At 50.7% G+C, this 143,134-nt stretch overlaps 1 protein-coding gene across 5 annotated transcripts; it reads right to left on the bottom strand.

The window, feature by feature from the left end:
* Positions 1–47,666: 47,666 nt before the first annotated feature.
* RPS6KA1 (ribosomal protein S6 kinase A1) lies at positions 47,667–113,723 on the bottom strand. 5 transcript variants are annotated; one of them, XM_075908912.1, is made up of 23 exons: positions 113,566–113,723; positions 99,637–99,681; positions 69,976–70,035; positions 63,456–63,572; positions 62,394–62,475; positions 62,062–62,142; positions 59,941–60,020; positions 59,324–59,430; positions 57,752–57,789; positions 57,505–57,647; positions 56,228–56,298; positions 55,752–55,840; positions 55,456–55,520; positions 54,228–54,330; positions 53,767–53,894; positions 52,670–52,795; positions 52,138–52,227; positions 51,312–51,470; positions 50,955–51,116; positions 50,216–50,292; positions 49,932–50,049; positions 49,448–49,585; positions 47,667–48,705 (listed from the first exon to the last, which is right to left on the bottom strand). In XM_075908912.1, exons 1-23 carry the CDS (start codon positions 113,626–113,628, stop codon positions 48,583–48,585), a joined length of 2,265 nt encoding a protein of 754 aa, XP_075765027.1. In that variant the 5' UTR covers positions 113,629–113,723; the 3' UTR covers positions 47,667–48,582. The 5 variants fall into 5 exon arrangements, with proteins under 5 accessions (XP_075765027.1, XP_075765028.1, XP_075765029.1 ...); XM_075908913.1 differs by having other exon boundaries at positions 52,670–52,792; XM_075908914.2 differs by lacking the exon at positions 113,566–113,723 and adding an exon at positions 106,783–107,028.
* Positions 113,724–143,134: the final 29,411 nt, after the last annotated feature.

Genomic DNA, 143,134 nt, shown 5'->3' with positions numbered 1-143,134 from the left:
CGAGTTGCAGGTCTATAGAGCAGCTGTATTCTCGGTACAGAGGTAGCATGTCTGCTTTTTTCAACAAAAGTCTGCATAATCCTGAAACAGGGAGATGGGGACTCAAGCTTGGGAGTGGTTCCTTCTAGTTAGCCACTGCCATACGGGGTTCTCCTAATCAACTACAGGAGCCTAAGACAGAGCAGGGGCCAGCAGCATGGAAACTTTTCATCAACGTACAATGGGAAAGCTGATTCTCTTATCTCACCAGGACATGCAAGGTTTGTGATGCTCCAACCTGGTGACACCTAGAATCAGAGGGAAGTGAGGAGAATGAATTACACAGAATTGTAGCACTTCCTGATGTCCCAGAGTATAAACTCTAAGGGCACTGTTTCCTGTGTTACTGGTTCCGAGGTCAGGAGTGATCCATCTATCATTTCCATGAAAACTAATGTAGGCTTCAAACATAGGGGGATCTGTAGGGCTTCAGCAGCTTCAACATCTCTGAAATTATTGGTGGCCCCAGAATCAATCAAGGCCCACTGAAGGGGGGAATCCATTTGGCCCCATTTGCAATACATAACTGTATTTGTAATTTAAAGCATAGAGAGGACTTGCTTGTCCTGGATCAGGTTTACATCAAGGGTTGGGGGGTAATTGTGAGAATAGCAACTGGGTGGTGTTCAGGCTAGCCCATTGTATATGTGCTCACTTGTTTCCAACTCTTTGCTGATTGAGATCCATGATGCTGCCAGGAAGTGTTTGTCAGCTGTTTGTCGGCTCAGCGCGGCAGCCATGTACATGTAAATGAAGCCGCGATCATTTAAATCGCGGCTTCATTTACCTTTGCCAAAACAACAAATCTACATGGCTCCGTTGACGGAGCCATGTAGTTTAGACGTACCCTTAGAGGACATTTAGGGGCAAATTAGAGCTAAATAACTAAGAGCTAGGACTGGTGGCTGTAAACAAACTTTATGGCAGTGTTTCTCAACCAGTGGTACGAGTACCCTCAGGGTACTCAAGAGAAGTCTGGGGCGTACATCAACACAATTGAAATTTGGAGAAAACTGATTTTTTGTTTTAAGTTTCAGTGCTTTATTATTTTGGTACTTTTTACACCCAAAAATTTCATCACCCACCCAGCTATGATTAAGTTGTTTTAACAAATGTGTTGCAATGGTAGAACATTTTTGTGTGTGTCTGAAAACTGTAGGTACTGGGGTTGTTTACTCCCTTTTTTTTTTTAAAAGTATACTTTATAAAAAAAAAGGTTGAGAAACTCTGCTTTATGGGACCACGGGAAACTGGACCACACCCACAAAAAATGGGCATCCGGCCAACTAAAATCATTCCGGACGATGGATGTTTCTGGACCAGAGAGTTCTGGACTAGAGAGGTTCAACATGTATTGCATTAGCTGGTGGGTTGAGGTAGCTGTTAGCATAACAGGGTTCTACTCCTGGCTCTTACTCTGCCTTTTTTTTTTTTTTTTTTTTTTTTGCTCTCTTGTCTTGTCTATTTAGAAGACTGTAAACTCTCTATCTTTTATAACATGTTTGTAGTGTCACAGTGCCTACCACAATGAGCCCCAAATTTCAGGTGAGACCCTCTGTGCAATTCTGTAATTATAGATGGATCTGGCAGCTATGCTACATCTATAATTAAGATTATCAAACATTTCCATTATTAGGCCCTCTTTTAAGTTGCTTATAATTTTGCCAAACTTTAACTGTTGAGGCTAAAATTTTCCATGCAAAGCAGTTGCTTCAGGGTGATTATTATTACTACTAAATTTCAGTAGAAATGGTTCAGCCGTTTGCAAGAATGAGAGTCAGGTAAAATATAGTACAGTTTTGCCCATGTTAAATTCTCACAGCCGTCCTCTGAAAAGTTTTAACACCTCCACATTTTGAGGAAAAAGGGTTGCCCTTTGTGATGGAGATATACTTTTTGCTTCTCTTGTGAAAATCCACCTAAATTTGGTGGAATTAACAGCTTCTGAAAATTGCCATTTATACATGCTTAGCAAAAGCTTGTTAGAGGCAGGCAACAAAATTATCTGAATGTTCCATACACCCTGCTTCCATGTCCCATACTAGTGCAGGACAATATTGTTCCACATGATTAAGGTGGGGGTTTTTCCAGTTTAATTTATCAAAACATATAAATTACATACAATAAAACTCTGGGATAAGGCACTAAGGCTGCAAAATCAAGCACAAGACAGATTGTGCACAGAAAATGAAGTGGGTAGTGAATAAGGATGTTGTCTGCAGGAACCCTGCTTCACTTGCCCCCAAGTCAAAAGATATTTAATGAACAAAACAGAGAACTAAATAAAAATAATCGTGTGTTTAAGGCAACTGAATACCGCACTGGACAAGTAGATCCTATCCATGCTTCTGCCACAGAATTACTGTGGGATGATGAATACACACATTTCAGACATCAGGAGCTTGATTTGCAGAAGTAGGGAGCACTGACAACTGGAACCGAAGTCAAAGGGAAATGTGCTTTGAACATATAAAGTGATATACAAATTCTGTGTACAGTAAAACTCCATTAGTCCGGCATCCAATGCTCTGGGACTCCTGATAGTCCAGCACCATCAGGAACCCGGAAGTGCTGGGGCAGCCGGACAGGCTTCCCCCATTCAGCTGCTGCTGAAATTGACCAGCAGCTGAATCGGGGAACCCGGCAGCAGAGCAGCTGGGGTGCTGCCGTGTTGGTCTCTTAGCGCTGCCCCTCGGGGCTTCGGGACCAACCCGGCAGCACCCCAGCTGCTCTTGGGGACGCCTAGGGCAGAGCAGCTGAGGTGCTGCCGGGTTGGTCCCGCAGCGCCGAGGGGTGGAGCTATGGGACCAACCCGGCAGCACCCCAGCTGCTCTGCCCCAGGCGTCGGGATTCAGCCTGCTGGTGAAACTGACCCTGGGTCCTAAAGGTGCCGGATTATCGGAAGTTTACTGTACTATGAAAAAAAATCAATTCCTAGCTTTCTCAAATATGACAACCAAAAATTAGTGGACACTTCTGTTAATTTTGACTTAAATGTTTCTCAATTCCTGCTCTGTAAAAAAGAGGATAATACTTAACAGTACTGTTGTGACAATAAATATAATTAACATTTTTAAAGCAGTGAAATGCCATAGTGATGAGAACCACAAGAAGTCCATGAGGAAATTCATAATTCTATATTCACTGCAGGGTTTGAATTGTGTGCAATAAATAAAAGTATGGGGCCCCACATTGAATCTGGAAGATAAAATACTGAATAACTACTGGTTTGGTGCAGTGAACCACCCATGGTCCTATAGAAAAAATAGCATGTGATAATGTAATGTATCACTAAGGGATGAATTAAGGTTGCCTGACCAAAACTCAGAGTCCCATATAAGAAAACAGTGCACTGCTCCATTCCTTGCAAAATTCATCCAGGTCACAAGAATGTAAAGAAGCATGAAATACGCAGAGTGAGTAGTATGTAGGCTGACCTGGCCCAGAATACCAGCAAGCTCAGCAAATTCTCTGTGTCAGACTGTGCTTGGAGAACTAAGTGCAGTGATCCTTGCTCTAGTCAAATCTATGCACATGAAATGTCACTACAGAAACAAAAAGAATCCAGCACCTTTATACAAAAAGTGCCAGAAGAAAAATTTTGTTCTTGTGTAATGTTTTCTAAACTGTCTCATAGAAAAGAGATTATTAGGGCTCCCTAATGTACATATTAAAAATGTGTGCAGAATTTCCCACCATTGTATTTTCTTCAGGCAAGTGAGGTATAGAGGAAATTTGTGGATGTAAGAGGACAGTACACTTTTAAAGAATATTCCAACAGTAAAACCTTCTTGTTTTGAATTTTTCACTTAATGCTCAGCAAAAATAGAATTGTGTTTTGAACTTCATAGCAGACTACTTTTTATTTTAGAGACTTAAGTCAGAATCAATCCATGAATAAAACAAGCAGGAATTACTTTTTTGCATTTCCCTCCCTATGTTTTCTTGTATTATTCATAAAAGGCAGTAGGATGAAACAGTTTTAGGAGAAGACTTTCTTGCAGATCCAGATTATCTCTGTGAAGGTACGAGATTTAGAGAAGGGCAAAAGATTGATCAATGTCAAGATAAAGACACATACTAGTTAGTATATGAGCAGCATCCAGAAGCTGGCATGCCCACCAGTCACCAACCGTAGGGAAAAGGCTTGATCTGTTGTGAACTCGTTGTGTTCAAAACAAATAGTGCTTCCCTCTAGGCATCACGCACCCAGGATGGGAGTGGGGGCAGGAGACTTTGCATGCTCTCCTACCCCAGGCCAATCGAGGCGTGGGGGCAGGAGAACATGCGAAGTCCCCTCTCCTGTCCAGGGGCATATGGTGCCAGAGGAAACTGACAGCTGTTCAGAATGGCTGGCGGTTGCCTCTGTGCACCATGTGTCCCAGGCAGGGTAGTGGGGGAGGGGGTAGAGACCTTCTATGCTGCCCTACCCCATGGGAGAGCATGCAAAGTCTCCCCCTCCCTGCACTCAGTACCTAGTGAGAACTGCCCCTTGCACCCAAGGCTCCGTCCCTTCCAGGGCCAGCCTGCAACCACTACCAACATTGCTGAAGTGGCCCTCCCTACAAAAATTATTGCCCACCCCTGATATATACATTACCTGCATGGCCCTGAGAATGTCATATGGCATAGGCTGCTGCTGCGGTGTGCCCTGTGCACACTGGACCACAATTTGACAACCACTGCCTCAAACACTCATGCATTTCTTAACTATCTGTTTTTTGTGGAGACAAATGGATTTGGGAAAGGGTAGTTATCCATAGTACTAATTGCAAATTAAATGCTAACTGCAAACTAAAGAAACTAGAATTTACTCAAATCAAGAAAATACAGGATGTACATATTTACTGCTGGTTTTACAAATTTTCAGAGGATGTGCCAGAATGGTTTAGGGAAGGTTGCAAGTGGATGCCAGGTTTTGCTAATCCCCAGTCCTCACTTCTCTTCCCCCACAAATAATGTTTACCAGACGAGTGATCTTCCCACCAGATATACGCATGCATTCCTTTCCACCATAACGTTATACATCACAGTTAACTCTCAGTTTTATAAATATTTTATTATTTGTATTGCAGAAGTTCCCAAAGCCACAGTCAGAATCAGGGTCCCATTGTGCCAACTGCTAAACAAATACCTAGGAAGGCATAATCCCTGCCTCATACCACTCCCCAATATAATTGTTTTATTATTACTCATTTGTCTTTTGTTGGTAACAGCTGCACTTCTCATAGACTTCGACTCCCACTATCAGCAATCTGACCACTGACAGCGCCTCCATTGACTGACTTGCAGGGCACGTTGCTTCATATGTTGCCTGTGTTGATCCACTGTGCCTGTCACCTCAACTATAAATTCTCCCTGCCTGCTCATTTCTGTCCTACTCAATGGGAGTCCAACTGCTGTCACTGCACTGTCTTCAGACCTTTCCTTCTCCTCCTAGCTGCCACTTTCAAATTCCAACTACCATTTTTGTTCTTTTTCATCTTTCAAAAAAGGACATCACCAGATTCATTCTGCTACTGTTTGAATAACAGAGGGAAAAAATATTGTTCTGTGGCTGAACTCTAGTAAGATTCCTTATATTATAATTCTGCTCTCTCACAGCTACTGGTAAAAACGTTGACCTTATTTGATATTAGTATTTTTACCAAATTAAAGTGATTTCAAGCAAGAAATAAATCAATGCATTTCATAACCTTCATCCCTTATTCAAAATGGCCAACAGTTGACAGTTTCTCTCTTGTATTCCCTCTGAGACCCATCTGGAAGTTGTTCAAATGTAGTATGCTGTGATCTACCCAGAGCCATATCTTTCTACTCTTTTCCAACCATGACATTTTCCGTAGCCAACAGTCCATACACCTGTTCTATACAAAACACCTCTTTCAATTTGTCTTCTGCTATGGTTAACCCAGACAACAACTTTGGATTGCTGTTTCTTTGAGTTTTCTGACAAATACATTTTGAATAGGTTCCTGTGTATCATTCAATATCCTCTCCATCCCTGGCCTTACCCCACATACAGGTTTTAGAGTTTGGTTGCTTGATCTCTGTGTAAATCTTTGCTTTCCATTTAATTTTCCAGTTTTCCTGCTTTTCTTCTTTACCACCATAATACTACCCTACCAAGATGGGATACAGGCAGACTAAACTTTCATCTCCAAATATATTTCCTTGCCTTTGTAATACACACTACAAGTATTACATGTTTTTGGGACATACAGCCCTTCACTCAGTTTCTTTTAGAACATATTATAGTAGATTCTCCAAGACAATGAGAATCATATGACAAAGTCTCTTTTCTACTTTTGTTCAATATTTGCTACAGTTTAGTATTCAATAATTTTTTCTTACCTTTTCTTCTATAGAATTTGTAGGTACTAGCTCTACTTTGCTGCAGCACAATCATGTTCTTTCCTGCTTTTCCTCTAACTTTGTTAGCTTTGTACTCTGCAGAATTTGTCAATACTCTCAACCACAGATACAAGCCTTTGCCACAGCTGTTTTCCCCTACGTACAAATCTGTTCCTGTAATTTTCTTGTAATTCTTTCAGTCTCTTTATGAAGTTTCAGTTTTTACTGAAATATTTTTGCCTTTTCATCAGCTTCCTTGCACACTTGTGTTCATTCAGCATTAGACTGGTGCTACAAGAGATCTGCCTCCGTATCATGCTTCTGGCAGAAAAGATTAATATTCTGAATTGTACACATGCTCTCTGTGCAAAAATTATTTAGCTTATCTATCTCAAGCTCATCATTTGTAAAGGGGAACAATTATACTTCTGTAAAGATTGTTTTCTTTCAGATGTTCTGAGAATTATAGTTCATTGTTCAGTCATAAGTCAAAACCTAAAATTGCTTGGGGGACACAGGTTGCCCCATGCACCCTCCTGGTTTGTCTTGGAATGAATGAGCATTCCTCACCACCAAAGAATCATTTGAAGCACTTTATGAAAATATTCTGTACATGATTAAGAATCCACCCTTTTCTAGATATGCAAAGATTTTAATCTGCTTTGTTCTGAAAGCAAAAACATTAGCAATGAAGAAAATATTGCAGGGAAAATTCTTCTGTCAGTGAGGCTACATCTACCCTACATCAGCTATGCAATTCCAGCTACATGAATAACATAGTTGTAGTCAACATACCTTAAGTCAAGTTACCACAGGCTCTACACCGTGGTGAATAACTCTCCCGTCAACTTCCCTTGCTCTTCTCATCGGGGTAGAGTAACAGCATCAATAGAAGAGTGACCAGTAGTTGATTTGATAGATCTCCACTAGACATGCTTAATCCACTGACAGTCGATTTATCTCAGTTTGCCAGTGGATCAATCTCAGAGCATCAAACCAAGCTGCAGAGTAGATGTAACCTTAGAGCAGAGGTAGGGAACCTAGGGCCTACAGCTTGCCTGATCCAGCCCGTGATGTTTGGGACTTCCCCCAACCCACAGCAGAGCAAACTGGCACTGGTGCTCTAGCCACGCGAGGGAGTAGGTGCTATGGCTGGAGCACTAGCACCAGCTCTCCACTGTGGGAGGGGGAGCCCCAAGCCTCACTGGTCTGATCAAGACAAGCCATAGTCAGCAAGGGAGAGGAAGCGACTCAGCAAGCTCTAGAAAAGCTCTCACTGCCAGCAATGCCCCCACATCACTTCCATTGACTGGGAATCCTGGCCAATAGGAGCAGTGGGGGGGGACGACAGTGCCTAGAGGGAGCACTTCCCTGCAGAGAGCTGTGCAGAGCTACCTGTGTCCCATTGAGAGCTGTGCCAGGTAGGATCCTAAAACCCCTGCCCACTCCCACACACTCCTCCTGCCCTGATCCAGATCCCACACCTCCAGCCCTCTCCTATACATTCTCTCCCTTCCAGACCCCATACACCCACTTCACTCCTGCACCCTTCCTCCCACCAAGACCTGCACCCCCACCCCACTCCTGCATCCTACATCCGTCATCTGTAGAATGGAAACGGTTACATTCAGGGGAGGTCTACACTACAGGGACAGGTTGATCTAAGATAGACAATGAGAGTTACATTAGTAAATCATTGTGGCTGAGATCTACTTACCCTTTACTCTTCTTGTTTTGGTGGAGTACCAGAACTAACAGGAGAGCAACTGGTGGTCAATTTATCATGTCTATACTGAACACAATAAATCAGTCCCCACTGGATCTATCAACTGTCCCATCAATCTGGCTCGTAGTTAAGACAGCTCCTAAAAGATATGTTAGGGTTAATTAAATGTCTGTATAGAACTTTAAATATATCAAATGCTATATAAGTGCTAAAATTATATATATGTACTCCGAAAAAAATATAAATAAAAACTTCTTGTGGTCTCTCCACAGAAGGCTGATGCATGCATGCTAATAGTTTACATGGTGCAGATACAGTCACTTAATTTCTATTCATATGAGGACATTGAGTGGAGAGCAAAGAAGATTGTCAATAATAGGACAACAATGTTAAACGGAAGACCCAGAGCATTATGTTCATGGAGAAGTTATTTAAGGGTTTGGAAAAGCTGGTTGATATTGTTCTAGCAACAAGAATTTTAAAACATGAACAAATTTCTCTGGTCATCACAGACAATTTTTGCTAAGAAACATGTTCTCTATGCCAAAGAAGAAACAATGGTTCTCAGGGATCAAAACAGCTTGTTCCATACCTTCCAACCTCTAGTATCAGTAAAAGCTGATACCCTAATAATTAAAAAGGGTAGATGAGAGGGATGAAGAAAAGGAACCAGAAATAGCCCCCTTCCTCGTTTTGTGTTGTTTACTGATGGTGAAGAACAGAGCTGAAATGGAAGAACACACGCCCGAACAAAACATTTACAGAGACAGACTTGTGTGATGTAAAACTGGGCTCCTCTCCAAAACCATTCAAGTGGGGTCAGTTACATGGTTAAAATATAATCACTAATAATAACAAATATATTTATTGTTTTGTAACACCTTATTTTACAATATATTATTTTTGTAACTTTTATAAAAACACCACATTTCCCTTGCTTTTGTTCTTTCTTCTCAGTTTATTTCTTTCATTCCATTTTTAACTATCTCCACGGGTCTCTCTACTTTTTCCAGTGTCTATATTTGTTCAGTCTAAATTTTCTAGTTTAATAATGTTTCCTTCTCCCTGACCCTTTCAATTCCATCTTCAGATAGATTGTGCACTCCCTCCTCCTCTTTTTTTCCTTTCCCTCCTTTGCTTTCTATCCCATATAATCACATGAAAGTCTCTCTTAAATCCTTCTTTCTCTATTCCCTATCTTCAATCTGCTGTTCCAACCTATTTCTTTTTTGTACAACTCCAGCAAGGGTCAAACGGGAAACAAATATCTTCAGAGTTTCTTCACAACTGAGATTTATCCAAATGAGACCTCCCTTTGGGTAGACCTTCTGAATATGAATGTCCCTCTGTATTCTAGCAAGCTTCAATCAGCAGTAAAGTAATTAACAATGCAGACATTTAACTTCCCATTGTACTTCAGAGAAAATAACCACTAATAGAAGTAATTCATATGTCTCTCAGAGCCACTGTTTCAGGCTGCATGAAGAATCTGGCACACATCACTGCATCCTCTTCAGGCCATGTTTTTTACTTTATCAGAGTAATCATAAGGATTAAAGTATATATTCTGGAGCACAAGATGATAGCCTTCAGGAAAAAAAAGTATTGCTTTACCAAACTGCAGTAAGCTAAATTAATTCAACCTGATATTCACCATCCATTCTCATTTCCCATACACATAGGACCATCTGACTTGCCGTTCTACAGATATCCTCTTGTGGCCAGCCTTCCACTCCTGCATATCTTGGCAGACAGAGAAAGTAAAGGAATTGGGAAAGAGGCAAGGAGAAGGGGAAGCCAATGGTTACGATGAAATGGAGATGTTAGGATGTGGAGATAGGCAAAGTTGCTGAGCCAAAGAGCTGGCAGCACCATGTATGTAGAGGCAGGCTGCAGCACAGCAATTCCTCTTTGGGCTTCCAGGACGCCAGGCTGCCTGTACATACATGGTGCTGCCAGCTACTCGTTGAGCAGCTACAACAACTAGTAAGACCTGAGGAGAAAAGAACGGTTACTTACCTGTAACTGTTGTTCTTCGAGATGTGTTGCTCATGTCCATTCGAAGTAGGTGTGCGCGCCGTGTGCACCACGTTTTCCGGAGCGTTTTCCCTAGCAGTACCCGTAGCGCCGGCGGGGCGCCCCCTGGAGTGGCGCCGCCATGGCGGGGCATAAGTACCCCTGCCGGCGCTGCCCCACCTCAGTTCCTTCTTGCCGGATATTCCGACGAAGGGGAGGTAGGGTGGGAGTCGAATGGACATGAGCAACACATCTCAAAGAACAACAGTTACAGGTAAGTAACCGTTCTTTTCTTCTTCGAGTGGTTGTTCATGTCCATTTGAAGTAGGTGACTACTAAGCTAACCCCAAGGAGGAGGGGTCGGAACAGTCATAGCACCAGAGTCATAAAGGAAGGTGAACAATAACAGATTTATTTGAACAAATAAACAGTGACAAGTCACCAACCCAGAACAAAGACAACCAGATCTATATATTTACATATTTACATCACAGATTCGAGGACTGCAGAGCCCACCCTTGCATCCTCCCTGGCCTGTTGAAGTAGCGCATAATGTGTTGCAAACGTGTGGAAGGAAGACCAGGTGGCTGCCCTGCAAATTTCTGTGATAGGTACTTGGGCACCAAAGGCTACCGAAGAGGCCTGTGCCCTGGTAGAGTGTGCCTTCACCCTGGGTGGGGTTTTACCAGCGAGTTGATAACACTCTGCTATACATTGCACCACCCATCTTGATAACCTTTGCGTAGAAATAGGTGAACCTTTTCCCTTATCCCCAAATGCAACGAACAATTGTTGGGATTTACGGAAGGGCTTGGTTCGGTCAATATAAAAAGCCAGCGCTCGCTTGGCATCCAGGGAGTGTAGAACACGCTCCTTAGGGGATGCATGAGGTTTAGGGAAGAACACCGGTAAATAAATCTCCTGAGATAGGTGAAAAGGAGAAACCACCTTCGTGAGGAAGGTTGGATGAGGCCGTAGCCTTACGTGATCATGTAAAAAACAAGGTAGGGCGGCTCTATAGTCAACGCCCTTAACTCTGATACCCTTCTAGCAGACGTAATGGCTACTATGAAAGCAACCTTCAATGAAAGGTGGTTCAGTGAGCATGTAGCCAAAGGCTCGAAAGGAGGGGACATAAGCCTGTGAAGGACCAGGTTGAGGTTCCAGGCAGGGTATGGAGCCCTCACCGAGGGGTACAATTTCTCCAAACCAGTAAGAAACCTTTTAACCACCTGGTTAGAAAAAGAGAGGTTCCTGCCGTACCAACATGGAAGGCGGAGAGAGATGCCACATGGACTTTAATAGAAGAAAAGGACAGGCCAGAAGAACGGAGTTGAAAGAGCGACGAGGAGTCCTGTGGCACCTTATAGACTAACTGAAGTGTAGGAGCATAAGCTTTTGTGGGCAAAGACCCACTTCGTCAGATGAAAGAGATAGTCGAGAATAGTTGGAATAGGGGCCGAGGACGGTTGTACTCCTCTCTGGGACTCCCAAGACGAGAAGCGCCGCCACTTGGCAGCGTACGACCGTCTAGTAGAGGGCTTCTTGCTGCTAAGGAGCACCATCTGTACCTGTCGGGAACATTCCCTTTCTGGTTGGTTCAACCACGGATAAACCAAGCCGTTAGATGAAGAGACCGGAGATCCGGGTGAACCATTACCCCCCCGTCCCAAGGTTGGGTTAGTAGATCCCGAACTGGAGGGAGTGCTATAGGGTCTTGGGTCAGCATGTCCACCAGGATGGGGAACCAGAACTGCCTGGGCCACCTGGGGGCTATGAGGATGATCGAGGACCTGAAAGTTCTCACTCTGGTCAAAACCCTGGAAACTAGTGGAAATGGGGGAAAAGCATAGAGAATGCCCTTTTGCCACACAGTCGTCAGGGCATCCCCCAGGGAATATTCCCCCAGCCCCAGCAGGGAACAGTAGTTCCTGCACTTCGCATTGCGTGCCGAGGCAAACAGGTCTAGGTGGGGATAGCCCCACCTGCGGAAAACCTGGCTGAGGACAGAGTCCTTGAGCGACCACTCATGGGCTCCAAAGGATCTGCTCAGTGTGTCTGCAAGTAGGTTTTTGCACCCGGGGAGGTACTCCGCCTGAGGCGTGATATTGTGGGTGACACACAGATGCCATAGATGCAGGGCCTCCTTGCATAGGGGTGGCGAATGCGCCCCACCCTGCTTGTTGAGGTAGAAAACCACTGCAGTGATGTCCATACGTACCAGGATGGAGCGGTGGGAAAGCCTCGGCAGGAATGCTTCGCAGGCCCTCCTCACCGTCCGCAGTTCCCGGACGTTGATGTGCAGAGACCGTTCGGAAGGGGACCAGAGGCCCTGAGTTCTGTGGCACCCGAGGTGTGCACCCCATCCCAGGTCGGACGCATCGGTGACCAGCGTCAGCAAGGGGGGAAGGGCGTTTAAGAGAACCCCGCTGCGCACCATGGATTCCTGGGTCCACCAGAATAGGGAGTCCAGAATGTCCGGGGGCACTGATACTATGGAGTCTCATAGACCCTTGGACTGGCAGAAGGCCTTCGCCAACCACGCCTGCAGAGGTCTCATCCTCATCCTGGCATGTCACACTGTGTAAGTGCATGCCGCCATATGTCCCAGGAGCCTGGAGCAGACCCGAGGAGTCATGATGGGGGACCGGGTTAGTTCTGAAATCAGCTCCACTATGGAGAGGAACCTGCTGTGGGGCAGGAACGCTCTTGCCACCTTCGCATCAAGGAGGGCTCCCACAAACTCTATGCTCTGGGAGGGGGTCAGGGATGACTTCTCGACATTTATCACGAGCCCTAACCTTAGGAAGAGAGCTCTTATGAGTGATACGTGAGCTTCTACCTGCTCGTACGAGCGACCTCGGATTAACCAATAGTCGAGGTACGGGAACACGTGTACCCCTCGATTGCGCAGAAAGGCGGCAACCACAGCCATACATTTTGTGAATACCCTTGGTGCAGTACATAACCCAAAGGGGAGTACTGTGAACTGAAAATGATAACAGCCCGCCATAAACCGGAGGAACCTCCTGTGACCGGGCCTGATAGCCACATGGAAGTAGGCTTCCTTTAGATCGAGAGTCGCGTACCAGTCGCCCATTTGTAGCACTGGGATGACCGAGGCTAAAGTCACCATTCTGAACTTGTGTTTTACCACCGCCTTGTTTAAGTATTGAAGGTCCAGGATAGGACGAACTCTCCCTTTTGGTTTTGGGACGACAACATAATGGGAGTAGAACCCCTTGCCCCGCAGATGCGCGGGAACCCTTTCTATTGCTCCTTTTTCGAGGAGTGCCCCCACTTCCTGAAATAGGATGTGTTCGTGAGGGGTGTCCCTTATTAGGGACAGGGTAGGCGGTGGGCCCAGGAACGGGATAGAATAGCCCGTATGTACAATGTTCAAGACCCAGGCATCTGATGTTATTCGGGCCCATGCCTGGGCAAAACGGGAAAGCCAGGCCCCAAACGGGGGGCCAAACGGGGGGCAGACTGGTACAGGACTCTCGAACACCATGTCAAAATTGAGGCTTGTCCTGATTGGAAGGGCCGTGGGGACCTGCCCGCTGGGAATCTGACCTGGGGCGACGACGTCGACCCCTAGGCCCTTGAGGGTGCGCAGCCGCCTCGGATCTCCACCGGAGGCCACCGGAGGCCCGGGAGCGGCGCCTCCAGAAATCCCCACGGGGGACCTGGGACTGCGCTCTACCCTGCTGCCTATACGGCAGTTGTCGCCGCTGCATGGCTGGCATATGTATGCCTAAGGACTTCAAAGTTGACCTAGTGTCCTTTAGGGTATGGAGCCTGGAATCTGTGTGCTCCGAAAACAAGGCCTTCCCTTCAAAGGGCAAGTCCTGTATGGTATGCTGCACGTCCGAGGGAATCCCTGAGACGTGGAGCCACGCTCCACAGTGCATAACGACACCTGTCGCCATGGTGCGGGCTGCCGAGTCCACGGTGTCCAAAGCCACTTGGAGGGCAGTTCGAGTAATGACTTTACCCTCGGAAGCCATAGTTGCAAACTCCTGGTGGTCCTCCATCGGGAGTCGGTCTCTAAATTTTTCAACCACCTGCCAGGTGTTGAAAGCATACCTGCTCAGCATCCCCTGTTGGTTAGCGATACGGAGCTGCAGAGCACCCGTAGCGTAGTCCTTGCGGCCCAACAGGTCCAGCTTCTTAGGCTCCCTTGCCTTCGGTGAAGGCCCGGGCTGGGGAAGCCTTTCTTTTTGGGCCGCGGCCTGTACGACCAATGATCCCGAGATGGGCTGGGAGTAAAGAAATTCGTGACCCGATTGTGGGACGAAATAACGCCTTTCTACCCCTTTTTGGGTAGGAGTCAGAGTTGCTATCGTTTGCCACAGGGCATTAGTAATTTTTGAAACAGTTTTATTGAGCGGTAGAGCGAAGCGCGCAGGGGTGTCCTCAGTGAGGATGTCTACCATTGGATCGGTATCCTCCATTATGGGCTCAACCAGGACAGCCAGGTTGGAAGCCATGCGCCGCAGGAGGTCCTGATGTGCTCTGGCATCCATTGATGGTAGCCCGGGCGCTGGGTCTGCCAGTGCCTCATCGGGGGAGGATGACGATGACGACTCCTGAATCAACAGGGGAGCGGTCGTGACCAACTGCGGAACGGGTTGGACAGTCTGAGCTTCCGGAGGGCCTGTCTCCGGTACCGGTGGCTGCAGTGCCGCAGGATCTTGTTGAGGCAGTCGAAGGGGGGAGAGGGGCGCCCTAGACAGGGACGCAGAGGGGCGGGAACGGTGCCCTGAAGCCTCCGACCCCATAGATGGTGGTGGTTGTCCCTGCCACTGATGATAGGCCCAGGGAGTCCAAAAGGGCCACTGCGGATGAGGGGGCCACATCTGCTGGTTGTGGTCCCTCCGGTGCCTGGATCTGGACCTGTGGGTCGAGGAAGCTCCCGAAGACCCTGACCGCACTGACACTGCGTCCGAATCCGAAGAGTAATCGGACTCAGGCCAAGGGGGAGCCGACGAGGATTGCGGCTTGCCCGCGTGGGCGCGGCGAGGACGTGCCATCTGAGGTACTGGGGGACCCATGTCCAGTGCCGTAAGGGCCGCTGATAACTGCGGCACCGGGAGACCCACACCCGGTACAGCAAACTCCACTGAAGCAGTCAACTGTGGCACCGGGGTACCCAAGCCCAGTGCCGTTTGCGACATCATTTGCGGCAGGCTCGGTGCCGGCTGCACCGTTTGTGGCACCGGGGTGCCTAGGCCCGGTGCCGAGTGCGTCGCCAGTAACTGCGGCACCAAAGTGCTCAGGCTCGGTGTCAGTTGCGATGCCTGCAGTTGCAGCACCGGGGTGCCTAGGCCCGGTGCCGGCCGCGTTGCCAGTAACTGCAGCACCGAGGTGCTCGGGCTCGGTGTTGGTTGCAATGCCTGGAGTTGCGGCACCAGGGTGCCCAGGCCCGGTGCCAGTTGCGCCGACTGAAGCTGCGGCACCAGGGTGCTCAGGCCCGGTGTCGATAGTGTGGCCAGCAGCTGCAGCACCGGGGTGCTCAGGCCTGGTGCCGATTGTGTGGCCAGCAGGTATGGCATCGAGGTGCTCAGGCTCGATGCCGACTGAGTCGTGCCCGACTGAAACGGTACCGGGGTGCCCAGGTCCGGTACCGGGGTAGACCGCTGGGTCGATGCCGGTGCCGATGACGGCACGGAGACAGACGCCGGCCAACTCCTGGGAGGCCACATGGCCATGGGGGTATGGCACCGGTACGGGCAAGCGGGGCTCTGGCAACTTGGAGAGCAACGACCTGCCATGGCTCGACACTCCCTGAGAATGACGATTCGGCGTCGTGAAGGGTGCCGTAGTAGTAGCGGGAACCGACCCCACTGGGGTTGGTCCCGACACTAAAGCCACTGTAGCATGCCAACCCTGGCCATGCATGGGCGATGGCGGTGCCCTCCGAGCTTGCACCGGGGGCGACCTCGACCCGTCCTAGTCAACCAACGATGGCGGGGAGGTTGTAAGACTTATTAGGTCCTGTGCCACTTCAAAGGTGTCCGGCGTAGACGGGCGATGAGAGGGCGGGCGACCAGGGCTCACTAGACCCCCTCGGTGCCAACGGTGCACCGGAGGGGAAACATGCACCGGTGAACTGCCAGTGCGGTGTCCAGCCGATGTTGGCTTCTTAGACGGAGACCTGCCCCGGGACTTCTTCACCTTCTTAGATGGTGGAGAGTGAGACCGGTGCCGGGATCCTGACGTCGATGCCTGGTGCCGGTGTGCGGCCTCGCGCGTGGAGGCTGGTGTGCTGTGCACCGCAGGCTGGTCCGGCAGTGCCGGTTGAAGCGCCGTCTCCATGAGGAGAAGCTTCAAGCGGGAAACTCTTTCTTTCCTCGTACGAGGCTTGAAAGACTTGCAGATTTTGCAGGCAATTGCCAAATGAGCCTCACCCAGACACTTAAGGCAGCTGTCGTGTGGGTCGCCCCTGGGCATAAACTTCCTGCAGTCAGCGCACGCCTTGAAGCCTTGCGGCCCTGGCATTCCTTACCCCCAAGGAGGGAAGGAACAAAAAACAAAAAACCTAACTACACAACTATTTACAACGTGAGAAACGGGAACCATTAACTATCTAAGCCTAACAGCTATAGAGAGAGAGAGACGCTCCAACGACCAACATGGCGGTAAGAAGGAACTGAGGTGGGGCAGCGCCGGCAGGGGTACTTATGCCCCGCCATGGCGGCGCCACTCCAGGGGGCACCCCGCTGGCACTACAGGTACCACTAGGGAAAACGCTCCGGAAGACGTGGTGCACGCGGCGCGCACACCTACTTCGAATGGACATGAGCAACCACTCGAAGAAGAACAGGAGTTGCTGCTCCTGGCCATGCAACTGCTCAGGAGTTGCTGCCCCCGGCCACGCAACTGCTCAGAAGAGCAGCACCATCTAATTTGGTATCTTAGAGGAATTTGAAAAAAAAGCCTTATCTATCCTATGGAGCAAGGAAGAAACCATTATACTGGCAAAGTGCCCAGTTGTCTAGCAGCCCAGTCTGTGTCCAAAGGATAGAGAAGGAATCTCCTTTTCTTGTGAACAGTCAGGATGCAGAGAAAAGAAAGAGATACTGTATTGGCTACGTCTAGACTGGCATGATTTTCCGGAAATGCTTATAACGGAAAAGTTTTCCGTTAAAAGCATTTTCGGAAAAGAGCGTCTAGATTGGCACGGACGCTTTTCCGCAAAAGCACTTTTTGTGGAAAAGCGTCCATGGCCAATCTAGACATGCTTTTCCGCAAAAAAGCCCCGATCGCCATTTTCGCAGAAAACAAATCTCAGCTGTCTACAGTGGCCCTTTTGTGCAAATGGACTTTTGCCCAAATGGGAGCAGCATAGTATTTCCGCAAAAAGCACTGATTTCTTACAGTAGGAAGTCAGTGCTTTTGTGGAAATTCAAGCGGCCAGTGTAGACAGCTGGCAAGTTTTTCCGGAAAAGCGGCTGATTTTCCGGAAAAACTGGCCAGTCTAGACACAGCCTATTATGTATAAAAACATTTTTAAAAAAAAATCAAGGGATAATTCCCCAAATAAGGCATAAGTCTGTAGACCCTTCTGGCTTTGTCGTCGTGGTTTTTCTCCATTATGGAGATATATTTGGCATCAGAGGAGCCCTTCAGCTCATATGAGCCTACACAGAAAATAATTCCGCTATAGCCCTCTGCCTGCTTCCAGCTGCATTTGTCTAGGACTAGGTGATGAGTACCCTACGTGTTTGTGGAGTACTAACTTGGACTGTAATAGTGTCTTCTATATAAAAGCTCCTTCTCCTCTTAAAGGAAGGGACAGTTCTGATAAGAACCTCTTCCCTGAGCTAAGGAAAAAAGCTTTGGATTTGACAGCCAAATTTGCTATGGTATTTTTGATACAATCCGGTCAGATTAAGTTGATTATCACAAACATACAGAATTGGAGTTACTAGGGATTATGGGACAAAAAGTTTTGCAAACAGTCCAATAACCTAATCCAAACTAATTAAAAAAAATAAAATATATGATTTTCCAAAAGCGAAATAGCAATATCTTTTAGCATGTCAAAGTCAGTACCTTGTAAGTCTGGGTCTTAGGCTTTCAGTTAATTTGCAAGAAATAACTCTAAGAAGTTCCACTGGAGATATTTACAAATTGGGCAAAACTATTCACAGGAGTTCTTAAAAGACAATTAAATCACAAAATTATTCTGATACTTTAAAAAATAAGACCACACCCACGCCCATTCACACTTATGGCAAATCTGTCTAGTCCAGATGAGAAGTCTTCTTTTTCCAGGGCAAGTCTATGAATAATTTGAATGATTAAAGCTCAAAGCAACTGTGAAAGCAACTAAGACTGATAAGAAAGATGGGAAAGAAACCACACACACAAGAAAATAATCAAGTTTGATTCTGACATCACAAAAATGATTCGCCCTAATCAGCTTTCCAACACATATATTCTCAGTTTACATACACACAGACAGAAAAAATAAAACTGACAAATGTCTTGAAGAAAATTAAAACCACAGGTTAACTACTCTCGCTCCCCCACCTTTTTTTTTTTTTTTTTTTTTTTTTTTTTTAAACTTTTAGCTCTATTTCCCCCTTCTATTATGGATGACCTAAATTTCTAGCTGAAGTATCTGGTAAACTCCTGGCTCAGTAAAAGAATTCTAAGCTGCAAAGACACAAACTAAAAGGAGGGGAAAATAATATGAAGGGCTCACACAGCAGAAGCAGTGTTCCTTCTAACCTGCACACAGCACATCCTCACAGGTGATTAATCAGCCCTGCCTAGTCAGTCAGGGCACAGAGCCCTGAGCCTCTGACTGGGCTGGGCTGATTAATCACGTGATGTCGCGCAGTTTAGAGGGAACACTGGCGAGGAGGCCACAAATATTTCAGAAAGGAGAAGATGCTGAAGTGCTGCTTCCCAGTAACATTAAAGAGATGTTTGCAGAGATAACTGAGGGTAGGAGATTGTGGTTTAAACACAAACTAGTGGCCAACAATGCTGAGAATACAAAAAAAAATGAATCCCAGTTCTGCTCTCCAGACCTATCACTGCATTCCTTGGTTGTACAAAAATATGAGAAAGACCACATCCCAATCTTTCCTATTACAGAATGAATATTTACAAGGAAACACTTGATACCCAGATGAGTGAAGGACCATGTTCTGTCATGAGAAAAATCAGGACACCTACTCAAAAGCAGGTAATCCAGTTGTATGGCCTATTGAACATACATTCAGTTAATAACTTTAAAAAGGAAATAGTTACTTCCCTTCCCTGCTATGTCAATTTCAACTGAAATCACAGAAAAATTAAATAAGTTTAATGTAAGTGACTTACTTTTAAAAATGATTATTCCACTCAGCAGATGTTCATAACAGACTATATGAGCCAAATTTCTGTTTCTAGCACGGACAATTCAGCAAAATACTTTTTTTCATATGGTTGAAGAGTTTTAGTTTATTGCTTAAAGTTTCTTAAAAAAATCAAATCCTCTTCTATTCCAAGGCACATTTTCTCATTACAAACCTTTCTTCAGCATAAAACATTTCAGACTTCCATGCTTATAGTATAGCTTTCCAACAATATATAGCATCCCTGTTCTTAGTGTTAGGTTCTCCCTCACCCCAAGATTCAGTAGCTTCCTCTGTTATATAATGATTTCCCCAAGAAAGTGATTTTTTTCAGTTACAACACTCCTTTCTCTCACCGTTTTATAAAGATGACAAAATACCATTGATACAATTAATATTTACCCACCATATTCAAAGAGGAATTTAACATTTTAATATGAAACTTATAGAAAAAGTGTTAGTTAGAAAAAGTGTTAGAAAAAGACAGAAAATTAAACAAGTCATTGCACTGTACAAATTTAAATGGTATCCCAGTACATAACAAAAGTGGTGTTACTTTTCTTTGTTCCTTGGGGAAGTGAGATTTATGAATTTAAGGAATTTGTTTTTGTTTTATTTACTAGCACTGTTTCAGGGCCTTTTGTAGAAAGGCACATCTTACATGTAGACCTAAACACAGCCAGGCTTGGCCATGATCTGATCTCTTCTGCCAAGGAGTTCTTTAGGCTAAAAGTTCCATAGCTAGGATGTTGCCACCAAGAACACTTCGGCCCCAGCACCTGAGAATCTGTTAAATATAAATGCTCTATTAATATAAATCTTTAGAACTGTTAATATAGAAAAAATCAAGTTATTTTAAAATGAAGCCTGACTCAGTAAATAATACTTTGTAGTTTCATAACACCTTTCCTCTAAGGTTTTCAAAGTGCTTCACAATTTGTATTAATCAATCCTCACACAATGCCTACAGGAAAAAAAAGTGTATAAAAACTTAAAGGTACTCTAAAAATGATAATATGTGAAATGAGTGAGCATCCACCTGTGATGCAATTAATTACATGAGTCTCCTGCTGCAGCTTTCCAAACACATCCAATCCAGCTTGTGGTTCCAGATTACAAGTTTGTGGTATGTAGAGGGAACAGCAGAGCTGGTTAAATATTCTCTTTTGCTTTACATACCCTGCAAACCTCTCATTAACTCATACTTTCATCAGTGCTGAAGCATTCTTCCTCGGTGTGCTTCATGCCTGGTTTGGAAAAAAAAAATCATTCCCTAAAATGAGATATAGCAACCATAAAGTAAAAGTCACCCTTCTGAACCTACTCCTGATTTTAAAATGGTTTAAACTGACCTTCTCTGATCCAGAAGGATATGAGATAGAACTTTTTAAAAGACCAAAATGGATAATGTGAAGGGGCTATTAAGGACTATATACAAGATTACATAAAACAACATGTTGTTCTGAAAGCATGCTGCAGCCCACAGAACAGATCACACATTTTTTAAAAACTACCATCCCTTTGCAAATAAGTAAAATGTGGGGAAGCACCAGTTTTTCCTGCAAGGTTGTGGAGCTTGGATAGAGAGTTGGGGGAAGGGCAGTTGGGTTGGTGTGTATGAAAACAGAGCTGGCTGCAGGGTTTGCACTTAAGAAGGGCTGTAGAGCTGGATACTGGTTGGTAGAAGAGGGAGAACAAAATAAGCTTGAGAAAAACCCATCAGAGCTCCTGTCCTCCCCTTTCAGTGTTAATGGAAGAGATGCAAGTCTATGGGAGCTGCGGTGGGGGATGGGGATAGTGATGATGGAGGGGGTGGGGAGAAACAGAGCAAGGCCTGAGACTCATCATCAGCTCTTGTCCTTCACTCCTTTCAACATTAACAGGAGGATGTGAAGCCTGCTTAGCTGGGAGTGGGATGAGGGAAGCCGGGTAAGAGCATAGTTTAGCTTTTGTCCTCTCTTCTCAGGGTTAAAGGGAGGACATGAAGCCCGTGCAGCAAGGAAGGGGGGAGGGTGTTGGTGGAAAGCAAACCCTTACAACGATCAGCGTCTCTTTCCCTCCTTCCCCTGCAGGGTTAATGGCAAGAGGGGAAGCCGCTGGATATGGGCAGCGTTAGGCTCCGTGGGGTCATGTGTGAAGTAAAAATATGCAGGGGCCTCCGCCAAACTTCCCCAAACTGGTTCAAGCTACAGCTGGGCCTGCGGAAGCGGCGCGTATTCAGAGAAGGAAGCTCAGCCCGGCCGCCACGCCGTGTTGGGGAGTAACGGGGGGGGGGGGGGGGGGGCTTGGCCCTGGAGACAGGCGGCCCCCAAGTTCGCTTCTGGGGGCGGGAAGCGGGTCCCACAACGGATCAAAACCCAGCAGCTCGGGGGGGGGGGGGAGTCAGGCGCCGGGTCCAAGCCCGTGGGGCTTGAAATGGGGGGGGGTGAACGGCGCCGAAAGGTGCCCCCCCCGCAGGCTTCAGGGAAGGAAAATGCCGCCTCATTCTAGGGGGCTGGCTGCCCCACTTTCCAGTCACCTTCGCCCCACACTCCCCCGCCCCCACACGGGTCCTTTCCAGCCTGACTCCCCCCCCCGGCTCTGCGTGGGGCGCTCGCTGCTGTGGGAGGGAAACGCCCCTGAGCGCGGGCGGCCCCGGCGGGGTGCAGGGACCCCTCTCTCTGGGCGGGGGGGGGGGAAGGGGAGGGCTGTTCCCGGCGACGTCCGCGCCGCGTTTTCCCGCTCACTCCAGTCCCTCGCTGAGCGCACCCGGGGCCCTTTCACTCTTCGCCTTTGGATCCCTCCGCGCCGGCCGGGACTCCTTCCCCCACCTCACCATCCTCCTTTCCAAAACTCCCACGTGAGGCCCAGGCTGGGCCCGCTCCTTTTTCAGCTCGGCCCCCCACACCTCCCAGGCGGCGGGGAGCGCCCCCCTCTCGACCCAACCCGGCGGGGAGTCTGATTTGGGTCGGGGACTATTTGACGTGACTGCCACGGGCCCGGCGGAGGCGTGGAGCCTACGCAGTGAGGCGGCGCCTCTCAGCGCTGCTTCCTGGAAACTCCCGAGTTGGGGGGGCGGGGGCGAGTCCCAGCCCGGGATGGACCGTCGACCCCCCCGAGGGGGGGGGCAGGCCACAGGCAGGGGAGCCGCTCCCCACCCCCTGCACTGCTGCTGAGGGGCGAAAGCGGAGCCAGATTGGGGTCAAGGGGGGGCGAGACCCTTCGTACCCCCCCTTGCAGCACACGGGAGAGCAGAGCCTATGGGGGGTAGCCCCCCCTGCACATCGCCGCGGGGGGGAGGGGAGCCCTCCATGAGGGGGCGAGACAGGCGCTCTTAATGCCCCCCACGTGGGGGGCACAGAGGCCTCCAGGCCCCTCCTAGGCGAGGGGGGCAGGGGAGGAGGAGCAAACCCTGCCATGCAGGGGGGGTCCCCTCCTGGGCCCCCCTCCCCCGGTGACAGCACACCCAGGGAGCGCAGCGCCCCTCGCGCCTCCACCCCCAGCAGGCCGCATGGGAGGTGGAACAGGCTGCAGCAGCTCGGAGTTAATGGGAGAGAAGCGGCGCGTGGGGGAGGGGAGGCCGAGTTTGGAACTGGAAACACGGGCGGATCAGCCTTCCGCGCAACCAGCCGAAAAGCTCCGACTGCAGCGGGCTGCGAGCAGAAAGTCTCCCTTTGCTGCCCCCTGGCAGCCAGCGCCTGCCACTGCAGCAAGGAAAAAAGAGTCTTGATACACACGCAACACAGCCCCCGACAGACTTAAGTTTCTGCCTGCCTGCCATGGTGTGTAAGAGAGACCATGCACACCTGCGGGAGGACAAGCCCGGATTGGCCCAAAGTCATATGAATAGGATACCGGGCCTGTGCAACTGTATACTCCTTTCTTATTTGATCCTCAACAGGGTCTTGCTTACACTTAGGGATCGCTCCCCTTCACATGTCTAAACCAGAAATTCCTCACACCCATAGGTCTTCCCTTCCATGAAGAATGTCACACCCATTATAAATACTCTTCACTCTGAATACAATGGATTCCGTTCTTCCACACAGGTGAATAGCACCCTTTTCCTCCACCCAGAACAGTAACACTCTCCTTGCGATGCTAAAATATTAAGACCAGAGTCTACTGAGGGGTTCCTTCAAATTAAGAGAGCTCCAGCGTCTGCAGGTGGACAGGACTGTCCTTGTTTTACAAAACAAAAAACAAAGCACTTCTTTTTTTACTTACTGTACATTATTACAAAAAGGCACAGGAAGAGGAGGCAAACCAGTCACAGGAATGGAATTCTCGCCCCTGGACTAGGTTTGTAGAGCAGAATCTCTCAAACTCAAGCAAACAGTCCTTGAAGACATTAACACACTATATATTAATGTTAATTTAAAAAAAAAGCAGCATGAGCACCAGGGGATGAAATCAGAATGGAATGAGAACTTGAAATTTCCAGGATGCTTTTTAGGTTAATTCTTCCTCATTGGTACTTATATAGCCTCCATTATCATGATTATCTGAGCACCTCACAATTTTTAGTGTGTTTTGTCTCATAACACTCCTGTCAGATAGGGAAGCACTACAGTTTTACAGATAGGAAATTGAGACAGAAAACAACTGGGCCATCCTTCCTCTCTATTTATTAATAATATGTGAATTGCGTGTGCATGGTATAGTCTCCCACCTTGTTTTTAAAAAATTAAAAACAAAACATGCATAGTAACTTTACAAAGGAGAGGAACAAGGAAGTTAGGAAAAATAAAAAAATAAAGTATGTGAGGCGGGCAAGTCCACTGGCAAACATACAGAAATTTAAGACAATAACTATCAATTTTTATCACATTATGGTACATTGGTTATGAAGTGTGCTCATTCTGCCTAACAGTCCACAAATAAAGACCTTATTTTCTCAAACATCTCCAGCTTATTATCTTTTATAAGTCACCTGTCCAAGGGGCCTAATTCCCACAGCTCACTACCCCATGTTTTTAAAAATTGGAGCTGTTTATCCTTTCCAGTGTTGCAATGCTATTTTCCTATCCATTAAAGAAACCTTTTCTTTACCGAAACTCACAGAATCAACAATTTTGGGATTGCACCCAATAAAAATAGATAAAAGGTAATGAATTACTTGGAAGAAGAATAGTGATAGAAATGTAGCCGTGTTAGTCTGGTGTAGCTGAAACAAAATACAGGACTATGTAGCACTTTAAAGACTAACAAGATGGTTTATTAAATGATGAGCTTTCGTGGGCCAGACCCACTTCCTCAGATCAAATAGTGGAAGAAAATAGTCACAACCATATATACCAAAGGATACAATTAAAAAGAAGAAGAAGAAGATATGATTCTAGGTTGTATCAAGAGGTGTGTTGTAAGCAAAACTCGTGAAGTCATTCTGCCGCTCTACTCTGCACTAGTTAGGCCTCAGCTGGAGTACTGTGTCCAGTTCTGGGCGCCACATTTCAAGAAAGATGTGGAGAAATTGGAAAGGGTACAGAGAAGAGCGACAAGAATGATTAAAGGTTTAGAGAACATGACCTATGAAGCCAGGCTTCATGAACTGGGCTTGTTTAGTTTGGAAAAAAGAAGATTAAGGGGGGACATGATAGCGGTTTTCAAATATCTAAAAGGGTGTCACAACGAGGAAGGAGAAAATTTGTTCCTCTTGGTTACTGAGGACAGGACAAGGAGTAATGGGCTTAAAGTGCAGCAGGGGAGGTTTAGATTGGACATTAGGAAAAAATTTCTAACTGTCAGGGTGGTCAAATATTGGAATAAATTGGCAAGGGAGGTGGTGGAATCTCCCTCTCTGGAGATATTTAAGAACAGGTTAGATAGATATCTGTCAGGGATGGTGTAGACGGAGCTTGGTCCTGCCTTGAGGGCGGGGGGCTGGACTCGATGACCTCTCGAGGTCCCTTCCAGTCCTATTATTCTATGATTCTATGATATTCTAGCAAGTAGATGCTCACAAAACCTATGTGTATGATGCTCAACATCCTCAACAAGCATCCATTTCCTTAACACTAAAGATATGCATTTTATTGTGTCCAATATAATGTAAGTGTAAGTTTTTGTTATATGAGTTGGCAGTGAAAATGTAATGAGACCAATGGTCCCTGTAAGCTGCGCGCTTGTGAGGCCACTGAGAAGAGAGTCAAATACCACACAGCTGATTAGCAAAGAGCCCACAGTTAGAATGAGACTTTCAGTTGTACTGGAACTGCTGATCCGTTTGAGGTTAGGGTATGTCTACACAACAGCGTTATTTCAGAAATAATAAAGAGCAAGTCTACACCACAAGCTGTTATTTCGAAATAATGTCAAGTTGGAGGACTTCTTACTCCGACTCATGGTAACGCTTATTTCACGAGGAGTAAGGGAAGTCAAAGGAAGAACGGGTGGGCGAGGTTGGAGGCTAACTTCTCTTAGCCTATACTTCACCTACAATGCATACATGTTAAGCCCAGGATATTAGATCAGCTCTACACCTGACCTAGAAGGTCAGGAGTTGGCTTACCTTAAGCAGAACTTGACACCATCTTCACAGAGGTATCAAGTATCAGAGGGGTTGCCGTGTTAGTCTGGATCTGCAAAAGCAACAAGGAGTCCTGTAGCACCGTATAGACTAACCGATGTATCAGAGCACAAGCTTTCGTGGGCAAAGACCCACTTCATCAGATGCATGTGATCTGACGAAGTGGGTCTTTGCCTATGAAAGCTTGTGCTCCAATACATCGGTTAGTTTATAAGGTGCTACAGGACTCCTTGTCACTTTCACAGAGGTAGGCATTTGCTCCCATCGGCTGCCCTTACTCCTCGTGACTGAGGAGTACTGGCGCTGACCGGAGTCGCCCTCAGCATTCGATTTAGCAAATCTTAACTAGACCTGCTAAATCGAATGCCAGAAGATTGATCAGCGTGGTAAGTGGAGATGTGGCAAGGTGAGGGAGGTAATAGCTTTTATTGGATCAACTTTCATTGGTGAGAGACACAAGCTTTTGGAGCCGGAGATACATTTAACACGTGTAAAACCACCTTCACCAAACAAAGACAGTCAAAGGCACCAACTTTCAAAAGTGCCAGAGGGTACTCAACACCCAGTTTTGCCCCAGGCCCTGCCCCCACTCTACTCCTTCCCAGGGTTGTCCCTTGAGGAACGTGGGGCTTCGGACAACCACCACCTCACATGCTCCAGGCCCCTTCCCCACTCCACCCCTTGTCCCAAGCCACGCCCTGTTCCATGTCCCTGCCTCTTCCCACCCATTCTCCACTCCCTCTTATCCCCACTGCACCCTTCCCCTGAGAGACATGAACCAGGGAATTACAGGGATCGGGCCCCCCATACTCACTGAAGCGGCAGGAGCTGCGGGAAATGGAATGCCCCAGCAGCTTATGCCACTCTGTGGCCATCTTCCAGCCGGGTTGTTTCACTTCACACCAATGTAGTGAGTGCAGGGGCCTGATCCCTGCTGCCAGCCCCAGGACCTCCCCCCCAGGTAATCTCCCAGGTTGCCCTGGGCCACACAGCTAAACTCAATATAGGGGACTGTCCCATCCATAGAACGGTTGAGGCAGCTGCCATCGGACACCCCAAAGTGCGGTGGCCACCCTGAACCGTTCTATGGCCAGGATGGCTCTGCCCTTCTCCTAAGGCTCCATTCTTGCCCTGCCTCTTCCCATCCTGCTCCACTTCCGCCTCACTTCTTCCTACCCAGCTACACCCCCTTCACCAAGTACCATGAAACAGCTGATTGCGGTGGGTGGCAGGCACAAGGAGGGAGTGGGAGGTGCTGATCTGTGGGGCCCACCAGTGGATGCAAGGTGCTGGGAGGAGAGAAGGAGCTGCTAGGGGCTGGTGGTGGATGTTCACCAATTTTTCCCCATGGGTGATCCCGCCCTGGCGCATCCACAGAGTCAGCACCTATGGAGAAAGTCCACCAAAGAAGTAGATTGCATCATAGAACAGGCCACCCAAGTACCCCAGGAAAAGCTTCAGTACAGAAGTAAAACCCCCTCTGACTGCAGTTCCCTAGTTGTCACCTCACCTACCACCCCCTGCTAGAATCCTATTGGGTATCAAACAACTACAATCCCATCCTGAAAGAAAACTTTCCTGACTCCCCACTTCCATCCTTCAATCAACCTCAGCCTCTTCCAGGCTCATCATCAGAAGCAACCAACTTCAAAGCATCACCAGACCCTGCTCCTAGCACAGCAGATGGAAAACCTGCTGCAGATGAATGATGAATCTCTGCTGGCACAATGATGAATGCTCTCTCACACCACACCTTTCAAGATCCATAGATCCTACACATGGCTGTCACAACACCTTGGCCTGTCCACTAAATGCCCCAACAATCATAATGTGCATGAAACTGAACAACCACTAAGATCTGGAATGAATTTACACAGGAAAATAATACAAGACAAAAACATCACCTATGGGTGAATGCTTTTCACAAAGCGATCGCTTTCTATCTGACCTGTCAATTCTCCTCCTCAAAGGAAAGGGTGACTTTCAATAGACCAGCCTGGGAGTTGAAATTCATTACTCTGCTACACACTAAAAATCATGGCCTGAAGCAAGACACTGGATTTGTGGTTTATTGCAACAATCTGTAACACAGCAAGCCTCTCCTTTTTGTCCTATGACTGAAGAGGTGTTAATGGGCCACTCTACCTTGAATAGTCCCTTACAATATGTGCTAAACAATCTATTCTACAATTAGCTGTGATGCTTGGAGTACTTTTCCTAGACCTGAAGAAGAGCACTATGTGACCTGAAAGCTTTTCTTTCTCTCACCAACAGAAATTGGACTAATAAAAATCTATATTACCTCACCCACCTTCTCGATCTCACATAGGTTTTCCTTTGCAGCAACATATGTTGAAAGGTAGCAAAAAAAATCATAAATGGGCAACTTCTTTAATAAATAGAGGGGGACTCTGTCATGCCAACATGCAATAGATCCATGGTCACCAACCAGGAGATTGGGATCTACCGGTAGATCTTGCAGCCTCTGACAGGTGATCCTGACTGGTTGGCCAGGAAGCTATCAAGCACTGGCACTTCAGTTGCCCCTCCACCCACTGTCATGCTGCTCCTGACCTCTGCTTGGAGCTGGCCCCCTGGGAGCCTCCTGTGTGCTGATGTCAGGGTGTGGGAGGGAGAAAAGCGGGGCACTGATGTCAGGGTGCCCCTGCTCCCCACTCCTGTATGCTATCTCCACACAGAGAGAAGGGGATGGAGAGAGCTTGGCAAAGCAAATCTCTGTCACACTCACACACTGAGTGTGTCTGTCATTCTCACAAACACGCACTGTCCTTCACTCTCCTCTCCCGACCCAACATGTGCGTGGGGGGTTGTCACTACTTTTACTGCTTGCACAGTGTTATTTTTGAGTTTTGACTGGTCTGTGCATTTCATAATTTTCATTTCTCTATTAAGCTTAAATGTAATTCTTTGAGCAGTGAGTTCTGACACACCTAACCTGTCATGGCTGGAATCATTATCCCCATGGTAATTGCTGCTCCTGGACATGTCTGGCATGTTCCTGCAGCCCCCAAGAAATGCAGAGCACGGAGTCTCCACCTGCTGTTCTTGCCTGCAGACACCACGCCTGCAGCTCCCATTGATCAATAATGGAGAGCTGTGGCTAATAGAAGCTGTGGGCTCTGTGCCTGTAGATGAGGGGCAGCACATGGCACCAAAGAGCCATTGTTGTACATGCCAGCTGCTTTCAGGAGTGGTACAGGGCCAGGGCAGGAGTGAGCTGCCTTAACCCCACTGCTCCACCACCTGGAAGCCATCTCAGTTAAGTGGTGCCCAGCCAGAGCCTGCTTCCTAAACCCCCTCCTGCATCTAACCTCCTCCCCCAGACATGAGTTCTCCTGCACTCAGATTCCTTCCTAGAGCTTGCACTCTGACCCCTCTTCTGGACCCCAGTTCCCTACCCTGGGCTAATCCCAGAGCCCCTCCCACATTCTGAACCTTTGGCATAAGACCAGAGCCTGCATCCCAACTTCCTACCCCAGCCTGGTGAAAATGAGTGAGGTTCGGGGAGGAAGGTGAATGGAATGAGCAAGGAGAGGCCTCTGAGATGGGGTGGAACAGATTGTTGAGCTAGTTGACTTAGACTACAGACTCTGTCTGCACTGCCACCTGTGATGGCAAAATGTTATGTTGTTCAGATGTACGAAAATTCCATCGTCCTAAGCAACATAAGTTATGCTGACATAAGCATTAGTGCGTACAACGTTGTGTTGGCAGGAGAGCAGTGTTCCCAGACCTGCAGGTGCACCCTAGGATCTGGAAATCCAGCAATGTTTTCTGGCTTGCATTACATCACCAATCAATAAAAAATCTGTCATTTAACCTAATTAGCAATTCTGTTAGTTATGAGTGGCCCAGACTACAATGGAGCTTCCTTTCCCCAAAGCTGCATTAGCTCTGCAGGAGTAGAATGTGTCGTAAAGTCTAGCTTGGTAAAGAGGATAAATTGATTGAAATATCCATTTGATTTTGTAATTTTCCGGTACCTCTGACTATTATGATTTCTGTGAAAATGTAGACCATTACTAGCTTACTAGCAGTAGCTTAAAAGGAGAGCAGATGCTTAATCCTTCAGTTTCTTGCTAGTTATATACAGTTGAACTGACTGGCCACACCTGAGGCAAAAAAGGAACTCCATTAACTTTGGTCCAACCATAATTGCCTTGGACAGTGAGGTTCTTTGATTTTTGCACCTTTCACTAGGGTATTGACAGCTTTCCCCTACCATGGCAGGGAAGGACAGCCATCTTTTCCATCTGTATTTTGCTTCTTTGTTAAAGAGAACTCCAAATGCTTATAACTTTTCTGTGGGGAAACATGAGCTCCTCTTTATTACCTGTAGCTAAGGTTGCCAATTTTGGTTGGACTCATTGCTGGAAGTGTCATCCCAGGACCTAATCTTCACTTAAAGATTAGTCTTTATTTCCTTGAGAATCCAGGAGAGTTGGCAACCCTACTCTAGAGGTAATACAAGAGTAAATATGTACAGGAGTGGCTAATCACATCACCCTGGTCTGCACTAGGACCTTATTCCGACATACCCCTCCCCCAAGTTTGAATGTATAAGTGGTGCATTCACACTACCAAGGCAGTGAAATAACGGGCAGTGGAATTTGAACTCTGTACTTCTGCTTTTCACAAGGAGTAATGCTAATTCCGAAATAACGTTAGTGTGACACTCCGGTGCCACTAATTCAAACTTATTGTCCTTCAGGAAGCCTCTGCAGCTCCCCAGAGCACTTCCTGGGGCTCTAAGTCCAACGTAGCGCATCCACATTAATGGAGCCTGCCTTGGACTAGTTTCAGTGCTTCCCCGTAGTGAGGACATGCTAGTTCAAATTTGTTAAATTGGGGAGTTAGGTTGAATGTAGTAATTTCGAAATAGTTTCGTAGGATAGACATGGCCATCCTTAGTAACTCTTGCCCTCTCAATGGGTATATTCAAAGTCATCGTAGAATCAGAAGCTTTAAGATATTATTTGGATGACTGTTAATCAGAATGTTCAATAACTAGAAGATGAAGGCAGTGAATAATGGGAAGAACAAAGAGAAACACAGTGCAACAGACAAACAAGATTTTGCTTTGCATAGAAGGGTTAGTAAGTGGAATTAATGAGGGTACGATATAAGATCTAGTATACGTGTGAGTGTGCTACCAGTCACAAGACCCTTTGTGTATGAAAGAAAAAGAATGTGAAAGATTTAAAGTTTTTCACACACCTGTAAGGCAGTATATGTACAACCCTGCAAATCCACAGATAGTCACTTTATATCCACAGGCATCTGCATCTCTGATGTGGATGCAGATTTCTGTGGCTCATTTTTGCTGATACAAAATTTGTATTTGCAGCTGTATCTAGAACCCCGCAAATTTGCAGATACCCGTTTTATATCTATGGGAATCCGCATCCGCGGATGTTGATGTGGATAGCTGCGGTTCTTTTTTGCAGATGTGGATGCAGATACCAATTTTGTATCCACACAGGGCTCTGAGTATATGGTTATGCATTTATGTATTTGTTGAGCATGTAATTATCCAGCACAGTATGTACATGGTGGAAAATAAGCATGGGACAGCGGGAAGGTGAGAAAATGTTTGCATGTGGGTGGATGTTGTTGGTTGTTTAAGAGATACATAAGGTGAATGAGATGCAAAGTAAAGCCTTATCTGGGAAGAAACAGAAATCATCATGACTTTTGTGCTGCTGTCAATTACTGTCTCCTTGCTTACTACAAAGTGAGATCCACAACACCGAGCCATCTCTCATATCTCTGGGTAGCTTGGACTAGAGAAGATAAAAGTTTTAGGGTTTTACAGCTCTCAGAATGTGGGTGTTAATGTTTCTCACTAAGTGTTCTTGCTGTAAATGCAAGGTAAATTACTCTCTCTCAGTTCCCTTTTTCTCTTCATGCTTTAATCTTTTTGACACCAAGCTGTACAAAAGTAATTTAAAATTAACATGACTGACACTTGCTTGATAGCAGAGCCCAATTCAAAGCTCCGCCTTCTACTCAGGACTATTGACAGGGCTCTTCTGATTGGCTGCAGAACCTGAGGCATCTGACAGGGTCACAGGAAAAACACAGCAAACAATTAATTTGCTAATTTAGTTTTCTATTTAATTTGAAACCAGAAAATTGTCAGTCACTCATCATCCTATGAGTATGGCTGCCTGATCTCATTGCAGTGGCTGCAGCTCTTGCTAGCTAAGAAGGGAGATGGTTGTAACACAGGGAACTGTCATGTGGAGGTATCCAATGGCATTTAATAAGCGTGGAATGGGTTTTTAGCATTTCAGTCCTGTAATGCTATTTTATAAGGTCACATTTGTTCCATACATGTGTTACACACACCCACAGAGTAACAGTCTCTCTCAAATTTAGACTGGAAAATATGTAATACGCACTCACGAATACCAGCCTTACAAAATTATCATGGAAACTTACCAGCCTAGACTCAAAACTTACTAGTCCATCTGTAGCATGATAAGAAAAGTAAAGTTTTATTTAATTAATTAATTTATAAATAATTTGTCTTGGATGATCAGATTTTTTACAAGGCTAACTTGTACACACTAGGTAGAAGGTTTGTGAAGCATAATGTTCCATGGAGTCTTGTGGAATGTTAAGGCTAATATCCTTGGATGGAAGATGAAATTCAATTTTTTCTAATTCAGCTGTGAATGGGAGTGTGTAATTTTGAATTGGTTTAGGGGAGGGATTCTTGAGTTTGGAAGTGTTCTATGATAACTTCTGTACATACTTTTGTGGTAATAAACTGAACTGTATCAATCCATACTTTTATGAGTGAGTCTGTTATTTATGTGTTGTCTGTGTGCACCTGCTTACAGAAAGTGCCATTCGTATTCAAGCTGAGAAGACATCTCAGCCCTAATGTGAATTAATTTATTCCCAGTCTGTAGCTTTTGCGGCGTGCCTTGATGAAGGTCTGATTTTGTTTAGGAAAGAAAAAGAGTTATAAACCGACATTTAAGAAAAGGTTCTTTTCCCACAAGGGAAGCCAGGGTTGAGTGTTGGGCGTGGTTTTGAGTTGGTAAACAGGCAATGGGAGCAGCATGTTCCCAAAGGAATTCACATCACCACACACTAAAAGCAATTGACAGTTGCAGCTAAGTGCTTCCATCCCAACCTTTAATATTGCAGGAAATACGCCGAGGGATAGATTTGCAGATGAACTCGGCAACTGGTAACTCGTGACTTGTCTAGTTACTGCTCCAGCACTCCATAAATCATAAGGCCAATCTCACTAGCTAGTGTCATTCTTAACATTAGTGCCTGTGTACCTCTGGGCCTAGCTGCACTCCACCATTCCTGCCCAAGTATGTGTGAGGACTAGATCAGCCCTCAGTTTATCAAGTACATGCAAACAAGCAACCCAAACCCATCAAAAGGCAGAGGAAGAGGAGGTGAGATTAGTTTGCCCCCCATGGTCCTCAGAGCAAGAGGCAGGTGGGAAGCTGTCTTGCCTTCCAGCCCTGCTGCACAAGAGGGTCAGTGCATGGATTAGAGGCTTGTATGGCACACCTGACCCCAATCACCATTTACTTTGTGCTTCTGGGGAGCCTGGACCTGAGGCAACTGCATCTCAGCCATAAGGGCCTCATCCTGCACCTCTGACATGGATGGATGCTTTGCTACTGACTTCAGTGGACACAGGATTGGGCCCTACCATTAGGCTACAACCACAGCTCTGATCATGACCATCCAGCTACAGGGCAGAGGAGAAGTACACCCAGCCAGGCCAAGGTAGATGCACAGTTCCATAAACCTTTCCATCATTCACACATCCCCACCCTCCCAAGCTTTCAGAGGACACGGCCAAGAGAGTACGGTCCCTGTCAGAGGATAATTGTATCCAAATGTGCATTGCGTTCCCCAGCCATCCCATCTGCAGCACCTACTGAATCTTCTTCAGCTAGGTGGAGACTCTTTACCTGGTCAAACAGCCTGTGGACAGCTGCCTAGTGCCCTGTGTCCAGTTAGGATTCTATCTGAGAGGAAAGCCAGGCCAATTAAATGAGGCATTGAATCTCTAATTGACACAAATGAGACAGACAGACAGCTGGAAGGGTGGGGGGAGGAAAAAGGAGCAGGTGTCCTGGATATGAGCGATAGATGGAAAACTACTCTCACAATGCTGCAGTCTCTTTATGCTATAGTTGTGTGCAAGTTAGAAACATTAAAACATTTAAAAAACGTCAAGGGCTTTGACTGGAGATAAAAGTAAGCAGTGAAGCTAATACATTTGAGTGTTCTATGGTTGACTGGAACATTTCTAAAATAACCCTCCACTCCAGCATTTTCTTGTTTGCCATTCTTATTTTCATGCATCCATATAAATACAAATATTAAAATGGCCTTCCTCTATGCACTTTGAAATCAGGGAGCTGCTGTTGAACAGTTACAGCTGAGAAAAAGGTTTTTGATATATATATCTTTGTTTCTTTTTCTGTACTTAACAGCAGTCGATTGAGAAACAATGTATTTCTTACCCTTTTTTTTTTTGTTTTATTAGCAGAGGATGTGTTTGGCTTAAATGCATTTTAAGCTTTTTTAAATGGCTGTGATAGGTTCTGCCGCAAGTGCAGGGGACTGGACTTGATGACCTCTTGCGGTCCCTTCCAGTTCTAGAGTTCTATGATACATAACATGTAATAGTTCTTTCAGTTCATAGATTTTCAAACTCCAAAGCACTGCAGAGCGGAAGCACCTTGCCAAAGATTACAGAGAAAGGCAGCAAGAGAGCCAGTAACAGAAGTTAGGTTGCTAGAGTTCCAGTTGCTGTCCTGTTGAGTAGAATTTGCTGCCTCATCCGTATTGCTACTTTTAAGGAAAGAAGTCCTCTCCCCAGCATTTCTGAAAAGTAAAACGCTTTTTTCAGTTATGTTTCTGAATTGAGGGAACTTCTAAAAGGGGCTAGAAAAAGCAAACAACATTCTTAAGGTAAAAAGTCCATTTGGGCACAGATAATGAGCCAAATTCCACTTTGCTACACTAGTGTTAATTTAGAAGCAGCAACTGTGTGAAGTCAATAGTTACTCTGATTTAGTGTTGTAACTGGGATGAGAACTGAACCACTATATGCCTCTCCATTTGAAAAAAAAAAAAAAGCAGATTTGTGGGTGGAGGTGCAATTACTCCGAGAACATTTTTTCTTTCACCCTCCTTCTACATTTTCCCTGATGGGATCCTCTCCTCCAGTACAGACAATTCTTTGTGGTACCAATGGGAATTGCTTTCATAATTAGAAATGCACCCAGCACAGATCAGAGAGCTTTCAAACCTGGGAGCTGGATCTAGGAGGTGGGTCTGAGTTAATCTGCACTGCCACAGAAAGAGAAAAACCCGGTTTTGTTTAACCATCAGAAGAGCTCCCTGCCCATCCTTTTAGTATCTTTTGGAGTGGGGGGAAGGGGATGTTTTAATTTGATTTTACTTCCATGAGTGGATTTTTTAAATCTATCTTAAACTTTCATTGGACAGAGAATGTAGAAGCTTGGGCCTTGAAATCAGTAATAAAGCCAGTTCAGAATATCAAATATCCAGCCGTGACAGGTACTACTGTTTAAACAAAGTAGCATTCAAAGTATTTCTTCAAAGTTGCAATAAAGACTAGAAACATCCAAGCAAAGGAGGACTAGGAGGGACAAGTCCCGATTCTGCTCTTGGAATCTGAACTCTCTCTACTAACATCAACAGAGATGCATTGGTGTAAAACTGCAGAGAGATGAGATTCAGGCTGGACGGTCATTTAACCCTCTTATAGGAAAACTCTTTCTGTTTGAGATTCTTACCTAGATGTAGGAGGAATTATTTGCATTCACCCAAGCACAGCCAGAAGAACATAGCCATTTCGAGTCTAAAAACTAACCAACTTAATTTGATTTAGTTTTGTTGGTACAAAATAAACAAACAGTCTCACAAACAGATCTACTGATGACTTAAATCTACCAAATATTAGAAATACTAGAAGATTTACTTGATGTTGCTCTGGGCCTTAACTCAATTAGTTTTTGTATTTTGGAAAATAAAATTCAAAAAAAGCATGTACATTTGAATCATTGCTCTGGGGTGGGACTGGGAATGAGGGTTCAGTGGGCAGGCTGCCCTGGGGAGAGAGGACAGCCCCAGCCCCCTCTCACCACAGCAACTTGGAAGCCAGGTGAGAAGTGCCTCTCCATGGCTGCTGCAGCATCAGTGGACACAACTAGGGGAGGGGTGCATGTCCCCTGGCTGGGGCAGGTCCAGATGAGGAATGTAGCAAACTCTGCACTTTCCCTTTTCTCCCCAACAAAGGGGAACAGCCAGCAATGTTCCTGTACAAGTCAGGAGGGGGGAAGTGTCAGCCCTCCTGCCATCCCTAAAGGACACCTGGGGGGTGGGAAATTCCAGGCCAGGGCAGTCCCAGATGGAGGGGGTGAGGAAGAGAGGCATGCCCTCAAGACAGCCCCTTTCACCTGCCCCTTCTATCTCTTTTCTGTGTGGTTTTATGTGGAGTCATCCCATTCTAGGCACATCCCATTTTCCTGCCACAATCGAACCCTGACCTTGCTTTAGGTTAGGATAAAAGGAAATTGTATACAGAATTTGGTGGTCCGAGCGCTTACTATTTAAAAAGAGTTCTTGAACAGACAGACTGACAAACTCAAGTATATAGTAGATACGAATATTTACTAATAGTGCAGGAGTAGCAAACACCTAAATCTGTTTCCCCCATCCCAGCTCTCTTCCAGTGCTGCTAACAGAGACTTACCTTAGCTGGTTTCTTTCAATTATAAACAGAATAATTCAAGCCAAAATTGCTTTCATTCATCCTAATATGTGTGGTTCAAAAGCTGTTTTCTGCCTCTTTTCTTCTGTAGTAACTATCCAAATAGATGACCAACCTGCTGTTTGACTAATGAAAGAAACTACCCAGGGGAAAAGAGACATTTCTTTTACTTCTGATCTCTTTCATTAAGATGAAGAATTTCCACCTGTTGTAGGTTTGCAACACCATCTGCTGTTTAGAAGTAAGACAGCATTTGAGCTGCACACTACACAAGCATTTGGGGTTGTTTAATAAGACATGAATGTGGAAGAGCTTTCTGTAATCAGAACTCTCTCTCTTACTTCTATTCTTTCAAGCTTTTGAGTATGTTTCATCTTGTTCTTGTCTAAGCAAGTAGTGTTGTGCTTTCTCCATTGGGAAACTTAGAAGGTATGATGGTCAACTGGAGATGGTTAATGCACATCCAAATGATCCCCAAAGATGCTCAGCTTCAGGGTTTTGGTTTGTATTCTGGGATAATCTTTGGCCACCATCAGTGGATGCGGATCATTTGACTTTTATTTTGCAGCCTTGTGTGCCTCTGTTTACCAGCAAAGCAGAATTCTAAGGAGGAGCATTCTGTTCCCAAACAACCCTGACCCAAAAAGACCTTGATAAGGACTCATTTTTGGAGAAGAGGGAGCGACTCTTTGGAGAATGACCGGTTCATAAATGAACCCACTTGCTCTTCAAATCGAGAGGTTTCCCTGGCCTGTGATACTGCCAGAGTGAAGCCGAGTTAATACACTAACCAGGCCCCTTGCTGTGAAAGTTTCATATTGACCTAGTAATATTAACCAAAGGCCCCAATCAGGACTGGATGACTATTATACACAGAATTGACACACCCCCCCACCAAAAAAGAGTGGGAGTGGAGGGGAAGTATCTGTCCTGAAGACAGTCTAACTATTCCTCTCTCTGGATTTCCAACTCTAGGGACAATACGAGAAGCCACTGATTTTTCACTCACTACAGCAGTTCTAGGCAGGTGCCAAGTAAGGGATGTGTTGTGCATCCTTTATTATGAAAGGGCTTCACCGTGGAGGAAGCCAAGCCACATTTGCTCTGGGTAACTTGTTTTTACTAGGAGCTGGAGAGTGGATTTGAAGGGTTTGGGATAACTGTTAATTGAAAATCATTTTCTTTAGCTACCGATCTAATCTGAAAAGCCACTATAGAAATTCTTTGACTCTTCAGCCAATAACCTCTCACTAGCTTTTCCCTCCGGACAGGAAGCTAGATTGTCAAACAGGTGTATTTCTCCACTATCATTCCATGACCTGGCAGACAAGCGCAATCTGTGAAGGACCTTTGGATGGAGGAGAAATGCCGAGAAAGACAGGTGGCTTGTGAGCAGAGCTAGTGCCAAGGATCTGAACATCTTCCTTTGACTGGCATGTCAGACCGGAACCGAAGGGGCTCTCCTATGGAATGCCTACTCCTCTCCTCACTTCTTGGAGCAGCTCGTCCTGTCTATATTTGACTAGCGGAGGGATGATTACAATGGACAGGTTACTGACACAGTGCCATGTGGGAAAGCTTTGCTTCCTGACTGGCCTGACAGCACAAACTAAGTACCATGCCCCCCCTCCCCTGAAGAACTATGTAAATTAAAGTAGAAAGCTGATGAAAGGGACTCCCTCCAGACCTGAATCTCCTGAGATACCCTTAGAGAGCAGGTATGTCTACACTGCATTCCTCTTTCGAGAGAGGAATGCAAATGAAGCGCAGATTTGAATTTCCCGTGCTTCATTTGCATTATCGTGTCCGGCCACTATTTCGAAATACCCTATTTCGAGATAAAAAACGCCATGTAGATGCAGTTATTTTGAAAGAAACCCCTTCTTTCGAAATAACTGTTAAACCTCATTTTTTTAGGAGTAAGGGTTATTTCGAAATAAGGGGTTTATTTAAAAATAACCCCATCTACATAGTGTTTATTTCAAAATAGGGTATTTCGAAATAGCAGCCGGATGCAATTATGCAAATGAAGCATGGGAAATTCAAATCCACACTTCATTTGCAATTTCACTCAGCTTCATTTGCATTCCTCTCTCGAAAGAGGAATGCAGTGTAGACATACCCTAATTTTTTAAAAAGAGTTGTTTAAATTGAAAACGGGTTTCAGAGTGTCCAGCTGCACATCCTAAACTTTACACTCGCTCTACCAAAGATCTACATTTAAACCCCCCAAAACGTTAGTTTGAAAATGAACAGTTAAGGGGTGCAGCTCTTATGCCCTATGAAACTGATGGTTTAGATAAAAAATGATTTTCAAAACATTTTTAGATCACAGTTAGATGGAATCTCCTCCCAGAATGACGTTAGCATTATAGCCCCTGTTCCAATATAACACAAAAGGAGGAGGAAAGCAACAAGTTGGCTAATGTCAATAATCAAGACATTCTGGTATTTTAATAACCAGAGGCAAAAAAGGCATTGCCAATGGCTCTCCAGCTTTAGAATGGCAAAGGAAAGTTTTATTCAGAGTTCACTGAAGTTAGAAGTCATAGACCCATAGAAATATAGGGGTCACGTAGTTCAACCCCCCATATCGGTGGAGAAATCTGTTAAACTTCTATTAAAATATTTGTTTTAAAAGAAAAGAATCAAATTGTTGAATGTTACATGTAAACAGAAAAATCCACACACAAATTCAAACATACCCCTAAACTAAAGCCACAGTCTACTCCCTAAAAAGAGAGGAAGAGTCTGGATGTTTTGGCCACTAGAGGGAGCAAGTACACAAAAGTTAGACTTGCTTTCTCTTCTGCTGTTACTTGTTTTATTTTGAAATACAAGTGCCCTGTTAGAAAACTAGAAGGCTGCTGATAAATACAAAACAGGAGAGAATGGTTTGTGCAATTCACCCTCTGAGACAGTGATGGAGGGGAGCCTTGAGTCAATTAAATGGCCGTAAATTTAGAACAAAAAAATGGAAAAAGTGTACTGCTAGTTCTGAATTCACTGAACTCAGAGGACTGCTGAAAAAATGTTAAATGAAAGCTGAATAATGATGAACATTAACCTTAACAGGAATAGATAACTGAATACATTTCTAGTCTAGCTTCCTGTTATAAGGTGCAGTACCATATCCTTAAGAGGAAGGCCTAAAGGAACCCTATATAGGGCACTTATGAAGTAATCTACCTACTGGGGAAGCTTCTACCCAATCACAGACAGTTAGAAGTTGATTTATGCCCTGAAATAGGAGGCTTTATTTCTTTCAAAGGGATTATCCTGGCTTTTGCTGCCAGAGCAAAACAAGGTCTTACACTCAATGGCATCTGTTTGCCTGCAAGGGGATAACTTTTGAACACTGCCTCCAGCAATTCCAAAATGGCAGGGAATGAGCTACATGTGAAAGAAAGGGCAGAACCCCATTTATTTTGGCAAAATCTGGAAAACTGGCAGGTGGCATATGGAGTTCCTAGCAGCTGGTCTGCAGACCCAACAACTTCAGCCACCTCTAGGTGTCTATTGATCAAAGATTACACCCATCTTAGCTCTGCTGAGCCTTCCAATAACTTACATTTTTGATACCCTGAATAACCATTTCCAAGACAGAAAGAAAAGAAGCGGGGGGGGGGGGGGGGGGGGGAGGCAACAGATGCCCTGGTATAAGGGAATGAGTGTTGGGTGGAATCTGTGAAATAGGAGGGGCTGGAAGACAAAAAGCATGTGTGAAGAAAAGCAGGGAACCACTGGTATGTGCAACGTGCTCAGCTCATAGCAGCAATAAGTGGTGTGTCTGTGTAGTAACTGTGATGGTACCTAGTGAAGTGTCTAAAAGGCCTTGTCTACGCTGCGGTGATCAGTAGCCTGGAGTTGGATTTAATGGGTCTAGTAAAGACCTGGTGAATCAACCACTGATCATACCTCTGGTGCTCCACCGGGTCGTGAGGAGTAAGGGAAGCAGACAGGAGAGTTTCTTTGACTTTGTCCCCAAGTGTAGACCTGACCTAATCCTTGTGGCTTTCGCAAGGCCATACACCAAGTCAATGGCAGTCAGGAAGAAACCTCCCACATCTCCCAACTCTAAACCACCGGCTTTCTGCCTTTTTTGTGGAAGAGCAGGCGACTGACCCCTGCCAGAGGCAGGATGCTGGACTAGATCAATCCCCCATTTGATCCCAGCAAGAGCTCTTATGTAAATAAAGCCCACTAGCATTCTTTCCAGTGTTGTCGTTTATGGATGTACCCGATACTACTGCACAGGCTCATGCCGGCTGGACCTTCATATTCGAGACAGGATGCTGTGGCTTCTGAAGCCCTCCTCCCTCACCCACTTACAACAGAAACAAGCTTTAGAAACCACTGGGTTGTCAGCTAAGCATTTAACATCATAGAGCAAGAAGTCTCCACGGAGACATTTCCTCCTGGGTGAAGAAATTAAACGCGCCATGTGATCAGCTAGACTAGCTCCAATTTCTCGTTTCATTTACACCCCCCAGGGCCTGTGCAGTCCCAGACCATTGTAGGAACCTGCAGCAGGTCCTCTGCAGATCAGCTCACAGCTTGTCACGCTGAACTTCAGGAAGTCAGTAGAGACAATCTTCACGAGGAAACACATAATGGAGGGAAAAGTCACTTTGTTTCCCAAAACTCCAGGCTGACGGGGAAACTGGCAGCAGAACTCTCTCTGGAGTTATATGGGACCCTACCCCTTTGAAAAAAGGCTACACTTCCCCCCACCCCAACCCTACATTTTCATTCATGAATGGAAAACAATAAGTGAACTTTTACTGAGCACTGACATAAAAGATAGTGCTGTAGGGATTTGTTACACGATTAGAACTAAAAATGAAACTGAATTGGTTTTATAGAGGATTCATTCACACTACTTTTTATAAAGATAATTAAGGCTTGATGAGCTTACAGCCTGTAACCAAGGTTCTTTGAGACAGATTCTATGTTCACACTCTTGGGATAGGCACCAACCTTCAATTAGCAACACCTGATCAGTTTCCCACTCATCCCTCTCCTCCCAAGCCTTCAAGGTCTGAGCACATGTTGGTATACGTGTTTGGTAAATTGGTATGGAAGGACAGCTTGCCCAGGAAGGACAGGCAGGAAAAAAAGGGAGCAGGTGTTGCCTTATATATTAAAAATGTACACACTTGGACTGAAGCTGAGATGGACTAGGAGACAGATTTGTTAAGAATCTCTGAGTAAGGTTAAAAGGGTAAAAAACAAGAGTAATGTCATGATGGGGATCTATTACAGAACACCAAACGAGGAAGAAGAGGTGGACGAGGAAATGTTTTTAAACAATAAAGAGAAGCTAGATAATTTCATGGAGGTTAGGTCCATAAAAGGCTATTAGCCAGGGGATAAAATGGTGTCCCTGGCCTCTGTTTGTCAAAGGCTGGAGAGGGATGGCAGGAGACAAATCGCTTGATCATTGTCTTTAGTCCACCCCCTCTAGGGCACCTGGTGCTGGCCGCTGTTGGCAGATAGGCTACTGGGCTAGATGGACCTTTGGTCTGACCCAGTATGGCCATTCTTATGTTCTTATCCAAAACACAGATCTTGGGGGTGGGAGACTTCAACTAACCAGACATCTGTTGAGAAAACAACACAGCAGGGTACAGATTATCCAATGTATTGTATGGAATGGATTGTAGACAAAGTTGTATTTCAGAAGGTGGAGAAAGCTACTGGGGGAAGACTGTTCTAGACTTGATTTTAACAGAGGAACAGGCTAAGAATTTGAAAGTGGAAGGCAGCTTGGTTGAAAGCGATCACAAAATGACAGAGTTCACGATTCTAAGGAATGGTAGAAGGGAGAAGAGAAAAATAAAGTCAATGGATTTCAGGAAGGCAGATTTTAGTAAACTCAAGGAGCTGATAGGTAAGGTCCCATGGGAAGCAAGACTAAGAGAAAAAACAACTGATAGCTGGTAGTTTTTCAAAGGAACATTACTAAGGGTGCAAGAGCATACTATTCCACTGCCTAGAAAAGATGGGGAGTATGGCAAGAGGCCACCTTGGCTTAACTAGGAGCTCTTGAATGATCTAGAACTCAAAAAGGAGTCCTATAAAAAGTGGAAAGTAAGTCAAAGTACAAAGGATAAATATAAACAACAAAATGTAAGGGCAAAATTAGGAAGGCGAAGACATAAAACAAGTTCAGTCTAGCTAGAGATATAAAGGATAACCAGAAAACATTCTACAAATATATGTAGAAGCAAGAGGAAGACCAAGGACGGGGTTGGCCCATTGCTCAGTGAAGAGGGAAAAACAATAAACAGAAAACATGGAAATGACAGAGGTACTTAACTTCCTTGTGTCCGTTTTCACCAAGAAGGATGGTAGCGATTGGATGCCTAACATAGGCTACGTCTACACTGGCCCCTTTTCCGGAAGGGGCATGTTAATTTCAGCTATCGTAGTAGGGAAATCCGTGGGGGATTTAAATATCCCCCGCGGCATTTAAATAAAAATGTCCGCCGCTTTTTTCCGGCTTTTAGAAAAGCCGGAAAAGAGCGTCTACTGGCCCCGATCCTCCGGAAAAAGCGCCCTTTTCCGGAGGCTCTTATTCCTACTTCAAAGGAATTTGGCATTTTTATTTAAATGCCACGGGGGATATTTAAATCCCCCGCGGATTTCCCTACTACGATAGCTGAAATTAACATGCCCCTCCGGAAAAGGGGCCAGTGTAGACGTAGCCTATGTTAGGCATCCAATCGCTACCATCCTTCTTGGTGAAAACGGACACAAGGAAGTTAAGTACCTCTGTCATTTCCATGTTTTCTGTTTATTGTTTTTCCCTCTTCACTGAGCAATGGGCCAACCCCGTCCTTGGTCTTCCTCTTGCTTCTACATATATTTGTAGAATGTTTTCTGGTTATCCTTTATATCTCTAGCTAGACTGAACTTGTTTTATGTCTTCGCCTTCCTAATTTTGCCCTTACATTTTGTTGTTTATATTTATCCTTTGTACTTTGACTTACTTTCCACTTTTTATAGGACTCCTTTTTGAGTTCTAGATCATTCAAGAGCTCCTAGTTAAGCCAAGGTGGCCTCTTCAAAGTAGGAATAAGAGCCTCCGGAAAAGGGCGCTTTTTCCGGAGGATCGGGGCCAGTGTAGACGCTCTTTTCCGGCTTTTCTAAAAGCCGGAAAAAAGCGGCGGACATTTTTATTTAAATGCCGCGGGGGATATTTAAATCCCCCGCGGATTTCCCTACTACGATAGCTGAAATTAACATGCCCCTTCCGGAAAAGGGGCCAGTGTAGACAAGCCCATAGTGAATACCAGTGAGAATGGGGCAGCTTCAGAAGTTAAAATAGGAAAAGAACAAGTTAAAAATTACTTAGAAAGTTAGATAACTTCAAGTCACCAGGGCTGGATGAAATACTCAAGGAGCTGATTGAGGAGGTATCTCAGCCATTAGCTATCATCTTTGAAAAGTCACGTTAGTCGGGAGAGATTCCAGAAGACTGGAAAAGGGCAAATCTGGTGCCCATCTATAAAAAGGGAAGTAAGGCCAACCCAGGAAACTATAGACAAATCAGCTTAACTTCTGTCAGGAAAGAGAATAGAGCTAATAATTCAGGAATCCATCTGCAAGCATCTAGAAGATAAGGTGATACATAACAGCATGGATTTGTAAAGAACAAATCCTGTCAAACCAATCTGATAGCTTTCTTTGATAGGACAAGCAGCCTTGTGGATAAGAAGGAAGAAGTAAACGTGGTAAACCTAGACTTTAGTAAAGCACGTGATACAGGGTCACATAGCCTCCTTATCAATAAACTAGGGAAAGACTACGCAGATGGGGCTACTATAAGGTAGGTACATAACTGATTGGATAACCATTCTCAGGGAGTAGTTATCAACGGTTCAGAGTCATGCTGGAAGGGCATAACAGGTGAGGTTTTGCAGGGATCAGTTTTGGGACCGGTTCTGTTCAAGATCGTCATCAATTTAGACATTGGCATAGAGAGTACGCTTATAAAGTTTGCAGATGATCCCAAGCTGGAGGGGTTGCAAGTGTTTTGGACGACAGGGTCATTATTTAAAATGATCTGGACAAACGGGAGAAATGGCAGTAAATAGGATGCCGTTCATTAAGGACAAATGCAAAGTGCTCCACTTAGGCTACATCTAAACTACATCCCTTTTTCAGAAAAGGGATGTAAATTAGACATATCGAAATTGCTAATGAAGCGGGGATTTAAATCTCCCGCCCTTCATTAGCATAAAAATGGCTGCCGCTTTTTTTCGGCACGGAGCTTTGTCGGAGAAAAGCAGCAGTCTAGATGCTGATCTTTCAAAAAATAAAGCCTTTTTCGCAAGATCCTGTAAATCTCATTTCATGAAATACTGCAGAAAGGGATCTAGAGGGTTGCATTTGGAGCCATGGTAAAATTGCAGAATCCCCCCAGGACTAAGTATTGTCTACACTCTAAAAGTATTTGTGCTTCAAACTCTTGCCAATAAATTGGTACTGTCCACAGCTACTGGTTTGGGCAACACACCAAAAGCTCAAAATGCGCAGCTCCAGTGAACTGTTTACATGAGTCTCACGTCTGGACACATTTGTACTGACACAGAAGCTGCTGCACGGCGGTGGAGGAGGGGTGGCATAAGGCAGCCTTGTTGGCATGGATACAAGAGACCACGCCAGGGCCTGCCAGACTGGAGACAAACCAGAAGGGGAAAGAATTTTTGAAGAGTTGGTTACATGCAAGGGACGCCCACCCATCCCCCTACGGATCAAGGCCACATTCGGAGCCGTAAGCAGGCACGGCTCCAATGATCTCATTGCTTAACTCTTCTGAGGTCCCCCAGGAAAGTCCATTCTGTTTACACAGGGAAACGGACGAGCATAACTCCAGGAGAAAACCTATTTCACTGAAGCCATTACACTGGAAAACAGCCCCATACTCTGGAAGCAGGGATTATTCAGGAATAAGTAAGTGCCCCTCTAACTCCTGGGACAGAAAGTGGGGGGGCTAGGAAGGGTCACATGCTCCCCCCAGTGCCATAGAGGGAAGGGGCAAGGGGCTCTTTCAGCCATGCTACTCTCCCACGCAGCCTCTGGTCATGCTGGTGAGCACAGTGGGACAGACATCGGACAGGGACAGCGTGTGGGACCAGGCTAGAGGTGGCACCGGGGGTGGGGCTGGTGCCACCTCGTATCCCTCTCCACTAGTAGCCTAGGCTTACTCCCGATTCCAACTTCCAAAGGATGGGGGAATTACAATGACACAGGAATAATTATTCTGCTCTGGCTATGCTGGCCAGTTTCCCCACGTAGACATGCCCGAACAGAGACACCCGTGCAGCTGGGAATAGCAGCCGCAGCGCTTTGGAATAGGTGGCCTGCGTGAGGGGCTACGCACAGAGTAACCGACAGGGGAGAAAGACAATTGTGCGGTTGTATTGTCGTAAAGAAAGGAACATTTTAAATCGGAGGGCTCACGTCGGAGCGGCCACGGGCCGAACCACTTTGAGTCTCTGCTGTGTTCACTGCTCAGGAGAGGGACGCACACACTGGAGAGACTTGCTGGGTTCATTCATCCTTGCAACATGCTGATACAATTGTTTCAAGATTTACCAAGGAAAATAGGAACGGCCAGACTGGGTCAGACCAAAGGTCCATCCAGCCCGGTGCCCTGTCTGCCCACAGTGGCCAATGCCAGGTGCCCCAAAGGGAGTGAATCGAACAGGTAACGATCAAGCGATCCCTCTCCTGCCATCCATCTCCACCCTCTGACAAACAGGCTGGGGGCACCATTCCTCACCCAGCCTGGCTAACAGCCATTAACGGACTTAACCTCCATGAATTTATCTAGTTCTCTTTTAAACCCTGTTATAGTCCTAGTCCTATTTCCCCGGCTTCTCTCACTGCAGAGCCACATGTACCAAAAAGGAAGGGGGCACCCAGGATATAGAAAGCAGCTAGGAAACCATGTTTCACTACCACCATACTTACGGGTTCAGAAGAACCCAAAAAGTTGAACAGGACAGGATCATCTCAGAGGGCTGACTTCCATTAACATTGAGATTTACTTCCTGTAAATAAGAGTTTCCCCTCTACAAGCCAGATTCTTCCACCCTGAGGGTACCTCTACACTGCCACACTATTTTAAAATAACTAGCGCTATTCCAAAATAACTTAACTCCTGCTGCGTAGATCCAGACCATTTCGAAATCGTGTCAAAATCCTGTCAAGCTGGAGGACGTCTTACTCCGACTCCTGTACCCCTCATTGTACGAGGAGGCAGGGAAGTCGGAGGAAGAATGCTCTACTTCCAAATAAGTGCCGGGCAGACGCTCCCTATTTCAAAATGAACTGTCCCTGAAAGGTGGGGCTCGAGCCCTCGACTGGGACCGGAGGTGGGTACCGTATCCACTATGCCACTTGGGGAGCCCCCATCCCCCCAATTGCCCTACATTCTGGGCCCCCCTTATCCTTCATTTGTTTCAAGCTATTTTGAAATAAGATACGCAATTGTATCTCAATTTTCATAGCTTATTTTGAGTTAAGCCCTGCTGTGTCCACGCACCCTTACAGTTGATTAGTGCCTTATTCCACAATGAAGCCTATTGGTTTCAATTGCAGAGCGAGTTTTAAGCTTGGGTGAAGATGGCACAATATGGCTGTTAGCACTGAGTTCCCCTGTCTCAGACATCTGTGGAGAAGAGATGCATTTTATCTACCCAGTGTTTCCTCGGTAGATCTCAAAACGCTTCATAAAAAAAGACAGGCAAGAATCCTCATCCCCATTTTAAAAGAGTAGTGAGCAGCATCGCTTATTTTGTAGTGAACAAACGGGATGGGTGAACATTCAGTCAGCAAAATAACTTCAACTGAATGACATGTTTATTATAAAGTTCAGACAGAAACCCTGAGTTACCAGCCATAGAACAAAAATTAAATACTTTTTTTTTTTTTGCTCAGCATCATGGATTCCTGGATGGTTCAAAGTAAAACAAAAATAAAAAAGTGAGAAACCAAAGCCAACCCAAAAGACTTAACTTCACAACAGAGAATATTTTCCCTACCAGCATCTGTTCATCTGAAAGAGTCCTGAACAAAGGAGGAAAAAGGAGGAATGGTACAGATCCTGCAGGTATCTGGGACAGTTTAACACCCAAGCGGGTGCTTAAAATGGCGTATGCACTCTTACAGCAGCCATGTGGCTTGTGGGGGAAAACCAAAACCTACCGGATGACATTTAAAAATAGGTTTTACAAGCTGAACACAAACAAGGGGTGAAGAAAGTTATATGAACAGCTTCTCTGCTAGGGGTTTTGGACAGAACAGCTGTTAGTTTGACACTTGCGGAAGGTACAAAAACTATTTTTTAAGGTTGAGGGGAGAAGACTTCCAGCTGCACCAGCCCTGAACCCCAAATCAGAGGTGAAAGGTGATGTGTCTAGGACCAATATCTGGCCCTTCACAGGACAAGTCAAATCAGATCTGCTCTTTAGTGACATCATTACACGCATTATACATTCTAGTTCTCATATACACAAATGGATCCCTTTAAAAATGGTATCGATTTACACTTTTTAAAAAAGGTTTTACAGTGAACGGCTGCCCGGCCAGGCAAGTCTGCCGGGAGAAGAGCTAGTCTTTCGGAAGCAGAAAGGCACTTGGCCTTGATGTGCTTCGAGGAAGCGTCTGCAAACGGGTTTCTTTGCTGGAGTGGTTTTCCTGCCTCCCGTCTCAGCAGCTTGTGCAATGTCAGGAGGGCCATGGGCTGCCCACGTTCCCCCTACAGGGAGGTGGAGGGGAGCTTCTTCACCCGTCTCTGGGCGAGAATGGAGGTCTCAATGGGCTTGAGCTGGGGGCTTGGCTTGGAGCTGTTGATCGCGGAGTACGTTGCCGCCATGGCTCCCTAGGAGAAAAGGAGGAGAAAGGCCATTTCAGTGTCATGGGACAGCAGCCCCAACCCTATGGCAAAGCTCTTTATACCCCACTGAAAATTACTCCTGGCGGGCTGGCCAGCAGGCAAGAGACTGGGGCTTTTTAGAAGGGAGAGATCAGAAGTCGCTCTCTGTGCCTGCAGGAGCTCGTTTCTGCCTTGTACTTAATAACCACTGCAACTTCCCTCGGATCATCCCCTTGCCCTGGCATCAGGTCCCGACTACCTTACTTCCCACAGGAACGGTCACACCAAAGGCCCATCTCGCCCAGTGACCTGTCTTCCGACAGTGGCCAATGCCAGGTGCCCCAGAGGGAGTAAACAGAACAGGGAATCATCAAGCAATGCATCCCCTGTCCCCCATTCCCAGCTTCTGACAGAGGCTAGGGACATCATCCCTGCCTATCCTGACTAATAGCCATTGATGGACCTAACCTCCATGAATTTGTCTAGTTCTTTTTTGAACTTTTTTAAAGTCCTGGTCTTCACAACATCCTCTGGCAAGGAGTTCCACAGGTTGACTGTGCGCTGTGTGAAGAAAAACTTGCTTTTGTTTGTTGTAAATCTGCTACCTGTTAATTTCATGTGGTGACCCCTAGTTCTTGTGTTATGGGAACCAGTAAATAACTTTTCCTTATTCTCTACATGCTGCCCAGAGGGGGTGATGGAGCAAGAGGGCACTGCGGAATGCCAGGCCCCGCCCCGCAATACGTACCTTTACAAGCTGCACATCCTGGTGTCTCAGCTGGCTCTGGGGTAAGGAGTCCTTGTGCGTTATCCAGGGATGCTGCAGGACTTGCTTGGCTGTCAGGCGCTGGTGAGGATCAACATGGAGCATCTTTGATACTAGATCCTGGAGCAAGCATTCACAAAGTCAGACTCCCGAAAGCTGGTGCAGGCCCATCTCATCCAGAGGCCAGACTTGGACATTTGTAGCAGCAATGTGGCTTACGCATCAATGGCCTTGCTTGCTATTGCACCAACACTAACTGCAAGAGCTGAAGGCACAGGGTAGAAGGGCCCGACGGAGGCACCACGGCCCCGTTTCTGGAGCAAAACGTGCATGTGGGATGGGAGCTTCTGAACCCCCATGTGGAGGAAGAGCAAGTGAAAGCAGGAGACGGGTTTATTTTAACAGGCTGCATGGGAGCTGCCCACCCGTCCTGTGCTACAGACTTCGTCCAGGCACCAGACCTTACCTTGGCTGCCTCAGAAATTGTGTCCCAGTTTCCCCCTTTGAGAGTAAACTTCCCTCCACCTATTCGAATCAGGATGTCCTCCGGGGTGTCACTGGGCCCGTTTGCAAAAGGAGTGTATCTGAAACACACAGACCATTTGCAGCTTCCTCTCCTAGCCCCGCAGAACGGAAAGCTGCGTTAAGGAAGCCACAGGGAGGCACAGCCACGAGCAACTCGTCCCCGGACAGACAGCGGGGCACTCAGCACCACCTCCCCCCGCCCCGCTCAGAGCAGCGGGTACCTACCCTGCCAGCATCGTGTAGAGGAGAATCCCTAAACTCCAGATGTCGCACCCTTCGTCGTAGCCTTGGCGTTTTAGTACCTGCACAGAACAAGCCCAGGGAGCGAGGTCAGTCCCCCTAGGAGTTCCTGCTCGCTCAGACAAGAGCATGGCTCTGAGGCCAGACCTTTCTAGGGCAGGATTACGGCCGTGGGCCGAAGGCTGGGATTCAGGGTGGTTGCAGAGGAAACATCCCGGGCTTGCCAGGAGGACGGCTCAGGTGGTAACGGCCATGCTGCGTGTTCATTCTACCGTCCTCGGACACAGAGATGCTCACTGAATGAGGTGGCCAGTGCACTGGCCTTTCAGCCCCTTAGACAGGGGGCTTGTTTGCAAGCCAGTGACCCACACAGTCCTGAGAATGGGGGGTTGCGGCTTCTCCAGCCCCACCACCAGAGCTGGTCTGTTACGGGGCCCAGAGAAAGGGTGAGACTGCAGGAGAGAGAAGCAAATCGGGGCAAGCTCCTAGGCTAGGAAAAGGAGCTGGCAAACCACCTGGGTTTGAATTGTGCCTCCACGTCAGGAAGAGGCCCCGGACAGAGCGTTTGGGGGAGAATTTCCGCTGCGGCCCACTTCCCCACGCAGGCCGCATGGCAGAGCATGCTCGAGCGAGCCCTGCCCGACGTGACAGCAGGAGCTGATGCTGGCCGAGAACTGGACAGCCCGAGCTACAGAGGGCAAGCGTCAGGTCACGAGCCGCCTACCTCTGGGGCCACAAAGTTGGCAGTGTAGCAAGGGGTCATGAGAAGGCCGTTCTCTGCCCTCAGCTGCTTGGCAAAGCCAAAGTCACAAATGCGGATGCTCTGTGGGTTTCCAGACTCATCGACATAGAGAATGTTGCTGGGTTTCAAGTCTCTATGAACCACCTGTGAAGCACAGAACAGCAGATGCAGTCACGGCCCTGACGGCGGCAGATGAAGCCAACGGCTTGGGCTTGGATTCCACACCTGGCTTCCCGCAAGATCGAAATGGATCCTCCCAGGCAGCTGGAGAAGGGGCAGGAGAGGAGCCCTGTGCCCACCTGCTTCCCGCTCGGGTGCACGCCAGCCTCCCATACTCACCCCTTGAGAATGCAGATACTCGACAGTTTTACAGATCGTGTGCAGCACAGAACTGGCCTCCCTCTCGGAGAAATACTTCTGTCTGAGGATCCTGTCCAACAGCTCCCCTCCTCTCATCAGCTCGGTCACCAGGTAAACGTGCTTCCCGTCGTCATACACCTGCCAGAGCAGACATGCAGGGGTCAGTGCCTCAAACAAACAGATCGTGTTCTCGTCCATCCATCCTCCCCGAGGCGCCGACACCCCACAGCCATAGTACACACACTTCCTGCACGGATTACGGCTGGTTCATCTCATGCAGCTCTAGCTGGTGGGGACTGTCGCAAGCTCCATAAAAACCCGAAGCAGAGCCGAGCTTTGACCGACAAGCGGAGGGACTCCGGCGGCAGCCTCTCTCACCAAGCACTGCTGGGGGAGCGGGCTTGTTTACTGCCGCTGGCTCTCTGCCGGGGACCAGGGAAGGAATGGCGCATGCTCGCTGCTGAAAACCCGAAGGCACTCCAGACCCTGGGAGCTCAGCCAATCCAGAAACACGTCCAGGGAGAGCAGTCGAGTCACACGGGGCCGCTTTAGGAAGAAGCCCCTCGAAGCTAGGACTCGTAGCAATTGGGGGAGTTAAAAACCCCGGTGCACACGCACCAGGTCGTTGCCAAAGCAGCCTTTGATAGCTCTACCGCAAGCTCCACCGAACGTCTCCATCTCCCCCCAGCACATGCTGAGAGCTGACCCCTCCCCAGAGCTGCCCCCCTTCTCTGGTGGGGAGGGAGTCTCCGGCGTGTCCACCTTGGCAGGCAGGCCTCTGCGCCTTACACTCGGCTGCACTCACGTCTTTCAGGGTGATGATGTTGGGGTGCTGGCCGTACCGCAGGAGGATCTCGATCTCCTCCGAAGGGTCTCGCTTACTCTTCTCAATGACCTGCAGGGAAGAGAGCGCAGGGAAGGGTTACCCCGGCCAGGGAGGCGCTGTGCGAAAGGAGACACAATGAGGGGAGCGCTGTAGAATTTAGCTGGGGATGAGACTCCAAGTATTTCCACTCCCCTGGTTTTCCAGAGGGACTCATTTGACATGGCCAGGGTGACCAGGGGCCCGGCCCAGCCTTCCCTTGGGCTGAGCAGCATCGATGGAACCCTACCGCCCAGCACTGCAAGCGCAATTCCCGCAAAGCAACGTGTGGCACCAAACGTCCCTCTCCCAAAGGGAGAAAGCCGCTGCCCCACCCGCCCGCCCAGCCCTAAATCCAGCCGGGATTCTTGCCAGCCAGCGGCCTTTGGCTCGCGTCTGTTCTCAGAGGCAGCTGCTCAAGACACAGGAGCCCCACACGGGCGAGGGCACGTCGGAGAGACGGCAGACTGCAAACCTTGACGGCGTATTCCATGTTGGTGGCTTTATGAACGCAGCGTTTACACACGGAATAGGAGCCCACGCCGATCGTCTCCTTTATCATGTAGCCATCGCTAAACTGCAGGCTCTTCCCGTGCAGCTGCTACGGCGGGGTGAATGGAGAAATAGAACGGGGGGGAGAGAGCTAGTTTAGGGAAACATCCCAGTGTCTGGGCACCAAGAAAACGGAGGCGGATCGACTGGCTGCTCCCTGCTCGGTCACCCTGCGCCCCGCCCCGGGAGGGGAGAAGAAGGGCAAATGCAGATCCCATTTCTTTAGCACCTTTCTGCCCCGGGTGATAAGCAGGTACCCCCTGATGAAATGCAGCAGCCTCTAGGGTGGGGGCAGCAGCCACATGGCACAGGGCGGGGCCAGTGCCCTGGTGTCCTTGGCTAACTGGTTTATGGGAGAGAGTCACAGGAGCTTCAGCCTCCAAGCAAAGCAGAAAGGACCCTGGTCTTTACGGCTGCAATTTTCAAGCACCCATTAGGCGTCTAAATCCTATTTCCATTTCAAAGGAGGCCGAACGCCCTTTGAAAATCCTCGGCCATCTCCCCTGAAAGGCCCACGCATTGCAAGCTGCATCGGCGCAACTGACTGGTCACTGCAGGGCCAAGGGCTGAGCAGGCCCCAGCAGAATATGAACCCTCCGCCCCCCGGGAGCAAACTGCACCACTGGGCCAAACCTTCCGGGATTGCTAATCTTGTAGCACGTGCAGGGCTGAGCTCTAGCACTCTGGCCACGGGAGGGTACAGGGGGAATTCTACCGCGGCCCTCTCAGCTGGCTTGCTAGGCCCAGCTGATCAAGAGCTGCCTTTTCTCTTCGACCTTCCCCTTGTTCACCCAGCCTGGCTCAGCCTTTGAACTAACCCAGACACTTATCCGGAATCCACAGGGGACTGGTCAGGGGGCTTGCAAGGGGAAACCCCTCCTTTCCCACGGGAATAACCCTTGTCTGCAGGCTAGCGCCAGGCAGTCGCTGATCAGCCCTCAAGATCCAGCGACCCGCTCCAGGCTTCTGGAACCATTGTTGCCGTTGAAGATGGGACTGGAGCAAGGGAAGGCCTTTTACCTGGACCACTGAATTGAGAGGTGCCTGGGCCGGTTTGGCCTTGCCATCCTCCATCATTCCAGCTGCCACAAAACTGAACCCTCGGAAGAGCTGATGGGCCCCCGCGCTGGGGGGAATTCCGGGAGAGTCTGGAGTAAGAGAGGGAAGAGACTGGTCCTACAGCAGCCTGTCAGCAGCGAACGAGTTTCCCCTCACTTGCTAAGAATTGTGGCCACACCACACGGTAGCCCACAACCGACTAGAACATTTACCCAAGAGAAGCCCCTGCAGATTTACTTCCACACCACCCACTGCTTGTCAAGAGCCGTGTCCCTCGGACGTCAGCGCTCCTCACGCTGCAGCGAGGACAGACTTAGTCCTGCTGGAACCGGAGTCAGCCTAACACCTCACCCCAGTGCCACAGGTCTATGTGGCTGGAGCGTCCCGTGCCGATCTCCCGCTTGCTGGGGGCGCACACAAACCTTTCGGCGTCCGAGACGTGAACTCTGTGTCAAAATAAAAGGTGTCGTCTGGTCGGCCCACAGCAGGTTTGAAAGGCGGTTTGATCTCCCGGCGATAAAGCTTCTGCAAAACAAAAAGCCAAGGAGGCTGTTCACCACGCCAGGTAGAGGTCCCATTGATGGGCGTTCCCAAGCACTCCTACGGGTGGATTTACCAGGAGGCAGGCGGAGACAACTTTACAAGAAAACAGAAACTGCTTGGCAGCTCAGCGTAGATCCATAGCTCAGTCAGAGTTAGACTCTCGATGGAAGGAACTTCCACGGAGCTGCTGAGTCACTTCTGTGGCGGGAGCTTGCTGTGTTTCTCCTCCCCAGGCATCGGTTACTCATGAGCCAAAAAACCTTTTACCTCCAGGGTGCTAAGAAGCCAGCTATCCATGAAGTGGCTGACGCCACCCGAGTCTGCTGCACTTTCTCCGCTCACTCTGGCACCAGGTGCCAGGCCTGAGAGCTACATCTAGGAACAGCCAAAGGAACTCCTGGCAGGGAGTTTTATCCCCGCCCCCCACAGCCTTTCTGAATTGCTCCTCGCAGACAACTGGAGAGGAAACCTCCACCAGAGCTTTTCGATCCCCTTTCTAGGGCATCCAGAGCCTCCATCACCATGGTAACCAAATGCCTCAAGCACCAACGGACCAGGCCTCAGAACCTCTACAAGGCACTGGGGTGCAGATGGGGACTGGGCACCAGGAGATCACCTGACTTGCTCAAAGTTACACAGGAAGCCTGTGGAAATTGTCCCGAGGACCAGCCTGAGTCACCAACCCAGCCTGGCCCAATCGCTGCAGCCAGCTACTGTTCTATTGCAAGTCCCGTGCCGATCTCCCGGTCTTCTCCCAAGGCTCCCAGTAGCTCGGCGGTCACCCCTCTCCTGCTAAATCCCAGCTTAGCTTCCCTGCCCTTCCACTACAAGAGCCTGTCCACGAGCGTGTTTCGATCGGGGTTCACGCCTGTCGGGTATTTGCTGTGACAAACACAAGTTTGTTCAGTTTCCCACGTCTGCTGTCCAGGCGCAACTCCCGCTCCTTGTGCGTGAACACAAGCCTGGGGAAGGACTCAGACACAGGGCATCTCTGGATGCAGGCCTCTCTATAAGCATCTGTATTATTGCAGAGCTCCCCGGCATTGGCATGCAAGTTCGAGAGCACGCAGAAGCCAAAATCGAAGCAAAGAAAGGTTAAATACTCACATTCCAGTCAATGGTTGAGTAGAAAGGGTGACGCTTTATCTCTTCTGCCCCATCTGAGCCAGAACCTGGAAGACAGACCCCACTCTGGATTGAGTGCTACGCCCAATCCGCCTGCTCACGAAATAGGCAAAGCTATAATCCACTGGGCCGTGGGGCTGGGCAGTACGGAGACCCTAGCTGTGCTAAGACATGCCAGAGAACCCACACAAACCCAAATGCATCTGGCCCACGTGGGCAATGGGAGCCAAGCTGCTGTATCAGGGCACACCGGTTTGATGCAATGCCGGCTGTCTTACCTAGCCGGTTGGCTGGGTTCCTTTTGAAAAGGGATCTCAGGAGACTCTGTGCTTCGGAGCTCAGGAACTGGGGCATGCCCAGCTTCGCTCTGGAAAGAAACAAAATGGTGCAATCGACTAGGAGTAATTCAAACAAGCCAGCAGGCATGGACCGCAGCTCCCCACAACATCCCTTGAAGCTGGAGAGAGAAAATGCTCAACAATAAGCTGACACGCACTGTGCCCTCCACAAGTCTGATTAGAGAAACATTTGCAAATTAAGGCCAAGAGCCTGTTATAACCCCCAGGGCGCAATATTCCTGACAGAGTTTTGGTGACCGTAGCATGAATAAGATCAGGGCCGAGGTGGGAAGTAATAGGCAACAAAGCCACCAATGTGGGGACTGTCCCTATCCCATCAGAGCATCTGGCCACCCTCTCCGAGAAGCAGAGCAAGTTTTGCTCTTGTAGAGCCATGAAAGAATCACCCCTCTTACTTGAGAATGAAGGTCATCGTCTCCTTGCGGTCTTTGCCCTGGAACGGCAGGGATCCAGTGAGCATTTCAAACTGGAGAGAAGAGCAAGAGAGAGAGGTAAATGAGCGAGAGTTGCTAGGGGCTGCAGATCCTAATATGCTTTAGGCAGAAAGCCCTGTACTATTGACCCTCGGTATGATTTGTGGGCATTTGCACGGTCTTTTGAAGAAAACCTTAGCACTGAAAGGGACGTAGATTGAATGACCACCAGGGGGCAGCACTAGATCCAAACAAGGAAACTATCATGCTTCTGATCTGATCTGAGAGTATCTTAACAGGAAACTTCAGCTGTCTTAGGCCAGGTCTACACTGGGGGATAAATCCGATTTAAGATACACAACTCCAGCAACGAGAATTGTGTAGCTGGAGTCGACGTACCTTAAATCGAATTTCTGTGGAAGGTTGATGGGAGAAATGCTCCCGTTAAATTTCCTTACTCCTGACTATCCCGGGGAGTACTGGAGTCGACAGGACCACCCTCAGCGGTTGATTTAGTGGGTCCTTACTAGACCTGCTAAATTGAACCCTGGGAGATTGATCTCCGGAGCATCGTACTTAGTGGTAGAGATGTTAAATTTTGATTAATCAGCTAATTGAGTAGTCGATGGAATTTCCATTGACTACTCGATTAGTCAAAGCCTCTGCCTTTTAAATGTAGGAAGAACTGCCCGACTCTTACTACACTTAAAAGGCAGAGCTACAGCAGTTGGGACCCGGACAGATCCCACGCTGAGCCTCTGCCTCCCCTGTCCCTCGCCGTTCCCCCCTCCCCCCGCACCGTGGAGACGGTGCTGGTGGCAACTGGCTCCCTCCCCACCCCCCATATACGGGCAGCAAGTGGGGGAATGCGAGGAGCCGACTCCTCTACCAGAGAAGCTTAGGCTTATCGGGTAGCCAACTATTTGTCTTTTACATCCCTTCTTCATGGTTGTCTAGACAAGGCCTTAATGAGATGAAACATGACAGTCTTAGGAGGCAGTCAGAAACAGTCTAAATTCTACATGGAGCCGCCCTGAATGCATCTGACTACTGTGAAATTCACTGCACCTCATCACTGATCAGCTTTGGGCTGCAGGTTGTACGAGTAACTTACACGGGAACTGGAAAGCCTTGGTGCGATCATTAGATCTTTCCCAGTTCAAGAGAGGTGTGTTAGAGATACAGTAGACCACACACAATCTCTCCTGTAAGGAGTCACCAGAGAATTAGGCTTCAAACCTGCTAGCTAGACAGCGTACCATTAAAACCCCATACGACCACCAGTCAGCGCTGTGGGTGTGGCCCTGGCGATTCACAACTTCTGGCGCCATGTATTCGACTGTCCCGCAGAAGGAATACGCTTTCTTCTCGTGGTCAATGGCTTCTTTACTCAAACCAAAATCTACACACGAGAAAAAACCGTGAGCGTATGCCCGCCGTCTTACACGCGCGCCAGTCTCTCAAGCAACACGTCTGCGGCAGCGCGAGATTTTGGCATCCCCTTACCTGTGAGTTTGATGTGTCCTTCTTCATCCAAGAGGATGCTGTGCCAGGGAGAGAGAAAGGCAGGTAAACACCCACGCTCCAGACGTGAACCACGCCGCTCCCTGTGAACCAGCACCTATTTCCGCTCCCCAAAAGCTTGTGAAAATCTTTAAGAACCTCAGAAACAGCCCTGTACTCCACCACTTTCAGCCCAGACGGGTTTTAAGCCCTTTCCTCGCAGTGTGGGATGCGCACAGAATGGCCCCCTTCCTCCAGCCGTTCACAGACAGGCTTGCTTTGGGCAAGGACTCCGTCATTTGCACGACCCTAGCTAGCACTGTGGGGTTTCACTTGCGGCCCGTGGACCTGTCTGTTCCCCCATGCCTCTTGCACTGGCGCCCCACGCTTCCTACTTCTTCTCCTCCCCTCCCTGGCATGCTGGGAGCGCCATGAAGCCGCTGATTTGTGCTCCGTCCCTGCCCCTCCCTGTTCCCCCGCCCGAGCCTGGACAGCCACGAACAGCTGATTCACAGCGTTTGAGCTCTGGGAGAAGGGGAGGTGAGAGGAGAGGGGACGGAGCACGAATCGGTGGATTTGTGGCACTCTGAACATACTGGGAGGGAGGGGAAAGAGCAGATAATTGCGGCGCTCTGGTGTCCCAGGGTGTGTGCCGGCTGCAGGTTGCCTACCACTGGTCACGTGGCCCATTCACTAGCCTTAGAGCCCCAGCCCCAGATCAGGAAGCCACAGAACAAAGACATCCCCTGCCCCAAAAAGGTTACAATGTGAGCAGAAGACAAGAGCCAGGAGATGGACTGACAGGACTACAAGGAAGCCATGTGCCAGCCTCATGACAGGCAGCTGCCTCCGCACACCCTGTAGCCCAACTGCTTTGTGTAGGCACCACGGCCGGGCGAGCTGAAGTTCTCCTATTCTCCCTTGATGGAACTACAGCAGGGTGCGTGCCCCAGCCTTTCCCCAGGCTCTTTGGAGGCCCCTCCCACGTGCCAAGCGGAGCAGCATGTCAGTCAGCTGGAGGAGAGAATCCGTGTCCATGGGTCAGCAGGAACCAGGTTGGTTGTTGGCAAATACCTGCCCTAACATTCCCTACTCTCCTGAATCCATCTTGGTCCCCCCTTCCCCAGGTCTGTGTCATCCGACTGGACGTACACGTTCCTGAGCCCGAGCCCCAGGTGCCGTGTGAATCTGGTCCCCGACCTCTCCTGTGCGAGGATTGTTCAGTTGCACTAGTGACATGCACCTCTGCACAGGCCCTGCCCCCCCCAAGCACGGTTCACTGCTCACGACGGAGCCCACCATGGCCTGACTCAGCTGGGAACCGGAGACCAGCAGGAGGTGCTCTCTTTGCCCCGGAGAGGGCAAGTGAGCTGCTAAGTTCCCAGCCTGATGACCTAGAATGAAGGAGAAAGCTGGAACCGGATTCTCCTGCTCTTTTGGCTCATGAGATTCAGGCTCTGGCTACCCATTGGTCCAGCCTACGGCATTTCCCAGCTCCCAGAATGCGGCACCGGCACACAGACTCCAGGCTTGACACGGAGCGGCAGGAGAGCTAGCCCGGAGGCATGCGCGTACTTCTCTGGTTTGAGGTCTCGGTATATGATTCCCAGGCTGTGCAAGTGATCAAGCCCCAGAGCCAGCTCCGCCAGATAGAACTTCACATCCTCCTCTGTGAACATCACCTGAGGGACAGAGACAGGCACCTGGGTGAGAAGAAATCAGCCCCCCAAGAACATACCATGAAGTTGCTCCCCCATCTCCAACGTCGCCAGCCACTTGCTCCCTCTCACCTCTTCAGACCAGACCGTCCTGCACCCGGAGACTAAGCAGCGCAATTAGAGGTTGCTAAGCAGTGAGCTGATGTTAATTTAGGATCTTCATTTACATCAGCTATTGTTCTCCAATTATCTTTACCTGTCACTTCAGTTTGCAGATCAGCTTCCCCTCCCGAGCCTGCCGCCTCCAGAGAAGCGATTCAGTTCGGTTAAGAAGCTGCATTGCCACAGCGCAGAAAAGGGAGCTCCAGGTTCCCCTCTCTGCTGCTCTGCCCCCCCGAGCTGGCTCGCCCCCGCGGGGCTGGGGAACAATGCTCCAAACGCCAGCCGCCCTCTCCCATGGGTAGCGCTGAACCAGCCCCATCCCGGGCAGTCAGACCTGGAAACCGCACCGGCCACGCTCCAAGGCACGCTCACCTCTTTGGAAAGCCGAGTGAAGAGGTCTCCCCCTCTCAGGAAATCCAAGATGAGATAGAGCTTGCCCTCTGTCTGGAAAGCTGAAACACAGGCCAGTGCAGGACTCAGCCCCCTTGCCCAGCCCGACTGCTCAGCAGAGCCAGACCCCACCCAAGCCGGGCGGCCGTAGAGCTCCAGAGGCCCCACCCTCCCACCCGGCTCAATACAGTGCTTGGGCGTCCAAAGGAGATCGCCTGCAAAGACAGCACTGGGATGGGAGATCGCCAAGAACACGGAGGCATTGCTGACCGCGTAGGTGGCTCTCTCCCTTGCAGGGATGGATGCTGAAGCCAGGCAGGCTGTGGGGAGGCAGCGACTAACTGGAAGTGCAGTTTTTGCAGAGAAAAAGAAGAGGTGCCAACCACTGACGTGCATCCATTTCCCACGATCCCTCTCCTCGGAGTGTTACCCCTGGGGACACATTCTAGCCCCAGCAGCTATTCTGCCTGCTTAAATCCCCCCTGCTGCGTGGGAAGAACAGCACCAGCTGCCTCTGGAGTCTGCTCAATGCAGCACTCAGCTCCCTAGCACGGGGAATTCAGGAGGAAGGGCGGGGAACAGAAGGGAGCAGTGACAGACCCAAGGGCCTGCAGGGAAAGGAACAACTAAGCTTTAAATAAGAATACAGATTCCAGCCTTGTCTACACTGGCATGTTCAGTCGAGAAAACCGGCCTTTGAGCGACAAAAGCCTTTGAGTGGCCACGCTACAGCGCGACAAAGGTCCCAATAGGCGGCTGCTTTTCATGACAGAAAACTTCCACCTCTGCGAGATGCTTTTGTCTCCCCCATCCCCATCGTCGACAAGGAGCACAGACTGCAGTTTGTTTTATCAAGAGAAGTGGCTTCTGCCAGTATCCCACAATGCCTGCCCTGGTGGCTCTGTTCAGTGTTGTGTGATCTCTGCTGCCCTGCGCCCCGCTCTTTTCAAAGTTCCGGGACATATCTGACAGCTGAGTGAGCTGCTTCCTTTGGGGAACAAAGAGCAATCATTGGACAGTGGCAGGCTGCTGCTGCAGGGGGAGGGCTGGAGAGATGGCTGTGCTGCTTGGACATTCCTCAGCAGGGAGAACTCCCAGAGCTACTCTTGATGCTGCTCCCAGCTGAGGAGGTGGTCAGAGAACTCGGAATCCCATGTAGCACAAGGATCAGCTCTGCTTTCCCACAGCACTGCGGCATGCTTACCCACAATGCTTTGCTCTATCTGTCGACAGGTTGCTAGCCATGTGGCCATGAAATGTTGACAATGGGAGGCAGAAAAACTGGTTTGACCGGTGTTCACTTTGGCCGATTTTTGCACGTTGACAGCAGTTTGGTCACCAAACCTTCCCCGTGTCGACATAGCCTCAGTTACGTCTGTTACCCCTGCTCTTCTGTGCTTAGAAGAACTGGCACAGAACACACAGCCCAAGGGTTTAACCCTGCTACTTTTCTCCTGGGTTATCTTATTTTCCTGTTTGCTAGCCAGGCAGGGCATAGGACTGAGATCCTATCGGAGGAAAAGTTCATTTTTTTAAGAAGACTGCTTAGAAAACCCACAAGGTAATCTAGGAAGTAAGAGGAACAGGGGCTGCTTGGCAGATAAAGGCTCCTCCCATATTGCGCTCTGCTACTGGCATAACCTTTCCAGACCGTGAGAAAAATGCTGTGAACGCATTCAACAAAAATCACTTGCTGGGCCCCTAGGGAAGGTCGGTCCCTGATGAGCAGACAACACACTGCCCAGCAGTAGTGCATAGTGGGTAATGCTACATGAGAATGGCCAGGCTGGGTCAGACCAAAGGCCCATCTAGCCCGGCGTCCTGTCTGCCCACAGTGGCCAGTGCCAGGTGCCCCAAAGGGAGTGAACGCAACAGAGAATCCTCCCGTGATCCCCCCCGTCGCCCATTCCCGGCTTCTGGCAAAGAGAAGCTATGGGCACCATCCCTACCCAGCCTGGCTAACAGCCACTGATGGACCCAACCTCCCCGAATTGATCCAGCTCTTTTTTGGACCCTGGGAACATCCGGGTCTTCCCCACATCCACAGTTAGGAACGAACCAGGGCTCTGCCACTTCTGGGCCCGCGGCGCGCGCGGGACTCACCATAGTGCAGTTTCACCACAAAGGGATGGTTCACATCAGCCAAGATGTCCCGCTCCATTTTGGTCCGTACCCGGTCGCGCACTGTGGAGAGACGCCCAGCTCAGACCGGCGCCGTGCCCCCGATCCCAGCCGCAGGGCTCTGCCAGCGGCCTCATGGCTTCACCGCTCTCGCCAAACTGCCTGAGCTACACGCGTCCCCACCCCCAGCTCCGGGGGGACGGTCCTTGGAGCAGCGCAGGTTTGCCGTGGGGAGAGCACCGTGCCTGCCCAGCATGACCTCTCTTTCTATTTTGGGGACGCAGAAGTGGCCACCCAGGGGAAGCCCTACTCACCTTTCAAGGTTGCTTTCTTTAGGACCTTCATGGCATAGAGGTGGCCGTTGTCGGGGGGGGTGACTTTCCTTACTAAAAAGACCTGCCGACGAGAGGAGAGATCAGCAAGTTCAACACTTGGAGCGCTGCAGGTTTCCAGAGGGCCCGGGTAGGGTATCCCGACACCTTTGCCCTTCCTGCTCCCTGTCTCCAAAGCCAGCTTGTCACCCGCACTCTCCTGCCCCTGCTGTCACCGCCCCTTTCCTCCCGCAGCTGTCAGCATGCTATCTAGCAAGGAAACAAGGCCAAGGGATGGGCCACCGCCTGGGGGCCGGGTCAGACGGTATCATCCAAGCAGGCACATTAGTGCCGCCGGGTACTGGCAGGCTTCCTGCTGACATGTGGCCCGACACCCAGGAGCATCCCCCCCCTTTCGCCACCGGACACGTCTGCGGGACAATGGGGCCGCAGTCCAGGGAGCGGCCGCGTCTCGACAGCATGAGCAATGGAGCTCAGAATCCTAGTCAGAGCCTCGGCGGCGCAGGGAGACGGGCAGGCCGCTGAACACTGCAGCACGGCCAGTCTCACGGCGGCGTGGAGCAGGCGGGCTTTAGCGAGGGGTTATTCGTGGGTTGAAGGACAAGAGAGTTTAGTGCCACTTCTTCCCTCCCCTCCATGAAGGGTTAAAAAAGACCGTGTATGTAAGTGAGAGGAGGCCTCTGCCAGGTACCTGGACGCAGTAATCAGAGGGGCGGGTGAGGCAAGTAACAGAGAATCCCTAAATTCTCCCTCTCTGGCCCTATGGTGAGAGCCAACTGGAGGGCAGCCGGATGCTGTGTGCCAGGAGGAAGGCCTGGTTTAAACAAAGATCTCTCCTTCCACCCTCTTCACTGCCAGCGCCCCGCAGGCACCAGGACAGCAAGCACAGACCTCATGGAGCAGACTGCTCCCGCAGCAGCACCCTCTCTCGGAAGAAACCCAGTCCAGCTGGTATTCCAGCCAGGAGAATGGGCACCATGAAGCCCGGGGGAACCTTTCTCTCTGCCCCCCAAGTAAAAAAGATGCTGCAAGAAGCCAACTCACTTTGCCAAAGGAGCCTTGGCCCAGAACTTTGAGAAGTTCAAACTGCGAAGGGTCACCTTTCTCGGAGCCCTCCTTCACATGGTGCGTGATGTTAAATTCCTTCACAATCCCTTCTCCCTGAAAGAGAAACCACAGGCGTGAGGAAGACCAGGGCAGAGGAAAAGCCTCATCTGTTTAAGGACAACTACGAGCTCTTGGGAACCAGACCCGCTCCTACAACACAAGCATGTCCCCCAAGGCCAGATCACCAGGTGGACTTCAGCAAATAGCCTAGGACCTTACAAACACTTCCCTCTCTTCTCAGTGCCACCCTCCATCTGACACCTCCCCTTTGCTTTGGCCACAGAACAGAGTTCGGTGTCTTTGACCTGCACGTCACAAGAGTTTTGAAAGCAGTAGTGAGTGGCAATAATGTTTGTACTACTAAAAATCCCATCCCACCAACACCCGGCATTGTTGTCATACAACAAGGACGCGGCTGGCGAGTCAGACACACAGAACCCATCTGCTCAGCAATCTGAGTAGCTCTGTCACCGGAGTCTTCATGCATCTTCAGCACATAAGGAGGCTTTTTCACAGCCTCAGCTCTCCTGGGAGACAGAGAAGCCAACGTGACACATGGTTTCTTTAAACACTTTTTTACTGAGCCAAAGAGCAGACTTGAGTGGAGAATAATGAAAGATGGAGGAAAGGTGAGTCACCCCCTTCCAGCTACATTTTTCAGAAGATTGGAACACAGGGCAATAAAAAACATGGAAAGGTCACATTTAACATGTCCCTCCCTATCTTGCAAACAAAATGCCCTGGGGAACTCCCTGCCACAAGACAGTGAGGCCAAGAGTTTAGCCCCGTTACAAAAAACCAAACACACTAGACATTTCTATGAATCAGAACATCTCCAGAGATCAAGAGGGGACTGAGTGGTCATGCTTCAAAGCAGGCAGTCACTGGCTACCTAGGAACAGGAAGCAGTTTTCCTTTTAGTCCAATTACTTCATACTCGCCATTTTTAAAAATTAAATGAAGCACCCAATGCTAGACTCAGGCAAACTGACCCAAACCATCTTTTTGGGGTTAAAAAATAGGCAGAATTTGCAAGACCAAAATATTTCATGTGTCTTGGTTCATCAGGATTGTTTAAGTCAAAGAAGCCTTTAAAGAGCCAGCCCTCCAAAACAGGTTCTTTAAACCTATTGGACACTGTCTAAACCAACATAAATAAATAAATAAATAAATCCAATTTGATTTTGAAAATTATTGGTTCAAAATGGCCGCTGGCTCCCCATTTTTAAAAACTTGGTTTTGGGTTTTTCAAAATTGCCAGTGAACCAGAAAATCTTCAACCTGCACAGCTGCCCTGGAATTCGCCAGCACCTGGACACACAACGTGCAGCTCTCTGGCATGGGAATGACGGTCCGGGACACGCTGAAGACCCAGTCTCCCGTGCAGTCAGAGACACTGGGTGTAAAATGGTCCTGATGTCCTAATACTGTTTAACTGACGTCCAGACATGGAGCACGTCAGGCTTAGAAACAGCAATTCTACCCTCTGTAAAACCCCAGCTTCGCGCAGGTCGGCCCCCACCGCTGTTAAAGGGAACAGTATTTAAATCAAGTTTAAACATAACCAGAGAGGATGGAGCTGCGGTGGGGCTGGGCTGCTGGCACGCTGGCCTCCCCCCTCAGAAAAGAAGATACACTTGAGGATGTGGTTACCTACCTGTAGGAGTGCAGCCTTTCCTTCTGGCGGATGAGCTTTGTTTGCTCTAGACCAGGAAGTGCCTTTGTTTGCATATTGTTTGGCAGCTTCTCACAGACTGAGCAGACACTGAATTCTGCACAGCCTGAAGCCTTTATCCACACAGCTGGTCCAGATCCCCCCCTTTCCCCTGCCTGCCCCATCCCTGAGACAGTAAAGGTCTCGTCTCCATCACTCAGGCCCCAGCTTCTACGCAGAGACTGTCCATAAGACGGTCACCAGGGCTTGTGCTTTGGGCACTGCCGGCAGCTGTCCACTAGGAGCCGAATCGCCAGCTCCTTCGCCACTGGGCAGGGCTCCCCGGAAGCTGGGCGCTCATGCAGCCACTCAGGAAAGATGCCAATGCTGCCCACAGCTTGGTTTTGTTGCTACTGGTGATGCACATGGGCACGTGCCTCAGTGCACATTACAAAATTTATTCCACATGGGACAGATTTCTGTCAGCCCAGTTTGGACTGAGCTGAGGTCTCTCCCAGTTATTAAAGCCGTGATGCCTAATCCCTCTGAGAAAGGATCAAGGTAGTTGAGGACCGGCCCTGGAGAAAGCCTGCAGTCTAGCTTCCGCATTAGGACTGAACACGCTATTCAGACAAGTTTAGTTTGTCTGGCTGGAGACAGCCTCCCTTCCAGCGCACTGCTGCTGTGGCCAGCACCACTCTTCTGGACCTCAGCCGTGCTATTTGCTGCTCGTAGTCATGGTGGGCGACACTGTTCCCGCTGACACAGAAGAATGAAGAAATGGCCAGAATTCTAGACAGCTTAATGGCCCAGAAAAACTATTTCACTAGGACGGTGGTGAAGCGCTGGGCTGGGTTCCCTAGGGAAGTAGTGGAGTCTCCATCCCTAGAGGTGTTTAAGTCCCGGCTTGACAAAGCCCTGGCCGGGATGATTTAGTTGGGATTGGTCCTGCCTAGAGCAGGGGGCTGGACTTGATGGCCTTCTGAAGTCTCTTCCAGTTCTAGGATTCTATCATTCTAACACCAAGGCAGTAGTACTAAAGTTCAGCTCAACTGCCGACTAGAGAAACAAAAACGGGGGGAGGGGAAAGGGGGGGGCATGAAAACACTAAGGAGAAAAAATATTGAGAGATTGGGTTAGGTTAAGTTTACTATCAAGTGACAGTCTGCCTAGTAGATCCATTTTAACTGAACATTTCCTTTAAGGACAGGCATTTATGCTTCTATTTTTTCCATGACGACCAAGGGACACGCTAGGGTAGGAAGAGTTCCATGTACACCCGATAGCTGCAGTTCTTCGAATGGAGGCACCGGATAATTTTGTGAACAATTTTAACTTCACTATATTGAGCCAACAATAAGCCCCAATTTGTTTAGTTTCCAGCAGGGTTTTCACTGCTATAGGTGCGTTCTCAAGGCTATCAAGCCTGGCAGCTAACATGGCTCAGCGAATATATCAACTAGGGAAAAAACTGCCATTTGCAAGATGACCTGAACTGGTACCATTTTGAGTTTAAAGCTTTAAACATCAGCTAACAGCTCCCGTGTAAGAAAGGGTGTTTTTTAACTTCGCTGGTTTAGTCCATTAACCTACAAAACTGTGACAAGAAAGGCTAAGCAGGACTGTTTAGACTGTGTGTGAATTAGACCAGATTTCATTAACTTGTTCAGCTGCAAACCAGACAAGCAATGGGAACAACAAACCAGCCACAGCACGGGAGTAGCAACAATGAAAATTCATGCATTGCCGCCACGCTGATAGTCGCATCAACCGGCTTTACACCCACGAAGGAACTTTCCTTCCCCGACGCAACGAAGCCAATGTTACCCGGCAGGAAAGAGGGAAGACCCCAAAGGCTGCACCTACAGGTTGCAGCGACTGTTAACCCAACAACAGTCCAGCAGATCCGAGCAGGGACAGACACAAGCGGCGCGAGCGAGTTGCAGAACTAACCGAGCTGGCGAGCTGGCCAGGGGAAGGCAGCTGCAGGTTGCAGGGTTTTGCTCGGTGTTTCCTGTGCAGCCACAGTGTGAGAAAGGCACAGATGCGAGGCAGCTTGGGGTCCCTGTCCATCGTCCATCCCGTTGAGCATGGCACCTCCCCCGTTACCAGGGCCGCCCGGGGTGTGCGGCAGGCCGCTGGAACACACGCTGCTTCATGGAGGGCTGGAGAGAGGCTTCAGACGGTAGAGCCCTGGGACAGAGGATCTGCAGGTGGTTAAAGACCCACTTGCAGATGCGCAGTGAAGGCAGCCGCCTCTCACACTCCCAGCTACGCAGGCTCACACTCCCACGCCCCAGCACAAACCCTTGTGGTTGTTTTTCACACCTCACGGCTCCCTGCTCAGATTTGACTCCTCTCTGCTCCGAGAAGGCTGCCTCTCTGCTAGCGCGGCAGGGTCGGAGTCTGGGTGGCAAGTTAACCTCCTGCAGTGTTACTGAGAACTCCCACGAATGGGGAATATGCTGGGGAGTCATTTACCAGAGCTAAGAGCCCCACAGTAAGAAGAGCCTGTACAGTGGACCTAGGAGATCTGCAAGTGCCTCTTCTCCCCTCGGTGCCAAGAGAAGAGGGTTTGGGTCACATCAACCCTGGGAATTACTCCCCTTGCATAACCACACCGAAGTCAGTGGAAGGAGGGGGGGAGGGTATGGCTCTCCCTGGCCTCAGAGGACAGCACAAGAAGCAAGAGGCTTAGATTGCAGCCAGGGAGGTTTAGGTTGGACATTAGAAAAAACTTCCTGCCTGTCAGGGGGGTTAATCACTGGAATGAGTTGCCGGGGGGGTTGTGGAATCGCCATCTCTGGAGATATGCAAGAGCAGGTTAGACTGACACCTGGCAGGGATGGTCTAGACGGTGCTTGGTCCTGCCGTGACCATGGGGAATGGGACTCGATGGCCTCTTGAGGTTCCTTCCAGTTCTGTGATTCTAGGATTAGTTTGGTCCTGATGTCAGCGCAGGTAGGACTCTTGCGCAGCGAAGAGAAGGGTGTCTTCTGCCAGAGGGGAGGTAGCTTTCCCGATTCGCTTCCTAGAATCTTATCCAGGATATTCGTAAGGCATCTGTGAAGGTAACCAACTAGCCCCGGTTCTGCAGAGCCACGGCTCAAGGAGCTGCAAGCAGGACAGAGCAAAGGCCTGTGGTGGACAGAGATATCCCCCCCCCCGAGTCCCTTCACTGTCCAAATTCGCCTACAGGATGGGAATGATTTTTCTTATTTAACACACACCAGCCTAGTGGACATTTGCTCTCCAGGTGAGCATGGAATGATTCCCGCTAGGTACCGGTCTCTGGTCCAAGCTAACTTTTTTCCACTTTAGGAGTAGTCTAGTTTGCAGTGAGACACAAGCCTGTCTCCATTTGCTTCTGGAAATACCCCAATGCATGGGGGGGTGGGGTGTTTGGAGCTGGGATCTTAGTCTGGGCCTGTGACTACTGCTGACCTTTCTCCTCCGCACCACGCCCACACCACCCACTGTGGTAACGGAGAACGAAAGCAGGAAATGAGTGTTATTTCTGTTGTGCTAGCACCAGCCAGGGATGAGGGCGCCCAGCGCTTCACGCTGTACGAGTGAGTCAGACCAAGCTGGGCTCCCAAAGACAGAACGGGGGGAGGAGTCGGGGGGGAAGGAGGGACGACAGCAGGCTCAGTGGAGAAGGTTGTGAGCAAGGGGCATAGCAAATCCTTGCTACCAGCCAGACACTGTCTGCTGGCCTGGGAAGAGTAGAGTCCAGCTGCCTGATTCTGATTTACCCCAGAGAGAGCAGCAATCAGGCAGGGGTGTCTGGTGGGTGGGCGAGGGCGGGGGAGGCACTGGCTTCCCAAACCGCCAGCCTGGCCCAGACTCCGCCCCCAGAACACCTGCTGTAGGCACTGCTGTTCCGTAGCACCTGCCCTCTCCAGGATGGGGGCGTGACCTAGGCAGAAGGGGAGGGACTGGGGGTGGGGCTAGCAGCTTGCCTCCCCCAGCCCTACTTTCACCCGCCGCTCATGCAGTCGAGACCAGGGTTGGCACAGATACCTGCAGACCAAAGTTAATGACACCGACGCCATCGCTCAGAGGCCTCCTAGGTAGCAGGTGTGTCTGCGTCGCCCCAGCCCTGGCGCTACGAGCTGGCGTGGGCGAACCCTGCTTGTCGGCACTTGGCCCGCCAAAACGCTTCTATCCGCCACGAGCGGGCCGGAGAGCGACAAAGCCGCGTTCTGTGTCCTTCACGGGAAGGGACGCGGGGGACTAAGCACCAGCGAACCACAAAAGGTTGCCCAAGCAAGCGTGGACACAGCCTAAAGGCCGCGCTGGGTCAGTTATTTGTGGCGGGCGCAGTCGCCATGGCTCCGCTCAAGAGCCGAATGCAGGCGGCCGCTGCTGAGCTGCTAGCACGGACACGCCTCTTCCCTCCTAGGGCAGTGGCTTACGGCACCATCCTCCATGGCACAGAGGGGCCTCAGAACCACATGCAATGGTGCCTGCTGCCTCAAGGTGAGAGCAAAGGGAACACACAATCACGAGGACACGCGCGAGTGGCTCGTGTCTGCGGCCGTGCAGGAGACACGCGCCGTGAAAGGCCTTTCCGAGAGGTCCTGGCGCACGTCGCTCACGGACGCCCGCGTGCCGGGCGTTCCTGACGTTCCCAGGGCCAGGTCCGACGGCGTTAGCGGTGCGCAAAGCCAGCCCTGGCGGTGGGCAACAGCCCAGGTGAACTCGAACCCTCTACCACAGGAAACGGTCAGAGAATCCCACCACCCGACAAAGCAAGACTGCACAGACACCAATCCCCTCCAGGGATAAGGCTCCTCTTACCTTATCAGCCGAGTCTGAGTCTATCAGGTCTGTCTCTATCCAAGAGATGTCCGACTTCGCCTGTGGAACAACGAACAAGCGTCAGCACAAGGGGGCCGGGATGCTCAGGGGACATTTTCCAATGCAGGGGCCTAAGGGAAGCAGGCCAGCTGGTTACAAATCCCCCGATGGCGCCCCCGGGAACCTCGCCCCCAAGAGGCAATTCAGAGCGGGATTGGCTCTGCCAGGCCAGGCGGCTCCGGAGGGGCTAAGAGTTCTCTGCAGGCGGGAGAGTGGGACGCACAGGTCAGATGCGAACCCTGCACGCCTCCAAAGAGCCACAGGGGTGAAGCTCTGCAGTCTTCACCAGGCAACTGGCCTCCTAAAAGGAAAATGGGACCAGCCTCACCCAGGCCATAATTAGCTCCCCCTTAGGCTGGGGGACAGCTAATTATGGTACAGGCAGCACTGGTTCCACTTCCCCTTACGTGGGCCGACTGCCCTGGGCCAAGGCCAAATCCTGTTCTCAGACGCGCCCGGGGGGGGAGGAGGGGGAGAGAGACGAGACACGACCTCCACGGCAGCTCTCCGCTTTGGCAGAGCTCCCCTGAATTTCAATCTGCAACCGCAGGAACCTGGAATCTGCGCTGCCCCGCTGGGCCACGGGCTCTCGTCTGGGTGGGAATCGAGTGCTCCCAAGCCAGTCACGGGGAATAGAGGCAACGTGCATCCCAGCTCACAGGGGGGAGGCCCGGCCCCTCTCCCGTGGCCCTGCCCAGCTATTTCATCTCATGTAGGGTTGCCAGATGGTTTCAACACATCTCGACAGGACACCCCAGTCTGTATTACATCGGAGTTAGACAACACCCGACATGTCTATGTTCTCAATGCATTTCCCAAACAAAGCTCAACTACTGGACTGTCCAGTTCCACACCAGACACCTGGCCACCCTGATCTCATCTCACAGGCGGGTCGGAGAAGGACTCGTCCGATTGCCTTTATCCCGACACCTGGCCAGGTCTGCACAGGCTTTCTCTGCCAAGAGACAAGTCGCTGTCTGGGACGGTTTACCCAGGCCCTGAGTCCAGAGTGGATCCTTCTGGCCTGGCCCTGTGGCAGCCCTGGCAGACTCGAGAGAGCCTTTGTTTTCCTCCCTTTGCAGCCACTATCTGCTCTCAGATTTGTTGGCAGGAATCCTGCTGAGAGACGGGGGGGGGGGTTGGGAAGGTTTCTCCTTTCACATCTGAAGGGCCTCGGTTCTGGAAGGTTCGAGGTTGGATCCCGAAGCCTGGTGCACCCCCAAGGCTCAGTTCATGTTCACAGAGATTCCCTGTCGCAGCAGGGGGCTTCCCAGGAAGTTTAAATCCCCCCTCCCCGAGTTGATGCGTTTCCCTCAGTGGGGCTCACTCTGCAAGCAGCAGCTTGGGTGGAACCGCCCCAGAGAATGTTTTAAAGAGACACTCACAGGGCTACTTCTGCTTCCTCTTGGTACGGTCGGGTAGCGCCTCAGGGGCGTGGGGGGGCACGTGTGGTTTGGTGCTACAGATTCGATCTCCTCTGATAGAGGTAGAAAGGAGAAACTTCCCCAATCCTGCACCCACGTACAGGGCTCGGAAAGCAGAGAAAGGCTGCAAAGGGAGGAAAACGCAGGCGATCCCCCGCACTTACGACCTAATTGGTTCCTGGAGAACCGTCGTAAGTTGAGCTGTTGCAACTCGAACCCTTTTTCCCCAACAATAAAAATGGGGGTTCCGTTCTTGGCCCACTCTGCCTCCTGGGAGTCGGAGTCCGCGGACACGAGCTGCTCCCAGAGCCGGCTGGGGGCTGTGCCGGGTGGAGGTGGTGGCTGGAGTAGGCAGTCGTAAAAGCCGGGTGGTTGTAAATTCCAAGGGTCATAAGTCGGGCGATCGTAAGTCAGGGTCGCCTGTACGCCTCGGAGCTTCGCCAAAGCGTGAGCCTTCAAATGTTAATAAGGAGACGGTTCCAGCTGGGAAGACGCTGAATACAGGGCACGGGGCCGTGTTTTCACCTCTCCTCTACCTGGCCCCATGACCATCGCTGCGAGGCACAGCAACCGGAGGGTGGTGGGCAACCCGCTGCTGCGGACGGCCCGCCAGACCTTTCGTTCGCCGCTGCCCGCGCGCAGGGTCGCCAGATTCCGCTGGTTTCCAGCTGCAGCGTTTTGTTCCTCGCGGCCTCACATAGAATCATAGAACCACAGAGATGGAAGAGACCTCAGAAGGCATCAAGTCCAGCCCCCTGCTCTAGGCAGGACTCACAAAACTGACCCGCACGTAAAGCCAGGCCACACGCAGGGAGGTGCGTGTGGACGGGCACAACGCCGTCTTCCAGCAGGTTCTGTACTAAGCAGATGACTTAGTGGAGCCTAGAACAGTTGGTGCCACCCGGATCTAGATTGCTGTCTGCTGTCTCTTCCTACCGATACCATTCGACACACACTTTCCTGATCCTCCCCCCCTTTATAAAAAGGCATCTTGTAGCACCTTGGAGACTAACCAAAAATATCTACATGGCATCAGGAGCTTTCATGGGCACAGCCCACTTCTTCAGCTGAGCAGTGGAGAGAAAAGGGGGGACCCTCCCAATTGATAACAGAAAAAGAAGGGAGAGTTTGTGAGGGTCCCCCCCTTTCCTCTCCACTCTGCTCAGCCAAGGAAGTGGGTTCTGTCCACAAAAGCGCAAGAGCCTAGATCTGCACGTCTCAGTCTGCACGGTGCCACAGGGAAGTCAGAGATGAACTCGGCCACCCCTGTGGGGTTTACAAAGAGAGCGTTAGACGTGGCACAAGCCCACGGGTGTTTTAGCACCTCGGCAGCAGCTGGAATCTGAGTGTGGGACACAGCCAGCAAGAACATGCTGCTATTTTGGGTTATGCTTTGTGCACCCAGCTGCCATGCAGCCAGGGCCAGCAGCAGAGGGATGGTGTTGCACCGCGCTTGCTTTGCACATGCGCCTGTTCCAAGCCACTCCCAGCCTCCGGAGGCAGGGAGAAGAGATTCCTCAGGGCAGTGAGATCGGAAAGGTCCTTTCACAGACAACACTCTACATTAAAAGCAGCCTGGTTGCCTCTAGAGCCTTGCAAGTCTGACTTCCGCCTCAGCCCTGGGCCACAGAGAACGCGACACTGCAAAGAGAGCAGACACTTGCCTCCTGGATCCGAAGCTTGGTGCGAAAGAGGAGCCTCAGCATCTCCAACGCTGCGGACGGCTACGCTCCCATAGCTGGTCTGGGGGCTCCCGATGGCCCGCTCTCCCCGCACGCACCCCCGTGCCTGCACCCCACACAGCCGCGCAGTCACTTGGATGTGTTTTAGGAGTTTCAACACAAAGGAAACTGTGGCTTTCTATGGGGAAGCTGCTCATAGCACCACCCCAGCTGCCAGATGAACGCGCGAGTCCAGGCGCATGACCCCGGTGGAATGCCCATTTGCGCAGCCCCCGGCTGAGGACCCAAGGACGTGGTGCCCAGGTGCACATGGATCTCACTTCCACAGGCCACAGTGCCTCGGGAGGGTGTGTGTGTGACAGTTCTCAGGGTCCTCATCACCGAGTCCCCCTTTTGCGCCCCCCGCTCCAGCCTCTAGAGAGGAGTCGTCTTGTCTGTGGTAGCTGAATGGGCGCTCCCCATCACCCGCCTGTCCCGCTCGAGCGCTCTCCTTTAGGCTCCGCCAGCCCTGCCCGTCCCTTGCAGGAGCAGCCTGGCTCCCTTGTGCGACCCAGCCCCTGACACGGGCTCCTGGTGGAAATCCCAGCGCCTCTGCTCCGGAGAGAGCCGGGTATCCCAGCTGATTGCTCCCCGCCAAGGCGCAGCTCCTGCGGGCCCGGGCCACAAAACAAAACGGAGCTTTAAGAACAGAGACACGGCTAGAAACCAGAGCGCGATGGACACAAAATGGGCCTGACGCACGAGGCAACCCCCCCATCAAAGGCCTATGTCAATGAGCAGGCGACCCCCTGCCCCCACCTTCGGTCTGTCACGTTGCTGGCTGGCCCATCAGGAGCCGTGCACAAAACCCGTCCCACTGCAGCAGCTGTCTCCTCCGGGGCTGGAGGCGGAGTGGGTCTCTGCTCTCTCACGGAGCTAGATGTGTCTTCATGCACAGCCAGGGCATCCCCCTCGGCAGCCACGCTCTTTTTTACCGCGGGGGATGGAGTGCTGGGGCCTGGGATGATTTGCCCTTGACTGTTCTAGGATAGGGCCAGGGCGGACAACTGAGCCTGACATTACCATCGCCGGCTGCCCCGGAATGAGGGACAATTCCCTCTGGCCTTACTGGGCCACCACGGAGACTCAGGCTTCCCTGGGGACTAATGCTTATTCTAGCCTCGCTTTCAATAGTACATTATTTCATAAAGAATACCCCTCGCACGATGATTGTGAGTAGGGCCCTACCAATGGCACGGGTGAAAAATGCCTCACTGATCGTGAAATTAGCCCTTCCCCATGAAATCTGATGCCTCCTTGCTCCTAGGAGCACCCCATCCGAGGGGCTTCCTAGCTCCAATCTGGCAGGGGAAGGACGGGACCGGTCTCTCCCCTGCCAACCGCTCTGGCATGGGGGGGGCACCAGACCAGACCCACCACTGGGTGCCTCCCACTGCAGCAGGGCACTGCCGGGCAGAAGCCTGAGGTCCCTGCAGCTGGAGACTTGTGAAGTTGGATTCTATCTTCCCTGTGCTGCTGGAAGGGCCCCATCACAGGGGGTTTCCTACCCCCTACAGGGCAGGGAAGGACAATGCTTGGGGGGGGAGAAGACCCCCTCCATTGCCTCTTCAAACCTCCTGCGGCTGCAGTCAGCTCTGTGGTTGCCGCTTTCAGAGTCCAGCTCTGTGGGCTGCACAGAAGTGGGGAAAATCCCATGACCTCCCCTCCCCCACAACAGGTTTGTGATTCTCCCCCCCCCTTTCAGGTTGGGACCCCCCCGTTACAACACTGACATTTCAGGTTTAAACAGCTGACAACATGAAATCTACCAATTTTCAAATCCTATGGCCCTAAAATTGGCCATGAATTTGGTAGGGCCCCAACTGTGAGCATTGGCAAGTTACGAAAGTTCAGTAGAGACCGCACATGCTCCCGCTCCTGGGGACACGCCTGGGAGGTGGTGCATTAGCTGCACTGAGTTTGTCAGGTCTGGGACAGAAGTTGCTTGTAAAGAACAGGAAATCCTTTACGCCCTGGAAGCAATGGGCCTCGGTCCAGGGATGAGAGAACGTTTCCTGCACATGGCATGGTCCTTCGAAAGGAGCAAGAGTTGCAGGCGGGCGTAGGGCCGTGAACGACTAATCGACTAGCCGGTGAGCAAATGCATGTCAGACGGTCGACAGGCCAGTCAACTAGTCGCTTCCCTCCCCCGCTTGCTGCCTCTACCAGAAAGAGGCACCAAGTGGTGGGGGGGAGAGGGTGAAGAGGAGGAGGTGCCTCAAAGCAGCAGTGCCACGTTGAGCCTGGGGCCAGACCCTGGGATACACGTGGCACTGCCATTTTGAAATGCCACGTGCAGCCCAGGCCAGCCGGGAGTCCCCAGCCTGCACGTGGCATTTCAAAGGGGCAGCACCATGTGGAGCCCAGGAGAGTCCCCAGCAGACCCCGGGTTCCATGCAGCGCTGCTGCTTTGAAACGCCGCAAGGAGCATGGGGCTGGAGTGGGGGAGACTGCTCGAGTCCCCCGCTGGCCCCTGCTCCCTGCAGCATTTCTGCCTTTGTAGTGCATTGATTATTGGATTCGCCAATTGGTATACATGTAACATCCCTAGGCAGGCCGTGCCTCTCCGGATGAGACCCTTGGGATGTCAGTAAGTGGATCTGCTAAGAGGCAAGTGTGCAAGTTTCTCCTGCCACAGAAAGCATTTAGCCATCCTGAAGACCTTGCTCTTCACACACACAGTTTGATATTGCAGATATTATAGAGCCTGGCTTGCTCAAATTCATTATAAAGAGAGGTGACCACACGAGCACGTGATACAAACCATGCACAATTTACCTCACGCGTGGGGACCTTTCATCTTTCAGATGTGCAAAAACAGACGGACAGAAGACGCGCAGGGGTAGGAAGTTACACAGCAGTTTTGCTAATATCTGTGCAATGTATCGCCCCAGTGATACCATCAGCAGCACCATGGCTTACTCACTCTGCACTCGGCTAAACAAAGCTGTGTAGAACAGAACTCGCAAGGGGGGTCGGTTTCATTTCACTGTCTTTCCAAAAGCAGAGAGCACCAGCCCTACGTCAAAGGAGATGCGCCCAGCTCTGGGGTGGTTCAGCCACCTGGCATTTTCACTTCTTATAACTATTCACTTCAGGAGCGGACCGAGGACAGCCGCGGCAGCTGGCGCCCTAGGTGGAAGGCGCAATCTGCGTCCCCACCTGCACGGCCGTCAATGGCCGTGACGTCATCATTGGGCGCCCGGGGCCGTGGCGCCGTAGGCAACAGCCGAGTTTGCCTAGGTCCGTGGGCCGCCCCTGATTCAATTAGTGCCAAGAACAAACCCGACTCGGGCCAAAGCCCAAGTCTGAGCACCCGAATCTCACCCCAGTGGGTGGAGGTGAGGGACCAAAGGGAGGCGATTTGGAGACTGACTTGAAGTGGTCTCCCCTCCTTCTCACCTAGGCTAGCAAGGGGGCACGTGGCCTTTCCCTTCTAGCAAGGCAGAGGAGATGCAGCTGGCCTCTAGTTTCAAGGACAATGAGACGCGTCACTGCTCCTGGCGACCACGTTATGCAGATTTCCACGAACGCACTAGAAGGAAACAGGTCGAATTGTTCTGACCCTAGTGACTCACGGCACTGTCCGAAATCGAATATCGAAAGGAGAATGTTTGTAAGTCTGTGCTCTAATAACTTGGACACTGTAAGACCTACTGCAACCAAACTTTCCGTGGCAGAGCCCTTCCGCCAGGGGGCGGTTGTAAGGTCCTGTGGGAGGGAAGAGAGGAGAGACCGACGCCTCCCCCCGGGGCTGCACGGAGCTTGGCAGTGCAGGGAGAAGTGGCTTCCCCGCCATTGCTGGAAGCATATGGAGGCCCCTCTTCAATAGTGCAACTGGTCCGGGGCCCGGCGGCCGACCAATGGGCGGGCGGGTTGCTGCCGGGGCTCGCTGTAGGCGGAGGGGGAGGGGCTGCTGTTAACGCTCAGCTGACACTTTTAAAAAATAAACGGGAAAGGGGAGCATCGGGATCCGGAGATGAGAGCGGGGGGGGGGGGGGAATGAATGGGGGGGCTGGACCATTGGGAGGCGCGTGGGGGGGGGGGGGGGGAGGCAGGCAGGATGGGGGGGCTGGATCGTTGGGGGCAAGGGCAGGATTGTAGGGGGATGGAGGAAGTGGGGCTGGACAATCCTGCAGGGAGTGAGTGAGAAATGAAGCCCATGGTGGGGGTGGGGTGTGGAGGGGGGAGGAATCTCCTCTGAGGGGCACTGGCCCAAGGGGCAGCACTAGATGATACTGGGAGGGTGAGAAATTAATCCAAGGCGGGGGTGGGAGGATCCCTCAAATCTGGGCATTGGTCCTGGGTTTGATACTGGATGATCCTGGGCAGAGGGACAGTCCACGGGAGGGGCAGCTGGTCCGGGGCTGGCGCTGGAGGGGGCTATAGAGGTGCCAGCAGGCTCAGGGAGTTGACTCCTAGTTCCATCAAAAAAGATGGGAGAAGAGTTTGAGGCGTCACCTTGAAATCTCTGATTCAGTAGGGCCAGGCCCACTGACTGAGGCATCCCTGTGCTCAGCTCTTGGGTGAGAATTTGCAGACCCAGCGTGCCCCTCCCCTACTTCCCTTCCAGAAATCCATGAGCTTCTACAAGGATAATTAGCAAAAATACCATCTGACAGGAAGCAAAACGTTGCACTATTGAAGAGGGGCCTCCGTACGCTTCCAGCACTGGTGGGGAAACAAGACTTGGGAGACTTGGGGCTCTCCCTTCCACTGGGCTTTTAATGGCCCCTAGACTCATGACATGGGAAGAAAACAGAGACCTCGTTTCTATCGTGACTTTTGTATCTCAGTTTGACAAGTCCAATAGCTCTGACTCTCCACATTGCAACGCCTCTTTTGCCTTATGCAGCAGTAGAAACGCACGGGGGTCTGCCATAATGGCCAGATGTCAGGCCCTGGCAGCTGCGGTGTGGCTGGGGGCTGTCAGGACCAGCTTCTGTTTTTCTAAATTTTGTTCCTCCGATTTCCCGGGCAACGCAGGGTAAGCCCAGCTAGGATTCACTATGACCAAGCGTTCCCGTCCAGACAGAACCGAAAGCAAACTAGGACGAGGTGCAATGTGCATGTCCTATAGCTTTAATTTGATGAGTCTGCTTTTCAGGGCAGACAGATGCGAATTACCCCCCACCTCACGCAACTCGAGTCTAATTCTACAAGGGCTCCTTCAGACACAAACTGGAGAGACTGAAGTTAGTTATGGATAGGCCTGGGTCACACACTCTGCCCGGGGAACCTGCAGCTGCTGCGACTGCCCTCCCCCTCGCAGCTTAAAAGTTACTGCCAGTTAGATCGTGTCAGCTGATAAGGGTTCTGTCAGCGTACGTTCTTTTAAAAATAAAAACAAGAGACCCCCCTGGCTGTAATTTTAATAAGACTGATTGGAACGGCCTTTGTCTGCTGTGGAGATCGGCTTACATCCTGTGGCGGGCTGGCAACAGCCTCAGTTACAACAAGAGGGCCAGCGTTTCATCAACAGGAAACTGATAGTGTGAAAAAGCTGCTGTCTGAAGCGAGCCGAAGGCTGTCAGTTTCAGAAGGGGATTCTTGCCCCTTGCTCAAGGGGAGACGTTCTGGCTTGCGGCATAACCTGCCGCTGGAGCGTGCGCAACTCAGCTCTCAGGGGCTACAGTTTCCAAGAAAGGCTCTAGAGGTTCAGCCTCTTCCCTGGGAGGCACAGGAACTCAAGCAGCAGTCAGGGTTAGGATCCCGGAAGATCGCTGGCCCTGGGAGGCGTCTGAAGCCGTTCCCAGAAAGAGTATAGCCAGAATCCTGCGCGTGCGATCTGCTTCAGCTTGGCAGGTCGCAGGAGGAAGTGACCTGGGTGCAAGGCTTCCTGGAAGGTTGTTTTAAATAAAGCTGAGGTTGATTGGTCTCTAACAAACCTCGGCGTGTTCCATACAGGAAATAACAAGCATGTGAGCGAGAAGATACACGGGAAGACCAGCCCACATTTCACTCCTCTAGCCCCAAACAGAAATGTCTGAGCAGGATTCCGCACTGAAGATTTATAGCCAGCTCCTCATTTGTGCAAACGGTTTCAATTTCTGATCGGGGAATTAAAAAAATCTTAAGGGGGCCACATGCACCGATCCACTGAGGCCCCGTGGGCAGGACCACGCTGGACAGTCACGCACCCCAGACGGGACTGGAGTGAAGGAAGAGAACGTTTGCACCTACGGGGGTTTCGATCAGACAGAGATGCCATTCGGGAGGGAGGGGGAAGTGGCAGTCGCAAGCCCGGCCCAGCAGAGAAGAGGGTTCAAAGGGTTCATGGAAATTGCAAGCAGACACCTGACTAACGGCTGCACAGAACTCAGCCACGCCCATCGCGGCCTCCTGGCAGAGGGCCACTCTCCAGGAGAAGTCAGGAGCCTGCTTAATGCAGGGGTCAGGCAGGCCCACAGAGGATCCTGGGGGCATTAACTCCCTGCTGGGCTGAGACGCTCCATGCAGCCCCACGGCCCCAGACAGCCTATTGCACACAAGGCAATTGTTCAGAGCTCACCGAGCAGTAGATCGGGATCTGCCGAGATCCCGGAGCCTCTGACGGGTGATCCTGACTGGTTTGGCCAGGAAGCTACCAAGCGCTGGCACCTCAGTTGCCCTCCACCCACTGTCCTGCTGCTCCTGCCCTCTGCTTGGAGCTGCCCCCTGGGAGCCTCCTGCTTGTTGCGCAGGGTGTGGGAGGGAGAAGGGGGGCAGCTGATGGCAGGGTGTCCCTGCTCCCCCCACTCCTGTCTCCACAGAGAAGGGGATGGAGGGAGCCTGGCAATGCAAATCTCTGTCACACTCACAGACTGGGGCTTCATCTATGCCTCTGTGGGAGAGGCATAAGGATCTTGCGGAAAACGGGGGGTTTGCGCCCCCCCCAAAAGTCCACACTACTTTTTTCCTCCCGCAAAAACCCTTTGCGCAAAAATGGCATGCATAAATTATGCAAATGAGGCATGGCAATATGCTAATCCACACCTCATTTGTATACTCACTGCCAGCACAACTGGAAGTGTAGAGGTAGCCTGAGTGCGTCTGTCACTCTCAAACACACACTGTCCTTCCCCCTCATCTCCTGACCCTACAAAGTGGGTTATTTTGGGGTCTGACTGCTCTGCGCATTTCATCACTTGCATTTCTCCCTTACGCTTCCATTCAATTCTTTGAGCAGCGAGTTCTCAAACGCTGAACCTGCCGTGGCTGGAGTCCTTCTCCCCGTGGTCCCTGCAGCCCCTGAGAGAGGCAGAGCATGTGCTGTCCTTGCCCACAGACACTGCTCCTGCAGCTCCCATTGATCGTAACGGGGAACTGTGGCCAGTCGAGGCTGTGGGCTCCGTGCCTGTAGCTGAGGGGCACCACACAGCACCATGGAGCCATGGCTGTCCATGCCAGCTGCTTTCAGGAGTGGTACAGGGCCAGGGCAGGAGTGAGCTGCCTTAACCCCACTGCTCCACCACCCGGAAGCCATCTCAGTTAAATGGGGCCCAGCCAGAACCTGCTTCCTAAACCCCTGTCCCAGCCCTGAACCTCCTCCAGCCCCAGATGTGAGTCCCCCGTTCCCAAACTCCTCCCCAGAGGTTGCACCCTGCAACCCCTCCTGCACCCCAATCCCCCACCCTGAGTCCCTCCCACACTCCAAACTCCTTGGCCCAAGACCAGAGTCTGCACCCCAATCCCCTACCCCAGCCTGGTGACAAGAAGTGAGGATGGGGGAACAAGGGGGATGGAGTGAGCAGGGTAAGGCCTTGAAGAGGGGCTCCAAGAAGGGGCAGAAAGGAAGCCAGGCAAGGGCATTGGGGTTTGAAGTAGATCTGACATTGCACTTACATTGCAAAAAGCCATCTTGTGGTTAAAAAGGTTGGAGACCCTGCGTTCACTGTTCAAGGTAAGCCCTAGGCTCCCCTCTAGTGTTTACCTGAATCTGTTCACAGGGTCTTTTCACCCAGCTTGTCCACACTAGAATTCTGCCATGTGTTGTCACAGGATCAAGTGACAACTCTTTTTCTACTGAAGTGGGTCAACTCAAGGACAGGCGGCTCTTCCGGCCTCACACAGGGGGCAGGGAGGAGAGAGCCTCCACTCTGCTTCAGTTCAGATAAGAGCATTTCTGATTAAGGAAGGAACACACACGAAGCCACCTAGGCAGCAAAATGCTCTACGGATGGGAAACATGCTCTACGGCCTCGGGTCCAAAGAGAAGTCTGATTGAGCACAAAAGCAGATTAGAAAGTCTCACTGTGAAGGCAAAATACGTCTCTCCACGTGCAGGTGTTTTGGTCACTACAGTTCTACGCTATAGAACAACCCCCACGCCGCTCCGAGGTCCTGTTTATCCCAGAGAGGGCATTTCTAAGGGCCTGCAGCATCTGGATTTGCCACACAAACGTTCTGCTCACTGCGTACTCGGATTAACCGCCTGCCTCAGAACACCGACTTCGTCACCATCCATGGGCGTAACGTCTCTATCCACCCACATCTCACAGCACCGGCATCGCTGCCGGCCTCGAATAGTCACAAGAAAATGGGCAACCCTCAGCGATCCGCCCCACACGCTGATCGCCAAACGCCGCAATTTCATCCTCGCCCATAACCTGAGAGGCAACAACGCGCGCCCAAGGCATGGGAACAGCCATGGGGACTCGGAAAGCTCCCCAGCATGTCAACCTCTTCATGGGCTCCCCGAACAGGAGAGCATCAGAACGGCCAGGCTGGGTCAGACCAAAGGCCCGTCCAGCCCACAGTGCCCAGTGCCAGATGCCCCAGAGGGAGCGAACAGAACAGGGAACCATCAAGTGATCCCTCCCGTCACCCATTCCAGCTTCTGACAGAGGCTAGGGACAACATCCCAGCTCATAGCCATTGATGGGCCTAACCTCCATGAACTCATCTAGCTCTTTTTTGAACCCTGTTACAGTTTTGGCCTTCACACCATCCTCTGGCAAGGAGTTCCAGAGGTTGTGCGCTGAGTGAAGAAAAGCTTCCTTTTGTTTATTTTAAACCAGCTGCCTATTAAAATTATTTGGTGACCCCGAGCCCGTATCCACCAAAACGAGTCCGGTGGCACTTTAAGGACTAGCAGATTTATTTGGGCCTAAGTAGAGCCCTGCGAGGCTACACAATTTTGTATCCTCATCTGCAACAGTAAGCCGTGAACACCCTCAGCCATGCCTGCGGATCCCCGCGGATATAAAGTGGGTATCCACAGAATTGCAGGGCTCTAGGCATAAGCTTTTGTGGGTAAAAGCCCTCTTCATCAGATGGGCTCCTCGTTGTTCTCCCACACTTTGAACCCGAGCCCCACCCCTGCTACATGAATTCTGACGAGGGTGAGGTGTTGCACATCCCCCTCCAGACCGGTGCACATAACAAAACGCATTCCTCTCAGGAGTTGGAAAAACTAAGAGGGAATCCAGCCTGTCCCCTTGGGGCCACTCAATATCTGACCTACCCGTCCCCACCCTCCCAGGCAGCTTGTTTGCCCAAAAGTTTCACTTACTGCTCTGCTGCACACACAGCCTTGGACTGAGCAGACCTGCTGGATTTATGGCTTATTGCAACAGTCTCTAGCCAGCCGGCTCGTTTGTCCTACGGCTGCAGAGGTGTTAATGGGCCATTCTACCCTGAATGCTCCCTAACAATCCCTTCCACCTGGCTTCCATGGTGACCTGGGACAGCCCTTCCCTGGCCAGAGCAGCCTGAAAGCTGGACTCCTCCACCAACACAAGTTGGTCCAACGAATTAGTTCTCCCACGATTTCACCTCCCAGTGAAACGGTCTGCTCGAATCTGAGCTCTTGCTTTCTCCAAACCAGAGACCCCTCCAAACTCCTTGAGCTGGGGAGGGTGTGGTACCTAGCATGCACTCACTCCCTGGGTGTCCAGGGAGCAGCGCGGAGACAACTACAACCTGACAGACGGCTAGAGGGGAGGGGTGGATTCTTGGAGATGAACTCAGGGCGAGCACTCCTGGTTTCCGGAGCAGTCGGGAAGGGTTTTGTGCACAGAGGAAATGGGACAGCTGCAGCTTTCAGAGTCTCTCCCCCCTCCCCGAATTCTGTTGCATCCTGAGGAGCCAGCGTGTACCTGCAGCAGAGGGCCCTGGCAGACCCACCCTGGACGGGCTGCAGTGGGCCCCAAGGAGCTGGAGCAGCTCCAGCTCTTACCGGTTAACTGTAACCAGTAAGCCTCTCCCATTAAGGGTGAGCTCACCCATTAACTGGGCAAATGTACAGACCTAATGGAAACAGCCATGTTCTACAGTCAAAAGCACAGCCAGGCCCACCAATGCGGGGTGAGGGGCAATAGCCCCGGGCCCCAGGTCACCACTGCGGCAACAGCCCCTGGGCTCTTTTAACAGCCAGCCCCGCCCCTTCCACTCAAAGCCCCGCCCCTTCCACCCAGCTCTCGCGTCTGGAGCCGGTGCCAGCTGGTTATTTTTGTGACTGAGAAAATGCCCAACATCTTCCACTGGGGATGCTCACGTGCGTTTATCAAGGTAAACGTGTCACTGCTGAGATTTTCAATAACCAACTTTCCGCTGGCACTGGCTCCAGACGCGAGAGCTGCCTGACCCCCCCCCCCGCCCCCCCCCGCATTGCTGCCTCAGGTGTGGGGGGGACAGGCAGCTCCCTGGCTTAACCCTCTGCACGGCTGCCTCCGATTCAGGAAGTGCAATCGGCCCTCCATGTAAGTTCATTCCCTTCCTGTGAACATCCTTCACCCAGAGGCTACCATCGGATGCCGATAACCTCATTAGCAAGAGGCAGAGGTTCCTGCAGGGGGATGCAGCCGGTCTGAAGTCTGCCCTGGGGTAGCGCACACAGCCAACACGATTAGCAGTTGTAGGGCACAAACCTACCCGGGGAAGTTGGTGAAACTCTGAAGTCAAGGGAAGGAACCCCCCCCCCCCAATCAGGTACCAATTGGACCCTAGCATTCCAGGCCAATGCGAAGTGTTCACGCCAGCAGATGGCACTCTTCCAGCAGATTTCAAGTCAGAGGGATGTTTCCACCTCTGACAGACGGGCCAAGAGGCCCATTTCACAGGGGCTCACTCAAAGCTAGAGATTCAGCATCTTGGGAAAGAGGTTTCTTAAATCCGCTCATCAGCAAATCAATAATGCCTAAGTGCCGGCCGTAGCCAGAGGAGAAAGGGAGCCGAACGCAGCCCCGCTTGTCATCCCAGAACACGATCGCTGGTCACGCCAAGTTCCTCACGCGCTACAGCAGCCCTTCTGGCCCGGCCCGATGGACATGTGGCTCCTACAGCCAGAGCAGAGACGGTGGCTCTAGATACGGATCTCGAGCTCCTCGGGGACGGAGGAAGCGGGCGTCGCTCAGAAAAGTACTTTGGTACAGAAGGAGCAAGGATGCTTCTGTCGGAGTCAAGGGCAGATGGACTAAAAGCAGCAAGAACTCGTGTGTCACCTCAGGGACCAGCGCAGGCCTATCCAGCATCACGAGCTTTCATGGGCACAACCCGCTTCCTCAGATGAGCCGAGGAAGTGGGTACTGCCCACAGACGTGCAGGGTACTAGATATTTGCCCGTCTGTCAGTCTCCAAGGTGCTACAGACTACTCGTTTTTAAAGTTACAGACTAACACAGCGACCCCTGAGACTAGCTAACGCAGCTTATTTTGTTGCCCTGCTGTGGCTCCTTAGAAAGGAAGAAAAGTTTGGCATTTGAGTGTGTAAATTTTTAGTGACTCTCCATCCTGTCAGGGCACTGAAAGACACACCTGTCCGAAGATACATGCTCAAAGATGCTTTATAAACCGTGTTAAGTGCTCACCTGTGATACACCAGATGCCTCCAGAGCAGTAAATAGGAAAGCAGCAGCCATGCTAAACAGGAGCCCCAAAACCACCTTCCACGTAAGAATCTGTGGATGCAAGGGTACCTAGCAGGCAACTTTTAAAGAACAAAAAGTCTCCTTTGTACTTGTTCTCTGGGAACTGCTGGTCTCCTCTGGCATCTCTGCAAATTCTATTCAAGGCAAGAAATTAGGGATGTTTCCAGTTTTACCCCCAAATAAAAAGCACAGCAGGCTGGGATTCCTGATGCAGAAGAGATCTGCTTTTAGCTGAGAAACATTTAAAAACGAGAGATGTTAAAACGTGGTTAATTAAGCAAACACGTAACTGCTGAAAACGTCAGTAGTTACACGGGGAGAGGAGGGAGCCGGTGTGCATGGGGAACCAGCTTTTAAGCTGGCTCCCCCCATCCCAACACTGCTGCCTCTGATACAGAGGTAGCAGCGCGGGGGAAGGAGGGGCAGGCAGCTCGGGGTGTACGTGGGAGGGTGGCATACCCAGGCTCACTGGTTAACTGTGTGCCCGGTTACACACTCACATCCCTATTAAAAACCTGGTACATCGGCACTACGCTCCGTCCAGCCATTCCGTAGCTTTTGTTATTTCTACGCTCTCCGTGGAGGAGCGGCAGACTCCTTTTCACGGCCTAAGGGGATCTCACACCAGCTCCACAAATAGAGCCGAGACTTGTTTGCAATGTTAAGTGACGTGCTCGGGAGCTGCTGTGGGAGGAGGAATTTGTTTGCCACCAGGATGCAGGAATTCCATATTCCTCCCACCACAGCACAGATGACCCATTTTTCCTTGTAGGACTCTCAAGGCCCCTGTGGTCTGGACAAAGCTTTTTTTTTTTTTATGGGCTACATGTTTGAGGCGGGGGGTGTATAACACAGCAGCCATGTATTTGCGCCCCCCACCCTTCCAACCAGTCGTTTGCAGGGCTTCTGCCGCAGGTGTATGAATAAATCATCATAGGAAATGAAGCAAGGGAGCATTGCTCCCGTCAGCTCAGATCATGGCATCTTGCAATACAAAGGACTGGTCTGTGTTCTGACACTCCGGAAGGCTGGGCGGCCCTAAGAGCGGACAAGCTGGCCGACAGGTGCCTGGCTGCGAGAGGAGAAAGTCATTTCCTTTAAGTCTCCGTGTGTGTGTGTCTGTGTCTGTCTGTCTGTCTGCAAAAACAACGAGGAGTCCTGGGGCACCTTTGAGACGAACTGATTTATTCGGGCATGAGCTTCCATGGGTCAGATCCCACATCTGACAAAGTGGTTCTGACCCACGAAAGCCGACGCCCAGATACATCGGTTTGTCTTTAGGGGCGCCAGGACTCCTCGTATTTCCTGGAAGGCCTGGAAAAGCCCATGCTGGGAAGCCGGGCAGATGGCAGAGATTCCCGTCACGGCTCAGCGCCTGCAGCTGGGGGTTCGCCTGGTCTGGCCTGGCCAGGACGCTTGGCAGAGCGTTGGGCGGGGACGGGAGAAGAGACGGGCTCGCTCAGCGCGGCGCCGATGCAGAGGCACGGGAGGGGCCCAGGCAGGGAGCTCCGAGCTGCGACAGCCGCTGGCATTTTGCCCTGGTCACCAAGAACAGGGGCGTTGCCGCTTGAGGGTTTCGGACCAACGCCCCTTCCTGCTCGCATGGAGGGAGCTGGGACCCGCTTTCCAGCCCTTTATTTGCACAGTTGCACCCGCGGGGGCGTGAGCGCTTTGTCCCCTCGGCAGGGCTGGCCCAGAGGGCCCAGCACACGCATTCGGCCCCCGCCCTGCCGGGGCGAACGAAGGGGGAAGGGGGACTTAGGAGCACGGCGGAGCCGGGCAGGAACTAGGCCAACCCGTGCGAGAGCATCTCAGCTGATGCATCGCTTCTCCCCCAGCCCAGCAAATCGCCCGCTCCCAGCGCGGTCCCCTGTTGTGCTCCTCCAGCTGCTGCAGGAGCCCGCCGGCAGAGCCAGGAGAGGGGTGCAATAAGGGCCAGGGCTGCCTGCCCCCCGTCCCTCCAGGACGCCGCCATGAGAAACCCACCAGGCCCCCGGTGCTCCTCCTCCCTCACCCTGAGCCCAACGGGGGACCAGCGAGGTCGGAGCCGGTGCCCGGCGGCCAGGCTACGCAGGGAACCCAGAACATTCAGGGAACTTCCTACAGTCCTGGCTGGACTCGGGGCCGGGGTGTTTGCACCAAACCTCCTCCCTCCCTCTTCTGTCCTCAGCCTCACAACACCCCTGCCCCCCCCTCGCCCTGCCCCCGCCCTTCTCCCTCACCTCCAGGCAGCTGATCTCCCAGCTCACTCGCTCCTCCCACCCCCAGAGGGAGAGAATTAACATGGCTGCCAATATCATCACCTTATTCACCCTCCTACCCCCACCTTCTGTATTGGGCTGTACCCTTGGGCTGGGCCGGCTGCTCCTGGCTGGCCCGTGGCACCATGGTAATTAACATGCCTGATTAACAGGGGACGTGAGGAAGCTCTTCTCGGAGGCTATGCCCTCCTTCGGTATCAGCCCGCGCTGCAGCAAGCAGGAATTTTGGGGCGACCAATTTAACCCCCCCCCCCCACTCCCTCCAGAACTGACAGCTTCTTCGGCAGGAAGCCTGTGGCCATCATTGCTCTGGGGCGGGGGAGGGGGGTTCGTGCCCAAACTCAGCGTGGCGGAGACCTGCCGGCTGAGCGACAGCGTTGTGCTGCTTTGCCCTTGAGCATGGCGGCAGGAAGAGGCAGGGCTGCCTCGCCTGGTTTGGAAGCCCACGCCAGCTGGCAGTGCGGTCTCCGGCGCGCTCGCTGCAGGAAGCCGAATGGTCTCTAGTCGACACAGGAGAAGGAAGCGGCCAGCCACCTCTCCAAGCCAGATGGCCTTCGATCTGCAACTGCAGAGCCAGCCCGTGCAAAAGGAGCGTCGAAGAGCTGGTAATACAAAGTCCAGGGCTGTTTGAACACCGCCCTGTTGACACAGCGCACAAACAGCTCCAGCCTGGGTGTGCACCGCAGGGAACCCGCTGCCGGCCTCCCCTTTAGCGGCGCTGCCTTTGAGGACAACAAATCCCTCCCTCCCTCCGTCCACCCCGCGCAGCAGAAGAAATGCACCAGCCTGTACATTCGCACTGAGCCCCCACAAAGCTGACACTTGTAAAGCTGGGGGGGAAAACCCCACTTCACTGGGATCATCAATATCTACATGGGGAAAACCTGGGGGCTGAACTTTACACCAGCTGTCAAGCTCCACTACCTGCTGCCGAGTGCAGGGCTCGATTTTAAATCGGTTAAACCCGATAAGCTCTCGCTAGCTGCGGAAAAGCCCGAATTCCAAAGTTCTCGGCGCTCCAGGACTTGAACGGCCGTTTGGTCTCATGCACCTGGCGGCGAGGACAGAAAACACGTCACCAACGTAGAACAGAACAAGCCCTGGCGCTTTCCACGGCACCGCAGTGCCTGCCTAGGGCGGGACCTTTTGTGGGTCGGGGGCCGCACAAAAGCCTCACTGCCGTGGCCCCCAGTTGAGAGGCAGAAAGACCCTCCCGCCATTCCTCTCGCTCAATGGATCCTAGGGGGCGCAGGCTGGCAGATTGTGTGTTCCCTGTGGGGCTAGAGGAGATGGGGGGCTGGACTGCAAGCATGGGCTCCCCAATGCTGGGTGGGGGGCCCTGAGCCCTGGAAGCTGGATCCAGGCAAGACGGGGGGGGGGGGGTCGCATCCAGCCCCCTGGCCTGGCTTAGAGCTTTTCCCCAGCCCTTCCCTCCCTGCTACCGATGAAGCAAGAGAACAGAGATCCTCACTGGGATGGGGTGGGGAGTTCGCAGCGTCTCCAGCCCGGCGGGGAGAAAAGCAGGGGGAGTTCCCAGCGGGCTCTGCTGCGTTTCCTCCGGTCAGCGTGCCATGTACATTGTGCTCTGGGCCCCCTTGGGCAGCGCAACCGGCCTGTCCTCCGAGCCAGCGCGGCGCCGATCAGTCGCGAGAGCGCCGCGGAGGAAGGGCGGAAAGGGGTCTCCCTGCCTTGCTTTGTAGCTCTCTGCCGAGGTACCGGGGGGGGGGGGGGCGGACGCCTTCAGAGCCGGGACCCGACCCAGGTTTGCGCCACGCGCCAGCGAGCAGGGTGAGGGAATTTCTCCAGCCAGCATGGAGCTCGTGGCGGGTTTCAGTGAAAGGGGGCCGATCGCAGCGCCGAGCCAGTGCCGATTTTGCTCGTGGGATGAGGCGAGCCAGCCTGGCTGCTGCTGCTCGCTTTGCTGCATTCCTCGTGTGCAAGGCCTGGAAACTGACCCCAGCTCAATTATTCATGAAAGGCTGCAGCAGGGACCAGCTTCTCCACAGCGCTAGAGCCCAGCCATTGGGCAGGCCCGGCCGTGCAGCCAGAGGAATGCCGCCAGGCGCCCGGAGCCACGGACACGACGACCACTCCGATCGGGAACGGCCACTTTAAACCGTGGGATTTAGCAGGGACAGGCTGAAATAGAAGCAGCAGCCCGAGCCCCAACCAGGGAGAGGGGGAGGCAGATTTCCAGGTGGAGGGGGCTGTCAGTCTCTGCCCCAGGAGAGGGGACACCCAGCCGCTGCAGGGGCCTGCCAAAGGTCACTTGCGTGCACCCCTCTCGCCAGCAGCCTGGCCCTCGGGCCCCCGATCAGCTGCAATTCCTGAAGAACACTGCTGGGGCCTTTGGTATGGGACGGGGGGACCCTTTGGATTTATTCTGAAAAGCCCTCTCGTAGCCTGGGCATCACTAGCGTAGACACAACAGGCCCCTCAGTGTCAGGGGTACGGGCCACACCTCTGTCTGTCTGCCGGCGCTGTCAGACTCGCGGAGGAGACGCAGCGCGGAGGAGGCAGCTGGCCCCTCGCTCTGCCGACTAGAGCCAGGCATTGTCTTTACGCCCCGCATCTGCCTTTCGAAGGACACTGGCCTGGTACAATTCCAGGCTGCACCTCTATAAACCGGGCCTCTCGGGGCCAGCAACATCGGTGGTCCATGGGCGTTCTGGGATCGGAGAGTCCCGGCATGATGCAGGGAGGGGGAGGGGGAGGGGAAGCCCGGCTGCTTGGGAGCTGAGAAGCCTGGTGGGGGAGGGACAGCAGCCGGGGTGGGGGGTTTGGATGAAGGATTTTACTGGGCCTCCCCTGGTCTGACAAAAACCCTCATCCGGGACCAGTCAGGTCCCGAGGGTGCCGGACCAGGGAGGTCCAACTGGCGCTGCAACCCCTATTTGACATTCCAGCACGGCCCTGGGAGAGGCCCCCCCATCTCCAGAGACAGGCCGCCAGCGACACGGGACAGGCGGCACTGACGGAGCTGAGACACGGCCTGAGCCTGGGGTGCAGGTCCCTTGGCAGCTCCCCCAGCCGTGAGCAGAGGCCACAAGTGGAACTCCCTTGTGGTTGGCCTCGCAGAGCACCAGGCTGGTCCCTGGAGAGCTGCCTGCCGGGGGCAAAGCCGCCCTCGCGGCGCCCGGCAGCTGGGCCCCAGGGAGATCACGCACAGCGCGCGGCCAGCGTCTCTTTGGGGCACTGGCGGGCACAGCTCAGGAGACACCCTCCGCCAGACACCGGGGAGCTCAGACGGGGCCCTCGCAGCCACCGAACGGCCTCCGCGGGAAGAGCCCCTGGAACCCCGCTCAGAGACAATCAGAAACCTCGCCAGCCACGGCAACCTGAGGGCCCTGCCCCACGGCCAAGGGGAGGAGCCAGGAGCCCCTGCCACGGGCCCTCGTTTACTGAACTCACGGCGATTTCCCGCTGCGGCCCCACTCACGTCAGGGAGGCCTCTTGTGCTACAGACGTGAGTGAGGGCAGGGAGGGGCCACAGGCCCTGGGCATCTCTGGGTCTAATCCCTCGTCTCTTTCTGCTCCACTGAGCCTGGCAAATCTGCCAGAGCAGCCTCCCCCTCTCCCTGCACTCGCTGTCTCTTGGAAACTCATGAGAGCGGCCAGACGGGGCCAGCCCAAGGCCCATCGCGCCCAGCGTCCTTGCCAAGGCCAGATGCCCCAGAGGGAGGGAACAGAACAGGGAATCACCTAGTGATCCCACCCCTGTCACCCAGAGGACAGGGACACCAGCCCTGCCAATAGCCAGATAGTCCTGCCCTCTCTGAATTTAGCTAACTTTCTTGAACCCTGTTAAAGTCCTGGCTTTCATAACATCCTCTGGCAAGGAGTTCCACAGGTTGACGGAGCGTTGTATGAATACTTTCTTCTGTTTGTTTTAAGCATGTGGCCTATTTATTTCATTTGGTGACCCCTCCCCCCCCTTCGTTTGTGTGTTACGGGAACAAATACATTATTTTTCTTTATGTACTCTCTCCACACCAGCTATGATTTTATAGACCTCTGTCATATCCCTTCTTACTTGGCTCTTTCCTAAGCTGAAAAGTCTCAGCCTTTTTAATCTTTCCTCAGATGGCAGCCGCTCCAAACCCCACAATCATTTCTGTTGCCCTTTTCTGAACCTTTTCCCCAGTTCCAATGCATCTTTATTTGGGATAAACGCCAATACGCTGGATACGGAGCCCACGCTCCATTCTGCCATTCGGCAAACCCGGTACTATGGTAATGGGGCCATCAACCTTCCTGCATTCCTGGTCCCCGCAGGCTGGACTGGAGCATACCCCACCCTCCGGAGGCTCGCCCAGTCGGTCCAGACAGCAGGAATTAAGCCCAGCCTCCCCACGTAGACAGGAGGAAAAGGGTCGCGACTCTCCGTCAGTCTCAGTCCAAGGAGCTGCAGACCAAGGCTGACACGAGTCTAAAGCTGCCGGCTGCGTTGGCGGTCACCAGAGGGGCTGCTTCCCCAGGACGCGGTGCCACGTGATCGTCCTGTAAGTGGGGACGTGTCCCGCGAAAACGCCTCCTCTGGGGCACCACAATGGGGCCTCCTGCTCAGTGCCCCTCCCCAGCCTGGGGTGAGCCAGAGACGTGCCGCAGAGCCCAGAGCGGCAGGGGGGTGCAGGTCGCTTAGAAGGGCTGAGTGGGATCAGGAGAAACAGAGGCGGGGGTGCGGTCGCTAGAGGAGAATTGGGAACGCAGAGGCGGAGGGCACGACGAGGCTCACTGGGATTACAGCCTCGTAAGCAGATGGATTCCCCATGCGCATCCAAAACTGTCCTCTCCCGGGGCTGGGTGTTACAGGAGCAAAGAGATGGGAATCCAGCCGGAGAGCTCTGCTTTAGACTCCGACAAGGCTGCCTCTCTGTGCCGGGTTCACTTCTTCCGCCCCTCCCGCTCCAGCCTCCTGGGAACCAGACTGGGCCCAAACGAGGAACCAGGCGTGACATCGACACACAGGCCTCCGTAGCGCGTGGGCAGGGCCCCAGGAGATTTATTTCAAAGGTCTCTTGCGGCGTCGAGCGAGGGCTGCAAGCGGCGTTTACTCCTTCGCTTCCCACTCCGCTTTCATTAGGAGCACAGGGTCGGCTGATCCCCGGCCCCGCGGTAACCCCGGCAGCGGGGGATTCATTTTCCCGTCACAGAGGAAGAATGAGCACAGCTTCTGCAGCGTAAGCCAACGCTGTGCACAGGGCCGGGATTTCACTAATTGGGCATTGTCGTTAAGAGCCAGGCATTGTGCTTTAGGGGCGCAACCTGCCCTCCAGCTGAGCTTGTTAATCAGGGGTTTCAGGTATCCAGAAAGAGCCATTTTTCCTGTTGAATTCAAATCATATTGAAATCAGCAGCCTGGCTGGAAGGCTCATTTCTTTGCTCTTTCGATGTGAAAGGCGTGAATTTAGCCGAGAGCTGAACAGGGTTTGTGACCCACGAGGCTGATGCAGATGCTGCCAGGCTAGTCCAGGGGCTCTCAACCTTCGCAGACAACTCTGGAATTTGATTGGTCTTGCACGCCCTCAAGTTTCACCTCCCTTCAACGCGATTCGCTTACGTCACAGCGCACAATGACGGACAAATTGCTGACCGTCTCCTTTGGACTCCAGGAAGTGTTGATAGTGGCGCCTGTTGTAAAACTAGTCAAATCTCTAGAGGACTTGTTTGAAAATCAAACTACTTTGGGCATGATTTTGTTTTCTAGCCAAAGGAGCTATCAGAAAGAACATCAGCCTGTGTGGCCAGTACCTCAAAAAAGGAGTTTTAGTGGGCGACTGCAGGAAAAATAATAGAGGTCCCATTGACGTGTGAATGTCGGTGCTCGGTGGGAAGGATCTGAGAATCCCCTTCAAGAAATCTAGCTGTGACAGAATGCGTGAAGACCGTATGGCGAGCTGGTGGAGGATGGAAAGAGCCGATTGCTGCTAAACCTACCCACAAAGAACTGAACGCAAGACACAAAGACTTACTCTAAAGTAGATACAAGGATTCCAGGGACGTTTGAAGACGAGTGTCCGTTGATGAGCGCAAGCAGAAAGACGCGTCTCCTACAATCTCTTCTCCTTTGGTTAAGGATGGACGGCGCCCTCTCAGAACATGAACATTGTGTCTCCAATGCCCATCTGAGGGGCAGGGGCCCCAGACTGGGTTGCGTGACTTTGTCCCCGCATCGCGTAAGGTGGTCCAATATAATCGGGATGTTCGTGGGTGGTCACGTTGAGAGCGCCAACTGATCTGTGGCCTGGAACAGTCTCTGGCGCGTGGGCTCAGTGAGGATACCTGAAGCTTTGCCCCCACGTATCTTCCCTAAAACCTGTGGAATGAAGGGACTGGAGGCAAAGCATGCCCCAGGCAACCCTTCCATGGCAGCAGGAGAGCCTGTTGCCAGGAGTTTCTGCCCAGGGTTGCCCCGGAGCAGTACCGAGGATGCTTTCTGTTCACCTGGAGCAAAGAGGTGCCATACCGGCATTCTCCAGCAAGGGAAGACATCACTGAGAACTGGACAGCTACAGCCACAGCTGACTTGTCTTTATATTGGTCAGAGGGCCCCTTACTCTCCTGTGCAGCCTTCTCTTCAGGGTTAGCAGACTTAGCCTCTACTCCCAGATTCGTGCTCATCAAGGCTGAGGTACCGGGGAAGGGTGTTTTCTGGTCCGGATCCAAAGGGGGCTTCCTGGCCTTCTCCGGGATGTGTTTTCTGAATCTCACTTCCCAACCCTGATGAGTTCTGGTGGTGAGGTGGGGGAAGAGCAGCAGATGCTGCCCTTGGCAGAAGTGGGAGCCTCCCCCAGGCAGTAGGTGCAGAGTGGATAGTCATCCTGTCACGGAAAAGGAGGGAGGGCAGGAAGCACTTTTTGGACCGAAGACATCACTCCAGACGTCCCTGGGGGGAAACTCCCCAGGCGGGCTAATAAAAGCTCCCTAAGCTTCACAGTGCTACAAAAACCAACTAGCTGCAGTGTCGCTCCTGTAAGACGTGTCCCAAGGAGACCGGGACACCCAAGACTCCCTCTCCGACCGTGCAGTGGCAAGAAGGAACTGGAGATGTGTTGGCCCACGCACAGAGCAACAAGGCACGTGGAGATCAACGGACACTGTGCTCAAGGAATTCTTGAAGCTTAGGGACTGGAGCACAAAGACTCACTCCAGTCTCCGTCGGCCCACGCTGTGTTGAAGGAAATGAAGATGAAGGAAACACGGTGGACTCTCAAAGGGCTCTGAAATAAATGCCAAAAGGCTGAGTGGGGGCAAAGGGGATGCAGAGGCGTTACTGACTGCTCCATACGCCACGGATACAGAACAAGAAAAAGGCTCCTACATTCTGCAATCCGCAGGTGTCCCAGAGAAGTTAGAACACGCCCCTCTGCATGGGCAGCATCTCCTACGTCCATCCTAACGGTTGATGACAAATGCACTGAGGCTTTGGAACAGCCACACCAACAGTTTATGCTTTTACCCACATCATTTGGCTTAACCAGGAGACCTTACAACAGTGGTCCCCAATGCGGTGCCCACAGGGGTCTGTTTTGGAAGCAGTTCTATTCAAAAATCTTCATCGATGATTTAGATATTGGCAGAGAGAGGATATTTACTAAGTTTGCAGATGACACCAAGCTGGGAGGGGTTGCAAGTGCTTTAGAGGATACAGTCATAATTCAAAATGATCTGGACAAACTAGAGAACTGGTCTGATGTTAATAGGATGAAGTTTAATAAGGACAAATGCAAAGTACTCCACTTAGGAAGGTACGTTCAGTTTCACACACACAGAATGGGAAGTGACTGTCTAGGAAGGAGTCCTGCAGAAAGGGATCTGGGGATCATAGTGGAACACAAGCTAAATATGAGTCAACAGTGAGAAGCTGTTGCAAAAAGAGCAAACAGCAAACATGATTCTGTGCTGCATTAACAGGAGCGTTGTGAGCAAAACACACAAAGTCATTCTTCCGCTCTGCTCTGCACTGGTTAGGCCTTAACTGGAGTATTGTGTCCAGTTCTGGGCACCACATTTCAAGAAAGATGTGGAAAAATTGTAGAAGGTCCAGAGAAGAGCAGCAAGAATGATTAAAGGTCTAGAGAACATGAGCTAGTAGGGGAGACTGAAAGAATTGGGCTTGTTTAGTTTGGAAAGGAGAAGACTAAGAGGGGACATGAGAGCGGTTTTCAAGTATCTAAAAGGGTGTTACAAGGAGGAGGGAGAAAAATAGTTCTTCTTGGCCTCTGAGGACAGGACAAGAAGCAATGGGCTTAAGTTGCAGCCAGGGAGGTTTAGGCTGGACATTAGGAAAAACTTCCTACCTGTCAGGGTGGTGAAACACTGGAATAAGTTGCCTGGGGGGGTTGTGGAATAACCATCTCCAGAGATATTTAAGAGCAGGTTGAACACACACCTGTCAGGGATGGTCTAGATGGTGCTTGGTCCTGCTGTGAGGGCCGGGGACTGGACTTGATCACCTCCCGAGGGCCCTTGCAGTCCTAGTGTTCCATGATTCTATCATTTCCTTTTCTAAAGCCTCCTTCGGTCAGGGTTGGATCCATCTTCTGGAGCTGAAATAACGTTGTCCAACAATGAGACTGCAAGCTTCTTCCTGGGCACGCCTATAGCACTCAGGTAAGCGTGACTCTGCTTTGGGTTCCCACTCATTTCTACTGAAGAAGGTTTGTCGTCTTCAGCCGGTGGGTTCCTCACAGGGGGATCCGAAAGGCTGGGCGATTACTTTGGATTTTTTCCCTTCTCCTGCAGAGTCAGCTTAGAATCCGACTGGAGGCAAAGCCGCTCCGAAGCTTTGCCAGACTCCGCTCCCCCCGCCCGAGGAATGGCCGGCGCTGCCAAGCTGCTCAGAGAGACGGGAGGAACGAGGCTTGCACGGACTTGAGCAGTCCCATCTTCCAGAACGCGGGAAGAGTCGGAAGATGGCTCATCACGGAGTCCAAGGCGGGAGTTCCGCTCCGACTGTTATTCACTCCACAGAGAGACTGACTCACCCGAGCGCGCTGAGACCGGGCCCATAACGCTGGCCAATATCTTTCCCATTGTCCTACCCCGGGAGGAGGGGGAAACTCTTTTGGATCGGGGCCGCACACAAGAGAGAAGCAAACGAGTCCCTCGCTGCTGCGGCTCCCGACTGAGAAGGGACACTCCCCACATTCCCTCGCACGCCAGAGCCGAGCGGGGCCCAGGCCGGTACATGTTGTGTGCTCCACCCAGTGCGGGAACAGCGGGGGAGGGGAGGCTGGCTCCCCAATGCTGGGACGGAGCCTTAGGGACCGGATCCAGGCAAGCTGGAGGCTACATCCGGCCCCTGGGCCTTAAGTTCCCCACCCTTGTCCTACACCATCCCCAGTAAGGCCAGCGTCCGTAACAGCAGCTCTTAGCTGGATGCTTTCAGACGAGGACCACAGGAAACGTGGCCATTTTACAGAGGAGGAACTAAGTTGCAGCGACTTGCCCCAAACCACACTGCAAGTCAGCAGCGGGGCTGGGAACAGAGCCCAGGAGCTCTGACTCTGCGCCTCGTCCAGCAGCTTGTACCGAGTTTCCTGTCCGACAGCTGAGAGGTAGCACGTGCCGCCTGTCACGCCCGAAGCAGTCCGTCACGGGAGCGGGAGGAATGCGACTACTGCTGGCTACATACAGCATGTGGGGACGGAGGGGAGGGCTGCACTATCCGGAGGCACTGAACAACCCTCGTTATCCGCTGAGATCCCCAAGGGCGGCGGTATTAGGGGAGACGCAGAATTAGGCCACGTCTACACTAGCACTTTGGCCAGTATAACACATGGAAAAACGCAACCGGAGCAATACAGAGGGACAGTGACAGAAGCCCCAGTGCTGGGTGGGGGGAGGAAGCCGCTGTCCCGCTGACAGACCCACTGTCAATGTGAGATCTCCTGCCTGTCAGCAAACAGCGATGCCGTAGCGGTACAGGTGCCCTGGTACGGATGTGCCATGGGAAGGCGTCTGGCACAGCCGCAGCCGCGGAGGTAAGAGGGTTGCGAATAAGTCTTTCAACTGTGCTAATACAGCCGCAGCTGATCAGACAGGCACGCAACAGAGGCAAAAGAGTTTTTCGTACTGACTGGAAAGGTGCTGCCAATCAGAGCCCATGCGAACAGGTTCAGTAGCCTGAAAACATGACGCAAGGAGATTTCCCTGCAGACAGGCCGGCCCAGCGTGCTGCCTGAATCGCAGGAGCTGGTCACAGGGTATTTCAACGTTAGCCGTGTGGTTTCACAGGAAAGGGGTGTAAGTAGGGACTTCCTTTGCTTGGGCTTCTGAGGTTCTCACGCTTGTAGAAGATAAACAGGGGGTTACTAGCCCAACCAACCATGTCACAAAGTAACCTACTCAAGGCCTGGATTGGGATGGGAAGGGTTTGTCGGCAAGGTGTAGTAGCTTCTCAGCATGACTGACACGGAGGCCATGCCAAATTCACCAAGGCACAGAGTCACCCAGTGACCAGCACAAGGCATGAGCCTTCAGCACTCCCGTGTGCCCCACCCAACTGCCACCAGCTTGCTGTGGGCCCTTGGGCATGACACTTAGCTTTTCTCTGCCTCAGTTCCCCACTTGGAAAACAGTAACCCACCAGCTCTTAGCCTCAGTCATTAAACCTCTCCCCCTTAGAAGGCAGCTGTAGAGCAGGGGTGGGCAGCAATGTTCACAGGACGAGCCCCCCAAGAATTTGGTAAGTGGCTGTGGGCCGCACTTTTCTATTTCATTGTCGTTCAGCGGTGTTAACAAAAACACACCAAACACCTGAAAGACGGACAGTTTGCCGCAACAAGTGCCAGCACGAACAGCGCGTTGCCGGCGCCCTTCTGTCGACAGCACGAATGGCGCTCGTCGGGGGAGGAAGCATTTTTTCCATAAAAGAGCTGACAAACAGCAGCTCCACTGCTTGACTTTTATCGACATGGCTGTAGTGACCAGGGATGTTACAATGCGTTTAAGTAACTGAGTAACTGCTGAAAATGTCAGTGGTTACCCGAGTGGGGGGAGCAGTCGGCTGTTAAGCCAGTTCCCCACACGTACCAGGAGCCTGCGTGTAACCAGGACAGTTAACTGACGAGCTGGTGAACCCAGGCTCATCGATGAACTGTGCGCACAGTTACACTTTCGCATCCCTAGTCGTGACGCCGCCGTGTCACTAAAACCTCTGTGCTGCAGACAAAGCCTAAGAAAGGAGGAAACTGATTTACTGGAACAGAGAAAAAGAAAAAAAATAAAATAAAACCCACAGGGCCATCGAAAAAGGAAGAAAAAGAATCCCTGAGCTGCAGGCTAAAATGTGGCGTCTGACTGAACATGCCTCTGGGACACCCATCCGACGACTGATGGACAATCGGACAGGCCTGGCGCACACACAACACCTCTCTCCACAGCCAGAGCATCAGCACGCTGGAAAGCACCATTTTGAACACTCGTCTCCCCAGGCTGAAGGGCTCAGGCCTTCTGGGACCCAGGGAGACGGCCACTCCTCAGCACCAAGCCTTGTGCAGCAGGGAGAGAAACAAGGCCGAGTTCCCGCGGGCAAATCCCTGCCTCTCTGTGCCTCCGTTCTCACAATGGGGACAACAGCACCCGCCTGCGCAGAGGCATGAAAAGGGATGGAGAAATGCCTAGTGTGTTGCAGAGACAGAAATTAACGACTGTGAGGCACCCAGGTACTGCGGTAACGGGGCCATATACCTAACGATTCCATGGAGGGGAAAGACTTTGCACCTGCCGCTCCGGGAACCACCAGCCCTAGAGGTGTTAAGTCCTGGCTTGACAAAGCCCTGGTTGGGATGATTGAGTTGGGGTAGGGGGGGTGCGGGGGTGGGACTAGGTAACCTCCTGAGGTCTCTTCCAGCTCTGGGATTCTTTCGTTGGAGAACCCAGGAGAGGTGAATTGACAACCGAGACTCAATACGCTGGGGATTCCGATTAACCTTCCCAGAGATGGGGAAATGGAGGCAGAAAGATCTGCGGAAGGTCACAAGGCAAGTCCATATCAGAGCCCCTGACTGCTAGCCCTCTGCTCTGTCCACTGAGCCCCAGCCTCAGCACACAGCTCCCTTGAGAGGAGAGCGACCGAAAAGGACTCGGGGTGCTAGTTTGGTAACATTTTCCACACAAGTCTAGGGCACAAAGAGACAGCAAGGCAGGGGCCCGATGCAGGCACTCACCCCGTTCCCTGCCTCCTGCCTCCCATCTACCCCCCTCCTCCAGTTAGCCACAGAGCAGCTGATTTCAAACCACCACCTCCTGGCAGCCCACAAAGCGAAGGGTTACTCCGCTGGCGCTGAGGAAAGGCAGTGCAACGTTCTCAAGCCTTAGAGATGCCACCTTTGGTTTCTTACCTTTGATGGCGGTCTCCCCCCGTCTTCTGGTGCAGCCTGCCCGTTCTGCAAAAGGCAACGGAGAATCCACTGTTAGCAAAAGCCAGGCATCAGGAAAATGCCATTTTGGAAAGGGGCGTCCAAGTTGACCGGACGTGACTTGGGCACTTAGGGAAGGATGAATTCGGGTGGGCCGGATTTAGAAGCTACAGCACAGTTATGTCACTTACACATCAGAGAGATGCGGCAAGCTGGTAAAGAAGAGAGCCAACCAACCTGACATTTCCATCCCCCAGAAGAGAGACTGGTGTAAACAGCACCAATCTGGGACTCAGCCAAGTGTGCACGCTGGCTCCGTGCACGCTGACGGGGGTGGGCACAGGTTAAAGGAGAGGCCAAGCCGAGTCAGCTTTTTTAGGCCCAGCTAGTAGCAGGAAAAGCCGCTCGCGGAGACGGAGGTGGGCATTTCAGTCAGTGCAAAGTTGTATCCGAGACGGAAGTTACAGTTTTATGTGGACACCCATTTTAAGATGGGCTCATGCTTGACTTCCTTGACGTCACTGCTGACACTGCCCCAGGGACGTATGCCCCAGCGCCGGGCTTGAGGCTGCAAGAAACGCTGCCTTGCCAGCCAAACATCTAGTGCTGGGACCTGCAGTGAAGTCACGATCGGGGACTTACTCCCATAACAACTAAGCACCCAAACTGCCCTGGGAGCGAAAGTGGGGTCAAATTCAGCAGGACGCCAGCCCTGTAGGACCAAGCCAACATGGGGGCGAAAACAGGTGGGAGATGTTTACTTAGACATGGATGTCTGACATTCAGCAGAGTGGCAAGAACACCCCCTAAAAATCCTAACCCTGGAAAGCCATTTTATCCATGTCTCCTAAGCTAAGGTTCATAAAAGCGAAAGAATTGTAGAAATCCAGCTGCCTCGTCTCTATTTACGGTCTTTGGATCGCGACTAGAGCCCCAAAAGGCAGTGAAATTAAGCTCCCCTCATGCGCTTGGTGCTCTAATGTCGGAGTTTGAAGCATTGGAGTTGGAGGGGCTTAAATCAACTTTTGTTGGGGTGCGCGCGCACAACGTCCAACAACAAATGGTGCGTTGCCCCTCTTGGATTTGTGGATTTTAAAACAAGGCAGGGAAAACTTGCATTCGTGGGCAGCTTTTGGAGTCCGACACTAACAAAGTCTCCCTGTGACACTTCAGGGATTCGATTTCCACCATCTCTTACCAGTTTCCACATTTGTCATGAAGTGAGTGCGCGCGCGCGCACGTGCGCGCGCACACACACACACACACACACACACACACATTTTTGAACTCCATGCATACCAGCTGGTGGCCAACTCATGATAACGAGTTTTCAGCACACGGGAGGAGCTGGATGTCTCAGCTCATCACAATGGCAACCAGCTGGTAGCCTCTAAGGGGCAGGTGATCCCCCCTCTCCCGGAGGGCCACGCCCCGAGCAACACACTGCATCCATGATTGTAGAGCTACAGCCACTCACCACATCAGTTACAGAAGAGAGCGCACTCCTGCCCATGGACTGACGTTAGCCCTGCACCAGTTACACCTAACGGGCCCAATTGTGAGTTCACCCCAGTGCAGCACCAGCTGCTCCCAGTGTTCCTGAGCCACAGATCAGCCAGCAGTGTAACCCACTGCTTTTCTACAGCGGGGGTTTAAGCACATGCTTAAAGCTATTCACTTCAACAGGGAAAAACCAAGCATGCAGCCAAGAGCTGCCCGGAATAGGGAGGACAAACTGGGGCATGTGGAAATCGCCTTGGCGTGCTTACTGCGTTGCATGGCGTGCGCAGCGCAGGTAAGCAAGGAAGGAGACGACATGTTGGGTCAGAGCAGTGTCCTGCCTGGGACACTGGCCTGTACCACAACTTCAGGGAGTGTCTAGAAAAGCGTAAGGATGGCGTGATCCATCCACCTGCCACTCCTGGTAGTCGGAGGCTTATCGAGTTGCCCCAAGCAGGCTCCTGGCCATGACGGCCAGTGTCCAGGGGGATGGATAAAAATCAAAGATGCTTAAAATTAAACACACACACACACACACACACACACACACCTTTTTAAAATCAATCCTACATTTCTCATTCAAAACCAAGTCACAGTTAAATCTCATCACCCCCACATGTGCAGCCAAACGGATGAATGGCTACTTGACTTTGGAAGCGCCGGAGGCCACAATGATACTCTCAGCACATGCCAAGGGCCGCAACTTAAGTGTGGTTGCATATACATGCAAATCTATATGCAAATCTACATGCAAATCGCTTCTTTCACACTGACGGGCATGAATACAAAGATTAAGGCAAGACTCTACAGCACACAGACCCCATTTAAGTCAGTTCTGTTGATATTAATAAAATGCAATATTGACCCGATTTCTACCCATATGACAGCACTCAATGAGCAATGACAGTCCAGGAATTTAACTACTAAAACGCATCGCAACAGAAGACCATTCTATTGGCTGCTACTTTGTTTTGGCTCCCACCTGCAGGCCGCATGTTGAACCCCACGTAAACCCAAACCGCCCCACGGACCACAGCACACAGGCCGCGGGCCACATGTTGAGTAGCCCTGCTCTAGCCGGTCCAGCTGAACTACCAACTCTTGCTGCTTGAAAGTTCCAGGCTTTCCACTTCTCTCTCTCCGCAGACTAAGAAGTGACACGTGCAAAGGAGGACAGGGGCTGGACCGCATGGTATGTGCTCTGTGCTTGTGTGGTAGTGGAGCTGGGCCACGCATGGCACAGTAGACAGAGACACAACAGGCAGGGAAGAACGGAGGCAACACAGAAAGGAACTGTGGAGCGGACAGGAAAGAGAAGGGGAAAATATTAATCATCGCACACACGGCTTCCTCTAGTTCCTCCACAGAAAAACTCTCACGGCTTCTGGGATTCTTTTGTTCCTGGGTGGAAAAGGAAAACGTGTCAAGTGTAGGCAGGGCAAGAAGACAAGGCAGGGCCTCACTGCAAGGGAAACTGATTATTGGGAGGAAATGATGTGGCTGCAGAGGGGGATGTGGCTGAGTGGATCAACTGGTCAGTGTAACTCGATTCACAAAACGATAAGGAGTCCTGCATCACCTTAACCACTAATACATGTATTTGGGCCTCAGTTTCCATGGGTAAAAGCCCAATGCAGCATTCTTCAAGGCTCTGTCTGAGTGTAAGTGGGATTCGACAAGTAAATTCCCAAGCTGTTTGTTTTGTTGCATGTTGCTAGGGGGCGGGGGGGGGAAAGAAAGAAAAAAAAAAAAAAACTTAGCTTAGCTAACCCTTAGGCCTTGTTTAATTAGTTAACTAGGTTCAGAATCCATCACTCGAGTACACAATACAGAGAGCTGCCGTAAGAGAAATCTAGAGTTGTCCAATGACACTGAGGTTCATTTTGTTATTTTCTAGGACGTAAGACTTGCCCCTTATTTTGGAACAGCACCGGCCCCAGGCAGAACGGTGATGCCATAAGTCTGTTCCCTATTTAGTTCAGCATCACTCCGCTTTTCCAAGGGAGCCCCGTCTCCACTTGTTTTCTCAAAAAACCAGAAGTGCCAGTGAGTTCAATGGGACTTTCTCCAAAATTCAGAGCATTCTAAGCACAGTCAGCTTTGTTGGTAACTTGATTTAAATCAATCCACCCTGATAGCCAGGATGGATCTATCCTCCATGAACGTATCCAATTCCTTTTTGAACCCAATAATACGTTTGGCCATCAGAAGACCTGTCGGCGAGGAGTCCCACAGGTCACGGGTGCATTGTGTGGGAAAGTATTGGTCGTGCATATTAAACCTGCTGCTTATTAATTTCGTCAGGTGACTCCTCGTTTTTGTATTGCATGAAAAAAATTTTGTATTGCATCTCAATGTGGGCCAGACAGTCCGGGCTGGTGAAACAGGCTCCCCTGGGCTTCCTTTTGAACAGAAAACGATCCAGATTAATGACTCCCGACTGGTTTCTAGGCACGAGGATTGCTCTTGGCACCCCCTGGAATCCCAGTTCTAGATGGAGGTAAAATACAACAGAAGGCCTGGGGCCGTTTCCAGCCAAGGCAGACAGATCCTCATCAGCCACATCCATTGCTTGGTCGCGTACATGGGAGAAAGGGTTTGTAAGGCCTCAGGCCACATTCCCAAAGGTATCAGGGCTGCTCGTCCCACCTCAGCCACTCAGGAAGGACGCCACGTTTTGTGCCCTCTCGTGCAGGTTAAAGATTCAGAAACATTTCCAACCATAAGTGGCCAGAAGAAAACCAACGGGGCCACCACGGACCCAAACGCCAACGGAAACAGCGAAGCGCTGGCAAGAAATCGCAGCCCGTTGTTTAGGAGAAGCTGTCGGAGGCTTTAGCCTACACAGGAACATGCAAGAACGGAGGGAAGAGCTTTCCCCTGCACAGAGAATGGTGCCTCCGGCCCCCACCAGCGCAGAAGTGGTGTGTCTATCGGCTCTGCTGTTAGCGAGACAGTTCATAGGTCACTGCTCTTTCCAAAGTGCGGCGTTGCAAGGGTTGTTTGTGTGTTTAACACACTAGCAGACTTACCCGGCATTGCCCGGGGCCTTCAGGGCGGGCAGGGGTGGGTGCAGGAGTCAGAGGGCTGGGAGGTTTGGGGGTTGCAGGATTCAGAGCAGGGGATGGGATGCTCGGGGCAGGGGAGCTGGGTCTGAGGAGCCTCAGCAGAGCTGCCCGCAGTGGTGAGGACAGCACTGCAGCTGCCGGCCCCCTCCCGCGGCTCCTTCGGGAGGAGGGAAGGGGACTCTGTGATCCTGGTTGCAGACTTCTGGGTGGGGCCGGGGCTGAGTGGCCAAGCCTGGCCCCAGCAGGCCCTTGGGAAACGGGACAGCTCCTGGAGGGGAGAGCGGGGGGGGGGGAGGGGGCTGCGCAGGCTGGCCCCAGTAGCTCCTTGGGAAGGGGGCTGGGCTATGTTGGTCAGCCCCAGCAGGGCTTCTGGGGGAGGGGAGGCATCCAGGGCTAAGGCTGGGGGTGGTGCGAGAGATGGGGGGAAGGGGGCCTGTACCCACGGCGGGCAATATGGAGCGCTCTGGCCCTTCTTTTCCTGGTGTGGCCTGTGAGCACTCTGCAGTAGAACTGTTCCCGCGCCGCTGCCCCCCAGTGGTCACTGCAGAGCACAACTGTCCCTGCTCTCAGCCCCCTCCTTTTGGGAAACAATCGAATTCCAGGCACTTCCTGTTTCCCTGGCCCAACCGCTCCCTGACTTTGCTTTAAGTTAGGAAAAGAGGAAGCTGCCTGTCAAGCATGGTGGTCCTGGCTCTTCCCGTTTAGGAGGAGGGTTTGACCAAACATTCTCCCAGAGGGTCTCATGAACAGACAAACTCACTCTTAAGAGCTGAGCGAGAGAAGCGGTGGAACGCCCCAGCGGACACAATCAGCAGCCGCTCAGAGGCAACGCGAGGCAGATGCCAGGAGAGGGAACCAAGCTTCGTGTGGGCCTAACTCTGCTTTCACTTGCACCCAGGCGACCCACGGCAACTGCCAACAGATTGTGGGGCACCCTGACTAGGGCTGCCAAGCCTCTGGGGTCCGACCGCAAGGCCTGGCTGAAAAGAGACCCTGGCGGCTCTGGTGGGTGCTGACAACCAGGCCAGTAAGAGTCCAGCGGCAGACAGCAGGGTCCTGGGCTCTGGCACGCTCCCCACCTGCCCTGGCTCCTGGAAGCGGATGTCAGGTCCCTGCAGGCCCTAGGCAGAGGGAGGCTCCACTCAGTCTCCTGGCCAATGCCGGCTCCGCAGCTCTGATTGGAAGGAACCGTGACCAATGGGGGCTGAAGAGGTGGCTCCTGTGAGTGTGAGGGTGGCACCGGACCGAGCCTCTCTGGCTGCCCAGCGCCTCAGGATCACCGCAACCTGGCGGCCGCTTCCTGAGAGCCGTAGTGAGCCCCACTAGGACTCTGTTCCCTCAGCCCTGAGCCTCCCTTCTGGACCCCCAGGCTCCTGCTCCAGCCTGGTCAGAGTGAAGGAGGGAGGGAGGGAGGGGAGAGGAGAGCAAAGGATGGAAGGAGGGAGGGAAGGAGCATGCAGGGGGCGGGGCCTCAGAGAAGGGGCGGGGCTGGGATGCGTGCGATTATAAAGTTTGCAATCCTAACTCAGATGCCCCTAAATAGCCTCGGGAGGAGCCATGTGGAGGCAAAGGCCAGAGGTCCTCAACCAGGGCATGTGTATCCCCTGGGTTCATCAACTCATCTAGATATTTGCCTGGTTTTACTACCACAGACTTCCTAAAAGGCACTAGTGAAATTAGTACAAACTAAAATTTCATCCAGACAAACGACTTGTGTCTACTGCTCTGGGTATTATACGCTGAAACGTAAGTACAATAGTCACATTCCAATTGACGGTCAGATGGTAAAAACGAGGACCTAAACAATTCCGTCACAGGGCGCTGGGGCCCATTGGTGGTTTTATGGCTGGTTTTGTACGTGAGTCATTTTTACAAGAGGGGAATCTTGGGGTACCCGAGACCAGACTCCTGAAAGGAGAACAGTCATCTGGAAAGGTGGAGAACCACAAAGTCCTCCACAAGTGCACGCACCTCCACGGAACACAAACCCCACCCCCACGCAGAGAAAAGCATCTTTTTCTCTGCAGTCTAGCAGGAGGAAAGCAAGAGGCTGTGGAAAACGCACACAACTCCTGGTTTTCACCCTTGGCTCAAGATCCTTGAGAGCAGAGATCTTTGGCTGGAAGGGAGGGACTATCGAAGCCCAAGATTTCAAAGCCCCAGTGAGCTGTAACCGACAGACAATACTCCCTTTGAGTTAACAGTTCTAGCCCAGTCGGGTCTCCTCCTTTCACCCTCTTGCCTCTTCCTAAGCACGTACCCCGAGGTGCCACGGTTCACAGATTTCCTCCCACCACGGAGCACGTTTGCAGAAAACGATTTGTGACGGCCGGTACCTGGCCGGGGAGCGGGAGGAATGCCAGGAGAAATGCAAATGAAGCACGTAGTCCGGGGTGCTTCACACGCACACACGTGCTTTCGCCGGGAACTGAACCCATCCAACAAGAAGTCACTTTTCAAGCCTCCGTACAACTGAGCTTCGCTGGGAGAAGCCTGCGCGCCTTGAGCCAAAACGCTTCCCTCCCCCACCCAAGAGGAAAAAACCCTTTTACCTCCTCACCTGCTGGTTCCCATTGAGATCTCGGTGACCCATCTGGAGCGATGATCAGAGTGCTGTCCTGACACGTACGGAGGCGTCACCTCCCCCCGCAACAGGCTGCAGTTTATGGCTTTTTACATACACCGGCGCACAGTTCAGGGGTTTTCAGCTTCATCACTTTGCCTCGTAAGACTCGGTCTCAAGGGTTCCTCCTGCGTCCCTCGTACCTTCGCGGCTAACTGGCCAGAAGTGGCACCAGCACCGACAATCTCAGGCAGCAAACTGTTCTCTCGCTTCCCAAAAGCGCCCCACCCACAGCGTGACTCAGCCGAGAGCAATGCTGGAGACAGCATCCCAATCCAGGTACGGGGTAGGCAATGCCTGTGGCAAGAGCGCCACTCTCTGAGGCGCTGATCTTGAACTCCCGAGTACTGGGCATTAACAAGGGGCCGACACTGACTGGACCGGAAGAGCCACTCTCACGAGGCATCTCAGCAGCCTGCCCACCCAGCTCCTCCAGCCAGCATGGCTAAACCCGTCCGAGGAAAGGGCAGGTTAATCCGACGCGCCCCCGGGAGCACTGGGATCAGCCGCCACTAACTCAGAAATACCCTAGCACATCACGCCCAGAACCAAGCGTGGCCCCTTTCGTACACAGACGAACACCACAGGTCTGTCTGTGCAAGACAATCGTCTCTTACGGAAACAAGGGCACATCGTTACATAACCCTCCGCCAAGGCTGCACTCGGCGATGCTTATCTCAGGACATCTTGCTTTTTAAATCCCTTTAATTCCACATAATCCTTCGCGCAGCCAGAAAGCAGTTGTCAGAACTGGACACGGTAGCCATGGCTGCTCGGAATCAGAGAAGCAGGAAGAACTCCCCCCCTCCTTGCGATCAGGGGAGACACGGCGCTTGTTGCCTTACTGCCATTCAGGCAGCCAAGGCGTTTATTTTCAAATGAGAGGATTCAGCAAAAGTGGAGCTTTGCACTACCAATATTGCCAGGGCGTCTAAATAGCAGCTCTCTCTCTGAAGCATTACATCTCAGCTGGTCACTCATCAGATGGCTATAAAATAGAACTAGACTGGGCAGAACTGCATTTTTTAAGTCATTCCAATGGAAAATATTGATTCTTTTAAAGCATTTTTCAGTTATTGATTTAAATTTTTACAGTTGCATAAAATTAGGGGGGCGGGCTGAGACAATTTGACGACAGTGGTTGTTGAGATTCAAAAAGCTGAAGCTTTATAACCACTGAAACACAAATTGTCAAGATCACACCTCCAAAAGCTACCAAGTAAATATCCTCAAATCAAAGTAAGAGCTCAAGAATTTACTACTTTGCCTAATGTAGTAGGGAAAGAACCTGAGACATAAGCCTTTGTATGAGAGACCTGGTAGGAGGCAGGTCCAGCTCACAGAATTTTGCAAGAGCAGGGATGACATTTCAGAAATACACATTTCTAAGAAGTGATCGACACAGAACACTTACGCAAACACGTCCCAATATTAAGTGGTACCAGAACATTCTGGTATTAAGGATGGTACAAAAACATTTCCCAAGGACAACAGAAGAGACGCTCAGGATAACAATACGCAATAAAGATGCTATCATTGAACCAACATGTTGGAGGGTCAGTATTAACTTGTTTGTATCGGGGTATGAAGATGCATTTCAGAGGGAGTATTTTGGTTCAGCTGGGAGAGAGGGGTGGGGGGAAGATGGAAAGTTCCTCCCCTCCATTTACTGAGCTGTGTACATTGTCACAGGCATATGTCTCTTGTAGTATTTTTGTAGAGTTTGCCAGGTGCTATTAACTGTGCTTTGCTGACAATAAACCTGGCCTGATGCCTTCGTCCCTTAACGAATCTTGTGGTCATTGGACAGTGTACTCGAGGTCTGCTGTGCCAGCTGTCTGCACAGGACTGGAGTTGCACACAGAAGAAATATACACATGCAGCCAAGCATCTGTTGATATCTCACCACACCTAGCTGTAAATATAGATTACTACTGATGGAAACACTTCCATCCATTTATATTTTTATAGTGAAAATAATGTTTGCCGACACTTACCTATAAAAATCGAATCCTTCCATATCTAAATATAACTAGAGTATAGCATATAAAAAAAAAACCCTTCTCCACTCACTTCATTAAGTACTTAGGGTTTTGTATGTAACGCACTCTCCCTCTAATGACATGCATCTGACGAAGTGGGTCTTTGCCCACGAAAGCTTATGCTCCAACACTTCAGTTAGTCTATAAGGTGCCACAGGACTCCTCGCCGCTTCTCCCTCTAATGAGAATCAAACCCTTAGTTCAAAAGTCTTTGGTCCTCACACATGCAAACTGGTTTGTTGCTAATTAAATGGAACTGAGAGACGGTTGAGTGTGGTTTGAGAAACGAAAATGCCACAAAATAAAGATACCCCCACACAATACTGCATAGCCCAGATAACAGGCTGATAAACTGCCCATGCGAGGCTGGAGGAACGTATTAATAGAGATTGATATCGCAATACCTTCCTGCTTTATCTTCTAATCGCTGCTGCATGTAGCATTCAGCTAAGATGTTCACAGGAGACAAGTCAGCCATGACTTTTGTTCCGTAGAGACAACATCTATAATGGGCAAAATAATTCCAATCTGAAGTGACTCTCAGTTCGGCTGCTGCTGCATGTTTGCCTAATGCAACAAGAGTTTCGTGAGAAAAGCATTGCCTAGAAGTAGCTTGTCATTCCTCTGACAATTAAGTCACTCGGATTCATTTTCTACTGCTGGCATGCTAGGTCAGCCACTTGTCCTACCTATGGGAGCAACACTCTGATCCATGCAGAAAGCAGAAGAGGGACTTAAATATTTGTGGAGCTGAAGTCAGGCCCTGGGACTAGGCTGCCTCCCTGTGAGCCACCTGCAGCGTGTTGGTCTCACACACACGCCCATGCATACCCCAGAAAGCAGCTCCAAGCTCCTTGTTTGAGCACCTGAGCTTGCTGTGACAAACCATGGCCAGTCACAAGAACAGAGATTACTAATGCTGCTGGAGCGGAGGGGGGAGGGGAGAGGCAAGGGAGGGGATTTGATTCCTGACACCACCTCTGCTCCATGACTCAGAAAGCAAAGGTTTGCGGAAGCCGGTTGTGGCAAGGAGCCCAGAGCAATTTACTTACCTGATGTTTCAGAGACGTCTCCCTTCCTAGCTACGACCCTCAGCACCCTTTAATAACCGCAGCCCTTTCAAGCTGTGATTGACGTTCAGCCTGCCATCCCGGCTGTACATTATGCAGCTCTATAGAGACTCCACTAGGATAGAGCCAATACACCGGCCCCTGGCCCAGACTTGAAGATGAAACAAAAATCCATCAACCCTAGCCACTGCCCATGCACACAGCTCCCCAGTTAGTTTGGGATATCAGACTGGGGATTTGGGGTCTACGTACAAGATGAATTTTCAAAGGTGCTATGCACCTGCTGGTCCCACTGCTTTTATTTGGAGTTGAACATGCTCAGCACCCCGGGAAAGTGAGGGGAAGGAGGCAGGAAAAGAGCCACAGCCTTGATGCTTCATTTAGGCTACTAACGAGACAATAGATGAAAATATAGGTTGAACCTCTCTAGTCCGGCACAGTCTGGTCCGGCAACTTCCGTGGTCCCGCGTGATTTTAGTGAGCCGGATGTCCATTTATCATGGGTGCGGCCAAGTTTCCCACAGTCCCATAAAGTTTGTTTACAGCCCCTAGTCCTGGCTCTCAGAGTTCTGTGCCGCTCTCTAGTTCTAATGTACCCCGAAATGTCTTGTAAGAGCCCAGGGAGCAGGGGCGGTGTTGGTCATGCTGCTAGACAATATCCAGCGCCCCTTGGTTCAGCCCTGGTCAGGGCCCGAGCGTGCTGGACTAGAGAGGTTCAGTTTGTAGTTCATTCGTTTTCTCATTCTTCCATCATAAGAAACAAACTTCACTTAGGAGACTGGTATCCAAACAGCCTGGACACAGGACTCCACCCCACCCCACCCCACCACAAACAAAAAACCCAACCCAGACGCCAGTTTCAGGCCAAATGCACAGCTCCAGCAAGGTTGACTCATTCAGCAGACAGGCAAGCTCCACACAACAGTGTTGTCTGGCCAGAGGGTTAGGCAGTAAATCCCAACCCTGCCAGCAGTAGGGCATGTCATGGACACTGGTATTTGATTTGAACTCCTGCGAGCGTTTGTAGGAAGTAATCTGGCACTATGAGGTTGTCTGATTTGAAAGGGGAGAAAAATGCGAACGTAAGCACTGTGGCACCGCCATCTTCCAACTCGTCACAAAAGTCAGCCCAGAAAGCACCGCACACTGCCAAGCATCAGGGTCAAATCAGTGTGGAACCTGTCCCACTCCTGTACACACATGCTCCCTAGAGACCCACAGCGCTGCTACTAACCAGCCCGGTGGGCTTGGCTGGCAAAGACGGGCCAGCTGGAACCCTGGCATGTTCTTGACAAAACGTTTTGTCACTGTCATTGCTCGGTGGCGCCAACCCGGGGCCAAGGACTGAGAAGTGGGACCATCAGGAAAGACCTCGCCAGCGGCTACGTTAAGTGTTTGGGGCTGGCCTGTTTGAGCGGAACCTTGACTTGTGCAGCTGCCTGAGGCGAGAGAGTGGGGTGGCCGATTCTCAGCTCACATCTCAGCATAAAAGGGGAGCATCAGGGCCTGAGAAAAAGCAGCCGAGGAGTAAAGCAGCTGGGTCTAGCTCCCATTACTAGGAGCTCAGCCGCAGGGGACTGAGGAGCATTTACGCTGAATACCAAACACTTTATTTTCAATTTCCACAGCAGAAGCCTGCACCAGTGCTCGGTGGTGGCCCATGCACTAGCCTGTCCAGAGAAACACAAGGACAGGGTGACTCGGGGTGGCAATGTAAGCAGGAAGGGAAGGTGCGCGTGCGAGGAAGGAGTGCCTATGCGCAACAGAACACCTGGGAATTTTAGACACGTGCCCCTCCGAGCAATGGGTTCGAGACGTGCCAATGGGGAGGGGAAGCCGCGCAGAACTAATGTGGAGGTTCTGATGTGGGTCTTTGGAGCGGTGACTGCATTTTCATCCACGTTTGGAAAGACCCTAGATCTAAACAGTGGGAGATTCTGAGAGAAGGGGAGAGTTCCCCCATTTCATTCTGCACTTCAGAGCATTTGCTGGGTTTAGTTAGGCTCCTAAAGGTTGCCAAGCCTGCAAACTAGATACTCCCCCATCCCTAAAAAAAGATAACCTAGGGTCATATATAGCATAAGGAGTGAGCAACACGCTGATCTGACAGATCAGTACAACGCATGCAGTCTAGCTGCTGGATGGTTTTCCAACAGCCCCTCAGGAAGTCGGATTAGCAGTGCGTGTGTGGCAAGAGTCTGACACACTTAAGAGAGAGCTGCAGACAAAAGACACTTTTGGGGGAAGTTAGTTCCGCTCTAAGGCTGAGGAAGTACAGGCAAGACAATCCTAATATCTGTGGTCTGTTGTTTTTATGTGGAACTTGAAGAACCTCCCCCAGGGGTTTGGTAGCACAAAGATTGCTCCAGGACTGACGCTAACCCAGGACTGGGCTGCACAGCCAGCTGTAAACCCACAAGGGGTCACCCCCAGAGGGGCACAGCAGGCTAAATCCCGCAGTGAGAGAGGCCAAATCAAGGCAGGGGATTACAGCTGGCAGCCCAGGGCAGCAGGCAAAACCCACAGGATTACCGGGAACCTGCCTCTTTGCTCCAATCAATCGCTCCAGTGAGAAGACCTGGAACCTGCTTGCAGACATGTTGATTGAATCAGGTGAGAAGTGGCTGCCCCCCCCTTCCCCAAAATGAACCGTCTCCGCGCCTGCGGGGCAGGGTGGGAGCAGAGAGGGGAGGTGCGGAATCCCCAATTGCATTCATCTGATCAAGTACGCGGCCGTGGTGGCTTTAATTAGCAGGCGAGCCTGGGGCAGGGCTCAGCTGCCAGACACCTCCGCGGGGTGAGGTGAAGAGGTGGGTGGAAAAGGAGACGGGGCACTTCCTCTGTTCGACGGGAAACTTTGGATGTGTGTGTAGACACAACACCCCTCCCCCACAGATACACACCCCCGACACACACACACCCCACGCGCGCACACACCGATACACAGATACACACACAGACCCCCCCACATCCCATGCACAGACACACTCAGGCCCCCCCACATCCCATACACAGATACACACACAGACCCCCCCATATCCCATACACAGACACGCACTCAGACCCCCCCCACATCCCATACACAGATACACACACAGACCCCCCCACATCCCATGCACAGACACACTCAGACCCCCCCACATCCCATACACAGATACACACACAGACCCCCCCATATCCCATACACAGACACACACTCAGACCCCCCCCACATCCCATGCACAGACACACTCAGGCCCCCCCACATCCCATACACAGATACACACACAGACCCCCCCACCCATCCCACACACAGACCCCCCCACACAGACACACACACTCAGACCCCCCCCCCCCACATCCCATATGCACAGACTCACACACACTCCGGCACTTTCTGCTAAGCGCTGACCCCCCCCCCCCCCCACCGGGCTTTCCAGAGGAGGGGTAAAGATCCCGCCCGCCCCCCACCTCCCGGGGTCTCGCCCAGCCGCGTCTCTAGCTCAGCCCCAGCTCGGCAGGGGGGCGGGCAGGGGCTCCAGTGGCCTCCACCCCGCCGTGCAAGGGGCACCGGGGGGCTGCCCCCCCGCGCCCAGATCCCCCCCGCAGCGAGCCGGACCCCCCCGCACCTCCGGGTCCAGATGCACCAGCTCCATGTTGGGCCATGGGTCCGCCAGCTGGGCGAGCGGCATCGCGGCGGCGGGCGGCCCCGGGAGCGGGGCGGGCTGGCGAGACGGGCTGGGGGGCCAGCTCCGAGCCCCGGCACTCGCCGCGCCGCTCGCCGCCCTCCTTGGCCGCGCCCCCGGCGCCGCCCCCGCCGCCCCATTGGCTGCGGGGCCCCGCCCGGGCCGAGCCTGGGCTCGCCGCCCGCCCTCGGGGGCGCCCCGCAGCCTCCGCCGCAGGGGCCACAAACTCCCCCCGCCCTTCCCGGCTGCCCCCCCGCACCCCACCTCTGCCCCCTGCTCCGGGGGCCCCCAAAGGCTCCTTCCCAGGGGCTGCCCGGCCCAGAGAGACCTGCCCCCACCCCAGCGCCCCAGGGGGCTGTCAGGCCTCGGCACGGGGGGGATGAAGAATCAGGCACCAGGGCCCATGCTGCAGCGCCAGGAGTGGCTAAAAAGGCCCCTTCCTGAGGAAAAGATGCAGCCTCAGTAGGTCCCCTCCATAGTCCTTGCCCCAGAGAAGGCCCGGCCTGAATGGGGCCCTGCAAATTGGGGGGCATCTGCTTTATAAGCCATGGGAATCGGCATCTGCGGAGTTGGGGGTTGTGGACCCCCATTGCGTATCTAGGACCTTGCCCATTTGCGGTTCTCTCCTTCCTATCCGTGGTTCTCCGCAGCCACGGGCCGGCGTGGGCATCTGAGGCTCATTTTGGGGGACACAGATGCAGATACAAATTGTGTTGCTATGCAGGGCTCCGGGCACAAACCTCTGGGTCAGAAGATGACAGAGTCTAATGGAGATGGCTAAATGTGGCTACATGTTTGAGACCAGAGATCAGACGTGGTCGTTCTGTTTTTCTGAAGTACTGGGGTGTCAAGGTCTTGTGTTTCCCACCTGATTTTCTGAAGGGAGTAAGAATGAAAGGTATTTTGCCTTCTCTTACGCCTGCAGCAGGTGGCCCACCACGATACAGCAACGGGCTCCAAATGTATGTCTGGTAGAGCTGTATCTTGATGTTTAGTGACAGTTTCTTGCTATCCCACAGGCACTTCGTCAGTCAACTGAAGGTGGTAGCAACCTTCCTTGTCATCTAGAGATCAATTATCTGATACCCACCAGAAAGGAGGTCACACCAGTGGTAGCAAGGCTGGGAAATGGAAAGAGGAAATGCTCAGGGTGGACAAAGGCTAAGTGGTTTATTCAAGGCCATTTGGCCAGTGAGTGTCAGAGACAGGATCTACAGGCAGGGATTTGTGGCTCTATCTACCTAAGTCAATCCACTAGACTAGGTTGCTCTACCTACCAAAGTACAGAAAAGAGACAGAACAGTCCCTTTTTCATTTCCCCTCCATTTGCTTGGTCAGAGGCTCCACAAGGGGAAAACTGGGGGCAGTGGTTTTGTATCTGAGTTTTTTCTAAAATATATTTATTTTTAACCAGGGCTGGGCTAAGCCATTTCTGAGGTGGAGGCTGGCTGAGAACAAGTGATAAGAGGGGATGAAGTCAGAGCTGATTAATCACTGGAACAACTTATCAAGGGATTCCCCATCACTGGAAGTCTTTAAATCAAAACCAGATGTTTTAAAAGCAAAAACATCCTTGTCCATGAGATAAGAACTCGATGCAGGAATTCCCGGTTAAAGTTCTATGGTCTGTGTTACACAAGAAGTATCGTTGGACTAGATTATCCTCACAGTGTCCGTGGGCCTTAAGATCTATGAATGTACAGACTTATATGTAGGAGGAAAAGGAGAATGCAAGGCCAAGGAATAAAGTTAGCAGAAGTGGAGGCAAACAAAGGTCAGAATCAAGGAAGGGGATAGAGGGTATGAACATGATTACCCAGCAAAATCACTTCTGTGGTCTGTCAGGCATTAAGCAGAAGGAAATAGAGGTGGAGCCTCAAGATTTCTTGGCCAAAATAGGCAGAGGGAGTACAGATCGAATCAACCTGTCAAAAGATACATACAATTGAAGACACGAAACAGGCCAGTATTTCAACATATGGTAGCACTATGGCTGTGTCTAGACTGGCCACTTTTTCCAGAAAAGCAACCGCTTTTCTGGAAAAACTTGCCAGCTGTCTACACTGGACTCTTGAATTTCCGCAAAAGCACTGACAATCTTATGTAAGATTGTCAGTGCTTTTGCGGAAATACTATGCTGCTCCCGTTCAGGCAAAAGTCTTTTTCCAAAAAACTTTTGCGCAAAAGGGCCAGTGTAGACAGCAGAGATTTGTTTTCTGCAAAAAAGCCCCGATCGCGAAAATGGCGATGGGGGCTTTTTTGCAGAAAAGCGCATCTAGATTGGCCACGGACGCTTTTCCGCAAAAAGCGCTTTTGCGGAAAAGCGTCCTGCCAATCTAGACGCGCTTTTCCGAAAATGCTTTTAACGGAAGACTTTTCCATTAAAAGCATTTCCAGAAAATCATGCCAATGTAGACGTAGCCTATATGTTAAGACAAAGCTCAATGGTTGTGCATAGGCATTTACATGCATTGGGTGAGTAGTAATGATGGTCGGTGACAAGATCTTCCCTAATTAATATATACGAAAATATATATAATATATATAACTGAGCACTTATAGAAGGTACGGTATTCATGGGAGTCCCTGGATTCCTTACATTTTAAAGCCGCTCATGATTATGGATGGTTTTAAGCACTGTTTGTAACCTACTTTTATGTGTAGATATTTCTACTGGTAAAAGTGATTGACTGTAAGGAAGATTTTCAAAGGCACACAAAGTGCCTGCAAGCACCCGTGCCCAGCTGGAATGAACTCTCCAGCTGTTATGTGTCTCATGAAAAATCTTTCCCCTAAACTTTGAGTTGAGTTGTATGTGTGCTGCCTTCATTGTGTCTATAACACTGGAAAATACCCTAAGAAGAAGGGGGTTGTGAAGTTAAATTAGTGCAAGGCAGAATAGGCTAGTGATTAGAACAAGAGAGGGGCAGGCTGACAATCTGGGTTCGGTTTTCTTAGTCTGCCATTGTTCAACCTTGTGCAAGTCCCATTCTTCAGTTTCTCTATAAAGTAGAGACACTGACACATATCCAGTTTTGGGGGTTTCTAGGAGCTTTAGGAATGTAAGGTATTAATTAGAAATTGCTGTTCTTATCTGCTATCCCTCTGGAGTAGAAACATGTAACACTCTGCTCTTTTTGGTCCAACTTCTGCAAAACTACTTTTTGTATTTCATGATCAAACTGCTAGTTAAGTAAACAATATTTTTAAAGATAGGTACCGCTAAGCGTCAAACATAGTAATGGGGGAGCTAAAAGTATTCTCCTATTGCTTGTTAAGATGCAGCAACGTACAAAGCAGCAAAATACAGTTTCTGGTCCCAAAGCAGAAAATCGAAGGCCAGATCCTGCATTCTCCTTGGCCTGGGCAGACTTCAGGGGAGTAGCATTCGGTTAGCAGTGATCGCTTTTGAAAAGCCCACTCTCAATCTTCAGAGCCCTTTAAATAGACACTCACTGACTTCTAGATAAAAAAAACAGGACTATGTAGCACTTTAAAGACTAACAAGATGGTTTATTAGGTGATGAGCTTTCGTCGGCCAGACCCACTTCCTCAGATCAAATAGTGGAAGAAAATTGTCACAACCATATATACCAAAGGACACAATTTTAAAAAATGAACACATGAAAAGGACAAATCAAATTTCAGAACAGAAGAGGGATGGGGGGGGGAGATAAATGTCTGTGAGCTAATGATATTAGAGGTGATAATTGGGGAAGCGATCTTTGTAATGGGTAAGGTACAGGCAGTCCCCGACTTACGCGGATCCGACTTATGTCGGATCTGCACTTACAAACGGGGCTTTCTCGCCCCGGAGCTCACAGGCAGCGATCCGCCACCTCGACCTCCGGGGCGAGAAAAGCTGCTCACGGTGCCCCTGGTCTGCTGGAGACCGTCTCCAGCAGACCAGGGGCACCATGAGCGAAGCCGCAGCAGCCAGAGCAAAGCCTCAGAAGCGCTGGAACCCGCCGCCGCTGCGGCTTCACTCACGGTGCCCCTGGTCTGCTGGAGACGGTCCCCAGCAGACCAGGGGCACCGGAGCGAAGCCGCAGTGGCGGCTGGTTCCCGTGCCTCTGAGGCTTTGCTAGAGCAAAGCCTCAGAGGCGCGGCACCCCGCTGCCGCTGCGGCTTTGCTCCCCGTGTCCCTGGTCTGCTGGGGGGGGGCGCAGCTAGTGTGCCCCCCCCCAGCAGACCAGGCTTTTGTTGCCGGACCCTGGGGCAGAGCAGCTGGGGTGCTGCCGGTTGGTCCCGCAGCGCCGCTCTGGGCACTACTGGACCAACCCAGCAGCACCCGAGCTGCTCTGCCCCAGGCTTCCTGATTCAGCCGCTGCTGGTCAGTTTCAGCAGCGGCTGAATCAGGACGCCTGGGGCAGAGCAGCTGGGGTGCTGCTGGGTTGGTCCAGTAGCGCCGAGGAGCGGCGCTACTGGAGCAACCCAGCAGCACCCCAACTGCTCTGCCCCAGGCGTCCGCAAGTCAGCTGCTGCTGAAACTGACCAGCGCTGACTACAGGAAGCCCGAGGCAGAGTTGCTCTGCCCCAGGCTTCCTGGAATCAGCGCCGATCAGTTTCAGCAGCAGCTGACTTGGGGACACTTGGGGTTCTTAAGTTGAATCTGTATGTAAGTCAGAACTGGCGGTCAGTTTCAGCAGCGGCTGAATCTGGACGCCAGTTCCGACTTACATACAGATTCAACTTAAGAACAAACCTACAGTCTCTATCTTGTACGTAACCCGGGGACTGCCTGTAATTAGATTCTTTATTCAAACTCAGGCGTAAAGTGTCGAATTTAAGCATGAATGACAGTTCAGAGGATTCACTTCTAAATAATCTCCAATCCAGGCCAGTGAGGTGGGTCCATGTTATCCTCTGTGATGGAGCAGCAAATTCCCCAAGATCATAGTGAGCCAATGTCCGATTTTCTGGCTACCAGTTCTGTGCTCAGACCACGACTCTCTACTATAAATCCACATGCCTGAGATGAAAGTCTTGGGGGGTAAGAAACAGCCAGAACAGGACTAGTGCATTCTTGTTATGGACAGACAGGCTCCATCTGAATTCCTGTTAGAGCAAGGGGAGATGAGTTTTGTTTTGGATGTTGTCCTCTAACTCCAGAGTTGTCTAGGAGTGCTCCTGATTAGCTGGTGCAAAACAGCTTGCTTAAATAGCTAGCATCAATGCTGGAAGAACGAGCATCTGGCTTATTTTCCTGTACTATTTGCAAAGTCCATGTAACTTTTAGTGCTTCTTTGTGTTCTTCAACTGTGCCAGGCGGAGGCATGGGACAAATACAGGCAGAGTCAAGCTGAAGCGGCGCATATGTACCATTATTGGCAGAGAAGGCATTTCCCACCATGCAGAACGATTGACTTCCAAGGGGAATTCTGTTAGGAAGTCTTGCAAGATCAGGTCTTTAACGATCATGTGGCGCAACCGAGAAGACAGCCTTGACCCAGCTGGCTATTAACTGCTGTGAAATTTCTGACCCAGAGGTCATTATTGCTATGGCAAAGAGTGAAAGTATGCTACAAATGATCCACCTTTCTTTTGGTGTTTTAAAAAGTTGGCATGCACATGGCCTGGGATAGGGCACTGGGCATTTTTCTAGCACTTGATGGTACAGTAATCAGTAAGAATGCAAGACAATGTTCTAGGTTGTTGGAGGAGGTTCATGGCCACTTTCCAGGGGGATTCTGTTTGAGACGCAGGGCAAAGCATGTTGGAATTCAACTGGAGAGAGCGGGAGGGAATCCATTGTGATGGCTCTACCGAGAGGTGCTCATATTTCACAGCAGGAAGATCGGCAAGGTGACCGCGTGCTTAATGAAAGACAGGAAATGCTGAGCATTCTGGAAATGAAGATTTGTTTTGTTTTGAAGGGAACAGAAAGATCTGCACCCAGGGATGCGGAAGTGTCTAGACAAAGCATCACATTACACAAATCACAAGTTCACAATAAAAATGCAAATTCAAGATTTCTTTTTTTGTACTGTAAACACACAGCTTGTGTGTTAGCACGACAGGGCTTATGTTCCGTTTATTGTTTCATTCATCCGAGGACCTCAAAGAACTTTGCAAAGGCGGCTAAATAGTATCCCCAAATTATACAAGGCTAGAGAACACACATAGCAATTCACGTAGCAATGACAGAGCTGGACATGGGACTCGGGACTCCTCACACCAAGTCTGCTGCTGTAACCAACAGACCACACTGCCTCCTTTATGAAGTTTGACTCCTGCGCTAGACGGCCCTCAGTGATTCAGGAGGCGGGTAACAGAATATGGCGCCTTGTCATTAGGTTGTCCAGGGAGCCCAAGGCAAAGTGTTTTCTTGAGGAGTGAGAGGCGGTCATGGTCTCAGCCCATTTTGTATTTCCCAGATAAAGGCTACCAGACTGGCGGCTCTCGTATTGGGACCCCAGATGGAACAATGGCTAAACAACCAAGCGGGGGGGGGGGTGTCTTTGTTTGGGGCAGCATTATGGCTCAACAAAGAGGTCTCCAAAGCTGTCAAAGGGCCCCATTCGCCATATTAAATTAACTGGAAAACACAAAATGTGGCATTGCTGTTGGTTTTCTCCAGTTTGAACATCCAAATCCCCTTCCTTTACCACAGGTGACACTTTAGCACCTGGCGGTGGCTGGCTTTTGGAGAATACTTGTTAGGGTTGCCAGATGGTTTAACCCAAAATACTGACCCCCCCCCCCCCAAAAAAAAACCCCAAACAAACAAAAACACCAGAGGAAAATTAAAAGAAAAACCCAGTATGGCCCCTTTAAGAAATGCTTTTGAGGCCTTTTGGCTCTAACAGGCTGCCAGCAGCTGTCCACCAACCTGTCTTCCTACTCCAGGCCAGACAGCTCCCCTGCGGAACCAGATAAGCACCTGGTATTTTTGCCTCCTGGCCAGGAAAAAATCAGAAAATACCAGACAATTTTGGTATTGGGTATTTTCTGAATTTTTTTACCGGACAGGAGGCGACAATACCGGACTGTCCAGGTCAATACCGGACACCTGGCAACCTAGAACTTGTGCTCCCATCCTGAGTGATTGTGATGTGTGGGGCAGTAACATCCACTGAAACAACAACCGGCCAGCTGTCCCAAGCCCTGCCTATTAAAAGCTGTCTGATTTTGCTGGCCCCTTTGTGGTCCCGCTACAAGAATGCCCAGCCCATAGCGACTCAGACCAGCTGCCTAAGACCAGTGATCCCCTGAATCACCTTATCTATCCATGTCTTTCTGGAGACTAGATGTGCCAGGAACATCTGCCTGACTGTGGGTTGTACTAGAGGGCAGTGTTGTATGGATGAGATGTGTCTCCCTCAAAGTTTCTTTGTTCTCCTCTCTATTTCTGTACTTTTGGAGACTCAAAATTCTAACCCTGACTTCCTGTTAAATGGTTATGAGGGCGCGTCAGATCATTTTACAAACTTAGGCCAGATTCTTGCGAGCCTTTGCTCACACAAAACATTATAACGGGCTTGCAAGCACAAACTGGAGTCTCATCACCAAGGCTCGTTTTACTGAGGAGGACCAGTGTGGCCTGCACTCCCCATGCATTCAGACTGTTAGCCAAGCCTTTCAACCCCCCATGCAGTAGGCAGTGTAGTAAGATGAAGGCCTAAAACAAAAGCCCATGTAGCACAGGCCTGGTCTGAGGCCTGAGCTCTAGCTAACAATGGACAAAACATGGCGAACATAAAGCAAAGCTAAGCTGTGAGCAACAGGCGGGCCCCTGCTCACAGAGCTTGGCATGAACAGGGCTGAGAGTGAAAACACTAACTGGTAATAGGCCCAGGTGTAGAACAGGAATTAGTACTGGTCATGAGTGGAAAGCACATGGTACCACCAGCTCATTAAAAAGACTTTGGTACCCATGCCTCACAGATACAGACCCAGATTCAGAAAAGGGTCTAAAATGACAGCATGATGGATAGAGATGATCTAACCAAACCACAAGGTGCAGGGCGATGGGTGGTATCTAAGTAGTGTCCGAGGGTGGTCACCTGACAATGTCAGCAGTGATGTGTAACTTGTCTGTACCAGTATATAAAGCGGTGTCTTGGGGGGACAGTCTTTGGATGACCGGGTGAGCAGTGCGAGTTTCCCACTGACTGAGCGGAATGCATTGTTATGGGGTACATGCGTTTGGTAGTCTACTGACAGCTACGACTGTACTTCGCTTAACAATGAACCTGGCCTGGCACCTTTGATCCTTATCTGATTGATGATCTTTGGGGGCTCGCTTGGGGTCTGCTATGGAGACTGAGTGCACAGGTCGACACAGCACACGTCACTGAGCGCCCACAAGCAGCCTTCTGGTTCTTATCCATGGAGCAAGAGACCTGTCAGGAAATCATTGGGAGGACCCCGCCTGACTAACTGCAGGTTTGGTTTCTGAAATGCACTAATCCGAAATGATCAGCGGGCCCATTGCTATTATTCCTCTTGTGCAGCTGGAGAGACTGAGGAACATGGAGAAAAGCAGTGACAGAGCCAGGGCTAGGACTTAGAAGTCCCAGCATCTCATAAGAGCAGAAGATCGGCCACTCTGGGTTAGACCAAAGGTTCAGCTAGCCCAGCAGTGTCCTGTTTGCCGACAGTGGCCAATGCCACAGAGAATGAGCAGAACAGGGAATCGTCAAGTGATCCATCCTCTGTCACCCATTGCCAGCTTCTGCCAGAGGCTACGGGCACCATTCCTGCCCATTCTGGCTAATAGCCATTGATGGACATATCCTCCATGAACTTATCTAGCTCTGTTTTGAACCCTGTTATAGCCTTGGCCTTCACAACATCCTCTGGCAAGGAGTTCCACAGGTTGACTGCGCTGTGTGAAGAAAACCTTTTTTTGTTTTGAATTAGTTGGGATTGGTCCTGCTTTGGGCAGGGGGCTGGACTTGATGACTTCCTGAGGTCTCTTCCAGCTCTATGATTCTAAATCTGCTGCCTATTAATTTCATTTGGTGATCTCTAGCTTTGTTATAAGAAGGAGTAAATAACACTTTATCTGCTTTCTTCACACTACTCATGATTGTATAGACCCTTAGCATATCCCCCCTTTGCCATCTCTTTTTCAAGCTGAAAAGATCCCTGTCTTCCCTCCTCTTACCACCATAAGGGGATGATAACATCTTGTTTTGATCTCAGACACATTTTTTCTTTGTGTGGTGCGAACGTCACGTTTCAGGCATAAAACGGGAGCGCTGGAAATAAGAAACTTTGGCTGGCATGTTTAATGACCGGTTACTTTTTCCTTTTGTGGTGGATTTCTTTCCATCCGTGTACTTGTTGCCGTGCGTGATTACAGCTGCCTGAAATGTCACTGATTTCTGAGGCAGGTCCAGGCAGCTGCCGGAATGCAGAAAATACATAACCGCAGATTATGGTACGGGGAATTCCTTAGGGAACATAATTCCTCTGAAAGAGGGTGTTCAGTGTGGAGCGAGCACCTTTTAGTAGGACAAATACCTGCATGTTCTGCAAACGCAAACCTGAGCCTCGCGCTCCTTCCCAGTGCTGCTCCCGTGGCCAGTTCCTGCAAGAATTAAGACATCTCCTCAACTCAGACCAAGTTGTCTTGTAGCACCATGCACTGTATTTTCCTTTGAAGAAGGCTCCTGCGTCTGTGAAGTGATTGTGGGACCACTGACCCCATCCAGCCCACAGCTTCCATATTCACTATTATTAGAAGTATCATGGGTACCTAGGAGCTCTTGTCATGGAGCAGAGTTTTTTACTTGAGCCCCAGAAATCTGCAGTAGGATTGTTCGGTGTGGGCACAAGCAGCCCCCGGTGGGTGTTACTAAAAGAGTGTGTGTAACGCGCACACTGACTGGGTGTGGTGCACTGTCCCACTTTCAGAGAGGAAGAATGACTGGTCACTACAGCCTTAGCGGAGAGCCAGCTGGCTTGTAGCTCAAGCCATAAGGGCTCAAAAGGTCTCAGGTTTGGTTCTGCCTGTCGGCGTTACACCAACACTGATGCCTCTTCACATTTGGGAATTTGTCACCAGTGTTCCAGAGTGCCAAGACAGAGACAAAAATGTGAAGCACTGGAGTTGGGAATCCATCCTGGGAGGACATGGGAACCAATCAGGCACCAGCCAGCTGGGCAGCAAGGCCATATCTGCTGGTTGTCATGGATACAATCTCTCTGTCAGTCTTCCCCAATATCAGTTTCCTTCCATTTCCTGGATGCAAAGAAATCTACCGTAAGTCGAGTCTAATCTCTGTGCAGAGCAGAACCTGTGACATCCAAACAAAACAAAAAAATTCTTCTGTTCAATGCTCAGACATCTCCTCCTAGCACAAACTGAACCAGGAGTTGAAGCGTTTCGGTATTTCAAGTATGTGAGCCCGCAAATGCTCGGACTAATTCTGTTTTGATGCTGCTTATCTTCAGATATCTCACAGGACCTCAGAGGAGTTGTTTTCACTGTCTGTTCATTTTCTTCTCTCGTTTAGCCTGCTGGATCCAGGATTAGTCACTGTGTGCACTGTCTGGCTATGTCTACACAGCAGCGTTATTTCGGAATAACATCAGTTATTCCGAAATAACACAGTCTGCGTCTACACAGCAAGCAGTTATTCTGACATAATGTCGAAATAATGTCGAACTGGAGGACGTCTTACTCAGACTCCTGTAACCCTCCTTTTACGAGGAGTAAGGAAAGTTGGAGGAAGCGTGCTGTAACTTGGACTTCCTGCCGTGTAGACAGCACCAAAAGCCAAAAGAAGCTGTTTCGACTTATTCTGGGTTGCTCAAGTTTCATAGCTTACTTTGGCTTTAGTCCTGCTGTAAAGATGTGCCCTCTCAAATCTGCAGTTTCATTTACTGTGGGTATTCATTTGAAAGTTCAATCTAATCACATCAGCTAACAAGAAACTGGGTCAGTCTTTTAGACCCTAGCTGATTTGGATCAAATGTTTTTACAGAAGAGAAGACTTTACAAAACCCAAAGCCACTTGAGTGGAAACAGCCTCTCGGGGTAGTGACATATTCATAGTGTATGACTGAATGAATGAAGTTGGCAAATTTTGTTGCATCACTGGCACTGAGAGGTGTTCGCCATTCAGCCAGCTCTCACACAGCACGTGCCAGCCAGCAAGAATGTGGAACGGAGAATGACTAGAAGGTGTAAGTAAGAGGGAAAGTGACAGATGTGCCTTCATTGTCTCCAGCTGGGGGAGAATGCACAGCAAACAGAACAAAGTGTGGAGTACATTCCGTTTTTTACTCTTCTTTCAGATTTAAAAACTCATAACATGGGTGAAGGATTTTTTTTCTTGTATGTAGATGCAACTGGATTCAATTCACTTTTATGCAGCCCTCCAGAATATATCCAGACACACGGGTCATGTGGCAGGCCTGCCAAAGATATGGGGGGACCAAAGCCAATAGCACTCTCCAGCAGAAGCACAATTTGAGCTAGCTGAAAATCTCAAATCAGCTGTCAACAGTAGAATGTCTACAACAGTAGGTGGCAGTTCTCCTCCCATTGTCGAGCGGGTCCGGGTGCACATCACATCCATGCCTTTGCAGTGACACAATTTTACACTTTGGGAAATGCCCCCCTCCCCACACACACAGGAAGGAAACTAGAGAAGGTGTGCAGTGACTGGGCAGGAGAACACATGCTGGGGGACGTGTGTGGGGTGGGGGGGAGAAGGGTGCTTCACCCCTTCCTGAATCTCTAACCACTCACTGGCCAGCTTGTGGAAGACGGGAGCTGATTAGTCCCATATTCTCCTCTTTCATTGTAATTTAAACCCCAGCTCAGGCCACGTGGAGCTACTTTTTGCTCTGTTTCAACAGATGCAGAAAAATTGTCCGTTGTTAAAGTCGCACAGTGAATTAGTTTCACAGCAGAGAAGAAAACCCCAAAGTCCTGACTCCCAGATCCTTGGCTCTAACCCTTAGGCCACTCAAACCTACTGAACTACTCCCAAACACATGGGAAATCCAAACCCTTAGCAGCTCTTCGTCTTTCTCTCTGACTCTCCTCTTCCTCCAAGGGGTGGCATTTTCACATCACTGGCATGTCATGGCTTTTCAGCTATTGTGTGCTGCTACACAACAGGGACTAAGCCTTACCCAGCCAATAGTGAAAAGCCACAGCAATAAATGGAGTGTATTAATTAATAATAATTTGGCAGCCAATGAGATCCCAGAGCACATAAACTCCCTGATCAACAGAGCTTTGATTCCACTCCCAGCTGATTCCATTAGCCACTCTTTCTGTGATCCTACTCCTCAGATCCCAGAAGTGATTCTGCTTGAGACACTATTTGGGGTGAGCAACCTACCCCACCCCGAACAACCTGCAAATCAGACAGGTGTTATAGTGCGTGGGAACAGAACCTTTACATACTTGGTGAGCCCTGTGGTAGAACTCACTGTATTCTACGCAGGAAGTCCCCAACTTCCGAACAGGTTGTGTGCCAAAAGTTCGCTTGTAAGTCAGCTGTTTGGAACTTGGAACGTATTTTCTCATAGAGACAAGGTTATCAATGGCAGTTAGGTTCCCAGGCTAGCCCACAAAAGCCTGTTTAACCCAGAATGGAGCTGAAATGCTGCTTATGTGCAATAAAAATGGTAGAGAGAGTTTTTGATTTAAGCTTGAGGAAAGGCAGGTTTAATTAGAGGAGGGTGAGGAGGTAGGTGGAGATTCCGAAGGGGACTTCTAGGCATCCCCAGCTGACCCCTCCCCCGTGGCTCTGCACTGGCTCTTATGACCAGCCCCATCCCCCATCTGTCCTCCCTGCCCTCCCCGGCGTGCTGCACCCAGTCTCTGTTCCCCAAGAGGCAGCGAGTGGCTCAGGCTGGAGGATGCCAGAGGAGCAGGGGTTGGCCGTGCAGCCAGTGGCTGGAAAGACATGGCGGTTTCCCCTTCAAAGTGCTGCTTCTCTCTGCTCGCTGGCTGCACGGCCGAGCTCTGCGAGTCCTCCCACCAGCATGTGGGCTGCTGGCCACCACCTGTGCCTCCTGCCTGCTCCCCTGAGGCTGCCGGGAAGCGTTTGTGTGTGCATGTGGGTTCTCCTATGTCGGGAGTCACCTGGGACGGCTCAGAGCTGCCCTGTGTGTGCAGCTATCGGGCCTCTGTGTAGTTATTTGGGACCCCACATGTACCTGTGGCTTTTTCAGACTTTGTTATCTAACAGGTTTAGAGAGGCTGAGAAATGCCTTTATCGGGCAAAAGGAAAAGTACTGCACCGCACGCTTAGAAACCAGCCTGCAGGCTTGCGGCCCTCTTGTACATCTGGCAATGCTGCAGCTCAGAGGGAAAGTGGCTGCAACAACTGAAAGCTTGGATTGTGCTGCTTCTCTGCGTCTTTCACCACCTTTCCCCCCGAGAGACTGGATGGAAGTATGAAGAAGTCTACAAAGGGACTTGGCAAGTGTTTGGTTGTATTAACTGGACGCGTGCCCTTTTTCCTCCCTCTCCTTTAGGAGAGAAACTCTGAGGACAGATACGTCTGAGAGGGGACTGGAAGCTTTTTGGGTCTCCCTCCCCACAAAAGGATTTTCTTTTCCTATTTCTTTTTTATATTGAATCTCAGGAACACCCAGACTGGCCTCCCCTGGGTCTGTCAGACTGATGTTTATCCTGGCTCTTGAACCTTGACCGCAGGCGGTGGGAGGGTGTGGAAGCTTTTACAAAATACGTCCTAACTCAGGGTGCGTCTCCACAGCACATTTATTTTGAAATAACAATGTGAGCGTCCACACAGCAATTCCATTATTTTGAAACAAATCTGAAATAACAAATGGCTTATTCCAACTTCTGTCTACCTCATTCCACGAGGAATAACGCCTAGTTCAAAATAGCAGGAGTGTGGATGCTCCACTGCTGCTATTTCAAAATAGCTCCTCCCCACAGCCATTCAAACGAATTACTCCCCAGTGTCTCCTCTAAGTCGAGGTAGCATGTCTACATGAGGGGATCCTGCCTCGGGCTCATTTTGAGGCCTCCCTGTAGTGTCGATGTGCTATTTCAAAATAAGCTGTTTCGGAGTATTTTTTCCGGAAGAGCTTATTTTGAAATAAGTGTTCAGTGTAGATTTACCCTCAGTCATATTGACTAGACATCAACACGAAACAGGTGTTACCAATTCCATGTGACTGAAAAATCCTTTCCCTACTAGGGATGTGAACCAGTTGCCCGCCAAGCATCACCCATACCGGGTCATGCCTCCTGGGTTACAGTTAACTGGTTCTCCAGGAGAAGCCACCCCCCGGCAGCCAGCCCCATGCAGCTTTCTCTCCTTCTCTTGGCACCATAGACTCTTCCAGGATAGCGCTGATCTGAAGTTCTAGGATTTAAACCTCCCCCCACCACCGCCCGCTTGTTTTCTAACAAAACTTTGTAGGTCTCGTACTCCATCAGCATGAAGTAGAAAAGGGCCTTGCCCATTTTCCCGCCTTTGCAGCTGACTTTACGATGGCACCTATGCCCACCACCCAGCGCTACAAGAGGCGGACAATGCTCCCCCAGTTGCAAGGGCTTCTTGCTGGTGCCTTTACTGTCAGGCACTTTCTAATCTGTGCTAGGTTTTTCATGTTATAAAAACAAAAATGTGCCCTGAGGCTCATATTCAGAAACTTGTCTAAGAAACACAGCATCTCTAAAAGGACCCGGGCAGGGAAATCTCACAAGGGCATGTGACTGTGTTTGTAATGAAAATAATGCACTGCACTTAGCTTCTTTCAGCTACGGATTTCAAAGTGCTTCATAAAGGGAGGCATTGTTATTCCCATTTAGAAGATGGGGAAACTTGAGGTACAGAAGTAAAATGACTTACTCAAGGTCACCCAGCTCCCAGCCAGTCAGTGGCAGACTCAAGACTCAAATCCATGTCTCCTGATGGTCAGTCCTGTGCTCATATGGCACAGTGCATCTGGCCATTTGTTTTACATCAGTTTGCAAAATATGAACTTTCAGGGATGCATTGTAAGCCCAGGGGATAGGTAAAATCTTACATGAGAACAGCCAGCCAGAGTCAGACCATCTCGCCCAGCGTCCTGTCTTCGGATAGCAGCCAATGCCAGGGGCTGCAGAGGGAATGAAGAGAACAGAGAATTATCAAGTGATCTCTCTCCTGTCTCCCGTTCCCAGCTTCTGACAAACAGAGGCCAGGGACACCATTCCTGCTGATCCTGGTTAATAGCTATTGATCATAGAATCCTAGAATACTAGGACTGGAAGGGACCTCAAGATGACATCGAGTCCAGTCCCCTGCCCCCATGGCAGGACCAAATACTGTCTAGACCATCCCTGATAGACATTTATCTAACCTGCTCTTCAATATCTCCACAGATGGGGATTCCACAACCTCCCTGGGCAATTTATTCCAGTGTTTAACCATCCTGACAGTTAGGAACTTTTTCCTAATGTCCAACCTAAACCTCCCTTGCTGCAGTTTAAGCCCATTGCTTCTTGTTCTATCCTCAGAGGCCAAGATGAACAAGTTTTCTCCCTCCTCCTTATGACACCCTTTTAGACACCTGAAAATGGCTCTCATGTCCCCCCTGAATCTTCTCTTTTCTAAACTAAACAAACCCAAGTCTTTCAGCCTCCCTTCATAGGTCGTGTTCTCTAGACCTTTAATTATTCTTGTTGCTCTTCTCTGGACCCTCTCCAATTTCTCTACATCTTTCTTGAAATGCTGTGCCCAGAATCTGCGCTAGGTTTTGGACCTATCCTCCCTGAACTTCTCTAGCTTTTTTTTTTTAACCCTGTTAAAGTCCTGGCTGCCACAACATTCTCTGGCAAGGAGTTCCACAGATTGACTGTGTGCTGCTTGAAGAAATACTTCCTTTTGTTTGTTTTAAACCTGCTGCCTGTTCATTTCATTTGGTGACCCCTACTTCTTGTGTTAAGGAAAAGTTATTTACTTGTTCCCATATTTACTTTCTCCACACCAGTCATGATTTTATAGAATTCCATCATCTCCCCCCTTTGTCATCTCTTTTTAAGCTGAAAAGTCTCAGGCTTATTAATTTCTCCTCAAATGACATATCCCTCATATCCCCTAATTATTTTTGTTACCCTTTTCTGAACTTTGTTCAGTGCCAAGATGTATTTTTTTATATGAGGCAACCACATCTGAATGCAGAATTCAAGATGTGGCTGTATCATAGATTTATAGAGAGGCAATAAGATATTCTCTGTCTTATTCACCATCCCTTTCTTAAGGATTCCTAACATTCCCTTTGTGGTTTTGGCTGCTGCTGCACATGGAGTGGATGTTTTCAGGGGACTATCCACAATGACTCTAAGATCTCTCTCTTGAGTGGTAACAGTTAATTTAGTCCCATCATTTGATACATATAGTTGGGAGAGTGTTTTCCAATGGGCATTACTTTGCATTTATCAACATTAAAATTCAACTGCCATTTTGTTGCCCAGTCATCTAGTTTTGTGAGATCCTTTTGAAACTCTTCACAGGCTACTTTGGACTTAGCTATCTTGAGCTGTTTTGTATCTTTATTGAACTTATTTTATATTGCCGCATGCTGTAAAGTCCATGGACAAATATGTGAGTTTTTCCACTGACTTCAGTGAAAGCAGAGATTAGCTCTAAGCAGGGCTTGCAAAGTAGGTAAATACAGATTTCTGTCTGTCAACTTTCCACGGGAATTCAGTGAGACGCTTGCTCGCAAATTGGCTTTTGAAGGCCTTGGTCAAAGCTACGGTGTTAATTTGTCTCCTGCAAAGTCTGCACAGAATCATTTTTTCCCTCTCCTCCTTGCATGCCACTCACATAACGTGCAAGATAAACATGCTAGGGCAGCAGCCAAGGAAGATACAGTGGAAGTGGGGGCAGTGTGCTGGAAACAGATAATACATACTATCACAGCACATCATATTGAACTCAAAATCCTGTCCCCTCAAAAGGAAAGAACTCGAGTGTATGGTTGGGCTTCTTCAAAAGGCCACAAGCTCCACTGGATATTGGCAGCTGTGCATTAGTAGCTGGCTGAGGGAAATGGTGAGAGGTCACCAAATCTTTCACTTCTGGGCACCTGTTTGAAGGCGTCCAAGTGATTGGAACTGGTTCCCTGACAGCCATCCAAAGGCCCGAGGGTCTCCTGGGCTAAGTCTACACTCCAGAGATTAAAGCACTGCAGTAGCAGTGTTAACGTGGGTGTGGGGCCAGGGCTCTGTGCAAACTGCCTCCCCGCGGAGCCCAGACCCATTTACACAGGCGCTTCGCTGTCCTGTAACATGCTGCGCTCAGGGCGGGGGGAAGGTGTTTTTTCACACCCCCGAGTGAGACATTTGCCGCACCATAAAGTGGCCCTGTAGACAAGGCCATAGTTTCTAATGGACGAGTTGTGCTCACAACGCTCCTTCCCCCCACTTTTGGCACAAACTGACCCCTAACTGGCTGTCTCAACAGGAGCAACGGTGGCATGGAAACAGGCCTGAGCACTGCACACACATAAGGATGGAAACTTGGCAAAGTGAACCGGTAGGGCCTCAGCCTGGCAGTCCGCACTGTCACCCCAGGGCTACCTCTATGGCTTCTGGCCCTACGCAGCCCGAGCACTGCACCCTCAGCCCCCGCCGAGGAGGGGGGCAGCACCTCTTCCGACGGGGGGGATGCCCAGGGCTCTGGGGCAGGAACAGGGCAGGGAGGCCAGTCGGCATTAGTGCAAGCAGAGCAGTGCAGCCTGTCAGAGCTGTGGGCCAGAAGGCGGAGCTGGGGGGGCGGGATTGGAGCCACTGAAACTGGGGGGAGGTCATAACAAGGGCTGGGGGATTCAGCCGGTGGGGCCGGGAGGTGGAGCCTAGAACTGGGCAGTGAGGGTTTGGGCTGCTGGGTCTGGAAGGTGGAGCAGGAAGCAAGGGTCTGGGAAATTGGGCTTCTGGGGCCAGGAGGTGGAGCAGGGCTGGGGGCCAGGGGCTGCTTGAGCTGGCACTGTGCTCGGCCAGTGCTAAGCAAACACAGCATAGAGCACTTCTTAATTTAGGACACCATGACTCCCTATGCAGCTGTGTATTCTGCATTAGGGTTTTAAAATCCCATTTAATTAACCAATTAAACATGGGGTGCCCCCACCCCTCTGCAGCCAGGCTAGAGCATCCCTGGGCTGCAACTGCTCCAACCCCTGCCAGTTAACTGTAACCAGTATAGGTGATGCTTACCATGTAACTGGTTAACCATTCACACCCTATTTTGCATGTCTAAAGACGGCCCTGCGTCACCCACTCCTACAGTCTGGGCTCTGCTGCTGTGCGGGATGGGGGATTGTCTGTCACCTGCACCAGGAATGCAGAGCCAGAGTCTTCATGTGGGGATACCATGGTACAGTCGCCTGTTGGAGTAAAGGGTGATGCTACAGCCCCCACAGGTATGCGTGAGGGTTGCTGGTGGGGGGTGCCCAGGCCCAGTGGGTGTGACTACATAGAAGCTCTGCCTCAGGCAAAGAAGTCTCTGTTCTGCCTCCGTGCATATCCGGTTGCGTAATGAAGCGAGTTACCTGCTCAGTGCTCATACTGCAATTGCTCCATATCTGGGCAGGAGTCCAGTGGAATAACCCTTCCCCCTGCTCCCTGCGCTGTGCGCACAAACCCGGCGCTGGGTGTGGCCATTGTGTGAAAAGGAGCTGGCTGACACTGGGGCATTTTACCTTCATTAACTGCTTCTCCATGTGCCCAGGCAACTCCTGGCGTTAGCAGGACACTTCGTAAGCTATCCCGGAGCTGGTTCAGTGCGTCAGCGCAGAAGTGCTCACGTCATGGCCCCTCCAGGTCCTGCTGCAGACCCTGTCATTAAGAACTTCAGATGAATCATGGACTCAACAGCAAAACTGGCTGTGTGGTTTCTTATTGTAACCCATTCACCCCCTCTTTTTGTAAATACCCTTAAATCAAACTCCGACAAGTCCTCAAATTCTCTCTTGACTTTGCCTAGCTACACATTTTGATTACTGATGTCAATATGTCATTTTGTGCGTGTGTGGTGGAATCCTTATTTACTAATTCAGAACCTAAGCTGGCCAAGCATCAGTGAACGTGTCTCAATCAGTTTGTAATGCACCTTATGAACCAGGACAAGTCGTAACTTCCTAGATCCTGCAGGGCATTTATGCTGGGAAAGAAGCTGCAGAGAATTCAAGCACACAGACTATTTGGGATAGCTGGCTGGGTACAAAAGTGAGGGAAGACAATAATAAGCAGAGGAAACTTTCAGTGAAGTGAGGATCAGATAACATGCTTCGCCCTATAACCTCAGAATCTTGATTTAGTAGTTCTGACTACATTATTTCACACTAGTGGGATAATATCAGGTTTTCGGATACCAATTTAAATTGGGGTCTGAAATGAGGAATCCCCTGCTAATTGAGGACCGATGAGGATGACAAGGGTTCTCAGGCAGGACCCAGATAAGGACAGCTCTGCCAGCAGCTCCAAGAAGGCTGATCTAGTGATTAGGGATCTCTAGCCTAGGCCTTGGCTGACCTGGGGTCAATTACTTACCACAGACAATGGTCCCTCTAATTTTTTCCATCCATGTGTGGAATAAATTTTGCTAGGTGTACCACCTAGATGTGCACCACCAGTAGAAACACACACTGCTGGCCATGGGCCCTTTGCTAATCAGCTGGGCAGCATTTGAGTCTCTCCTGGATGCCCTCCCCCAAGCACTTAGCTTACAGGGAACACTGACCACAGACTTCTGGTATGAACTTACAAGCCTGAATGAAGGTCTTGCACTTCCCTTCTTCACATGTGTGTTGTGATATTAGAACGTGCTCAGATCCTGTGCCAATGGGAGCCATGTAAGAGACAGGGAGATCACCTGACTCTGAAGGGAGCCTCCTGTTATTCAAATGGCCATTCTTCGCACCGTTCTGCTCTTTTCAGGCTGGAAGAACATCAGCCCAATAGGCACTACCAGAGCATTCCCTTCCTCCACCCTAAAAGAACACACACGTTAGACTTTGTTATTCAGATGGTTTGGACACACCTGTTTGTTGACAGGCAGGGACAATCTTACAGGTTGTCAGCGTCCCAGCTTGCCACGCATGGTACCAAGCAGTGATCTTATGTTTGCTGATGGCGCCATCGTGTGGTAGAATGGCTCTTAATAAAAAATGCTGCTGAGGAGAAGAGCAGCACTACACAATTGGCTAGTAGCTGGAAAAGGGATTTGAATTTCACAGGGTTTGCAAGGGTGTGGGGTCTGTATCTGGCCACCAGGGCAGCGGAGTTCAAACTGCTGACCAGAGGGGCTGCTTGGGAATTGTGGGCCCCTTCCTGGAGGTCAGAATCAGCGACAAAACACCTTGCGGTGTCCCTAATGTATGTTTGTAGACAACAGAGGGAAGGGAAAAGTCCCTCACGGAGCTGGAAGTTTTTTGTCAATGACAACAGCCGTTTTTTGTGACCAAAGCCGTGTTGCAGTGTAAATGCTCACGCACTATTGTCGACAAAAGAGGAAGTTACTCACTTTGGTGCAGTAACAGCGGTTCTTTGAGATGTGTATCTCCCCCCATGGGTTCTCCACTGTTGGTGTCCGGTCATCCCGGCGCCGCAGATTAGAGTTTTCATGAGCAGTAGTCAGCTGGACCATGCATGTGCAGCACACGCCTTGCGCCGTTCATGCCTTTTGATCTCTTGCACGGTGTGGCTCCCGCCAGTTCCTCAAGTCCACCCTGGTATCTGAAAGATACAATAAGAGACTCTGAAGCGGGGAGGAGGCAGGTAGTGGAGCATCTCAAAGAACCATCGTTACTGCACCAAGGTGAGTAACGTCCTCTTCTTCCCCGTGGGTGCTCCACTGTTAGTGACTGTGTAGCAGTACCCGTGTATAAGGAAGGTGGGTAACAGAGTCACTGCTTATTCACAGTCAAGAGCACGGCAGATGCTACCACAGTATCAGTAGATAAGCTGTGAGAAATTGTGTAATGTTTCATGAAGGTATTGTTGGTGGACCATGTGGCTGCTCGACAAATATCCCTAAGAGGAACTCCATGAAGGAAGGCTGTAAAGGTTGCTACGGCTCTTGCAGAGCTCTAAGTATCTCTGGCAGTGGTTTATTTCGTATAGCATAGCACTTTTTAATGCAAGTAACAATAAGGTTTGAGATCCTGTGGGGGTAGTAGAGCCCAATGGAATGGAACTCCTGCAAGTAAGTTGTTTGGCTTGGTCCACCACTTTAGAGATGCTAGAATGTCAGTAAGAAGGGACACTTGCCAGTGTACATCCCGATTTTGGTGGGAGTAAAGGGAAGCAAGCCAGAGTTGAAGGCAGCGAAAGTGGAGCCTTGCATGAGCAACCACGTAAGTTGTAGCTGCCATATGACCTGTGAGTTGAAGACAGGTAAGTATTGACACTCTCAGGCTGTTTGTGAGTGTGAACATGAGGTCTTGGATTGCTCAAAATCGTTGCAATGGTAGGTACACTCTTACCATGGTGCAGTCTAGACTGGCTCCAACGAACTCTAGGGTTTGTGCAGGTAGAAGTGCTGATTTCTGTTCATTGAGAATGAGACGTAAGAGGTCGAACATCTGTCCGGTTATGGATATCATATGGAGAGTGTCCATCTCTCTTGGTCCTTCTATTAGACAGTTGTCTAAGTAGGGAAAAATCATAATCTGTTGCTGACACAGGTATGCTGCAACAACAGCAAGTGTCTTCAAAAATACCCTGGGTGCCGATGACAGGCCGAAGGGTAGGACACCGTACTGATAGTGGTCTGATCCGACCACAAAGCATAGAAATCATCTGTGCGCCGGATGCATGTTAATATGAAAGTAGGCATCTTGCAGATCGAGGGCTGCGATCCAGTTCCCCTTTTCTAATGCTGAGATAATGGATGCTAGGGTCACCATCTTGAATTGTTGTTTCCAAAGGTATCAGTTCAGTCTGCGAAGGTGTAGAATAGGTCTCCAGCCACCTGTCTTTTTTGTTGTGAGAAAATAGTGGGGATAGAAGCCCCTGATCTTGGACTCTTCTGGCACCATCTCTACTGCACTGATGTCTAAGAGAAGGTGGACCTCCTTTTTGAGTAGATCCTTGTGAGAAGGGTCCCTGAAGAGGGAAGGGGATGATAGGGAGGTGGGGGGTAGTGCTACAAATGGTATGGTGTAGCCTGATGACACCATCCCTAGGACCCAATGATCTGATGCGACGGCAGCCCAGCGGTGGTAAAATGGTCTCAGCCGATGATGGAAAGTTGGGGTAGATTGATCATGGTGACCCAGCAAGAGGAGGTCCTGCAAGCCCTCAACCTGGAAGTCAAACGTGCTGTTTGCTTGTCTGCTGGTTTGGGTTATGGCTGTTCTGAGGCTGTCTCTTCTGCAGTCATTGCCTCACTCTGGATTGGTCGAAGCCCTGTTGTTGATATCTCAGTATGAAAAGTTTCAGTGCAGTTGGTATGGTACTTATAGGGATGGCTATTTTTGCGCGTTGTGATGGCTGGAGATTTGAGGAGCCGGTGCTGTTTCTCTTGGACCTGTATCTCTTGACTGGCAGCCACTCTCTTAAAAAGTTCCTGAAACTGTTTCAGGTCATCAGGTGGTGATTGATCACCAGGAATAACTGCCTCATAGGGAGATGAGGAAGACAGTTGGGAAGATGTCTGGTTGCTGTTCCTGTCTCAGATATCTGTCCCTCCTTGGGTTCGGAGTGCTGGTGTATTGCTTGGGGGTTCAAAGAGGACATTGTAAGTACAGGTCCGTGTGATGTGGGAGAGAGTGAATATCCGTGTGTAGGCTGATGTTCCAGGCAGTAGGATGGGTGATATTTCTGTTGTCAATGATGGTATTGCACTGACCAGTGAGCGGAATAATCATAACAATGTGAATGCCTGTGTTGTCGGTATTCCCATCTGTCAGGAGAGTGGTATCGTGATAAGCATATGATCATCCAGTGTTCATGGTGGTGTGCATGAGAAGAGAGTATTGGAGAGTGCAGCAATCTGAGAGAGCCCCTGAGGATGGGGGAGGCAATAAGGAACTGTATTTCCGGTATGGTTGTTGGGGCACAGGAGAGAGATTGGAAACCAGTCTGTAATGTCTATCATATCTAAAGGGGAAGTTAGCATCACAGGTAAATGCAGCATAGGTGATGGTGATGATTTGTAGGTGAAAAAGTAAGTGGTTCTGGGCTGAGATCATGTGTTCTTTGCAATTTGTGAGTCGCCTTCTTTGGTCCTGGAGGGCTAACAACCTCCAGTGCTGGGCGTTCTGTGTCATATCTCAGTGTCGGTGCTGAGTGCGTCGGTGCCAGCGTCTGCACTGTTTGCATCAGTGCCAATGTCTTCAACGCTTGAGCTGGTGCCAGTGAGATCGCTACACGTGACACCAGTGTTGTGGATGCCATTGATGGTTGTGCTGCAGCTCACAGTGCCAAGTTTGGCGGATTTGAACGTCTTGCCGGTGCCACAGTTGTCGGTACCATAGATGGTCCATGCCGAATTTTCGGTTCTGAAGCCGTTTTAAGCTGTGGTTTCGTGGCACTGGATGTTCCCGGTTTCTCTCCAACACTTATTCTACTCGTGGAGGCTGGTGGTAGGGAATGGGCTGGCAAAATCCTTTTGTGGACGGGAGCCGCTGTAGGAGAAGAAGCTCTCTGTTTTTCTTTTCTCTGTGTCTGATTCTGAGGGCTGCAGGGCTTTGTGGAATAAAAACATCCTGAGCCTCATCTCTCTATCCCGCTGTGCCCTCACTGTGAGTTTTGCACGAGTGCACTTTTGAGGCACATGGGATTCACCCAAACATTTTATGCACTCTGTGTGGCCATTGGAGACCGGCATGGGCTCCCGATATGTGGCACACTTCTTAAATCCCAGCAAACCTGGTATGATAAAGGGGTCTGTTGCCGTGGTGTTGTTAAAAAGATAAACACTCTTTCTTCCTTTGTGTTCCCTTTCCTTTTTTTTTTAATGAAAACATTTAACACGGAAAACCTGGGTTTTTTTTTGAAGAACAAACTAACTAGAACTATACTATGACTAACAATTGAAAAAGTGACTGAACTATGAACAAAAAACTATATTAAAAAACAAATTTCTTCTTTGACTAGAGTTGTTGAAGAGAGAAGTCTCGCTCCATCTGTGACCTGGGGCGGTGAAGAAGGAACTGGCAGGAGCCGCACTGCACGAGAGATCAAAAGGTGTGAATGGCACGAGGAGTGTGCCACGCATGCGCAGTCCAGCTGACTACTGCTCATGAAAACTCTGATCTGTGGTGCCGGATGACCCGACACCAACAGTGGAGCACCCACGGGGACACTACTCTAAGAAGGTGGCACTTTTCCTTGACAAAACGTGCCAGTGTAGACAAGTTCCAAGCATCTGGACAATTAAATCCTAGTGTAGGGGTTGTTAATAGGCAGACTATAGTCCAAATCTGAACCACCAGACACTTTTGATTAGACTGTGACAATAGAGGGCTGTGGGCAGTTAATGCTGTGATATGGGAGATCTAGTGTGGTTGGCGTTGCTCCCCAACCTTTTTAACCATGAGATCACTTTTTCAATGTAAGTGCAATGTAAGATCTACCTCCAACCCAAATCCCCTTGCCCGGCTTCCTTCCCACCCCTGCTCTGAGGCCCCACCCCTGCTCCATCCTTTCTCCAAGGCCTCACCTTATCCCCCTTCTTCCGCCATCCTAACTCACTTACACCAGGCTGGGCTAGGAGCTTGGGGTGCAGGCTTTGTTCTTGGGCCAAGGATTTTGGGAGGGGTTCTGAGCTTAGCCTAGGGTGGGGGATTAGGATCCAGGAAGAGCTTCAGGGGGCAAGCTCTGGGAAAGAGTTTGGGGGCAAGAAGTGGTTTAGGGCTGGGACAGGGGTTTAGGAAGCAGGCTCTGGCTGGGCACCGTTTAACTGAGATGGCTTCCGGGTGGTGGAGCAGTGGGGTTAAGACAGGCTTGCTCTTGTCCGGGCCCTGCACTGCTCCTGAAAGCAGCTGGCATGTATAGCAATGGCTCCACGTGCTGCCCCTCGTCTAGAGGCACTGAGCCCACAGCTTCTACTGGCCACGGTTCCCCATTACTGATCAATGGGAGCTGCAGGAGCGGTGTCCGCAGGCAAGGACAACTTGTGGAGACCCTCTGCTCTGCCTCTCTCAGGGGCTGCAGGGATATGCCAGCCACCTGCAGGAGCAGCAATTACCATGGGGATAATGACTCCAGCCATGACAGGTTAGGCATTTTAGAACTTACTCCTCAAAGAATTACATTTAAGCGTAAGAGAGAAATGAAAGTTATGAAATACACAGACCAGTCAAAAACCAAAACTAACCCAGTTTGCAAGTGGTAAAAATAGTAACAACCCCTCCCACCCCCACATGAGCTGAGTTAGGAGATGAGGGAAGGACAGTGTGGCTGCGTCTAGACTGGCAAGTTTTTCCACAAAAGTGATTGCTTTTGCACAAAAACTTGCCAGCTGTCTACACTGGCCACTTGAATTTGCGCAAAAGCACTGACGTTCTACTGTCTGAAACCAGTGCTTCTTGCGCAAATGTTTTGACGTACCTGTTCAGGCAAAAGCACTTTTCCGGAAATGTTTTTGCGCAAGAGGGCAAGGGCCAGTGTAGACAGCTAAAAACTGTTTTGTGCAAAAAAGCCCCGATGGCGAAGATGGTGATTGGGGCTTTCTTGCGCAAAACCATGTCTAGATTGGCACGGACGCTTTTCCGCAAAAATGCAAGTAACAATAAGGTTTGAGATCCTGTGCCAATCTAGATGCTCTTTTCCGCAAATGCTTTTAACGGAAAAACTTTTCCATTAAAAGCATTTGCGGAAAATCATGCCAGTCTAGATGTAGCCTGTGTGTTTGTGGCAATGACAGACGCACACACAGTGTGTGAGTGACAGAGATTTACATTGCCAAACTCCCTCCATCCCTTTGTCTCTGTGGAGATCGAATACAGAAGTGGAGGGAGGAAGGACACCCTGACATCAGCCCCCCCCTCTTTTCCCTCCCATACCCGGGACAGCAAGCAGGTTTCAAAGGGCCATCTTCAAGGCAGAGGGCAGGAACAACATGACAGTGGGTGGAAGGGCAACTGAAATGCCAGCACTTGATAGCTTCCTGGCCAAGCAAGTCAGGATCCTGTCAGAGGCTACAAGATCTACCGGTAGATCCTGATCTACTGGCTGGTGACCACAGGGTTAGAGGCTGTATGCTGGCGAGCTGGTGCCTGGGACTGATTTATAACTGTGTGGGTGGGGGAAATGTTTCCCCTCCTGCTCTTCCTAAATGGAAGCCTGCCGGGTACACTGGGGCCTCAATCTCTTGGCCCCTGCCAAGTTAAGAGCCACCCTTGGGTGCCTGCGTGGGATCCTGCTGTGAGCCTCCAAGGGGTGGGGTTCCATTAGGAGACACCTGCCACCCTGAATTGTGTGGCAGCCACCTCCCCCAAACCCACAGGATGCAGCCAGTCCTTCTGCCTGCATTACTTGCTTCTCCCCAGCCCCTACACTAACTGCCCACAGCTCTCCAGAATTTCATGGTCCAGTTAGAAACCTCTGGCAGTCTAGATTTGGCCAGTGGTCCGCCTGCTGCCTACTCCTGCAACAGGCCTTGGGTATATTACAGAGCATGTATGTGTGTGTTGAACAGCGGCACGAAAAATGTTTCTCTTTAGTCCGGACGTTGCCTATAGCTTGATGAAGACATTTAGACCTTGCAAATTCACTACGGCTACATCTACATTGCACTATGTTGCACAAGAAATATGCAAATGAGGCAAAGCATGGAAGGTCGCTACGCCTCATTTGCATAATTAATGAGCAGTCGCTTTTTGCATAAGAGGCTTTTGTGCAAAAAACCCCTCTTGCACAAGAGCCATTCTTGCGCATTTTTTCGGGAAGAACAGCTCTTGTGCAAGAGGGGAGTTTCACGCAAAAAGCGGCCGCTCATTAATTATACAAACAAGGCATGGCAATATTCCATGCTTTGCCTCATTTGCATATTTCTTATACAAAACAGTGCAGTGTAGACCTTTCTCTGTTCCAATACAATTCACAAACTGTGTATAGGCATCCCTCCACCTACATTTCTGTCTTGTAGACATGCTCAGAGCACACCTAACTCCATATAAAACAGCAACCCTTGGCCTACAGGATATTCTGATATTGTCTCCCTCATCCTCCCTGATAATATTTAATAATTTAATTAAACTCAATTGCACCAGAGAATCACTCGCTAGTCCAGCGGTAAGGGCACTCACCTGAGGGTTAAGGGACTGTCTTACCAGGTAGAGGGGGAAATTGAACTGTTAAGGTATATATCAATGAGGCAATTCAAATGCCCATTAATGCAACTTATCTAATAAAGGACAATTTAAACATGTAGAGTTGCCTGCTTATTGATTTTTCATTTTCCGTTAACTTTCTCCCATCTCTTTGATTATTTGCATCTCACACAGCATACATCCCTGAGCAAAGCCCTCAACAGAAACAGCTGTGTTTTGACAGAGATTAAGCCAACAGAAAACTGTAGGAAAACCAGGAAAAAAATGCAGACAGTTTTCCTGAAGTTTTGCTGGGACTTTATTTTACAGTGCTACAACACATGGGGCATTCACTCAAAAATGTCACGCAGCAGACCAGGAGTCCCACAAATTGACATCCAGTAACCTTCTGACAACATTATGTTAATCAGAAACCATTAAGATTACCAACAGATAGGTGAACATTGTTGGCTCTCTCTCAATATTCAACAAAGCCCCTCTACTTCTGTTATCATCCCCATATACTATACAAGAAATAAGCAGGACTCTTATGGCCACTAAATGTGGTAAAGCTGCTGGAAAGGATAACATTTGTCTTGAATTCCTCAAGTATTTGGGAGCAAACAGAGAAGCATGGTCGATAGACTGATTTACTGCCATACATTCACTGGGAAAGATACCAAAGAATTAGTATAAGGTGATCATGCCTGTGGACAGGGGGAGCCAACGGAAACAATTTCCCTGAGGCCCAGCAATTCTAAAGGGTCCGGGGCTCCAGCTGCTGCAACTGTTGTGCGGGGAGGGTAGCATGGTGCACTCATTGCTCCAACCCCACCCTTCTGCTCAAGAAACTGCCCCTTCCATGAGCGCAGAGCCACCCCTCCTCACCTTGCCCACAGGCCCGGCATGGCTGTCAGCACTCCTAGAAGTGATAAGTCATTACACTCCTCAAATGATATTGCCAACTACTGCCCAAGAACCACTCCTCTTCATAATTAATGCAGCAGGTTTCACTGGCTAGTCTCATCCTTATCTTCGAGGTGATCCAGCTGAAGAGCTGGTTTCAGACCAAGCCACAGGTGCTGTGACCAGGTTCACACCATTATATTAATATGTTTCACAGGAAACTACAACAGCACTGATATATTTATCTGCTGCCTACAAAATGGTAGAGAGATATGGGCTACTATGCAACTACTAGCCAGTGTGGAGCAACTGCAGATACCACAGCTTTCTGAATGGGCAGATAAGCAAAGAACACACTTTCCATACTGATTCCTTTATTGGTCAACATCAACTTTAGTAACTTACCTGACAATTCTGCACACTAATTTATGCTGACTACATCCCTGTTGCAGTAGCAGAAGACATTGTCATCAACCTCTGCTAGGGGAAAAAGTTTCTGACGTCCTGATTGGAATCAACGTGAATAAGCACTTGAAGGACTATAGCATTTCATTTACAGAATGTATTCTCTATGGGGGAAAAAATGTGTGCTCCAGAGATGTATTCTGCATTGTGCAGTACCACAGAATTGCCCCCAGTAAAAAACACCAGTATGAACTGGTTGTACGGACCACACTGTAAAGCAACGTTTGGCTTTGATTGCTTGTCAGTAGCATCTCAAACTTGCATCAAGCCATTCCCGAAGCTACCCACTGGCTCTGTAACCTGGACTGGGTTATTTGAATATTGCTTTTTTCACTTCTCTTGCCATATGAAGTCACCCACTTTTGAGATCAGTTATATCTATGCTGGAAGTCTACATATCAACTAAAATTAACAAAATGGGTGCAGAGGGGGTAAGGGTGTGGAGTAAAGCCAGGAGGTAAGGTGCAAGAATGGGCTGGGAGTGGGGTCAAGCCGAGAGGTTGGATGCAGGAATGGAGTGGGGGGGGGGGGAGGTCTGGGAGGAAGGAAGAGTGCAGGAGCAGGTTTTGCTGGGAATGGGCTTCATGAAGAGTTAGGGGGGCCTGAGGGAGGTAGGGGCACTTACTTGGCTCTCTGCCTCCTGACACTCCTAAGTACCACTCCCTGCTGCTCCTATTGGCCATGATTCTAGCCAACAGGACCAGCAGGGAAAGCTTCCAGGCAAGCGGTTTCCTGCACTACCATTCCCTTAGCTGGGGGAAGGGGGAGCGGCAGCGTGTGGAGCTGCTTCCTTCCCCCTGGGTCCGACCCATAAGGCACCCCTCCATTCTCATCAGAAAGCTGGTGTGGGGCTGGAGCACCAGTGCAGGCTCCTTGCTGGGTGGGACATGGGGGTGAGCCCTGAGCCTACAGCCCACCTGCAACATTGTGGTCCATGGACCAC

This window comes from Pelodiscus sinensis, chromosome 26, assembly GCF_052426305.1.
Source record: "Pelodiscus sinensis isolate ZL-2025 chromosome 26, ASM5242630v1, whole genome shotgun sequence".
Lineage (NCBI taxonomy): Eukaryota > Metazoa > Chordata > Testudines > Trionychidae > Pelodiscus > Pelodiscus sinensis.
The sequence above is the reverse complement of the archived record's forward strand: the minus strand, read 5'-3'. Positions and strand labels throughout refer to the sequence as shown.

What these genes read in the sequence shown, in the direction of transcription:
- RPS6KA1 (XM_075908912.1), bottom strand. Translation starts at nt 113,628, where the DNA reads ATGCCGCTCGCCCAGCTGGCGGACCCATGGCCCAACATGGAGCTGGTG. An exon ending in ACGATGACCTTCATTCTCAA is followed by an intron (nt 55,841 to 56,227) that starts GTAAGAGGGGTG and finishes GTTTCTTTCCAG; the next exon opens with AGCGAAGCTGGGCATGCCCC. An exon ending in CTCTACACGATGCTGGCAGG is followed by an intron (nt 50,050 to 50,215) that starts GTAGGTACCCGC and finishes TGTGTGTTTCAG; the next exon opens with ATACACTCCTTTTGCAAACG.